General features: G+C 29.2%; 4 protein-coding genes and 3 long non-coding RNA genes across 9 annotated transcripts; 2 read left to right on the plus strand and 5 right to left on the minus strand.

Annotated features, from left to right (window-relative positions):
• Nucleotides 1–49111: 49111 nt before the first annotated feature.
• On the minus strand, nucleotides 49112–49616 carry LOC142227466 (uncharacterized). The gene is made up of 2 exons (XR_012719845.1): nucleotides 49383–49616; nucleotides 49112–49325 (listed from the first exon to the last, which is right to left on the minus strand). It is a non-coding gene; the product is annotated as an uncharacterized LOC142227466 (long non-coding RNA).
• Nucleotides 49617–50725: 1109 nt separating this feature from the next.
• Nucleotides 50726–51562, minus strand: LOC142227454 (uncharacterized). Its single transcript, XR_012719837.1, has 2 exons — nucleotides 51130–51562; nucleotides 50726–51069 (listed from the first exon to the last, which is right to left on the minus strand). It is a non-coding gene; the product is annotated as an uncharacterized LOC142227454 (long non-coding RNA).
• Nucleotides 51563–52740: 1178 nt separating this feature from the next.
• On the minus strand, nucleotides 52741–53265 carry LOC142227455 (uncharacterized). The gene is made up of 2 exons (XR_012719838.1): nucleotides 53019–53265; nucleotides 52741–52950 (listed from the first exon to the last, which is right to left on the minus strand). It is a non-coding gene; the product is annotated as an uncharacterized LOC142227455 (long non-coding RNA).
• Nucleotides 53266–54477: 1212 nt separating this feature from the next.
• LOC142227456 (dTTP/UTP pyrophosphatase) lies at nucleotides 54478–55428 on the plus strand. The gene is made up of 4 exons (XM_075298025.1): nucleotides 54478–54634; nucleotides 54692–54936; nucleotides 54999–55145; nucleotides 55207–55428. Exons 1-4 carry the CDS (start codon nucleotides 54545–54547, stop codon nucleotides 55346–55348), a joined length of 624 nt encoding a protein of 207 aa, XP_075154140.1. The 5' UTR covers nucleotides 54478–54544; the 3' UTR covers nucleotides 55349–55428.
• Nucleotides 55429–63249: 7821 nt separating this feature from the next.
• Argl (Argininosuccinate lyase) lies at nucleotides 63250–74698 on the plus strand. Its single transcript, XM_075293578.1, has 3 exons — nucleotides 63250–64050; nucleotides 73911–74311; nucleotides 74381–74698. Exons 1-3 carry the CDS (start codon nucleotides 63345–63347, stop codon nucleotides 74660–74662), a joined length of 1389 nt encoding a protein of 462 aa, XP_075149693.1. The 5' UTR covers nucleotides 63250–63344; the 3' UTR covers nucleotides 74663–74698.
• Nucleotides 74699–79492: 4794 nt separating this feature from the next.
• On the minus strand, nucleotides 79493–90152 carry Tsp29Fb (Tetraspanin 29Fb). Of its 2 annotated transcripts, none has more exons than XM_075293580.1 (5): nucleotides 90035–90152; nucleotides 89218–89348; nucleotides 81560–81748; nucleotides 81069–81485; nucleotides 79493–79927 (listed from the first exon to the last, which is right to left on the minus strand). In XM_075293580.1, exons 2-5 carry the CDS (start codon nucleotides 89299–89301, stop codon nucleotides 79694–79696), a joined length of 924 nt encoding a protein of 307 aa, XP_075149695.1. In that variant the 5' UTR covers nucleotides 89302–89348; nucleotides 90035–90152; the 3' UTR covers nucleotides 79493–79693. The 2 variants fall into 2 exon arrangements, with proteins under 2 accessions (XP_075149695.1, XP_075149694.1); XM_075293579.1 differs by lacking the exon at nucleotides 90035–90152 and adding an exon at nucleotides 89549–89629.
• Nucleotides 90153–94571: 4419 nt separating this feature from the next.
• Tsp29Fa (Tetraspanin 29Fa) lies at nucleotides 94572–121660 on the minus strand. Of its 2 annotated transcripts, none has more exons than XM_075293581.1 (5): nucleotides 121316–121660; nucleotides 106270–106405; nucleotides 98850–99215; nucleotides 94911–95141; nucleotides 94572–94839 (listed from the first exon to the last, which is right to left on the minus strand). In XM_075293581.1, exons 2-5 carry the CDS (start codon nucleotides 106336–106338, stop codon nucleotides 94762–94764), a joined length of 744 nt encoding a protein of 247 aa, XP_075149696.1. In that variant the 5' UTR covers nucleotides 106339–106405; nucleotides 121316–121660; the 3' UTR covers nucleotides 94572–94761. The 2 variants fall into 2 exon arrangements, with proteins under 2 accessions (XP_075149696.1, XP_075149697.1); XM_075293582.1 differs by lacking the exon at nucleotides 121316–121660 and adding an exon at nucleotides 112085–112217.
• Between the last annotated feature and the right edge of the window lie 236 nt (nucleotides 121661–121896).

The following is a 121896-nucleotide window of genomic DNA, read 5'->3' on the forward strand; positions in this document are numbered from 1 at the left end:
AGAGGAATCGGCGATTGCGATTGATATCATCGTTATAATTGAGATACTTTCAATTACAAATTCTTTTAATTTAATTAATTACGTTGTTGAAACCAAAAAATTTCTTCTTTTTCTGGGTATACACTCATTTTTATATATGGGTATATTTTACCTAATATTCATCACCTTAAACTCCTGAAACAGCTGGAAGTATAGGAATGTTTTTATTGAAAACAATGAAATTTCAAAATAAATGTCACTTCACAAACTAATATATTAATCTGTATTAATTTTCATAAGACTGTTACACTATTTATCAAAAGTCGTTTCACTTAATTTGTAATTGTTTAATCATCAAACAAAAATTTAATCTTAAAAAAAAATAATCACAAAATATAAATGTCTACACATAAGCAGAAAAAATCATTATAATCGCAACATGACACCTAATTTAACAAAAAAAAAACGTGAAACAAAAATAAATTTATTTTATTTTAATTTTAAGTTATCACTTTTAAATTATTGCTCGTGAAGAAGACGTAAATTCTTGCGTTAAAAAATTCGAAAATTCGTTCTCGCGTACGATGTTACTACGGCGAGTAAAAAATCTTTGTGATTTTATGAAAAATTTGCAGCTTTTTTCCATTCTTTATCTTTGATTTTATTAATACTTCATATTAAGCACATAACTTACACGTCTCTTCTCCCAGAAAAATGTTTATACTAAATCAAATCGCCGGATATGATGTTTGTGTGATAATGATCATAAATCAAGGAGTAATTTCAGAATAGCCAAGAATATAGGGGGGTTTATACGAGGACGTTATTCTTGTTATAACCATCATACAGACGTAAATAAGTTTTTGTATTATCAGTTTATGATGATTCTGAATCATGATAAAGTTCTTTCAATGTCTCTTCTTCTCTTTCAGTTGATAAAAATACTTTTAGATTAGATAATTTTTGCACAAAAAAAAAATAATAAAAAGAAAAAATTGTAAAATATATAGTCATGTATTCTCTTTACCTTAGATTTTTGTTTGTGGTATAATCTTTGTTTTAAACATTAGAACGTGCCTAAAAGGAAACTCTGCGAATGAGTTATTAAGTAAATATGGATAAGGAGAAATGGTGTAAAAAAATCAAAATACACGTAAACAAGACATTTGGAATTATAATTGAAAAAATCTTCTACCATAGATAGTAAGTCAGTTTTTTTCTGATTTTTTATGGTTTTTTAAAAGGAATTATTATTTATAAGAAATACTTTCTTTTAAGCATACACTGAACAACATGATTCCGAGCCAAAGAAGCGGAGAATTGAAGTAAGGATATTTGTAGGACATAAATCCCTTCTAAATTTAAGTTTTGCGTACTTGATTCTATGAAACAAATTTGCATTCATTCGTTTTCCATTACAAATGTGCACTGTAAAATATATTTACGTGATATTAAAGATTACACAACCTAAATTTTAGGATGCGCAAATTACAAAATATTAAGAACAAATTTCTTTAAAATAATGAAATTTGAATTAAAATAAAGTTTATAATCTTTACTTCAAAATTTTTTTTTCATTAAATTTAGGACACAAATTTTGTAAATTTTGCGTCCCTCCGTTAAAGTCGTTTGTCTTTGAACTAAGGCTAATTTTCCTTAAAGTAAATAAACATATTTTTGATTTAAAGAAATTGTTCTCAAAGTAACTGAAATATTGAAACTTTAGATTTAAAATAAAAACGCTTCAAATATAGGCTAAGACTTTTTTTTAGGATTTAGCGTCTTTTGTTTAAAGTTTTTTTTTTGGGATTAAGAAAACATTTTTTACTTTGAAGTATCCGTTATAATTTGGATTTTTAAACTGACATTTGTTTGTACGTGAGTACCTTTATCAATAACCGCGAAAAGAGAATGAGAATTTGATAAATGCCATTTGTATCCTAATTTTAATTTTATTGGTCCTAGATTTAAAGCCAGATAACATATTTTGTGTAATTAAAATTTTACTCGTATTTGAACAACTGTGCAGTAATGACTTTACTTGATAGTCAATCACAAGAAATGCAAGACTCAATTAAATTGATATGATTAATTCGGCGATTGTATCAATTTCAATTAAAATTTAATTGGATCACTTAAAATTCGTAGCATCACCAGATATTGGATCGCCCATATCTGGGAAACCATTCGTGGTGAATTGTCCAGATAAACTGCCTGTGGTACATATTGGGCAGAACAAAAAAACCAAAAATATAAAATCAAGAGGCTCAAGTACAATATTTGAGCCGATATCAGGGAGCGCCCATAGCAGGGAAATTATTCATAGTGAATTGACCAGACAAAATGCCAGCAAAGTATATTGGCCAGGAGAAAAATTTAAAATTGAAAATCAAAAGTCTCATGTACAGTAGTTGAGCTATAGCGTCACCAGATATCGGCTAAATATAGTACCGATATTGCATCGCCCATGTCTAAGAAACCATTCTTTGAGTATACACCAGATATTGGTCAGGACAAAAATCAAATATACAAACTCAAAGATCTCATGTACAGTATTTGAACTCCAGATATCGGCTATACACATAGCCCCGATGAGGAATCGATCATATCTGATACATCATATATAGTCATATTTTACTCCATAAACTAAAATAGAATTAAATTGGCTTTAGTGCCATATAGGGTTCCCTTTTTTATACCCGCCACCATAGGATGGCGGGTGTATTAACTTTGTCATTCCGTGTGTACCACATCGAAATATTGCTCTAAGACCCCATAAAGTATATGTTATATATTCTGGGTCGTGGTGAAATTCTGATTCGATCTAAGCATGTCCACTCGTCCGTCCGTCTGTTGAAATCAACGCTAACTTCCGAACGAAATAAGCTATCGACTTTAAACTTGGCACAAGTAGTTGTTATTGATATAGGTCGGATGGTATTGCAAATGGGCCATATCGGTTCACTTTTACGTATAGCCCCCATATAAATGGACCCCCAGATTTGGCTTGCGGATCCTCTAAGAGAAGCAAATTTCATCCGATCTGGCTGAAATTTGGTAAATGGTGTTAGAATATGGTCGATTGGGAAATTGGACAATTGGGTTTCGGCGTATATTCTAATTATCTGGAACTTCGAATAGCGAAAAGATTACCTAATCACTGTAGTGTTTTTCAGACTGAAAGAAGTAATGTTCCAAAAAATGTGGGCATTAATATATACTCAGACAGTCAACCTGCAATAAAATCCTTGGACTCTGTGTTCCTCAACTCGAAAACGGCCATCGACTGCAGCAAATCTCTCAATGAGATGGCTGAGCAGTACAATATTCACCTAATATGGGTGCCTGGCCATAGGAACATACCGGGGAACTGCGAAGAGGATGAGTTGGCAAGGCTAGGGACTACCTTACATATTCCAGGGGAACTAGAATCTGTTGGTCTGACCCTGGCTACCAGCAAGCTCATGCTGCGTGAGAAGGCTGTTATGATGGCAAATGTTCGATGGAAGAATTGCAAGGGCTGTAACGACACCAAGCAAATATGGCCCCATTAAAACTTAAACCGCACACTAGATATGCTTGTGTTCTCGAGACGTCAGATATCACTCCTGATATCTGCTATAACGGGTCGCTGCCTGATAGGCGATTTTGCAAAAACTATAAGCGCGAAGTATAATGACTATTGTATGAGCTGTCATGATGCGGAGGAAAAGGAATCAATTAAACACCTCTTGTGTGAGTGTCCTGCATTTTGATTTCGGTAAGCAGGTTATATTTGACGAGAAAATAACATTTTAGTGACAAACATGTTACATGGTCACCACACAAAAATAACATTTTGCTCTTAAAACATGTTTGATGTGATCATATTCCTTCTCTGGGTGTAATTATATATATAGCCTCCATAAAAACCGATCCCCAGATTTGGCTTGCGGAACCTCTTGGAGGAGCAAAATTTGGTACATGGTGTTGGTATATAGTCTCCAACAACCAAGCAAATATTGGTCCGCATCGGTTCATAATTATATATAGTCCCATATAAACCGATCCCCAGATTTGGCTTGCGGAGCCTCTTGGAAAATTCTTCCGATCCGGCTGAAATTTGGTACATGGTGTTGGTATATGGTCTCTAACAACCATGCAAAAATTGGTCCAAATCGGTTCATAATTATATATAGCCCCCATATAAACCGATCCCCAGATTTGAACTCCGGGGCCTCTTGAAGGAGTAAAATTCATCAGATTCGGTTGAAATTTCGTACATTTCGCTAGTATATGGCCGATAACAACCATGCCAAACTTTGTCCGTATCGATATATGTTATATATAGCCCCTAAATAAACCGATCCCCAATCACAGAAAAATCACGATTGCCACTCGAGTCAAAAATAATCTACCAAAATTTTATTGGCGTAGACAATTTTGTCAAAATTTTATATTTCTGTAGAAAATTTTGCCAATATATTCTTTCTATAGAAACTTTTTTCAACATTTTATTTCTTTAGAAAATTTTGTCAAAATATAATCAAAAATTTATTTCTATATTATTTAAATTTTGTCAGAATTTTTTCTGTAGAAAATTTATAAAGCATTTCATAGTTGGAGAGGAATATTTTGCAAAATCTTCCAAAACATCAAAAATTCTACCAATCTACCAAACAGTAAAAAATCTGCCCTTTTTGGTAGACTCGTGTTCATAATTGTATATAATTGCTTGGTTTTTATTTTATTTTTATTTATTTATTTTATTTATTTATTTTATTTTATTTTATTTTATTTTATTTTATTTTTATTTATTTTATTTTATTTTTATTTATTTGTTTTATTTTATTTTATTTATTTATTTATTTTTTTTTTTTTTGAGTGTATACAATGTAACTTATTGGGGCATTTCACTCCGAAATCCTTACGAGTAATTTTTATCGAATGCTTCTGAACACACACTTTAATATTTCCTTACATTTTTCCTTCTCGCCTCGGTCAAATAGAATGACCTACATTCTCATGCTTTTAAGTAATGACGTGCTATGAATAAAACAGCACGAACCTATTTCACATTCACCTACATTTCATGTAATAATAAATCCTTGATTTCTATGCAATTCTCTGAAATAAAAGCGTGGCGTATACAACAATTGCAACTAGGTTGAACTAGTTTCCGAAACCTACATCTTGAAAATGGCGAAAAGTATATTAGGGTGTTAGGTCATGGTGTTAAGGTTATATCATCTGCTATAAAGTGTATCCTCAATACTATACGCAAAAGAGAAAAACTAGGTCATCATAGTTAAGTGAAATACTTGGAAATAAAAGTAGAACATTTAAATTAGTAGATGACCAATGTAAATACATTGGACCGAGTTCAATGCAGTAAAATATTTTTTTTAATAGTTAGTTTACAATCTAAGTTCCTATGTCCACTCTCATCCTCTAAGCATTTAGAGCAATTGGCAAGAGGAAAATACCTATGGCAATTTTAATTTATGGAAAAATTTTAATAAAATTAGAATGAAATGTTTTTCGTTTTTGTTTTTTGTGATACATGGTTCATATTTGTTGACCTGGTTTACATCTATTGTGACCCAGTCTCTTACCAGTGCTGTGGCTGAATATATACTAAAGCATACATCCGTAGTTTATTGTGAAAAATTTTCATATTTGTTGCCATTGATGTATTTGTAAAAAAACGTAAATGTTTGGGTTACACTTGCCACATCAATGCAATAAACTCTTAATAAAACGGCATGGTCAGATTTTCCATAGACATAAAATTTAGATAAAATTTTCTATAGACATAAAATTTAGATAAAATTTTCTATAGAAATAAAATTTTGACACCATTTTCTATAGAAATAAAATTTTGTAAAAATTTTCTATAGAAATAAAATTTTGACAAAATTTTCTATAGAAACAAAATTTTCTATAGAAGTAAAAATTTACAAAATTCTCTATAGAAATAAAATTATGACACAATTTTCTATAGAAATAAAATTTTGAGACAATTTTCTATAGAAATAAAATTTTGACAAAATTTTCTATAGCAATAAAATTTTGATAAAAATTTTCTATAGAAATAAAATTTTGACAAAATTTTCTATAGAAATAAAATTTTGACACAATTTTCTATAGAAATAAAATGTTGACAAAATTTTCTATAGAAATAAAATGTTGACAAAATTTTCTATAGAAATAAAATTTTGACAAAATTTTCTATACAAAAAAAATTTGGACAAAATTTTCTATAGAAATAAAATTTGGACAACATTTTCTATAGAAATAAAATGTTGACAACATTTTCTATAGAAATAAAATTTTGACAAAATGTTCTATAGAAATAAAATTTTGACAAAAATTTCCATAGAAATAAAAGTTTGAAAAAATTTTCTATAGAAATAAAATTTTGACAAAATTTTATATAGAAATAAAATTTTGACAAAATTTTCTATAGAAATAAATTGTTGATAAAATTTTCTATAGAAATAAAATTTTGACAAAATTTTCTTTAGAAATAAAATTTTGAAAAAAATTTCCATAGAAATAAAATTTTGACAAAAATTTCCATAGAAATAAAATTTTGACAAAAATTTCCATAGAAATAAAATTTTGGCAAAAATTTCCATAGAAATAAAATTTTGGCAAAAATTTCCATAGAAATAAAATTTTGACTAAATTTTCTATAGAAATAAAATTTTGACAAAATTTTCTATATAAATAAAATTATGACAAAATTTTCTATAGAAATAAAATTTTTACAAAATTTTCTATAGAAATAAAATTTTGACACAATTTACTATAGAAATAAAGTTTTGACAAAATTTTCTACAGAAATAAAATTTTGACAAAATTTTCTATAGAAATAAAATTTTGACACAATTTTCTATAGAAATAAAATGTTGACAAAATTTTCTATAGAAATAAAATTTTGACAAAATTTTCTATAGAAATAAAATTTTGACAAAATTTTCTATAGACATAAAATTTTGACAAAATTTTCTATAGAAATAAAATTTTGCAAAATTTTCCATAGAAATAAAATGTTGACACAATTTTCTATAGAAATAAAATTTTGACAAAATTTTCTATAGAAATAAAATTTTACAAAATTCTCTATAGAAATAAAATTTTGATAAAATTTTCTATAGAAATAAAATTTGGACAAAATTTTCTATAGAAATAAAATTTTGACAACATTTTCTATAGAAATAAAATTTTGACAAAATGTTCTATAGAAATAAAATTTTGACAAAAATTTCCATAGAAATAAAAGTTTGAAAAAATTTTCTATAGAAATAAAATTTTGACAAAATTTTCTATAGAAATAAAATTTTCACAAAATTTTCTATAGAAATAAAATTTTGACAAAATTTTCTATAGAAATAAAATTTTGACTACATTTTCTATAGATATAAAATTTTGACAAAAATTTCCATAGAAATAAAATTTTGACAAAAATTCCCATAGAAATAAAATTTTGGCAAAAATTTCCATAGAAATAAAATTTTGATAAAATTTTCTATAGAAATAAAATTTTGATAAAATTTTCAATAGGAATAAAATTTTGACAAAATTTTTTATAGAAATAAAATGTTGACAAAATTTTCTATAGAAATAAAATGTTGACAAAATTTTCTATAGAAATAAAATTTTGACGAAATTTTCTATACAAAAAAAATTTGGACAAAATTTTCTATAGAAATAAAATTTGGACAAAATTTTCTATAGAAATAAAATGTTGACAACATTTTCTATAGAAATAAAATTTTGACAAAATGTTCTATAGAAATAAAATTTTGACAAAAATTTCCATAGAAATAGAAGTTTGAAAAAACTTTCTATAGAAATAAAATTTTGACAAAATTTTATATAGAAATAAAATTTTCACAAAATTTTCTATAGAAATAAAATTTTGACAAAATTTTCTATAGAAATAAATTTTTGATAAAATTTTCTATAGAAATAAAATTTTGACAAAATTTTCTTTAGAAATAAAATTTTGACAAAAATTACCATAGAAATAAAATTTTGACAAAAATTTCCATAGAAATAAAATTTTGGCAAAAATTTCCATAGAAATAAAATTTTGGCAAAAATTTCCATAGAAATAAAATGTTGACTAAATTTTCTATAGAAATAAAATTTTGACAAAATTTTCTATATAAATAAAATTATGACAAAAATTTTCTATAGAAATAAAATTTTTACAAAATTTTCTATAGAAATAAAATTTTGACACAATTTACTATAGAAATAAAGTTTTGACAAAATTTTCTACAGAAATAAAATTTTGACAAAATTTTCTATAGAAATAAAATTTTGACAACATTTTCTATAGAAATAAAATTTTGACAAAATTCTATAGAAATAAAATGTTCACAAAATTTTCTATAGAAATTAAATTTTGACAACATTTTCTATAGAAATAAAATTTTGACAAAATTTTCTATAGAAATAAAATTTTGGCAAAATTTTCTATAGAAATAAAATGTGTACAATATTTTCTATAGAAATAAAATTTTGACAAAATTTTCTATAGAAATAAAATTTTGATAAAATTTTCTATAGAAATAAAATGTTGACAAAATTCTATAGAAATAAAATTTTGACACAATTTTTTGAGAATCCCATGTTAAATTCATTGCTTCTGAGTCAATTTTGCACCACTTCTGCATCCAAAAAGAACATTTTTTCTACGTTTTTGGTGACACCTTTTTTGCTGGGTTGTGAATATTTTCTAAACAAACATTTCTACAAAACTATATGGAATAGAAATTCTAATTAATAGCAAAAAAAAATCCAGAGCATTGCAAAAATATTTTAATAGTTGCAAATTTAAAAACAAAATCGTTGCAAATGTATATGCAAAAAAACTCAAACACTTTACTTGCAATTTTACAGAATACCAAATATTAGCCTATTTCCAATATTCAAATGGAAGTCAATGACGTTTTGCATATGATTGATATCATTTTTGTACCGATGTTCTCAATTTATTATTCAGTTCAAAAATATTCAAGAAATTTGTTCTGATAAACATATGGGTTCTATTTTCTAATTGGAATATTTATTCTTTTTTTGTTTTGCGGTTATATGTTATTTCTAGGTGGTGTATACATAATGAAAGACAATCACAGAAAAAAAAGAGATTTGATAATGGCAATAAACAAAAAGTACTTGTTGCTATGCAAATTTTATTTATTTGCCAATTTTTTATACTCTTGTTTTGTTGTGATTTTTTTTTTTTTTCAAGCCTAAAATTATTTGCAAAAATATCTCTTGCCCATGTACAATGTTGTATTTTTCTATTGTTATGGCTATGCTTTTAATAATTTTGTTTAGATTTATTGCAGTCATAATACGATTTATACAATTTTCAAATATAATTAAAATGCAATTGGTAATTACCCCATAAATTGGAAATTAGAATTTAAATATAGATTTGAATATTATGGAATATTAGACAAACAAAAAGCAATTGTTTCCAATTTATATACAAAATGAAGATGAAAATAACTTTTTGTAGCAATATTCGTATTGTATAGACATACATATTTGAGCCAAAAATAAAATTTTGTGATGATATAAATCACCTGTGAACAAAATTTAATATTCTAATATATAGAAATGAGTTTCAACCGGATCGGATGAAATTTGTTCCTCCAATAGGCTCCGGAGGTCAAATCTGGGGATCGGTTTATATGGGGGCTATATATAATTATGAACCGATATTTTTGCATGATTGTTGCAGACTGTATACTAACACCATGTACCCGATTTCAACCGGATCGGATGAATTTTGGTTCTTCAAGAGGATCCGGAGGTCAAATCAGGGGATCGGTTTATATGGGGGCTATATATAATTATGAACCGATATGGACCAATTTTTGCATGATTGTTAGAGACCATATACTAACATCACGTACTTAGTTTCAACCGGATCGGATGAAATTTGCTTCTCTTTGAGGCTCCGCAAGACAAATCTGGGGATCGGTTTATATGGGCGCTATATATAATTATGGACCGATGTGGACCAATTTTTGCATGGTTGTTAGAGACCATGTACCAACTTTCAGCCAGATCGCATCAAATATGCTTTTCTTAGAGGCTCCCCAAGCCAAATCTGGGTGTCCGTTTATAAAGGGTGGTTAAATTGTAAGGGACGATGTTGCATGTGAACCACATCTAAACGCCAAGTTTTTTTTTCGAATTTTATTTGACATTTCTCTATTTCAGACTTACTCAATTTGAACCATGGACCTCCAAGAAATGGCAACAGTGGATGATTAATTTTCGAAGAAAATCATCTTCAGTGATGAGGCACATTTTCACCTCAGTGGATTCGTCAATAAACAGAATTGCCGCATTTGGGCGAATGAGAATCCAAGAGTGATTGTCGAAAAACTAATGCACCCACAAAGAGTGACTGTTTGGTGCGGTTTATGGGCTGGTGGCATCATGGGGCCGTATTTTTTCCAAAATGAGGCCGGTCAGGCAGTTACTGTGAATGGTGTTCGCTATCGTGAGATGATAACGAACTTTTTATGGCCCGAATTGGAAGATGTGGACGATATGTGGTTTCAGCAGGACGGTGCCACTTGCCACACAGCTAACGAAACAATGGCTGCTTTGCGCAACAAATTCAATGGCCGTGTTATCTCACATAATGGCGATGTCAATTGGCCGCCAAGATCAAGTGATTTGACACCATTGGATTTTTTCCTTTGGGGTTATTTAAAAGAAAAGATGTACGTCGATAAGCCAGCAACGATTCAAGAGCTAAAGGATGAGATAATTCGGCCCATTAATGGCATAGAACCTCCATTATGCCTTAGCGTCATCGAAAATTTGGACCATCGGATGAAGGTGTGCCATCGAGATCGCGGCGCCCATTTTGCCGATATTTTGTTCCATACATAATTGAGTAATAAAGGGTGATTCTTTTGAGGTTAGGATTTTCATGCATTAGTATTTGACAGATCACGTGGGATTTCAGACATGGTGTCAAAGAGAAAGATGCTCAGTATGCTTTGACATTTCATCATGAATAGACTTACTAACGAGCAACGCTTGCAAATCATTGAATTTTATTACCAAAATCAGTGGCAGAAAATCCGCTTTTTTATCGACAAATTTTGTTCAGCGATGAGGCTCATTTCTGGTTGAATGGCTACGTAAATAAGCAAAATTGCCGCATTTGGAGTGAAGAGCAACCAGAAGCCGTTCAAGAACTGCCCATGCATCCCGAAAAATGCACTGTTTGGTGTGGTTTGTACGCTGGTGGAATCATTGGACCGTATTTTTTCAAAGATGCTGTTGGACGCAACGTTACGGTGAATGGCGATCGCTATCGTTCGATGCTAACAAACTTTTTGTTGCCAAAAATGGAAGAACTGAACTTGGTTGACATGTGGTTTCAACAAGATGGCGCTACATGCCACACAGCTCGCGATTCTATGGCCATTTTGAGGGAAAACTTCGGAGAACAATTCATCTCAAGAAATGGACCGGTAAGTTGGCCACCAAGATCATGCGATTTGACGCCTTTAGACTATTTTTTGTGGGGCTACGTCAAGTCTAACGTCTACAGAAATAAGCCAGCAACTATTCCAGCTTTGGAAGACAACATTTCCGAAGAAATTCGGGCTATTCCGGCCGAAATGCTCGAAAAAGTTGCCTAAAATTGGACTTTCCGAATGGACCACCTAAGACGCAGCCGCGGTCAACATTTAAATGAAATTATCATCAAAAAGTAAATGTCATGGACCAATCTAACGTTTCAAATAAAGAACCGATGAGATTTTGCAAATTTTATGCGTTTTTTTTTTTTAAAAAAGTTATCAAGCTCTTAACAAATCACCCTTTACCAATATATCATAATAAAATAAAATTACAATAATTTCCTAAATAGTTTGTGTTTTATTCAAAATCAACATCGGCACTTGAAATTCTAACCACCCTTTATGAAGCGATATGGCCCATTTGCAATACCATCCGACCTACATCAATAACATCTACTTACGCCAAGTTTCAAGTCGATAGCTTGTTTCGTTCGGAAGTTAGCGTGATTTCAACAGACGGACGGACATGCTTAGATCGACTCAGAATTTCACCACGACCCAGAATATATATACTTTATGGGGTCTTAGAGCAATATTTCGATGTGTTACAAACGGAATGACAAAGTTAATATACCCCCCATCCTATGGTGGAGGGTATAAAAATATTGTAAATTTGCGTCCTTCTGTTAAAGTCCCATATCTTTGAAATAAGGCTAATTTTCCTTAAAGTAAAGAAACACATTTTTTATTTAAAGCCTATATTCGAAGCATTTTGATCTTAGATCTAAAGATTCAATATTTGTGTTTATTTAAGGACGAAAAATGTGTTTCTTTACTTTAAGGAAAAATTGGCCTTAGTTCAATGACATACGACTTTAACGGAGGGATGCAAATTTCCAAAATGTGTCCTGAATTTAATATATATATATTTTTTTTAAGCAACGATTGTAAACTTTCATTTAATTAAAATTTCATTAGTTGAAAGAAATTTGTCCTTAATATTGGGTAAATTGCGAATCCTAAAATTTAGGTTGCCTAATCTTTAATAACACGTATTTTTTTTTTTTCAGTATATATAGTGCAGCGAATTTATTTACAAAAATTTTAATTATTTCTTATTTATTTTAATTAAAAAAAGATTTTCACAAATATATTGGAGATGTTTTAACTTAACTTGGGAATTTGTGGGGATGACAACGTTCCAATTTGTTTTGTTTTTGGTCCGTGATTGTGACTTTTTTCGTGAATCTGATTGTGATTTTTTACGCCCTCATTTTATTTCTCTAATACGCTTATTGACAGCAGTCAAACGGTCCCCACAGTCTCTCAAAAATAAAATCATAATAAACTCCAAAATGTGTGTAGGATCAAATAACACAAAGGGCTTGTGGATAATTTAAGCATTTTTATATACTTAGTGTTTTTAATTTCCCGAAAATCCTACATAAATAAATCTCCGTTGACATGCGATACCAGACTAAACAATTGCAAAAAATATATAAAATAATATTTTTGATGACTGCTTCATTTAACATTGTCAATTGTTTATAAGCCCCATCTATAAAAATGATTAAGCTGTGCAGATAAGCTTGGGGTAAACATTTGCAATGATTGAAGATTGCGTTGCATTCATAGACCCCCAAGGGATTTTGCAATGGATTTGTTTGGTTTTTTTTTTTTTTTTGGAATAGCTTTGATTGTATTTTGGTGTGTGCTAAAAATTTGTTTTGATTACGAGGCGCCAATATGATCATATCCCATATTGTCCATTGTCTTTTGTGATGGAATATATATTTTTTATCAGAAGTTTCTTGCCGATATGTTTATTTTAGTTTTTTTTTTTAAGAGGATTTTATTTTCTGTAGACTTTAGACAAAGCAGAACAACGAAGCTTGCTTAAATATTCGATTGCAAGCTAGTTGAAAGTTAGAAAAATATTATATAAAACTAAATAGGATATAAAAATATATTTATATTTTCATGCACTCAAAAAAATGTGAACCCTATATGGCACTAAAGCCATTCTATCTGAGTTCATGGAATTATTATGTTTTGCGAAATTTTCCTTGACTAGAATTTTTTTTTAACTACAAAAATAGGAAACACTTTTAGACAACGGAAGCATACAGATTTACTAAATTCGTATCACAACCACGGTTGCCACTCGAGCCACAAATAATCTATCAAAATTTGTCAATTTTTTTTATTTCTATGGACAATTTTGTCACAATTTTATTTCTATGGAAAATTTTGTTAAAAATTTATTTCTATAGAAAATTTTGTTAAAATTTTATTTCTATAGAAATTCTTGTCAAGATTTTATTTCTATAGAAAATTTTGTCAAAATTTTATTTCTATAGAAAATTTCGTCAACATTTTATCTCTATAGAAATTGTTGTCAAAATTTTATTTCTATAGAAAATTTTGTCAAAATCTTATTTCTGAAGAAAATTTTGTCAAAATTTTATTTCTATAGAAAATTTTGTCAAAATTTTATTTCTATAGAAAATTTTGTCAAAACTTTATTTCTATCGAAACTTTTGTCAAAATTTTATTTCTATAGAAAATTTTGTCAAAATTTTATTTCTATAGAAAATTTTGTCAAAATTTTATTTCTATAGAAAATTTTGTCAAAGTTTTATTTCTATAGAAAATTTTGTCAAAATTTTATTTCTATAAAAAATTTTGTCAAAATTTTATTTCCAATAAAAATTTTGTCAAAATTTTATTTCCAATAAAAATTTTGTCAAATTTTTATTTCTGTAAGAAATTTTGTCAAAATTTTATTTCTATAGAAAATGTTGTCAACATTTTATTTCTATAGGAAATTGTGTCAAAATTTTATTTCTATAGAAAATTTTGTCAAAATTTTATTTTTATCGAAACTTTTGTCAAAATTTTATTTCTATAGAAAATATTGTCAAAATTTTATTTCTATAGAAAATTTTGTCAAAATTTTGTTTCTATAGAAAATTTTGTCAAAATTTTATTTCTCTACACAATTTTTTCAAAATTTTATTCCTATTGAAAATTGTGTCAAAATTTTATTTCTATAGAAAATTTTGTCAAAATTTTATTTCTATAGAAAATTTTGTCAAAATTTTATTTCTATCGAAACTTTTGTCAAAATTTTATTTCTATAGAAAATATTGTCAAAATTTTATTTCTATAGAAAATTTTGTCAAAATTTTATTTCTATAGAAAATTTTGACAAAATTTTATGTCTATAGAAAATTTTGACAAAATTGTATGTCTATAGAAAATTTTGTCAAAATTTTATTTTTATAGAATTTTTGCAAAATCTACCAAAACATTAAGAATTCTACTAGTCTACCAAATCAGTAAAAAATCTACCATTTTTGGTATAATTCTACCAACTGTGGCAACCGTGATCACTCACAACACAGAACTGTCAATTTGCAAGTTGTCTTCCAAGAAATCAGAATAACCAACCACCGAAGACGGATCACTCTTCACCACGGCAATGCGAGCTCGGTTGATGCGTTCGGAATGCATGTTTTGGAGATACCGCAATCAGAGTGGCAAAAAGTGCATCGAAGTTTGGTTCAACGCAAACAAAAGTGCATAGATATGTGGCCAAATCTATTAGTCTTCTATCCTATTTTTGTAAGTTTAATATCATCCAAGTAAGATTAATATCATATAAATATCTCAAGAAGATGGCTAAACAGTTCATTATTTGGCTCATCTTAATTTGTTGCCCCATTTCTATTTGGCCTATAGTAAATATTTGTTACCAGGTTGCCAACGTCCATATTATATTAAATTGTTAACAAAATTCTAAATTTGATTTAGTAAAAAACACTAACCACTTTGAAAGATAAGATATGATTAAATACTTTTCACATGAGAATATACTTTTATAGCTACATATATCGCTCCTTCTTCTCACATTTGACGTTAGAAAGTCACTACAAGCATAAAAAAAATATTTTCCATTTTTTTGTTTTTTTTTTTGTTGCTTTCTTTGGAGGGCAAACAATTTTATTATTTTATATTCCGCCAAATTTGTACTCAAGGTTGGCTTTGTCGTACAAAGAGCAAATAAACAACAACAAAAAGAAGACAAGTTATTAAATTTGATAATATTTGGTTTTGCCAAAAACAAGAACAGCAACAAATCCCAAATACATATGAAAAGCTAAAACACATCCAAATTCTAAACTATAAACGGTTGTATTTGGTAATAGAGATTAAGCAATTTTTACAATTACTAGAAAATAGTTTTCTTTGAGGAAACTAGACTGACAAAATTTTCTATAGAAATAAAATTTTGACAAATTTTCTATAGAAATAAAATTTTAACAAATGTTTCGTTAGAAATAACATTTTGACAAAATTTTCTATAGAAATAAAATTTTGATCAAGTTTTCTATAGAAATAAAATTTAGACAAAATTTTCTATAGAAATAAAATTTAGACAAAATCTTCTATAGAAATAAAATTTTGACAAAATTTTCTATAGAAATAAAATTTTGATAAAATTTTCTTTAGAAATAAAATTTTGATAAAATTTTCTATAGGAATAAAATTTTGACAAAATTTTCTATAGAAATAAAAATTTGGCAAAATATTCTATAGAAATAAAATTTTGACAAAATTTTCTATAGAAATAAAATTTTGACAAAATTTTCTATAGAAATAAAATTTTGACACAATTTTCTATAGAAATAAAATTTTGACAAAATTTTCTATAGAAATAAAATTTTGACAAAATTTTCTATAGAAATAAAATGTTGACAAAATTTTCTATAGAAATAAAATTTTGACAAAATTTTCTATAAAAATAATATTATGCCAAAATTTTCTATAGAAATAAAATTTTGGCAAAATTCTCTATAGAAATAAAATTTTGACAAAATTTTCTACAGAAATAAAATTTTGATAAAATTTTCTATAGAAATAAAATTTTGATAAAATTTTCTATAGAAATAAAATTTTGATAAAATTTTCTATAGAAATAAAATTTTGATAAAATTTTCTATAGAAATAAAATTTTTACAAAATTTTCTGTAGCAATAAAGTTTTGACAAAATTTTCTATAGAAATAAAATTTTGATACAATTTTCTATAGAAATAAAATTTTTACAAAATTTTCTTTAGCAATAAAGTTTTGACAAAATTTTCAATATAAATCAAAAAAATTTTGACAAGATTGTCTATAGAAATAAAATTTTGACAAAACTTCATATAAAAATGATATTTTGACAAAATTTTCTATAGAAATAAAATTTTGACAAAATTTTCTATAGACATAACAATTTGGGAAAATTTTCTATAGAAATAAAATTTTGACACAATCTTGTATGGAAATAAACTGTTGACAAAATTTTCTATAGAAATAAAATTTTGACAAAATTTTCTATCGAAATAAAATTTAGATAAAATTTTCTATAGAAATAAAATTTTGATAAAATTTTCTATAGAAATAAAATTTTGACAAGACTTCCTATAAAAATAATATTTTGACAAAATTTTCTATAGAAATAAAATTTTGATAAAATTTTCTATAGAAATAAAATTTTGACAAAATTTTCTATAGAAATAAATATCTGAGAAAATTGTCTAAAGAAATCAAATTTTGACAAAATTTTCTATAGAAATAATGCTTTGACAAATTTTTCAATATAAATCAAAAAATTTTGACAAAATTGTCTATAGAAATAAAATTTAGATAAAATTTTCTATAGAAATAAAATTTTGACAAAACTTCCTATAAAAATAATATTTTGACAAAATTTTCTATAGAAATAAAATTTTGATAAAATTTTCTATAGAAATAAAATTTTGACAAAACCTCCTATAAAAATAATATTTTGAGAAAATTTTGTACAGAAATAAAATTTTGACAAAATTTTCTATAGAAATAAATTTTTGACAAAATTTTCTATAGAAATAAAATTTTGACAGAAGTTGCTATAGACATAACATTTTGTCAAAATTTTCTATAGAAATAAAATTTTGACAAAATTTTGTATAGAAATAAAATTTTGACAAAATTTTCTATAGAAATAAAATTTTGACAAAATTTTCTACTGATATAAATATTTGACAAAATTTTCTATTTTTATATTTTCGTGTTGGGTTATACCATCAAAGTTCATTGTAAGTTCTCTCTTTTTAAATAAGTAGTAACGTTCCGTTGATGGTACAAGTTTTGTCGTTAAAACATTTATTCAACTCAAAAAAAATGTCGCAATCATAATTGAGAAAATTAAGAAAGAAAATAAAATTAATTAAAGCAATACAATACCAGAAAAATCGAATGTCCGAGATATTCTAAAAGTTTTTCCTTTCTGATGTCATTCGGATGCTCAAAACAAGTATATGCAGCAGTAAGTTCGGCCAGGCCAGGTTACCTTTGAAAACTCTTCGTCGTAGCGTGTTACTTGATAATGTATAGAATGATAATATAGAAATGATTATATAACGCCTTGATTTAAAATCTAAAATCTATAGATTTGGAAATTTTACTTTTAGTTTCAAGCCACTTTCTTGATCAGGGAAGCCTTACCAAATGGATCGATAAAAACTAAATCCATTACATTTTTCGATTCTTTTAGATTAATTCTAAATCGGGCTTTTAAGGTCTCTAAATATGCAAATAAAAAAGACTTTACTTCATATTTTTATCCGACGTTTCGTTGGTAATTTCCAACTTCTTCTGGGATGAATTTTATTGATAGAAATAACAATTTTAGGCAAATCGGATAAAAACTACGGTTTATATAAGCCCAAGGAGTTAAATCAGGAAATCAGTCTATATGGTTGCTATGCCAGAAATATACCCGGTTACACAAAATTCAGCACACCTAGTTGTGGTTCTGAAAAACCTACAGAATTTAGACGCCAAATCGGAGGGCGGGCTTATAAGGGGGATACACCAAAATCTATACCGATACACAATTTATTTATGGTCCTCAAAAACCTCTAGATTTCAAATTTCACGCAAATTGAATAAAAACTACGGTTTCTAGAAGCTCAAGAAGAAAAATCGGGAGATCAGACTATATGGGGGCTATAGCAAACCAAAGACCGATACACACCATATTCGCCACACCTGTTTGTGGTCCTAAAGTACCTATAGATGTCCAATTTCAGGAAAATCGGATTGAAAATACGGCTTCTAGAAGCCCAAGAAGTAAAATTGGGAGATCGGTCTGTATGGGGGCTATACCAAAACAGGGACCGAACTTGGCCTGCTTGGAAACCCAAATACGAGTTTGTGCAAAAATTAAGCAATATAGCTTTTTTATTGAAGGCTGTAGCGTGATTACAACAGACATCCAGACAGACAGACGGACATGGTTATATCGTCTTAGAAGCTCTCCCTTATCAAGAATATATATACTTTAAAGGGTGATACGGTCAAAATTTGGTCAAGGGAAAACGCGTGTAAATCGGTGAAATCGTTTATTTAAAAAATCAAATTAAATTTCTTTTTCAAGTTCAATTAGCATAAAATTCAGGAAAAATATTCAGTTAGGCTTTCGCTTTTCCAAATCCGAATTGCCGGGCCTCACGCTTGACACCTGCCATCAGTGTTTGTACAGCCACCTTGTCCACCTTCTTCGCCGCAGAAAGCCAGTTTGCCTTGAACTGCTGCTCGTCCTTAGCAGTTTTTTTTTGGTCTCCTTTAGGTTCCGCTTGACAATAGCCCAGTATTTCTCAATTGGGCGGAGCTCTGGCGTGTTGGGAGGGTTCTTGTCCATGGCCTTTTTACCGTAATGGCAAGATGCCAAAACAGTACGGAACTACCGTGTTTCTTCAGGAAAGGAAAGCAGACGTTTATTCAAACACTCTTTCACGTAAATTTCTTGGTTGACAGTCCCGGAAGCTATAAAAATGCTGATTTTCAAGCCACAGGTACAGATGGCTTGCCAAACCAGATATTTCTTTGCGAACTTTGACAGTTTTATGTGCTTGAAAATATCTGCTACCTTTCCCCTTCCTTTTGCCGTATAAAACTCCTGTCCCGGAAGCTGCTTATAGTCGGCTTTGACGTAGGTTTCGTCGTCCATTACCACGCAGTCAAACTTCGTCAGCATCGTCGTGTACAGCCTACGGGATCGCGCTTTGGCCGTCGTATTTTGTTTATCATCGCGATTTGGAGTCACTACCTTCTTGTAAGTCGATAGCTCGTTTTTTGGCTCGACTTGCGGTTGTAGACGATACACCCAGCTTATTTGCGGCATCTCGGAGAGAGAGGTTAGGGTTTGGCTTGAAACTACCGGCAACTCTCTTTGTCGTCTCAGCGGCTTCCGGTTTTCGATTTCCCACCGATCCAGACTTCCTGGCTGTCGACAAACGTTCCCCAAACACATTAATTACATTTGTAACCGTTGATTTGGCAACTTTTAGCGATTTTGCCAGCTTTGCGTGCGAGTAGCTCGGATTTTCGCGATGCGCGAGCAAAATTTTGATACGCTGCTCTTCTTGCTTGGACGGCATTTTGAAACCTGAGGAGTGAATTCCAAAATCAAAATAGGAGCAACATTCTACACACACACCTTCAAAATGAGGGGTGTTCAGGTTTTTTAAATACAAAATTGAAAGAAATACGTCAAGTTTATATTGACCGTATCTCCATTTATATAGTCGGAAATCGATATTTCGATGTGTTACAAACGGAATGACAAACTTATTATACCCCCATCACCATTCTATGGTGGTGGGTATAATGAAATAGATTCCTAAGATTTATTTCCAAACTGGTGCATGAGGTAGTCCTACTAAGTTGTCCCAGGACGAGAACTTTAGAATGAGTCCAAGTCGTGTCCTAAAGAGTAAATTTACACCATCAATGACAAACCCATGTCAAAGTGAACGGTCCTTTCCATAAACACCAGGGACTAATCCTGCACCGCTCCTGAGGTCGATTTATTTCCCATAGGGCAACTGCTAAATTTGGAATGGTGTATTATTACGTGTCATAATTGACATTTTATTTATATAAAAAAAATATTTTCAATCCAAAATAGCAAAAAAACACTTTAATTGAAGCGTTAAAAAAAATAATTAATAATAGAGGTGCGATTTAAGAAAAAAATTTAATGTCTCACAAATTGAATTGACTTTTGCCATCCCAATCAAGTAAATAATAAATTTCAAGTGCCGAAGATATCTATTCAATTTTTAATCAAGTACATTTTATGTCTAATTAATTTAGCGATTGATACTATAATTTTGAAGATTTAAAATTTTTAATTTATAAAATTAAACTAATGAATTTATTTACGCCTCAAACACCTCGAGCTTGAAAAAAAAAACAATAAATTGTAACAAATAAAGGTCGTCGAAAATCAAAATAAAATCTAGTTTGTTTTTCCAAAACATTTCCTTACTCCCATAAAATCTTAATTGAACCTTAGTCTCTGCTTAAACAACTTAAACTTGGGCATGGTTGCTCCAAGTATCCTCTACTTTTGGCTACGTCCATGATATACGATGTTTATATTATGCAATGGCTCATTTACTAGAAAAAAAAGAGTTTTTCACATTGCAACCTTGCCTACACGTGTTTCGCGGTTCGAAGTTCAAGGTTTGTCTTCTAACTAAAAACTTGGCATGCATTGTCCATGGGGTAAGAGGAGGGCATACGACTAACCAACAAAAATGTCAATGCAAAAAGTTTCCCAATGAAATTGTGTTGCGTGCATTATAATGTATTAAACATAACAGCAACAAAAATAACAAATATACAAAAAATTAACATGATACCGTTTTTTCTAGATGAATATTCTCAAGGAATATTCCATTCCAATATATTGCTATGCACGAATATTTATTGGCTGAATATATTTTTTTTCTTCTTTTTTTTTGTGGGGGGAGGGGGGTTTCAATATATTAGCATATATTTGTTTTTGTACCACCATTATTGGAACTAATGAGAAAAAAAAATTATTACAAATTCTGCTAAATTTACAAATTCAGTGTCTAGCCCACATGTTCATTGACATGCATGGGAAAGTTAAAGTGATTGAAAGTTGATCAAAAAATTGCTTTGTTATGGGAAACTAATAATTGAAAGTCAACTTAACCATTAATCAGGAGTTCGTTAAAAAAGTGGCCACAGTCTAAATAAGAATTTCCCATGATATATGATCTTTTCATTATTGTCATAATCGACTCAAATCGAATTTTATTTTTTTTTTTTTTTGGGAGCAAAATCGAATTTTTATACACGAAACAAACGAAAACGAGCAAAATCGAATTTTAATACACGAAACAAACGAAAACCTAAAAACTTGGAAAATCTAACACACAAAAAAATATCACCAAATTTTTTTCCAATTAAATTTTAAAAAATTTTCAACTAAAATTTTAGTTGGTTCTATAAATTTTTTTATAGAAACAAAACTATATCTTTTCATTACTTGCATTTCTGTGATTGAAGAAATTCAATTAGAAATTAATTGGTTCAATTAATATCGTAATTGGAGACAAAAAATATTTTTTTCTGAGTATCTCCACATACGGAGACATTAATTAAAGGGACTCAGTTTCCAAAGCTAAGATGAAACTCCAGCACTATCTGGAGTTTCGAATGCCAACTGGGGCTGGTGTTAAAAAAATCTACCAACATTTGAAGAAATTTTACCAAAAAATTATACCAAATTTAAAAACATCGATATAAATATCCCTTAGATTGTAAATGTGTAGAATTTTAAATGTTTTAACGATTTTAGCTTGCGACAAATAGGGAAAGTCACCACTTCTACCAAAAAAAGGAGGACTTACTCACCATCGAATTTAAAGAACATTTTGTAAAAATTTTATTTCTATAGGAAATTTTGTCAAAATTTTACTTCTATACAAAATTTTGTCAAAATTTTATTTCTATAGAAAACATTGCTAAAACTTTATTTCTATAGAAAATTTTGTCACAATTTTATTTCTATAGAAAATTTTGTCAAAATTAAATTTTTTATGTAAAATTTTATTTGTATAGAAAATTCTGTCAAAATTTTATTTCTATAGAAAATTTTGTCAGAATTTTATTTTTATAGAAAATTTTGTCACAATTTTATTTCTATAGAAAATTTTGTCAGAATTTTATTTCTATAGAAAATTTTGTCAAAATTTTATTTCTATGGAAAATTCTGTAAAAATTTTATTTCCATAGAAAATTTTTTCACAATTTTATTTCTATAGGGAATTCTGTCAAAATTTCATTTCTATAAAAAAAATTTTTCAAAATTATATTTCTGTATAAAAATGCGGTCAACATTTTATTTCTATAAAAAAAAAATTCAAATTTTTATTTCTATATAAAAATTCCGCCAAAATTTTCTTTCTATAGAAAATTTGGTCAAAATTTTATTTCTATACAAAATTTGGTCAAAATTTAATTTTTATATATATAATTTTATTTCTATAGGAAATTTTGTCAAAATGTTACTTCTATAGAAAATTTTGTCAAAATTTTATTTCTACAGAAAAATTTGCTAAAACTGGCTGGTGTTAAAAAAATCTACCAACATTTGAAGAAATTTTACCAAAAAATTATACCAAATTTAAAAACATCGATATAAATATCCCTTAGATTGTAAATGTGTAGAATTTTAAATGTTTTAACGATTTTAGCTTGCGACAAATAGGGAAAGTCACCACTTCTACCAAAAAAAGGAGGACTTACTCACCATCGAATTTAAAGAACATTTTGTAAAAATTTTATTTCTATAGGAAATTTTGTCAAAATTTTACTTCTATACAAAATTTTGTCAACATTTTATTTCTATAGAAAACATTGCTAAAACTTTATTTCTATAGAAAATGTCGTCAAAATTTTATTTTTATAGAAAATTTTGTCACAATTTTATTTCTATAGAAAATTTTGTCAAAATTTTATTTCTATGGAAAATTCTGTAAAAATTTTATTTCTATAGAAAATTTTGTCACAATTTTATTTCTATAGAAAATTTTGTCACAATTTTATTTCTATAAAAAAATTTTCAAAATTTTATTACTGTATAAAAATTAGGTCAACATTTTATTTCTATATAAAAAATTTTCAAAATTTTATTTCTATATAAAAATTCTGACAAAATTTTCTTTCTATAGAAAATTTCGTCAAAATTTTATTTCTATAGAAAATTTGGTCAAAATTAAATTTTTATATATATAATTTTATTTCTATAGGAAATTTTGTCAAAATGTTACTTCTATAGAAAATTTTGTCAAAATTTTATTTCTACAGAAAAATTTGCTAAAACTTTATTTTATAGAAAATTTTGTCAAAATTTTATTTCTATAGGAAATTTTGTCAAAATGTTACTTCTATAGAAAATTTTGTCAAAATTTTATTTCTACAGAAAAATTTGCTAAAACTTTATTTCTATAGAAAATTTTGTCAACATTTTATTTCTATAGAAAATTTTGTCAAATTTTTACTTCTATAGAAAATTTTGTCAAAATTTTATATCTATGGAAAATTCTGTAAAAATTTTATTTCTATAGAAAATTCTGTCAAAATATTCTTTCAATAGAAACTTTTGTCAACATTTTATTTCTATAGAAAATTTGGTCAAAACTTAATTATTTATATAAAATTTCATTTCTATATAAAAATTCTGTCAAAATTTTATTTATATAGAAAATTTTGTCAGAATTTTATTTTCATAGATTTTTTTTCAAAATTTCATTTGTGAAATTATGCACCAAATATGAGCTAAAAACATTTGATGGTTTGACTTTGGTGACGAGTTCTTTTTCGATTTCTGTCAAATATTCGCCTAGTGTTGGTATGGTCACACTATTTGGAGAGGAATATATTGTAGAATCTACCAAACCGTCAAGAATTCTACCAATCTACCAAACAGTGAAAATTTTTTGGTAGAATTCTACCAACTGTGGCAACTGTGCTTAGGATAATCATTTAGGCTTGCAGGACAAGCGGACGGGAGATAGTGAGGCGAGTGCGAGTGATGAAATTTCGGAGTGTAGGTTACAGTAGCATCCCCTTATGTCGGGCTCACTTAAACAACACAGGAAAAAATTAAACTACGGAAAAAATGAACTATCTCGTGCGAAAATTTAACCAAATTTTATTCCTAGCTTTGAGATTAATTAAATTAACGAAAATTTTCTGACATTTTTAGGATTTTTTAACTACCATTTATGAAATACATACTTCTCGAAAGACAAAATTGAACCAAAATTAAAAAAAAAAAAAAAAACTTAGGCGCCAGACCATCATTCTATGTTAGTTCATTCTTACCATTTTTGGGAAGTTTACGAAAAACTCCTTCCGCTTTAGTTAGCTTTGAACTGATTTGCAAATCATTGATATATTACTGGAATTTAGTTCATAAAATTTTTGCGACATACCTCGAATGAAGAACAATTCGTTCTGGGCTGAGTAAAAAAATTTTAACAAAATTGTTTAATTTTTTAAGAAACTAAAACAAAATGTTTGTTTTTACAACTATCTTTTGTTCTGTGTATTCAGTCGACTAAAGCATTGTCAATTTGGCCTTTTTCCCGGTAGGTGTGGTTTTTAGCGGGAAAAACTTAATTTAATGGTCTTGTTGGCGGTTTTTATTCCTTTTTTTTTAATTTCGAGTTGTTTCTATTGAAATATGGAGAAAACTAGTTCTTTATCTAAATCTTACTGCGAGAATAAGTGTTTCCACATTTATCAAATCTCAATCTAAACATTAACAATAGGCTTGTTTTCTTTTAGTATTAGATATCCAGTAGCCGTGATGGAGTAGAAGAAAACAGAGCAAACGTTTATACAAGACATGCCAAAAAATGTGCCACACTGACATCAGTCTGAACCGTCATCTGGAAAGGAGTAATTAAAATCGATATCGACTTTAAGTAAAGGAAAAACGCCACACTTGTTCAAGAAGAAAACAATTTACTCCTCCCATGGTCAAATTGGGCAACGAATTGCCGTCAGTACCACCAAATCAGCATGAATTGTGCTGGTGCGACTTCTTTCTATCAAAAAAACCCCAAGTGAAACACTTGCTGGGCGCGAACAGCAGTTTAATTGGTCCCATTGCCCTATTTTTTTTTTCAAAAGTCAACTTTAGAACCTTGCGATTATTCAAAATTTGACTTTTAACGTTGCGACTTTCGTCTTTTTATTGACTTATCCAGTATTAGGGAAACGAATTTGGAAAATTGACTTTTAGACTAATCGATTTTTTTCAGAAAAACTTTTAAAGTCGACTTTTTTCAATTTTCAATTTCGAAAAATCGAGTTTAACTGCAGCTCAAATGTTTTAGGGCTCGACGTTTTCCAAATTTGAGAAAAGTTGGAAGCTCGAAAATTTCAATTTGACAAATTTTAAAAAAGGTGAATGTCGACTCTCCCAATTAAAAAAAAAGGCGAATGTCGACTCTCCCTATTAAAATAAAGGTGAAAGTTTACTCTCATAATTTAAAAAAAGGCGAAAGCAAAAGAAAAAGAAGTCGGATTGTCGGAACTTCGAATTTTCCAAAGTTTTAAAGAAGTCAAAAGGTCTAAAAAATCGTCTTTCTAAATTTTGAAAAGGTCGAAATGTTGAAAACTTCATCTTTCTAAATTTAAAAAATGTCGGAAGATAAAAAAGTCGACTTTTTCAAATTTTTTAAAAAAGTGGTAGTGAGAACTCGACCTTTGCTAATATTAAAACAAATCAAATTTGTCTAGATTTTTAGAGTGGAAAAGTTGACCTTTTCATATTTGAAAAAAGTCTAATGGTCAAAAAGACGACTTGTCCAAATTTTGAAAGAAAAAAAATTAAAACTCCACATGTCGACTTTTTGAAATTTGAAAAAAGTCTAATGATCGAAATAAAACCTAAAACTCAATAAGTCGACAATTTATTACATTTGAAAAAGGCGAAAAATCAAAAAGATGACTTTTTGATTCTGATTACAATCCTTAGTCATAAATATACCGAAACCACTTTCTCTTTCAATGCAAATTGGGCTTTACGATTTTTTCGTGAAAAGTCGGTAGGTTTTTTTCACAATAAATGATCAATTAGTCAATTATGGCCAACATCATGGTAGTTCGATTAATCGATTTGACTTGAAAAGTCTGAAAAAAGTCTCAAGTTAATCGATTTGACTTGAAAAGTCTACTTTTTATACCCTAAACCACATAGTGGTCAGGGTATAAGTTTGATCGGCCAAAAAATGTGCCTACCAGAAATATTGATTTTAGACCCCATAAAATATATACCGATCGACTCAGAATCACCTCCTGAGTCGATCTAGCGCTTGGTGTCCGTCCGTCCTCCGTCCGTCCGTCTGTCCATGTATTTGTTGTTCACAGGATTCCGGTCGCAATTATTAACCGATTTTGATGAAACTTGGTACATGGAGTTTTTAGAGCACAAGGACGAACGCTATTGAATTTGGAAGAAATCGGATCAAATTTAGATATAGCTCCCATATATATGTATCGCCCGATTTCGACAAATGGGGTCACGTTGCGCTTTTTTTCAAACGGATCGTCACCAAATTTGGCAAAAGGTAATCTTTTCCATCGCTCTTCAAGTCTGCAAAATTTCATCCAAATCGGTTCAGATTTAGATATAGCTCTCATATATATGTTTCGCCCGATTTTCCCAAATTTGGCCACAAAACCTTTATTTATCAACCGATCTTACTCAAAGTTGGCTAAATATAATCTTCTATAGCACTAACTATATGTGCAAAAAATCATCGAAATCGGTTCTGATTTAGCTATAGCTCCCATATATATGTACCGCCCGATTTTTCTAAATTTGGCCATAAAACCCTTATTTATCAACCGATCTTACCCAAATTTGGCAAAATTTAGTCTTCTAGAGTACTAACTATATGTGCGAAAAATCATCGAAATCGGTTCAGATTTAGATATAGCTCCCATATATATGTATAGCCCGATTTTCCCAAATTTGGCCATAGAACCCTTATTTATTAACCGATCTTACTAAAAGTTGGCTAGAACCAGTCCTCTATAGTACTAACTATATGTGCACAATTTCATCGAAATCGATTCATATGCAGATATAGCTCTTATATATGTATCACCCGATTTTGAAAAATTCGCCCCTAATAACCTTATGTTTGACCATACAGGCCTCATTTCTTAACTGATCTTACTCAAATCTTGCACAAGGTAACCTTTTGTGGTATTAATCAAACCCGCAAAATATTATGCAAATTGATTCAGATTTAGATATAGCTTCCATATATATGCATCGCTCGATTTTCCCAAATTTGGCCATAGTACTCTTATTTATTAACCAATGTTACTCAAATTTCAAATTTTGATGTACTAGCCGATCGTATTTATACGTACTTGTAGTTCTTACATAAGAATATTGCTCGATTTTTACAAATTTGTATTTATTACCCACACTAATTGGGCGATTTTCTCTTTTTTAATAATGGGCTCAATATTAGTGGCATACTAACCCCGTAGTTGCAATATCAACACAGCCAGTGTTGCTAGAAGTAGGGGAAATTCCCTATATGTAGGGTTTTTCTAATATTGAGCGTCTTGTAGGGACGTAGGGCCACAATGTAGGACATTTGCACTCAACACAATTTGTAATAATTTTTACATTTTAGTGGCTCTAGAGGAGGAAATTAGAAGCCGGCAAGGCTCGATCAACAATGTGTGGTAAACTTTATTCCTGTAGAAAATTTTGTCAACATTTTATTTCTATAGAACATTTTGTCAAAGTTGTATTTCTATAGAAATTTTTTTCAAAATATTATTTCTATAAAAAATTTTCTCAAAATTTTATTTCTGGGGAAGTTTTTCCCAAAATTTTATTTCTATAGAAAAATTTCTCACAAAAATTTGTTAATAGAAACTTTTTCAAAAATTTTATTTTTATAGAGATTTAACAAAAAAGATTACTAATTTGGGTAGAATTCTACCAACTGTGGCAACCGTGGTGGTAATACAAATTTATATTCTAAGTTATATACGTTGCATATTCATGTTTTAAGATAATAAAGTACTTAGAACTATTTTTGTTTTGTAAAATTTTTTAAATTTAACGAAAAATATAGTAGGGAAAATTGTTTGTGAATGTATGGGAAAGTAGGGAACTTTTTTTGTCCTTGTAGGGTAAACCGAACATTTTCCCTGGCAACATTGACTATGAGCTATAGTCAGATTGACACAAAACACCCATAGACATGTACCCCTTAATTTTCTTAAATATGCAAATGCGGTTTATCTCCCAGACCTATATGTTACCCCACAAATGCTTATGATTACTAATTCTGTAATGGTGGTTTAGGGTATGATATAGTCGGCCCCGCCCGACTTTCCACTTTACTTACTTGTTTATTTTGATTACAATCCTTAGTCATAGTCACTTCCCTTTTCAATGCAAATTCGACTTTAAGATATTTTCGTGAGGAGCCGGTAGGTTTTCGTCATAATAAATGATCGATTATTGCCAACATCGTAGTTCAATTAGTCGAATTGACTTGAAAAGTCTAAATTTTTATTCTGATTACAATCCTTGGTCAGAGATCTAAATCACAATCTTTTGCAATTCAAAATCACTCTTATTTTTTTTCGTCAAAAGTCGATTTTCATCACTATAAAAAGTCGAATAGTCGATTATGGCCAACATCAAAGTTATGTTAGCCGATTTGACTCGATTTTCAAAAATTTTAAAATTCGATTAGCAGAATTTGAGGACACGAAACATCGGGACTTCGAGTTTTCAATTTTTCTTAACAACATATCGTTTAATCGAAAAGTCGAATAGAAGATTACATGGGAAAATAAATCGCCAAATTCGCACAAAGTGTCTTTTCCCCCAATATAAAAACTTACAGCCACCAAAGATACCTTCCTCAAAAAAACTATTTTATTTTTGTCTAATTGGAAAAATTTTCGTGATATTTTTTTCTATGCTCAGAAACCGTAATAACGAATTTTTTTATTATTTTCTCTGTATAGCATAACAGTTTGTATAACTATATAATTGTGTATTCTCTATTGGTATCTTATACTAAGCTCCTTCCTCAATCTATGCTGGTGTCTATAAAGAAAATTTCCTAATAAGTGACCAAATTCTTGGAAAAATCATGCCAATATTAACTGTGAAATATATTACTTCAAAGAATAAACAACCAAAAATACATAGGCGCATAAGACAACAACTAAACATACAATAGAAAATTGCAATTCAAAATCCACCAACTGGTGGTTTACCTTGGCATGAAAACCTCCTTTTTTTTCTATGAAACCTAGTATGGTGCACACGCCACCGATTCCAATGTGGACGACAACTACCCAATTCAGAATGTCAGCAACACTAAAGCGACCATATTCACAATGTATAGCAGTATTGGGTGTGTGCTATACACGGAGGAGGGAAGTGGTGATTGAAATTCAAGTGGTCGCTTAGGCTATCATATAACTCAACTGGCTTATTCACTCTCTTGCCCCAGTTGCTGACAGAAAGTCGAGATCAGTATTTCTATGGAGAATCATCATTCACTGCGATTGTATACTATCCGCATATATAAAAATAGAGAAGGAAAATCTATGGAATTACTTTATGGATGTAAATATTGAGGAAAACTTGTTTTTGGTGTATTTATTTTGTTTTTTTTTTTTCATTACTACTGCTGATGCAGTACAATTGCAATAGCACGGGTGTTGGCTATGAACATTTTTCATATGAAATTGTTGGAAATCTAAGCAAAATTGCATAATAACTCAAAATTGTTTGACTTATTCTCGTAGTCAATTGTTGGTCTTGTGCTAAATAATTTATTGCGGAACTGCAATGTGCCTATTGGCGTTTGTTAACATATAGCTAAATTGCAAAAAGAGTTAAAAAGGGAAATTTAAAGTGATATCGGTACATCAGCTGTTATTTCGTGATTACAATAAGATGTGTTGCATATTTTACCCCTTACGCCTATATATCGAAAGTCTAGGTTCGATTGGAAAATCCAGTGCAGCCTACCAAAAATGTGCATGTTCGATTGACGGGTTTTTATTATGGTTGCCACAGTTGGTAGAATTCCACAAAAAATGGTAGATTTTGTATTGTTTGGTAGATTGGTACAAAATTTTCTATAGAAATAAAAATTTTACAAAATTTTCTATAGAAACAAAAAGTTAAAAAAAATTTGTATAGAAATAAAATTTTGACAAAATTTTCTATACAAAACTAAATGTTGACGAAATTTTCTATACAAAACAAAACTTTGACAAAATTTTTTATACAAAAAAAAAATTTTTGACAAAATTTTCTATGCAAAACAAAATAAAACTTTTTATATATATATATATAACATTTTGATAAAAAATTTCTATTGAAATAAAAATTTGGTAAAATTTTCTATAGAAATTAAATTTTGAAAAAATGTTCTATAGAAATAAAAATTTTATTCTCTATAGAAATAAAATTTTAGAAAAATTTTCTATAGAACAAAAATTTTCTATAGAAATAAAATTTTTAAAAAATTTTCTATAAAATTAAAAGAGAAAATTTTTTATAGAAATAAAATTTTGACACAATTTTCTATAGAAATAAATTTTTGACAAAACTTTCTATAGAAATAAATTTTTGTCAAAATATTTCTATAGAAATAAATTTTTGGCAAAATTTTCGATAGAAAAAAAATTTTGGCAAAATTTTCTATAGAAATAAAGATTTAACAAAATTCACTATAGAAATAAAATTTAAAAAAAAAATCTATAGAAATAAAATTTTGACGAAATTGTCTTTACAAAATAAAATTTTGACAAAATTTTCCATACAAAACAAAATTTTCTATAGAAATAAAATATTGGCAAAATTTTCTATAGAAATAAAATTTTTGATAAAATTTTCTATAGAACTAAAATTTTGGTAAAATTTTCGATAGAAATAAAGTTTTTATAAAATTTTCTAAAGAAATAAAATTTTGACAAAATTTTCTATGAATCTTACGTTTATCAATTATCTAAAACTAAGTTTTGACGAAATTGTCTATACAAAACAACATTTTGACAAAATTTTCTGTACAAAACAAAATAAAACTTTTTGTAGATATAACAATTTGACAAAATTTCCTATTAAAATAAATTTTCGGTAGAGTTTTATATAGAAATAAAATTTAGAGAAAATTTTCTATAGAAATAAAATTTTCAAAAAAATTTCTATAGAAATAAAATTTTGAGAAAATTTTCTATAGAAATAAAAATTTTATTTTTCAAAAATTTCAAAAATTTTTCTATAGAAATAAAATTTTCAAACAATTTTCTATAGAATTAAAATTTTGAGAAAATTTTTTATAGAAATAAAATGTTGACAAAATTTTCTATAGAAATAAATTTTTGACACAATTTTCTATAGAAATACATTTTTGACAAAATTTTCTATAGAAATAAAATTTTCTATAGAAATAAATTTTTGACAAAATTTTCTATGGAAATAAATTTTTGACAAAATTTTCTATAGAAATAAAATTTTCAAAAAAATTCTATAGAAATAAAATTTTGACGAAATTGTCTTTACAACATAAAATTTTGACAAAATTTTCTATAGTAATAAAATTTTGTGCCTATCTCGTATCCTTCTGGGTTTTGCAAACATATGCATTGACTTATAATACCCTGTTCCACAGTGCGGCGCAGGGTATAATAAAAGGTTGATAACATTTTCTATAGAAATAATATTTTGACATTTTCTACAGAAATAAAATTTTGACAAAATTTTCTATAGAAATAAAATTTTGACAAAATTACCTATAGAAATAAAATTTTTCAAAATTTTCCATAGAAATAAAATTTTGACAAAATTTTCTATAGAAATAAATTTTTGGCAAAATGATCTATAGAAATAAATTTTTTACAATATTTTCTATAGATATAAATTTTTGACAAATTTTTCTATAGAAGTAAAATTTTAACAAAATTTTCTATATAAATAAAATTTTGACAAAATTTTCTATGGAAATAAAATTTTGACCAAATTTTCTGTAGAAATAAAATTTTGACAAAATTTTCTATAAAAATAAAAATTTTTAAAATTTTCTATAGAAATAAAATTTTCAAAAAAAATTCCTATAGAAATAAAATTTTGACAATATTTTCTATACAAAACAAAATTTTCTATAGAAATAAAGTTTTCATACAATTTTCTATAGAAATAAATTTTTGACAAAATTTTCTATAGACATAAAATTTTAACAAAATTTTCTATAGAAATAAAATGTTGGCAAAATTTTCTATAGAAATAAAATTTTTGATAAAATTTTCTATAGAACTAAAATTTTGATAAAATTTTCGATAGAAATAAAGATTTGATAAAATTTTCTAAAGAAATAGAATTTTGACAAAATTTTCTATGGAACTTACGTTTTGATAAAATTATCTATAGACATAAAATTTTGCCAAAAATTTCTATAAAAACAAGTAAGGAAAGTCTAATGTCCGGTGGGGCCGACTATATTATACCCTGCACCACTTTGTAAATCCACATTTTCGATACTATATCAAATCCGTCAAATGTGTTGGGTGCTATATAAAGGCTTTTGTCCCAACTACATACATTTAAATCTGACTCCATCTGAACAAAAGTTATAATCTATAGACTTAAAAATTAAGTCGGCTCATGTCCTGGGATGGTACACTATGTTAGTAAAAAAATATGGGAAACATTTTCATCTGAACCAATTTTGAGGCAACTTCGCAAAAGTGTATTTATGATTTATCGATCGATAGATATGTATTAGAAATAAAGGACAATTTGAGTTTTGGAAGTTTTCGACTTAGCAGTGGCGATTTTATAAGGAAAATTTAGGTATTTTAGCCATTTTTGCCTAAAGCTGAGTACTATGTTCAGTTTTCAAGCTGAAAACCAGCTTGTTTTCACGGTTACTTTTTTAATTAACTAATTTAGAAATATAAAATTATTTGCAATCAATTCCTTGGATCTTTTCCATCCATTATTTGGCAAGACTCTTCATAAATATATTTGTAATTTTAACTTTGTGTTTTGGTGAAAAAACCGAACATAGTACTCACCTTAAATCGGAAAAACATATATATGGAAGCTATATAGAAATCTGAACCGATTTCGACCAAATTTGGAATGCATACTTAGTATTTTAATTCTACACTGTTAGAAAAATATGTTTTTCATATGTTTCGATATAAACAAAATGTGTTTCGGGCACAATTTTTAAAGACAATATATTTAAGTGCAAACATGTAATGTTCTCAAACTAACACTAAATGTTTGGAACACATATGTTAATATGTTAGAATATATTATGTTTGGGGCATGCATGTTTCATAAAAATTATATGTGTGAATGTAAACATATATAAATTTACAAATTTCGAGTAAACATATATATGTTGTGATATTTTATTCAGAGAGCGACAGAGAGAGAGAGTATAGAGAAAGAAATAGAGATAAAAACCGGGAGGGTCGACGAAAGATATCAAATTAACACAGCGAGAGAATCAAACGAGAGCAATTTCTGTGAAACAGCTTATATGTTGTTTCGGAAACTGCTTTATGATAAGGCCAAAAATTGTATATGCTTAAGTCTCAATATTATTTAATTTAAGCCTAATTATTATTTAATTTGTGTATATTATTAAATTATTTATGTATGTTTATACTCGACCCCACGTTCTTCCTTTGTTAGAGTTTTTGAATTCCTTCCAAAATTTCAAACTTTTATACTAAAACCAGTTTTTTATTACAAAATTGTTATTTTTGCAATAAAAAAATAATATCTTAGCCAAAAGCTCAGTCCATTTCGTTTATATCAAGCACTGTTTCTGACTGTAAATCTTTAATAACCCACATTTCGAAGTTTCATTATACAAATTTAATATTGTATAAATATAAATGTGTAAATTAAAAAAAAATGTAAAATTTAATAATTTCTTCAACATTATTTGTATTACAGAAAAAGGTGCCAAGAACTAAAAAAATTCGTGGAAGTGAAAATTATGTTAGGGAATGAGCACAATCTTCTTTGGGGAAAATTCTTCCAAGCATATAATATTTTTGGGCTCAAAATGCTTCCAAACATATTATATGTTCACATAAAACAAACATATTAATGTTTCGGCAGTATCAAATAATATATGTGCTTCCTGCAAAATATGTTTGGAACATATGTTAGAGAGGCGATTTTTTTTTGAGGGTGTACTCCCTGTGCACATAAATCGGACTAAAACTTTGAACTCTGTGGTCATACGACGGAAAATCGGGCGAAAGATATATATGGGAGCTATATCTAAATCTGAACCGATTTCAATCAAATTTGGCACACTTGACTACACTACTAATTGTACTCCTAGTGCAAAATTTTAACCAAATTGGGCAAAAACTCTGGCTTTTGGGGTTATATAAGTCCATATCGGGCGAAAGATATATATGAGAGCTATATCTGAATCTGAACCGATTTCAATCAAATTTAGCACACCTGACTATAGTACTTATTGTTCTCCTGGTGCAAAATTTCAAGTAAATCAGGTAAAACTCTCTATTCTGGGTCCATATAAGCGCATATCGGGCGAAAGATATATATGGGAGCTATATCTAAATCTGAACCGATTTCTTCCAAAATCAATAGGGTTCTATTCTGACAGGAACTTGTGCTAAATTTGAAGGCGATTGGACTTAAACTGCGATAGAGACTTTGATCACAAAAATGTTTTCACAGACAGACGGACATGGCTAGATCGACTCGGGGACCCATCCTGAACATTATTGCCAAAGACACCATGTGTCTATCTCGTATCCTTCTGGATGTTGCAAACATATGTTCAAACTTATAATACCCTGGTCTACAGTGTGGCACAGGGTATAATAAAAGGTTGATAAAATTTTCTATAGAAATAACATTTTGACAACATTTTCTATAGAAATAAAATTTTGACAAAATTTTCAATAGAAATAAAATGTTCAAAAAAATTTCTATAGAAATAATATTTTGACAAAATCTCCTATAGAAATAAAATTTAGAATAAATTTTCTATAGAAATAAAATTTTCAGAATATTTTCGATAGAAATACATTTTTGACAATATTTTCAATAGATATAAATTTTTGACAAATTTTTCTATAGAAGTAAAATTTTAACAAAATTTTCTATAGAAATAAAATTTTGACAAAATTTTCAACAGAAATAAAATGTTGACAACAATTTCCATAGAAATAAAATTTTTACAAAATTTTCTATAGAAATAAAATTTTGACAAAATTTTCTATAGAAATAAATTTTTGACAAAATTTTCTATTGAAATAAAATTTAGACAACATTTTCTAAAGAAATAAATTTTTGACAAAATTTTGACCAAATTTTCTATGAAATAAAATTTTCAAAATATTTTCTATAGATATAAATTTTTGGAAAATTTTTCTATAAAAGTAAAATTTTAACAAAATTTTCTATAGAAATAAAATTTTGACAAAATTATCTACAGAAATAAAATTTTGACAAAAATTTCTATACAAATAACATTTTTACAAAATTTTCTATGGAAATAAATTTTTGGCATTATTTTCTATAGATATAAATTTTTGACAAATTTTTCTATAGAAATAAAATTTTAAACAAAATTCCTATAGAAATAAAATTTTGACAAAATTTTCTATAGAAATAAAATATTGACAAAATTTTCTATAGAAATAAAATGTTGACAAAATTTTCTATTGAAATAAAATTTTGACAAAATTTTCTATAGAAATAAAATTTTGACAAAATTTTCTATAGAAATAAAATTTTGACAAAATTTTCTATAGGAATAAAATTTTTGAGTATAAGATTTTTTTGGTAAAATTTTCTCAAAAATTTTGAAATTATTTTTGACTCGAGTGGCAACCGTGTCTGGGACTTATTCATTATTTCTCCAGAATGAGTGGCCCATAATACAAATTCGACTTCCCACTTTTGATATTTTTGATCGACATTTGATATTTTTGATCGACTTATGATATATTTTATCGACTTTTGATATTTTTGATTTGTTATTGTAGGTCCTTAGATTTGTATGTATTATATGTGTGTGAAGATAAATTCGAATTTAAAATTGCGGCAGAGGCCTTAGCCGAGACACAAACCATCACCTTCAATGTAATTTTAAATTCGAATTTAATTTTTTAAATTCGAATTTAATTTTACAAATATATCCTTTTTTTGAAAACGCTAAGAATTTTTAAATGGAATTTGATAGAATTCGTTAAAGACGGCTCTGAGTATCCTTAATTTGAACAAATTTCATCACAAAAATAACTTAGAAACCGGCAAAATTAAAATTTTGTTTAACAAAAAAGGGACCATTGTGCGAAAACCGTTCGGGGTTCCAAAACGAAACCACCACCATTGGATAGGTCTTAGTGCGCACTATTCAAATTCGAAATAATTTCATTAGAAAAGTATTTCAGAAAGCGGAAAATTGCAAAATATTTTCCGACTGAATTTACACCAACAGGGCCACTGTGCGCAAACCGTTCGGGGTTCCAAAACGAAACTACCACCATTGGATAGGGGTTAGTGCGTACTATTCAAATTCGAAATAATTTCATTAGAAAAGTATTTCTGAAAGCGGGAAATTGAAAAATATTTTCCGGGTGAATTTACACAGGTGAGACCACTGTGCGAAAACGGTTCGGGGTTCCAAAACGAAGCTACCACCATTGGATAGGGGTTAGTGCGTACTATTCAAATTCGAAATAATTTCATTAGAAAAGTATTTCAGAAAGCGGGAAATTGGAAATTATTTTCCGGGTGAATTTACACAGGTGGGACCACTGTGCGAAAACGGTTCGGGGTTCCAAAACGAAACTACCACCATTGGATAGGTCTTAGTGCGTACTATTCAAATTCGAAATAATTTCATTAGAAAAGTATTTCAGAAAGCGGAAAATTGAAAAATATTTTCTGGGTGAATTTACACAGGTGAGACCACTGTGCGAAAACCGTTCGGGGTTCCAAAACGAGACTACCACCATTGGATAGGGGTTAGTGCGTACTATTCAAATTCGAAATAATTTCATTAGAAAAGTATTTCAGAAAGCGGGAAATTGGAAATTATTTTCCGGGTGAATTTACACAGGTGGGACCACTGTGCGAAAACGGTTCGGGGTTCCAAAACGAAACTACCACCATTGGATAGGTCTTAGTGCGCACTATTCAAATTCGAAATAATTTCATTAGGAAAGTATTTCAGAAAGCGGAAAATTGAAAAATATTTTCCGAGTGAAAGCCTAAAGCCTAAACCTTTCGAAATTCATGTTCAACATTTTCTTTTACTTACTAAATGAACACTTTTTTAAGGAATGTATGTTATTTTCTTTTTTTTTTGTAATTCAATTGGCAGTTCATTAAATAATTTAATTGATTGTCTCAAATAAAAAAATGAGTTTTCTACCAAAATCAATCAAATTTTTAATTTAATCAATTAAAAATCAAGTGAAAGTGCCAAGAAAGCAATTACTTTTTAACCAAGAATATTTTTTATTTCAAATTAATTCTGTTATTGAATCAATTTCAATTAGAAAATTAATTGGATCAATTGATTTCGAGATTGAATCAAGAAAAAATTTCTGTGCAATTAAAATTATAATTGAAAATTTAGTAGAAATAATTATTGTAGTTTCCGTATACATATTTTAATATTCAATCGGACTCATTCATACACAGAAAAAAATATTTTTTGTATTCAATCACAAAAGTAATTGATCCAATTAATTTTTAATTGAAATTTCTTAAACGATTGAAATGATTGTATCATTTAAAAAATTTTTTGTTCCAATTAAAAAATTAATTGATACAATTAATTTTTGTGATTGATTTTTATTTCAATTTAAAAATTTGTTGAACCAATTAAATTTTTAATTGAATATTTTTAAATTCAAGTAAAAGTTTAATTGGAAATATTTTGATGGTATTTTTCTGTGTATGCACTGTTATGAAATTACAAGAAACCTTAAAGTGAAATGCTTGCACAGAAAAAATATTTCTAAAATATTTCCAATAAAAAAGTTGAAGACCCAATTAATTACAAAATTAAAAAGAGAAAATGATTCAACTTAAAATACTAATAACAATTTTTATTGAATAAAAAGGATTTTCAATGCAAAATATAATCGAAAATTTTGCAATATAATTTTTTTTAATTTTTAGGGTTTTGCAAAATTTTTAAATTACTAAGATTTTTTAATTACTAAGAATTACAGAGAGTTTAAGAAATTATTTAATTTTATTTTGAAAGTGTTAGGATTTGCTAATTGTTTGCAAATTCGATGGTAGAGAGTTCCACAGACGGATGCTGAATATGAAAAATGGTTGTTCCGATAAAATAGTCTTTATATATAATTAATTTTTAGTACTGATACGACAAGCAGTTTATTGTCTTAATTTAAAAATTAGTTGAATTAACACTACAATTGATTGTAAATTCCGAATTAATTAATTTAGTTTTGTAATTTCTAATTAATTCTATGATTTATGCTATCTATTTCCTTATGTAAGCAATTTCAATAAAAAAATTAAATTAATAAAAAATTGCTTCAGTGAAAAAATTTTGTTTTGCGATCTTAATCAATTACACTTTTAATTGAACCAATGGATTTAATTGAATTTGCGATTCGGAACCGCGAATCAACAAAATCTTCATCACACAGCAAAAATACAACCAATATATTTTAAATTAAAGTTTTAAATAGTAATTTAATTTAAAATCTATTTCACCACAATTTATTTGATTTCATTATTTATTTAAGTAAAATACAAATCTATTACAAAATTTAATTGGAACGACTAATTTTTTAGTTGTTATAGATGATTGATATTTAATTGAAAATTTAATTATAAATTGATTGGAGCAATTAATTTTGCCATATTTTCTCTTGTAAAAGTATTGCAAAATTTTACTTCTTCGCATTCAAACGCAATCAACATAAAAGTTTATTGATAAATATCACTTGTTCCCAAAGTGTGAAAAAATATCACCAACACATTTCCTATTAAAAAGTTGATAGACGTCTAAAATTTTTTCATTAATAAATTAATTGATACAATTAACTTTCTAATCAAGATGACAACAAAGTTAATTAATAATCTTAAAAGTTTTAAATAGGAAACTAATTGAAGCAATAGCCTTTTTAATCAAACTCAGAAGACTAAGTAATTAACAAAGTGAAGAACATTTTTTTTTTTGATTTTTAATTAAAAATTTATTTCAAACAAACAATTTTGTAATCAAATTAAAAACAGTCAGTTAAGAATGTAATTGAAAATAGTTACATTTTTAATGAAAAACTTAATTGAGTTTTGCAACTAACATCAATTAAATTTTCAATTGAATCAGAAAAAAATAAATTAATTTTTTAATCAAGTATATTTTTAATGCCATTTTCGCGATTTAAGACATTTCAATTAAATAATTAAGTGTATCAAATTAATGTCGTGGTTGAATCAGAAAAAAATGTTTGTGTTTATACAAAAACGAATATTGACAATATATAGAAAAGTTTCTTTAACATTTAAATAAAACTTTAAAATTTTATTATATCTATATATTGTGAAGACTTTTGTGGGTATTAAAGTTGATCTCAAGCCGTTTCCAATGAACCTAGTCTCCATACCGCACGCGGCTTAGTTTTCACACAGTGGGCTCCGTTGTAAAAATTTGTTGAAAAAGTATTTTCAAATTTGTGCAAAATAACCGGGATAATAATTTTCAATTTTCCGCTTTCTGAAATACTTTTCTAATGAAATTATTTCGAATTTCAATAGTACGTACTAAGACCTATCCAAAGGTGGTAGTTTCGTTTTGGAACCCCGAACGGTTTTCGCACAGTGGCCCCGTTGATGTAAATTCACTCGGAAAATATTTTTCAATTTTCCGCTTTCTGAAATACTTTTCTTATGAAATTATTTCGAATTTGAATAGTGCGCACTAAGACCTATCCAATGGTGGTGGTTTCGTTTTGGAACCCCGAACGGTTTTCGCACAATGGTCCCTTTTTTGTTAAACAAAATTTTAATTTTGCCGGTTTCTAAGTTATTTTTGTGATGAAATTTGTTCAAATTAAGGATACTCAGGGCCGTCTTTAACGAATTCTATCAAATTCCATTTAAAAATTCTTAGCGTTTTCAAAAAAAGGATATATTTGTAAAATTAAATGCGAATTTAAAAAATTAAATTCGAATTTAAAATTACATTGAAGGTGCTGGTTTGTGTCTCGGCTAAGGCCTCTGCCGCAATTTTAAATTCGAATTTATCTTCACACACATATGTATTATCAGGTTTTTTTTCGGAAAATAAGCATATTTGTCCAACGCACACCTTTGAATAAGAAATAAGGGACACAAAAGCCGAAAAACAATTTCGAAGTCGTTTTTGTGAAATGTTCAAATTCGATAAATCGGCTATTGATACTTATTAAAATCGACTAATCGTCTTTTGATGTATGACCAAACAAAAATTGTCTGTGTTTCACAATAATTTGCCAGATTTGCTGACCGATATAAATGCAGCTTAGTTGTAGCCAGTACTATATAAATTCCCAACTATACGATTGCCTATTGCAAATCAATTGTTAACATTTTATCATTTAATAAAATTTTCATATAAGAGAATCAATTCGTTTTAGAAGATTTGAATAAAAAAAAATTGATTTAACAAGCAAATTAAAGATAAATGTGGTTAACTGAATGATTTTTATTAGAATCGAATAACCTGGTTCTGTAACCTCATTTGCTAATGGCATCTATGTATCTATTCATTGTCGCTATAGAGCTATATTGTGGTTGTCATTTCCTATTCGTGTTTTGCCATACCTATCCACATTCAACAAAACGACTATCAGTTGTTATGGTCTCAATTGTTGTGACCATAGAATGAAATTTTTATTTTTCAAAAGGGTAGATAGATATGTAATACTTTGCATTACATATGCGATTTTATTTATTTTGCATTTAAATAATAATAGAAAGAGTAACTTGCTCTAAGACAATTCGTTGATGATTAGCTTAGGTTGTAAAGTTTTGTAGGGTATGGTCACAAAACAAAATGGGTGTCAAATATTATTGTAGTAGCATTATCGAAATGGATACCGTGTTTGGAAAATACTCACATGCCTATTAACATGGGTTGCATCCATAAAATCTCTATTTCACACAATAATCTAAGGGTACGGCCACAATGGGCAAATATTTGACGGAAATCAAATATATATTCGTCGTCACAGTCAAACCAGCTGCAAATCTTAACTCATATTGGACTGGGTACATCACGTCAAATATGAGTTAAGATTTGTAGCTGGTTTGAATGTGGCGACGAATGGATATTTGATTTCTGTCAAATATTTGGAAATTTGGAACTCAAGAGATAAGCGTGTAACAGGTATACGGCAGTTCCCAGACCTAGACCAAATTTGTAGCACAGATATGTTATTTTCTGGTCTGAAATCCAAAGTTTGCTCAAAGGAGCCATTTTCAGATTCGAGTCGGCACCATAATTTGATATAGTTCATCCCTATGATCGTGTTATCCTTCCCCAAATAGACATACACTCTGTGTATGTGAGGAAAGATTGAGCATCATTGCCTTTTTCGGAAGACATTCACCGGGTTCAGTCCACTATTTCGATAATTAGCGTAGTCTCCAGTCGATTGATCTTTCCTCTACGAGCCACGAAATATTGAAGATGATTTATTGGATTGCGCTTCAATAGCGTAAATACGTCTGTAAACTGGTTGTTGTTGTAACAGTTTTTAATGCAGTTTCATTCATTTTGTTCTATGCTTTGGTAGTTCAATTAGTAGCCAGATCTAGGAACTCTGCGATAAGGATGGGGTGTGTCCAGAGTGATCTGGTTGTGAGACGGGTAGGCTTAGCTGGGCAAGCGAAAAGGTGACGAATGTCATGTGGCCCTTGATTACAGATGGGACACACGTCAGCTGCGCTGCTATCAATCGCTGGTAGGTAGGAATTGAGGCGGCTGCACTTGCCTGATCTTAGTTGGGCCAAAACTACACGTGGGAGGTCTCTCCCCTCCGGTGCTATAGGTGGTGGTCGAGCTCTGAGAACAGGATTAAAATTTTAGCTTTCCACCACTTCAGCTACAATATCCTCATGAATCCTGTTCAGACCTGTCTGCTATGCTGCCTGCTCTAGAAGCTCTCTTTTATAACGCTGAATCTCGCGCTCTAGAATGGTGAATATCAGCACTTACATTCCTCATTCGTCAGCTGCGCTGCTATCCATCACTGATAAATAGGAATTGAGGCAGCTGCACTTGCCTGATCTTAGTTGGGCTAAAACTACCCTGATCTGCCGTGGAAGGTCTCTCACCTCCGGTGCTATGGGCGGTGGTCGAGCTCTGAGAACAGGATTAAACTTTTAGCTTTCCACCGCTACAATATCCTCATGAATCCTGTTCAGACCTGTCTGGTATGCTGTCTGATCTAGAAGCTCTCTTTTATAACGCTGGATCTCGCGCTCTAGAAGGTGAAGATCAGCACTTACATTCCTGAGTGGAGGTTGCCTATTCACAATATGGGGATTTGGATGACAACTTCGTTAGCAACTCAAGAGATACTGCTTTGACAACATGTAATTGTGTCGACGCACTGGGATGATCTTGATGATCCGCATAAAGGTGATCCAGAGGTGTACTGCGGAGACATCCTGTCGCAGTTCTAAGGGCAGCGTTCTGACAGGTATGGATGTTATTCCACTGTTTGAGGTGTCCATACTGGCGCTGTCTAGTTTACCATTGACCGGCCAATTGTCTTATATGTAGTTAACAAGGTTTCTTTGTCCGCACCCCAAGCGACTTGAGGACCTTGTTTCTACCGCGGAGCTTATCACAAATTGCACTGGCATGGGCAGACGACTTAAAAAGGCTATCGAATGTGACCCCAAGAATCTGAAGGTAATTTGTGGTCGGTATTATTTCGCCATCGACTCTGACATTCAACTGTGTGCATACTTCTGCCGTCCATGTAGTGAATAGTGTGGCTAAGAATTTGGTGGGAGATAACCTAAAAAATTAAACGTAAACGTGTTCTACGCTTGTTGTCCGTAGTCAGAAATGCACGCAACAAAGCGAAATTTTTCCAATTAAATTCTTAATAGAATTTTGGAGCCACCGTGGTGCAATGGTTAGCATGCCCGCCTTGCATACACAAGGTCGTGGGTTCGATTCCTGCTTCGACTGAACACCAAAAAATTTTTCAGCGGTGGATTATCCCACCTCAGTAATGCTGGTGACATTTCTGAGGTTTCCAAAGCTTCTCTAAGTGGTTTCACTACAATGTGGAACGCCGTTCGGACTCGGCTATAAAAAGGAGGTCCCTTGTCATTGAGCTTAACATGGAATCGGGCAGCACTCAGTGATAAGAGAGAAGTTCACCAATGTGGTATCACAATGGACTGAATAGTCTAAGTGAGTCGGGCTGCCACCTAACCTAACCTAATAGAAGAATTAAAAAATGTCAAACAAATTTATTGAATGGGAAGTTCTAGGAAACAAAACCCAATGGTTCACTCACTGATATCGAAAAACTTGTACTTGATGTCGAAATCCTCAGCAACTTGATGCTGGTTAATAAGAGCTCGAGCTTAGTACGTCATACACTGATGGGCTATGCCATCCCTAATAGTGCTAAAGTACCAAACATAATTCCTAATGAAGTGGAAGACTGTGGGTCAATCAAACCCCTCGAATCCGTAGGACGAACGGCAGCAACTATCGGAGATGTAGTAGCCTCATTCGTAGAATGTGAAAAAATGCGATGTAGCAAAGTATGATGCCTTCTCTGACCATGTGGAAGGCTGCGGGTCAATCAAACCGCTGAAACCTGTAGGACGAGTGGCCACAACTGTCGAAAACTTAACCGCCACATTCGCATAATGGCGAGGAAGTGAAGAATGATTCCTTCCCTGACACTTCTCACAGCTATGGGAAGTAGCACAGATGTTAACTCATGTCTTCACGGTACCCAATTGAAACAACAGCGGAGCCTTTTCACCACAGCCAATGGATCATTCGCAGAAAGATTCCTAAACTTGGAACAAATACGACGATCACGACTTTTTCGTGGACAAAGAACACAAATCTTAGATTAGATCAGGTATAATGGCATGCCGATATTTCAGGCTCACATAGACTATTCAATCCATTGTGATACCACAATGGTGTACTTCTCTATTAACACTGAGTACTGCCCGATTCTATGTTTAGTTCAATGACAAGGGACATGAACACACATCTTAGCTACGGACTAGCTAACTAGAAGAATGAGAAATGTATTGCAAATTACGCCACTTAGATGGCTGGATTTCGGATCAACATTCGTAATATGCCTTCGTAATTTCCTGCCATCAGATTTCTTGAAAGCATCGACACTCTTCAAATCTCGGAGACACCTAGTGTCGAAATCCTTTCCAAAAGAAACCGTTCCATGTCAACATAGGACGACAATGTGAACTTATCAAGTATACCCTGATCCCAGAACGTAACACTAATCTTCGGAAGACGTTTGACACACGTTCCCTAAGGAATTCATTTTAAACATACTTATATGAACTTAAACAGCCAGCATAACATCGTGACCTCAATGCCTAGAAATATATATACAAAAATTGCCCAAATTATTCATGATAATTACGATGAAGATTTTTTACAACTTGCGATTTTTTTTTGACGATTTGACGTTATCACTACGATTTTTCAGAAAGAAGTGTGTGTCAAAACCGGGACATCTCTTAATTGTACGTCCAAGCGCTTGTTGTTATCTTTCTCATCGATATTATAGCAGGCCGCATACAAAGGTTGTACTAATCGAATGTCTAACCTCCAGTTAGGTACTGATTAGAGGAATAGGAATTTGGCCATAACTTATGTTTTGTAACCCACACCTCATATCACAAGGCATCTTTGGCACTGTTCACATTTTGACAGAGCAGACAATTTCTTCGAATTAAATGTATCTCGATGAATCATATGAATTCCAATAATCACTAGAAAACTGCAAGGAACAAAAAGCTTTGGGATATGATAACACATGCCGACTGTCAGTTGATACTGGCAACATTACCAGGACAGTGTGTGGGATCTGAAATTAGACTAGACATACGGAAAGTCAATTGTTTCACTCAAGCAGGGAGAGTTCTTTGATGCATCCAGTTAATGTTCTTAAATTACCAGATGTACTTCTCCAACCACCTTCCCAACTCCCAAATAGACATGGATCATAATTCTGCTCTGTATTTAGAAATCAATGCATTTTCAATAAAGAAATGTAATTTTCCCATGATTTTGTTCAAAATACACAGAAATGTATTTTTACTACACATTCCCAAAGAAACACAAACAATGATAGAGCCCCCTAAAGAAAGGAGAATTAGAAAAACAGCAACAACAAGTACTTACCACAATAGCCATACACATTTGTTGAGACCAAACTAAAACGAGATGGGCGTTGTGAGAATTCTTCGCAATCGAAATACACGAAGAAATTTCACAATAATTGTTAAGGTTCAATCAAAAGCCCCACACACACGCGAACACACTCTCAATGTAAGAAATAAAACTCGTACTTAAATTGTTAGATTATATGGACAAACTGTCGTTTACTTTGGTCAATTTATAAAATTTGCAAATATCCCAAAAATTGCTTAATAATTTTCTTCCACTCGGAAACTCTCACTTGGGGATTGTCACAATTTTTTCGCTATTTTCTTTTGCATCAAAACACTCACACCAAAAACACACACGCACAACACTTCCTTGTGTACTCTTCTTTTGCCTTTTTTCGTCGTAGTCAAGTTGGTTTGTTATAACCTCACTTTCTGTGTGAGGAACTTTTTAGCAAATTAATTTTTAAACAATTCTTCTTTTGAAATATCTTGAATTTTTTATATTGCTAATGCAAAGACTTGCTGTCGCTATTTTTCACACACTTCCTTAATACACCTTGGATATTTGGCCAAGTATACTCCAAATTTTTGTTATGCCTTTCGTTTTGGACGACGTTTAACGTTAAACTAGACAAGTATACGAGATATCGATTTTCTGTGAGATTTATTATCGATATTTGTACGTCTATAACCAAAGTGTATCGTTTTCATAACGTCCCTGTTTTAGACAGCCGCTTTTCACACTTTGGTACTTTTTAGACGATATGCTATGCGCTGTTCAGACTCCATTTTTTGTCGGCGGATGCTGACACTAAATTATAGCCTCCGGCGCCGAGGGCTTGACGGCTAAGCCGATATAAATTTGTCCATTCGACGGCGGACAATTATCCATTATAAAAAAAATTGAAGTTATCCGAATGGTAATGAAATTAACCCGTACAATTCCATTTAGATTTCATTCAAATTTTCTGAGCAGAGAATAAAGCCTCCGAGCTCATCAGATTTTGGCAGTTGTAGCCGCCGGCGAATATTTCGACTCATCTCGGCTCAATTGATCAAAAATATTGATTTATATCAGAAAAAGTTATTAATTATTGTTATAATTTTTGCCAAAATTATGAACTTTCCACCTACAATTAATTAGTATCAAGTTGCTGTAGTATTTTTACATAAATTGTGTAAATTTGATTGCAAGATTGGTTGTACATCTAATCTCAATACTATTCGGAAAACTTCAAATTGATTTTATAATGGATAATTGTGCGCCGCCTAAAGGCCGGTACTACCCTGCCAGCATTTCAATGTTCCATTTCATCCTCATCGCTACCACAGACTCGTAAGTGACACTGCAACAATCGCCAACTGTGATAGTATTTTGCCATCACTATTCGCATGAAAATATTTTGCCATCACTATTGTAACAAGAGCCATTTTATATTTTGTGAAACACCAAGCGCAACTGGCTTATTATAATTTATTTCAATGAAAACGAAAATAAAGTGCTGAAAACATAGTTATTACGCTTAAAATTGTGAAAAGTAAATTGGTGAACAATTTTTGACTTTCCAAATGGAATAAAGTGATAGTTTTTCAAATATTTTTCCAGACACGCTGCCTCCATTGGGAATAAAAGTACTGGCTGATAGACGCTACAACATTTAACTTACAACTTGTAATTCAACATCAATCTCTTATTAATGCATAAAAATGTGTTAAATGTGATGTGATAGCCGTATAAATGTTATATTTATGAGAATTTATAAATGTTTCATAAAATTAATAAGCATCTAAAAAATCGTGTTTTACTTGACCACAATGATTCTTTTACAACTATATTAAAATGCACTTTGTCTGATTGTTTGAAGGGACTCTTATCCAGAAGGGCTCCTAATAATTGCACTCATGCGATACTTTTTTGTAGTAACTCGGCGTGGTACAACTTTTCAATAGTGACGGCGCTTTTCCGAGGAGTTTTGGATATCCTATATGACTGTTTTCGACGTAGTGGGGATTCTCTGAAGCGCCCCCAAATTCAAAAAATGTTGGCGGGGTATGTTCATTCTTGCGAAAAAATTTTATAGAAACCATTATTTCGGAGCAACTCTAGTTTAGCTATACCTCGTAAAAAAAAAAAAAAAATTTTTGGGTCGCGCGATTTTTTTGAAAAATTTTTTTATTTTTCAACCCGTATATGAATATATAATAGTTAATATCACCGGTTATAGTAAAGATAGCAGCTTGACTTTGACCTTGACGGAAAGGTAGAAGTGTTAGCTACACAATGCAATCCGTTATTTAGTACTTTTATATGGAGCAGTTTTTGAGATATAAGCTTATTTATAAAAAACCGGTTCCGAAAAATACAAGTTTTTACCCGTACAGCTGGAACGGATGAAGCTGATATAACGGTTCATACATCATTTTAAAGGTCTCTTCAAAACCTTTCTAGTGATGTACTTTCAAAAGTAATCGGATCTCTAGAACCGGATATATTAAGGATTTTTAACTTACACTTTAGAACCGAATAACCGGTTATCCGGTTACGACCGCCAAGAAAAAAAGTTGTTGTTGTAATCAACTCAAAGAGTACTACCATCTGTGAAGTTTTGAAAAAAATCTGAGAGGTATAGCTAAACTAGAGTTTAGCCATAGTTTTGATTAATTGGGGGCTAAATTTGAGTCGAGATGAGTCGACATATTCGGCGGCGGCGCCGACTGGCCAAAATGGTCGGCGGCGGCTAATAACGGCGGCACGGCTCGGCGGCTTCATTCTCAGTGTCTGTGTTTGCTAAGAATCTTATGCCTATGTTCCCACCGACTCGTTTTCCTTATTCGCTTTTCCAAAACATTTCACCGTTCACACCGTGTTGAGATGTTTTAGTTTGACAGTTACCATGGAAACTAGAAATTCACATTTACTCGAAATTCACATATATGCAACCTCCCTGCCAACATTTTTTGAATTTGGGGACTCTTTTGAGAATCCCCACTACGTCGAAAACAATCATATACGACATCAAAAACTCGTCGGAAAAGCGCCGTCACTATTGAGAAGTTGTACCACGCCAAGTTACTACAAAAATGTTTCGCATGAGTGCAATTATTAGGTGCCTTTATAGATCAATTTAGAACGACGCCAATAAGGGACCCTCCAAACAATCAGAAAAAGTGCATTTTAAGATAGTTGTAAAAGAATCATTGTGGTCGAGTAAAACACGTTTGTTTAGATATTTATTAATTTGATTAAACATTTACAAATTCTTAAAAATATAACATTTATACCACTATCACATTACATTTAACATAATTTTTGGCATTAATGATGATGTTGAGTTACAAGTAGCGAGTTACATGTTGCTGCGTCTATCAACCAGTGTTTTTATCCCATGGAGGCAGCGTGTCTGTAAAATATCTGAAAAACAATCACTTTATTCCATTTGGAAAATCACCAAATTGTTCACCAATATACCTTTCACAATTTTAAGCGTATAATCTATGTTTTCAGAACTTTATTTTCGTTTTTATTTAATTAAAATATAACAAGCTGGTTGCGATTGGCGTTTCACAAAAAAATGGCTTTTTTAACAGTAGGGATGGCAAATTACTTGCATGTACTTTTTGATGTACCTTTTCATGATGGTTGAAGTGACATTTACGAGTCTGTGGTAACGATGAGGTTGAAATGGAACTTTGAAATGCTGGCAGGGCTATGTCCAAATAATTACGGCGAGCGCAAAGGGAAAACATTTTTTATGTTATTTTCACATGTCCATGTTCTTAAAAGCCTTTGTTTATTCTTTTTTTTTTCTATGAAACTTATTTCAATATTTTGACACATATTTTGAATAGGGTATGTTATTATGACGTGTTTTGGTGGAAAACTTGTGTTTTGAACTTGTTTTTTAGTATGGTGAAAACAACTCGTTTTGAAGTGCTTTTAAAGGGAAAACATTTCCAACCCCAAAACATGCTTTGTGAGAACACCGTATTAGGGGACCTTATACGGTCGGATAAACCCTGCGGCACAACACGTTGGGGTGACAAACCCGCTAGTATAAGGTCATGTTCGCGTGTTGCGGTGACGTGTTGACATAAAATCAAACCAATTGTTTTTTTTTTATGGCAATCAAACGAACTTTTGTTAAAATTTTATTTTCAGAAAATGTTGTCAAAATTGTATTTATTTATTTCTATAGCATATTTTTGTCAAAACTTTATTCTATTGAAAATTTTGACAAAATCCTATTTGTATAAAAATTTAATTTCTACCGAAAGTTTTGTAAATATTATTTTGTCAAAATTTTATTTCTATAGAAAATTTTGATAAAATATTATTTTTATAGACAATTTTGTAAACATTTTATTTTTATAGAAAATTTTGTCAAAATTTTTTTAGTACTAAAACCACAGTTGTACAAGGCAGTATAGGGGATTTTGAAAGAAATTTTGTTGAAATCCTCTAGGAGCCAGCTGATATTTTCCTATTGCAAATCTGCTGAGATCTAGGAGGATTTCCTCCTATATCTCCTCGTTTACGAGGATTTCGTGTCTGGTGCGAACGTACACCCAGAAAACAAATTCGTTGCCTCAACCGAATTATTTGCCAACCGAAAGCAGGTGGTTCCATCAACTATGAATGATATCTGTCAGCACAACTAACATTTGGCAATTGTAACTACATGGTAGTATGTTGGATCAACTTTGCATTGGTTGTCGCAATTTCATATTTATTGTTTTGTTTGTTGGTGCAACCGCCCTCGATTGTCTTTACTATTACCCTAACCAAATTCCAATATCAAATGAAAGGGCAGATTATATTGAGATTTTATAAATTTATTACAAGATTTACAATCATAATAAACTACGAAAACAAATACAAAAGGTGCTAACAACAAAGGCTTTTGATCTACATATATGTGAGATCAATTTACATTACAATTTTTTATAGGTAATGTTTGTATATCAATGACAGATGGTTATTAGGTTGCAATTATGTGGTCAAACTACAGAACCTAATTCAATATATACTTGCCAGAAATTTCTTCCTTAAGCCTCTAGATATAAATACAGATCGACTTAGACTCTTCCTGTATTCTTAATACAATAAAAAAGCTCGCTTGCCGTAAAAAGTATTTGTGTTTGTTGGTGTATGAAGCCTGAAATTTTTATGGAAACATTTGTAATATTCCTTTTTTATAAAACGGTGCGATACTTACCTGAAGGCAACTTCTTTTCTATGGGATAAACTTTATTCAATGTATTGTGGACTATTATCAAGTAAATGCTGTTCCCCGTTTTGCAAATTTTGTAGCGTCATACCATATACCATTTCGATGTTGATATAAATATTTATTTGTTGCAACAACTACCTTACGCCCGTCCTATAATTGAAGTAAGATTCTATTAGTATACTCAAATTTTGGTTGTACCAACCATTTGTTGATTCCCATGATGTAGGTCTCACTATGCTGGTGGTTAGCTCAACAATTTTATGAAGCATATAACCAAATTTATCGGCATTGGTTATTGTAACCAATTGAATGGTTATGGGAATTTCGTTTTGATCCTGTGAACTTTTTTATGGTCGTGTTGAATGTATAATGGGGAAAATAATCAAAACATTGTTCTTGTAACAAAAAATAAGTTACTGACATCATTTCCTCCCTGCCAACATTTTTTGAATTTGGGGGCGCTTCTGAGAATCCCCACTACGTCGAAAACAGTCGTATACGATATCCAAAACTCCTCGGAAAAGCGCCGTCACTATTGAGAAGTTGTACCACGCCAAGTTACTACAAAAAAGTATCGCATGAGTGCAATTATTAGGAGCCCTTCTGGATACATTATAAGGACGCCAATAAGAGCCCCTTCAAACAATCAGACAAAGTGCATTTTAAGATAGTTGTAAAAGAATCATTGTAGTCAAGTAAAACACGATTGTTTAGATGTTTATTAATTTTATGAAACATTTATAAATTCTCATAAATATTACATTTATACGACTATCACATCACATTTAACACATTTTTATGCATTAATAAGAGATTGATGTTGAGTTACAAGTTCTAAGTTAAATGCTGTAGCGTCTATCAGCCAGTACTTTTATTCCCAATGGAGGCAGCGTGTCTGGAAAAATATTTAAAAAAACTATCACTTTATTCCATTTGGAAAGTCAAAAATTGTTCACCAATTTACTTTTCACAATTTTAAGAGTAATAACTATGTTTTCAGCACTTTATTTTCGTTTTCATTGAAATAAATTATAATAAGCCAATTGCGCTTGGTGTTTCACAAAATATAAAATGGCTCTTGTAACAATAGTGATGGCAAAATACTTTCATGCGAATAGTGATGGCAAAATACTATCACAGTTGGCGATTGTTGCAGTGTCACTTACGAGTCTGTGGTAGCGATGAGGATGAAATGGAACATTGAAATGCTGGCAGGGCTCATTGTAATTATCGAATTGCAACCAACCATTTCTCTGGGTGTAGTATTACAGCGTGTCCATTAGATGCGACAATTCGTCGATGACTAAATAATCGGTAAATGTGTTATCGATCCCATAAACACCCTGCCAACATTTTTTGAATTTGGGGGCGCTTCAGAGAATCCCCACTACGTCGAAAACAGTCGTATACGATATCCAAAACTCCTCGGAAAAGCGCCGTCACTATTGAGAAGTTGTACCACGCCAAGTTACTACAAAAAAGTATCGCATGAGTGCAATTATTAGGATCCCTTCTGGATACATTTAGAAGGACGCCAATAAGAGCCCCTTCAAACAATCAGACAAAGTGCATTTTAAGATAGTTGTAAAAGAATCATTGTGGTCAAGTAAAACACGATTGTTTAGATGTTTATTAATTTTATGAAACATTTATAAATTCTCATAAATATAACATTTATACGGCTATCACATCACATTTAACACATTTTTATGCATTAATAAGAGATTGATGTTGAGTTACAAGTTGTAAGTTAAATGTTGTAGCGTCTATCAGCCAGTACTTTTATTCCCAATGGAGGCAGCATGTCTGGAAAAATATTTGAAAAACTATCACTTCATTCCATTTGGAAAGTCAAAAATTGTTCACCAATTTACTTTTCACAATTTTAAGCGTAATAACTATGTTTTCAGCACTTTATTTTCGTTTTCATTGAAATAAATTATAATAAGCCAGTTGCGCTTGGTGTTTCACAAAATATAAAATGGCTCTTGTAACAATAGTGATGGCAAAATACTTTCATGCGAATAGTGATGGCAAAACACTATCACAGTTGGCGATTGTTGCAGTGTCACTTACGAGTCTGTGGTAGCGATGAGGATGAAATGGAACATTGAAATGCTGGCAGGGCATGCAGCAGTATCGATTATGCCTTCGGACTTAACTTATAATGTTCCCAATATATGGGATATGTTCGACATGACCACTGTCGTCCAGATAAACTTATAGTCTGCAAGGCGCATTAGTTGGAGAGGATTATAATGCGCTATCCAGACAATAAGTTTATCCGGACGGAATGCTTGCTTTTATAAGGAATCTTACATTTTGGCCAATCACTAGGAATTGTTGGCGATAAATGTGTTAAGGATCACATTAACAAGCTGCAAGATCGATTATGCCATCGAACAAAGCTTATATCTGGGACAGAGTATGAAGCCGCCGAGTCGCGCCGCCGATTTCAGTCGCCGCCGACCAGTTTTTGCCAGTCGACGCCGCCGGCGAATATGTCGACTCATCTCGACTCAAATTTAGCCGCCAATTAATCAAAAATGTCGATCTAAATCAGAAAAATTTATATATAATTGTCGTATTTTTTCCAAAATTTTGAACACAACCAATCATATTTAAGCTGCTATAATAATTTAGCAAAAATTTAGCTCAGAAAATTTGAACGAAAAGTAAATTTGTTTGTAAGATAGGTTGAACAACTAATCTCATTACCATTCGATTAACTTCAAATTGATTTTATAATGGACAATTGTCCGCCGCCGAGTGAACAAATTTATATCGGCTCAGCCCTCAAGCCGCCGCCGCCGAAGGCAAAAATTTAGTGTCCACCGCCGCCGACAAAAATGGGTCGGCTTCATTCTCTGATCTGGGATATGTTTGACACGAGCTATGTCGTCCGGATAAACTTATAGTTGGAACGGCGCATTTGTCGGGTATACTTAAAAATTGAATGGCGCAAAAATATTGAGTTTGCATATATTGTGACAAGGCATATTAATTAAAGGTAAAGTCACGAGCAAACGTGTGTACACCCCATGATATTTAGAAAGTCAAACTAAAATGGCAGGTCACTTAAGTTGACATTTTGTGTATGTGTAGTGTTGTTGTATTGTAATATTTATGTACACAAATAATGTAAGCAAACCTGCTAAACGTAAACAAAGCCTTTGACAAGATGAATGTCGATATTAGTCACCTGATTGCATGACTTTACCTCTTTAATATGCCTTGATATTGTGATCGTAGAGACACTACCTTACTATTTTAACCAATAGTCGCAACATTGAGTCGGTAACCCTGAACAGATGTTTGTGCACGTTCTACCGTCTGTTGTTGTTGTTGTTTTATTTGCAGTTGTAAACAATCGAGTCTCAGGAATTTTTCTTATTTAAATATGCTAGCTCCCATTAAGCATTTACTTCCTACCAAACGTATTATACTAGCTTCTGGATCTCCAAGGAGACAGGAATTGGTGAAGTCTTTGGTAATATCATACATTTTTCTTATGCATACAAATAATACAGAATTACGTCAATATTAGGGCCTCAATGCCGAACTTTGTCCTTCGACATTTGAGGAGAACCTAAATCCGGCAGATTACAATGATTTCTCTAAATTCATAGAAGCCACAGCTTTGGGAAAAGCGGATGAGGTGTATAAACGGTTAAAAACAGGAGACAATCAAGAGGAGCTATTGGTCATAGCAGCCGATACAATGGTTACTATGGGTTCAGAAATCTATGGGAAACCAAAGGACAGCGTGGAAGCATTTAACATGTTAAAAAGGTACATGAGTGGTCTTTAATTTCAAAGAATTTGCCATGACACGTTATGTTCTTTTTTTGCAGTTTGGCAGGAAATTGCAATCGTGTATTTACTGGTGTAGTTCTAAAACATTCCAAGGGTGTTCGAACCTTTACCGAAACTGCTGATGTTTACTTTGGCCAATTGTCTAATGAACAAATACAAGAATATGTGGATTCTGGGGAACCTTTGTAAGTGATTATCTTACGCAAGTTTACATATTAATGGAATTATCTTTGTTTGTTTTTTTAGGGATAAAGCTGGTGGATATGGAGTGCAAGGAGCTGGTGGAGCTTTAATATCCCGCATTGATGGTGATTATTATTGTGTCATGGGCTTACCTTTACATCGATTATGCTGTGAATTGAATAAGTTATTCCTAGATGATATCTAGGAAGTTTTTTTTTATCATGCAGATTTTAGTCTATAATTGTTATTTGTTTTTGTAAATAAATGGACGATAAAGAATCCGAATACATATATTCTTTCGATGCAAAGAAATGCACCGACATATGTTGATACTTTAATTTACAAATACGCTGATGGTTTATTAGACGAACTTCGATAATCAAGAATTTGAATTGACTGGCCAACCCATATATTCACAGTTAGGATGGTAGAGCGGGAAAAATCATAAGGAGTCCAATTTAATGTGTTTTGTAGTACATTTTCTTAAAAGGATACTGTCGATATTACTTACATCGTAAGTGCCTGTGGATTCAAGAAAAATGGAAAAGAATAGAAATATCAGGCAGGGATGCGATTCTTTCTGTTGCAAGCCATATCGAGCAGCGATATCAAAGGTCTTTGTATGCTATGTATGGTGAGTCTTCTATAGGTTTAAGGAGATTCAACGTATTTGCCTTAGCCGGGTGCATCAAATTGGCTAACACTGAGGTAAGGTGATAAAAATCCGCGGTCCCGTATTAGATCTTATTAGAGACCTAATACTGGATTTTTGTAAAAGAATGCGTGCTAAAGAATAATCGTGAGAAAATTTCCGAGCCGGAATTGACGCTACTCAAACCGTATCCGAGTCTTTTTCAGTCTTATTTTGTGACATCCATCGAAACATGTCTTCACTGATACATACCACGCCTCAAGGTTGCATTAAGTCTGTTCTATTGGCCAGAAATGTGATTACAAACGATTTCTGGTGTGATCAAGGTGTGATCCATATTGACTATTATATTATGCCGGTGGGCTATGTGGCCCACTTCTTGAAGAAAAAGTGCTCTTGCAAGAATTGGGATAAGAACTACTTCTCAATTTCTCACACTCTCCTGATTTGGCTTTTTTTGTGACTTCTTTTCGTTTGTGAACATAAAAAAATTACTCGAATGAAAATGATCGAGACCAGACCTAACCTATTTAACAAAAACAGAAAATGTATAGGTATCTATAATAGAAATAAAATTTTGACAAAATTTTCTATTTAAATAAAATTTTTCTATAGAAAAAACAATTTTTCATAGAAGCAAAATGTTGACAAAATGTAGAAAAAAAAATTCATAGAATTTTCTCTAGAAAAAATATACGCACAAATTTCTATAGAAATAAAATTTTGACAAAATTTTCTATAGAAATAAAATTTTGACAAAATTTTCTATAGAAATAAAATTTTACTAAATTTTCCATAGAAATAAAATTTTACAAAATTTTCCATAGAAATAAAATTTTGACAAAATTTTCTATAGAAATAAAATTTTACTAAATTTTCCATAGAAATAAAATTTTACAAAATTTTCCATAGAAATAAAATTTTGACAAAATTTTCTATAGAAATAACATTTTGATAACATTTTCTATAGAAATAAAATGTTGACAAAATTTTCTATAGAAATAAAGTTTTGACAAAATTTTCCATAGAAATAAAATGTTGAAAAAATTTTCCATAGAAATTAAATTTTAACAACATTTTCTATAGAAATAAAATTTTGACAACATTTTCTATAGAAATAAAATTTTGACAAAATTTTCTACAAAAATAAAATTTTAACAAAATTTTCTATAAAAATAAACTTTTGAAAATTTTTGTTACAGAAATAGTATTTTGACAATTTTTTTTTATAGAAATAAACATTTTGACACAAATTTCAATAGAAATAAAATTTTGAAAAAATTTCTATGGAAATTTTAACAAAATTTTCTATAGAAATAAAATTTTGTAAATTTTTGTTACAAAACTAATAGTTTGACAATTTTTTTACAGAAATAAAAATTTTGACAACAATTTCTATAGAAATAAAATTGTGAAGAAAATTTGACAAAATTTTCTCTAGAAAAAAATATTAACACAATTTTCTATAAAAATAATATTTTGACAATTTTTTTTACAGAAATAAAATTTTGACAAAATTTTCTATCAAAATAAAATTTTGACAAAATTTCTAATGAAATAAAATATTTTGACAAATTTTTCTGCAGAAATAAAATTTTGACAAAATATTGTACAGAAATAAAATTTTGACAAAATTTTCTATAGAAATAAATATTTGACAAAATTTTCTATAGAAAAAATATTCACACAATTTTCTATAAAAATGATATTTAGGATTTTTTTTTTAGAGAAATAAAATTTTGACAAAATTTTCTATCAAAATAAAATTTTGCCAAATTTCTAATGAAATAAAATATTTTCACAAATTTTTTCTGACAAAATTTTGTACAGAAATAAAATTTTGACAAAATTTTCGATAGAAATAAAATATTTTACCTTCTGTTTTCTTTTTGGTAAATTCAAGCTCGAGGTCAGAGTTTTATTTTCTGTTTTATTTTTATAATTCGATATTTCGATCTCCTTCGGAAATCATCGACGGGAATCTATATTGTATTAAAATCAAATATGTAATAATGACACAAGATTTCGTTATTCGTCATTATAACATATTTGATTTTAATACAATATAGATTCCCGTCGCTGATTTCCGAAGGAGATCGAAATATCGAATTATAAAAATAAAACAGAAAATAAAACTCTGACCTCGAGCTTGAATTTACAAAAAGAAACCAGAAGGTAATAAACAAAAAGGTCAAAAAACAAAAACAACAAACGTAAATAAAATATTTTGACAAATTTTTCTTCAGAAATAAAATTTTGACAAAATTTTCTTCAGAAATAATATTTTTACAAAATTTTTCCGAACGAGATCGAAATATCGAATTATAAAAATAAAACTCTGACCTCGAGCTTGAATTTACAAAAAGAAACCAGAAGGTAATAAACAAAAAGGTCAAAAAACAAAAACAACAAACGTAAATAAAATATTTTGACAAATTTTTCTTCAGAAATAAAATTTTGACAAAATTTTCTATAGAAATAAAATTTTGACAAAATTTTCTATAGAAATAAAATTTTGACAAAATTTTCTATAGAAATAAAATTTTAGAAAATTTTCCATAGAAATAAAATTTCACAAAATTTTCCATAGATATAAAATTTCACAAAATTTTCTATAGAAATAAAATTTTGACAACATTTTCTACAGAAATAAAATTTTGACAAAATTTTCTACAGAAATACAAAAATAATATTTTGACAATTTTTTTACAGAAATAAAAATTTTGACATCAATTTCTATAGAAATAAAATTGTGACAAAAATTTGACAAAATTTTCTCTAGAAAAAATATTTTTTATAAAAACTATATTTTGACGATTTTTTTTACAGAAATACAATTTTGACAAAATTCTCTATCAAAATAAAATTTTGACAAAATTTTAAATGAAATAAAATATTTTGACAAATTTTTCTGCAGAAATAAAATTTTGACAAAATTTTCTATAGAAATAAATATTTGACAAAATTTTCTATAGAAAAAATATTCACACAATTTTCTATAAAAATAATATTTAGAAAATTTTTTTTACAGAAATAAAATTTTGACAAAATTTTCTATCAAAAAAATTTTTTGACAAAATTTCTAATGAAATAAAATATTTTGACAAATTTTTCTGCACAAATAAAATTTTGACAAAATTTTATACAGAAATAAAATTTTGACAAAATTTTGTACAGAAATAAAATTTTGACAAAATTTTCTATAGAAATAAAATATTTTGCAAATTTTTCTTTGGAAATAAAATTTTGACAAAATTTTCTTCAGAAAAAAAATTTCTTTAGAAATAAAATTTTGACCAAATTTTCTGTAGAATTAAAATTTTTACAAAATTTTCTATAGAAATAAAATTTTGACAACATTTTCTATAGAAATAAAATGTTGACAAAATTTTCTACAGAAATAAAATTTTAACAAAATTTTCTATAGAAATAAAAATTTGTCAATTTTTGTTACAAAAATAATATTTTGACAATTTTTTACAGAAATAAAATTTTGACAAAATTTTCTATCAAAATTAAATTTTGACAAATTTTTCTGCAGACATTTTTTTCTGTAGAAATAAAATTTTACAAAATTTTCTATAGAAATAAAATTTAGAAAAAATTTTCCATAGAAATAAAATTTTGACAACATTTTCTATAGAAAATGTTTCCTATTGAAAAAAAGAAATAGGCTCTACTGTAAAAAACCGTCATAATCTAAAAATTGTAAAAATATGCAATTTTTCAAAATCCAAAAATGAGACGGGTGTTCAAAATATTATTATCAGAATTAATTATTGGTATAAAGAGTAATCGAATTTGTATCTTATGCAAATCACACCCAGAGAAGGAATATGATCACCTCAAACATGTTTTAAGAGCAAAATGTTATTTTTGGGTGGTGACCATGTAACATGGTTTTCGCAACCATGTTATTGTCTCAGAAAGCAAGTATCTGATTTCGGAAAGCAGGTTATATTCGACGATAAAATAACATTTTACTGAAAAACATGTTACATACAATTTTTTATAGAAATAAAATTTTGACAACATTTTCTATAGAAATAAAATGTTGACAAAATTTTCTACAGAAATAAAATTTTTAACAAAATTTTCTATAGAAATAAAATTTTGTTCATTTTTGTTACAAAAATAATATTTTGACAATTTTTTTTACAGAAATAACATTTTGACAAAATTTCTAATGAAATGAAATATTTTGACAAATTTTTCTGCAGAAATAAAATTTTGACAAAATTTTGTACAGAAGTAAAATTTTGACAAAATTTTCTAAAGAAATAAATATTTGACAAAATTTTCTCTAGAAAAAATATTCACACATTTTTTATAAACATACATTTTTACAGAAATAAAATTTTGACAAAATTTTCTACCAAATTAAATTGTGACAAAATTTTCTATAGATATAAAATATTTTGACAAATTTTTCTTCAGAGATAATATTTTGACAAAATTTTCTATAGAAATAAAATTTTTACAAAACTTTTTATAGTAATAAAATTTCACGAAATTTTCTATAGAAATAAAGTTTTGACAACATTTTCCATAGAAATAAAATTTTGACAAAATATTCTCTAGAAATAAAATTTTACAAAATTTTCTATAGTAATAAAATTTTACAAAATTTTCCATAGAAATAAAATTTTGACAAAATTTTCTATAGAAATAAAATGTTGACAAAATTTTCTATAGAAATAAAATTTTGACAACTTTTTCTACAGAAATAATATTTTAACAAAATTTTCTATAAAAATAAAATTTTGAAAATTTTTGTTACAGAAATAATAGTTTGACAATTTTTTTTACAGAAATAAAAATTTTGACAATAATTTCTATAGAAATAAAATTGTGAACAAAATTTTACAAAATTTTCTCTAGAAAAAATATTCACACAATTTTCTATAAAACTAATATTTTGACAATTTTTTTTAAGAAATAAAATGTTGACAAAATTTTCTATCAAAATAAAATTTTGACAAAATTTTCTATCAAAATAAATTTTTGACAAAATTTTCTATAGAAATAAAATTTTCCATAGAAATAAAATTTTGACAAAATTTTCCATAGAAATAAAATTAAAAAAAAAAACTTCTATAGAAATAAAATTTTGATAATTTTTAATAATTCTATAAAAATATTATTTTAACAATTTTTTTTACAGAAATAAAATTTTGACAAAATTTTCTATCAAAATAAAATTTTGACAAATTTTTCGGCAGACATTTTTTTCTGTAGAAAATTTTGACAACATTTTCTATAGAAATAAAATTTTGTCAATTTTTGTTCCAAAAATAATAGTTTGACAATTTTTTTACAGAAATAAAAATTTTGACAACAATTTCTATAGAAATAAAATTGTGAAAAAAAATTTCACCAAATTTTCTCTAGAAAAAATATTCACACAATTTTCTATAAAAATAATATTTTGACAATTTTTTTTGTTTACAGAAATAAAATTTTAACAAAATTTTCTATAAAAATAAAATTTTGACAAAATTTCTAATGAAATAAAATATTTTGACAAATTTTCTATAGATATAAATATTGGACAAAATTTTCTCTAGAAAAAATATTCACACAATTTTCTATAAAAATAATATTTTGAAAAATTCTTTTTACAGAAATAAAATTTTGACAAAATGTTCTACCAAATTAAATTTTGACAAAATTTTCTACCAAATTAAATTTTGACAAATTTTTATTAAGAAATAAAATTTTGAATTTTTTTTTTTCAGAAATAATATTTTGACAAAATTTTCCACAGATATAAAATTTTGACAAAATTGTCTATAGAAATAAAATTTTGACAAAATAATCTTCAGAAATAATATTTTGACAAAATTTTCTATAGTAATAAAATTTTGACAAAATTTTCTATAGAAATAAAATTTTGACAAAATTTTTTGCAGAAATAAAATTTTTTATATAAATAAAATGTTGACAATTTTTTTAAAGAAATAAAAACTATTCTCTAGAAATAAAATTTTGTTAAAATTTTTTATAGAAATAAAATGTTGACAATTTTTTTACATTTTATAAATTTGACAAAAGCTTTTATAGAAATAAAATTTTGATAAAATTTTTTTAAAGAAATAATATTTTGACAATTTTTTTACAGAAATAAAATTTTGACAAAAATTTCGTATACAAATAAAGTCTTGTAACATACGATTTTTTTGTTTGGTAGGTTTTGGTTAAATTTTCTCCAAATTTTGGTAGATTATTTTTGGCTCGAGTGGTAACCGTGATCCGCAGTGTTGCCAGTATTTTTCGAGCTCTTGTCCCCAAAATAAGACACTTTCATCCCCAATTTAATTTAAAATTCCCCACAAAAAGACCCAATACTGTTTTTGGCAATTTTTTTGAAAAAAAGGAATAGGCTCTATGTAAAAAATCCGTCATAATCTAAAAATTGTAAAAATATGCAATTTTTGTTGTACCAGTTTGCGAGTTACAATAAACTTAAGATTTCAAAATCCAAAAAATGAGACGGGTGCTCAAAATATTATTATCAGAATTAATTATTGGTATAAAAAGTCATCGAATTTGTATATTATGCAAATCATCTTCTAAATGCTTGAGAAATAAAAATAAGAGTTGGGTCAAGAAGTGTAGTTATGAATCAAAACTTAGTTCTGAACGAAATACGAAATAATTTCACAATAGTAAAAAATTTCTTAGAAGCAAAGTAAATTGTAAAGTAGCTCTTGGAATAGTTTTTTTTTTAATATTTTGAAGATTCTCTGTTCTTCTTTAAGCCCCTTTTTAAGCATGTAGAAGTAACAGATTTCATATACACCATAACTCAAAACCAAAAAAATCCCCAAATTTGTGGAAATTCCCCACGAAATCCCCAAGTCCCCAACTCAAAAATGTTGTCCCCATCCACGAAAAAATATTCCCGTACCAGAGGTATGTTCGGTCACGCGTAAGGATTTCTATCAAATCTGGTCTTCGCTTTCTGTATCATTTCCAATAAGATGCCACATCGCAGATGGTGAATTTCGCTCATATCATATCAAAGAGTGCTACCCCATAATATTTTTAGATTATGGGGACATAGTTATGGACCCACATAGAGAAGTGGAGTTATACTATTCACAGTTCGCTAAGTGCAAAGCTGCCGTTATGACCAGAGCGGAAAGCAATGCAGATTTACTTTCCGCTGTACGACGGTGATTCCTGAGCTTATGTTCATAACTAAATAGATTTTATCTACACCAAACTAACTCAGAGATATTAAATATCCCAAAGAAGAAAGATAATCTCATTTTCATGTTCTTAAATTATATCAAATCAACACCTTTACCATTCCACGGGAATTTTTTATGAAAAACAAAAAATCAAAAAATTGTGCTCTCTATGACACTGATAAGAAAATAACATTGTTTTATTATAATTTCATAAAAAAAATCTAAATTCCATTACTACACATATGTAGATGAGATAATAAATGCTGGAATAGTTGTGATTTCCATTTCATCACGTTAAGATCGCGCTCGCTTATCAAATCCAAAGAAAAGACAACAACATACATATCAACGAAATGACACAATTGTGGGGAGGACGCTTTGCTGGGAAAACAAACGATTGTTTGGCTTCGCTTAATTGTAGTCTACCGGTAGATTCTCGACTTTTTGCCGATGACCTTGATGGTAGTAAAGCCTATGCTGAAGCCTTGGCCAAGGCTGGTTATTTGACAAACAATGAATTGTCATCGATTTTGGGTGGGCTAGAGTTGGTGCGTTATGATTGGATTGAGGGCCTCATTAAAATTTTACCCACCGACGAAGATGTGCATACCGTTAATGAGAGACGTCTCACTGAATTAATTGGTGAACTGGGTCAAAGGCTACATACTGGTCGTAGTCGCAATGATCAGGTTGTTACCGATATGAAATTATGGATGCGTAAGGCCATACGTGAAACTTGTATGGCATTACGGCAGACCATGGAAGCTATGTGTCTGCAAGCTCAACAAAATTTAAGTATCCTAATGCCTGGCTATACTCACTTGCAAAGAGCTCAACCTGTCCTATTCTCACATTGGCTATTATCTCATGCTTTTGCTTTACGCGAAGATTGTTTGCGTTTAGCGGATTTACGTATTCGCTCTAATGTTTTACCATTGGGCAGTGGTGCTTTGGCTGGAAATCCTTTGGGAATCGACCGTGTATGGCTAGCTGAACGACTTGGTTTTGCTTCTGCTACTGAAAATAGTATGCATGCCGTGGGAGATAGAGATTTTGTGGGTGAGTATAACGAGCGAAATAGTGAAGTACAATAACAGACCACCAAATCAATCTTGTTGTTGTTGCTGTAACAGTTTTTAAAGGGTGATACAGTCAAAATTTGGTCAATGTAAACTTGACGTATTTCTTTAAATTTTGCATTTAAAAAACCTGCATTTAAAAACCCCTCATTTTGAAGGTGTGTGTGTGTAGAATGTTGCTCCTATTTTGATTTTGGAATTCACTCTTCAGTTGTCAAAATGCCGTCCAAGCAAGAAGAGCAGCGTATCAAAATTTTGCTCGCGCATCGCGAAAATCCGAGCTACTCGCACGCAAATCTGGCAAAATCGCTAAAAGTTACCAAATCAACTGTTACAAATGTAATTAAAGTGTTTGGGGAACGTTTGTCGACAGCCAGGAAATCTGGATCGGGGGGAAATCGAAAAACGGAAGCCGCTGAGACGACAAAGAGAGTTGCCGGTAGTTTCAAGCGAAACCCTAACCTCTCTCTTCGAGATGCCGCAAATAAGCTGGGTGTATCGTCTACAACCGTGCATCGAGCCAAAAAACGAGCCGGACTATCGACTTACAAGAAGGTAGTGACTCCAAATCGCGATGATAAACAAAATACGACGGCCAAAGCGCGATCCCGGAGGCTGTACACGACGATGCTGACGAAGTTAGACTGCGTGGTAATTGACGACGAAACCTACGTCAAAGCCGACTACAAACAGCTTCCGGGACAGGAGTTTTATACGGCAAAAGGAAGGGGAAAGGTAGCAGATATTTTCAAGCACATAAAACTGTCAAAGTTCGCAAAAAAATATCTGGTTTGACAAGCCATCTGTACCTGTGGCTTGAAAAGCAGCATTTTCATAGCTTCCGGGACTGTCAACCAAGAAATTTAAGTGAAAGAGTGTTTGAATAAACGTCTGCTGCCTTTCCTGAAGAAACACGGTTGTTCCGTACTGTTTTGGCCGGATTTGGCATCTTGCCATTACGGTAAAAAGGCCATGGAGTGATACGCCGCCAACAACGTGCAGGTGGTTCCCAAGGACAAGAACCCTCCCAACACGCCAGAGCTCCGCCCAATTGAGAAATACTGGGCTATTGTCAAGCGGAACCTAAAGAAGACCAAAAAAAACTGCTAAGGATGAGCAGCAGTTCAAGGCAAACTGGCTTTCTGCGGCGAAGAAGGTGGACACGGTGGCTGTACAAAATCTGATGGCAGGTGTCAAGCGTGAGGCCCGGCAATTCGGATTTGGAAAAGCTAATGCCTAACTGAATATTTTCCTGACTTTTATACTAATTGAACTTGAAAAAGAAATTTAATTTGATTTTTTAAATAAACGATTTTACCGATTTACACGCGTTTTCCCTTGACCAAATTTTGACCGTATCACCCTTTAATGTAATTTCATCCATTTTGTTCTATGCTTTGGTATTTCAACTGGTGCCCAGATCTAGAAACTCTGCAACAAGGGTGGGGTGCGGGTAGGTTTAGCTGGGCCAGTGAAAAGGTGACGAATGTCATGTGGCCCTTGGTTCCAGATGGGACGCACGTCAGCTATGCTGCTATCAATCACAGATAGGTAGGCAACTTAAATTGAGGCGGCTGTACTTGCCTGATCTTAGTTGGGCCAAAACTACCCTGGTCTCTTTCCACCGGTGCTATGGGCCGTGGTCGGACCCCGAGAACAGGATTAACCTTGTAGTTTCCTACCGCTTCAGCTACAATATCCTCATGAATCCTGTTCAGACCTGTCTGATATGCAGCCTGATCAAGAGGCTAACATTTTTAACGCTGGATCTCGCGCTCTAGAAGATGAAGATCAACCCCTTACATTCCTAGGTGATGGTTGCCTATCCACAAAATGAGGATTTGGATGGCTACTGCGATAGCAAAGCAGGAGCTACTGCTTCGACAATATATAATTCTGTCTACGCACTGGAATGATCTTGGTATCCGCATAAAGGTGATCCAGGGGTGTACTACGGAGACATCCCGTCGCAGTTCTGAGGGCAGCGTTCTGACTGGTCTGGATTTTATTCCACTGCGTGTCGCTCGTTAGTGGTGTCCACACTGGCGCGGCATAGTTTACCACTGACCGGCAAATTGCCTTATAAGTAGTCAACAAGGTTTCTTTGTCCGCACCCCAAGTGATGCCGGTAAGTGACTTGAGGACCTTGTTTCTACCGCGGAGCTTGTTACAAATTGCAGTGGCATGGGCAGACAACTTAAAAAGGCTGTCGAATGTGACCCCAATTATCTTGGGGTAGTTTACTGTCGGAATTATTTCGCCCTCGACTCTAACATTCAACTGCCTACGTACTTCCGGCGCCCATGTAGTGAATAGTGTGGCTGAGGATTTGTTGGGAGATATCCTCATATGTCTAGCAGTGAAATAACTGGTAATCGATTTAATCGATCGAATATGTTATCAACAATGGGCCCGTATGCTATGATTGTACAGTCGTTCACATATGATACAATCTCGACGCCGTCAGGAGGGGGTGGAATCGAGGACAGGTAGAGATTAAACAGTGCCAGAGATATCACTCCACCCTGGGGAATACCCTGTTTAACTCTACGGGTTTTTGACATCTTATCCCTGAATTCCACGTACCACTGGCATCCGTATAGATAATTCAAAATCCAACGCTTGGTTCCTGCCGGTAGGGACGTATCGAAGCGCCACGAAGACCGTCCTATGACACGGCTTGGACTGATTGAGCCCCATATTAATATGTGCCGAAATGGCATGCAAGGCTGTCGTCGTGCTATGTAACTTACGGAATCCATATTGATGGTGGGCCGCTGGAAAATTCTCCACAAGGCTGGGGAAGAGTAGTGCCTCAAGTGTCTTGGGTACTGGCGAGAGAATAATATCGGTCTGTACGATTCACCTTTACTCGAATCTTTGCCTGGCTTCAGTAGTGGAATCAACCTATCCATCTTCCAGACATCGGGTATAATGAGTGATTCCAAGGACAAATTGAGGAGACTGATCAGGTACTCAACTTCTAGTATTCCCAGATGCTTCAGCATTAGCCTTGAAGTTCCGTCGTGTCCCAGTGTCTTGGATTGTTTCGCTCTGTTGATGACTTCGGTAACTTCGGCCGTGGTAAGTTATTGTGTGTCATAGGCTCGAAGACCACGTATGCGACGAGTGGCTCCCCTTTTCGCTCTATTACTCTCGTGATGCTAGACAAACTGTCTGTTGAATAATCTAGCGCATCTCTTCAGATCAGTCACAGTCACGTCACCAAAGGTGACTGAAATCCCATCATCCCTCGTAGCGGGGTTCGAGAGGGCTCTCACTGTTGACCACAATTTACCTGTTCTTGTACCTAGGTTATAGGTGCTCTTAGCATGCGTTCCGCTTGTGCTCGTCGACTATCTTACTAATCTCTAGATTCAGTTCCCTGATTCTAGGCTCAGCAGGGTTAGCACGACGGCGTTCAAAACACTCAATCTTGTATTATTGTTTTCCGAAGTATACATGATTTCCTTGTTATACTCGTAATAGGGCGTGGTGTTAACTTAATAAGCTACGGTTTATGAACTTGGTTAAATATAGATTTAAAAGCTTCTTATAAAAAAATGTACAGCTTGTCAGATTATGTGCAAAATTGTAACTCACAAGATAGGTCCCAAAAGATCGGGAGCCACCGTGGTGCAATGGTTAGCATGCCCGCCTTGCATACACAAGGTCGTGGTTTCGATTCCTGCTCCGACCGAACACCAAAAAGTTTTTCAGCGGTGGATTATCCCACCGCAGTAATGCTGGTGACATTTCTGAGGGTTTCAAATCTTCTCTAAGTGGTTTCACTGCAATGTGGAACGCCGTTCGGACTCTGTTATAAAAAGGAGGTCCCTTGTCATTGAGCTTAACATGGAATCGGGCAGCACTCAGTGATAAGAGAGAAGTTCACCAATGTGGTATCACAATGGACTGTATAGTCTAAGTGAGCCTGATACATCGAGCCTGATACCTAACTTAACCTAACCTAACCTAACCATCGTCTCTTCAGTCTTGGAAAAATTTGTTACTAAAGAATCATTATTTTTGCATTTAGAATTTATTTTATCCACTGACTTTATTTTCATCCCACTGTTTGTTCGGAATTAATATTTCGTAATCCATGGGTTTCCCCCTCTAATTTTCCCATCCATTTCAGTTGACTACATTTATTGTTGTTCCGTGGTGGGTTCACATGCATAGAAATAAAACTTTGACAAAATTGTCTAAATATAGAAATAAAATTTTGACAAAATTCTCTATAGGAATAAAATTTTGAAAAAAAATTTCTATAGAAATGAAATTTTGACAAAATTTTCTATACAAATACAATTCTGACAAAATTTTTTATAGAAATAAAATTTTGACAAAACTTTCTATAGAAATAAATTTTAGACAAAATGTTCTATAGAAATAAAATTTTGACAAAATTTTCTACAGAAATAAAATTTTGACAAGATTTTCTATAGAAATAAAATTTTGAAAAACATTTTGTATAGAAATAACATTTTGACAAAATTTTCTATAGAAATAAAATTTTGACAAAATTTTCTATAGAAATAAAATTTTGACAAAACGATCTATTAAAATTGTACAAAATTTCCTATAGAAATAAAATGTTGACAAAATTTTCTATAGAAATAAAATTTGACATATATTTCTATAGAAATAAAATTTTGACAAAATTTTCTATTGAAATAAAATTTTGATAAAAGGTTCTATTAAAATTGTACAAAATTTCCTATAGAAATAAAATTTTGACAACATTTTCTATAGAAATAAAATTTGACATATATTTCTATAGAAATAAAATTTTGACAGAATTATCTATAGAAATAAAATTTGACATATATTTCTATAGAAATAAAATTTTGACAAAATTTTCTATAGAAATAAAATTTTGACAAAATTTTCTATAGAAATAAAATTTTGACAAAATTTTGTATAGAAATAAAATTTTGACATTTTTTTTACAGACATAAAATTTTGACCAAATGTTCTATAGAAAAAAATTTTGACAATTTTTTCACAGAAATAAAATTTTAACAAAATTTTCTATAAATAAAATTTTCACAATTTTTTTACAAAAATAAAATTTTGACACAATTTGATATAGTATTAAAATTTTGAAAAATTTTCTATATAAATAAAATTTTGACAAAATTTTCTATAGAAATAAAATTTTGACAAAATTTTTTATAGAAATAAAATTTTGACAAAATTTTCTACAGAAATAAAATTTTGACAACATTTTTTATAGAAATAAAATTTTGATAATTTTTTACAGAAGTAAAATTTTGACAAAATTTTCTATAGAAATAAAATTTTGACAAATTTTTCACAGAAATAAAATTTTGACAAAATTATCTATAGAAAAAGCATTTTGACAAAATTTTGTATAGAAATAAAATTTTGACAAAATTTTCTATAGAAATAAAATTTTGAAAATTTTTTTTACAGAAATAAAATTTTGACAAAATGTTCTATAGAAATAAAATTTTGACAATTTTTTCACAGAAATAAAATTTTAACAAAATTTTCTATAGAAATAAAATTTTGACAAAATGTTCTATAGAAATAAAATTTTTACAATTTTCTATTGAAATAAAATGTTGACAAAATTCTCTATAGAAATAAAATTTTGACAAAATTTTCTATAAAAATAAAATTTTGACAAACTTTTGTATAGAAATAAAATTTTGACAAAATTTTGTATAGAAATAAAATTTTGACAAAATTTTCTATAGAAATAAAATTTTGACAAGTTTTTTACAGAAATAAAATTTTCACAATTTTTTTACAAAAATAAAATTTTGACAAAATTTGATATAGTATTAAAAATTTGAAAAATTTTCTATATAAATTAAATTTTGACAAAATTTTCTATAGAAATAAAATTTTGACAAAATGTTCTATAGAAATAAAATTTTTACAATTTTCTATTGAAATAAAATGTTGACAAAATTCTCTATAGAAATAAAATTTTGACAAAATTTTCTATAAAAATAAAATTTTGACAAACTTTTGTATAGAAATAAAATTTTGACAAAATTTTGTATAGAAATAAAATTTTGACAAAATTTTCTATAGAAATAAAATTTTGACAAGTTTTTTACAGAAATAAAATTTTCACAATTTTTTTACAAAAATAAAATTTTGACAAAATTTGATATAGTATTAAAAATTTGAAAAATTTTCTATATAAATTAAATTTTGACAAAATTTTCTATAGAAATAAAATTTTGACAAAATTAGTTATAGAAATAAAATTTTGACAATTTTTTACAGAAATAAAATTTTGACAAAATTTTCTGTAGAAATAAAATTTTGACAATTTTTCACAGAAATAAAATTTTGACAAAATTATCTATAGAAATAATATTTTGACAAAATTCTCTATAGAAATAAAATTTTGACAAAATTTTCTATAGAAATAAAATTTTGACAAAATTTTCTATAGAAATAAAATTTTGACAAAATTTTTTATAGAAATAAAATTTTGACAAAATTTTCTACAGAAATAAAATTTTGACAACATTTTTTATAGAAATAAAATTTTGATAATTTTTTACAGAAGTAAAATTTTGACAAAATTTTCTATAGAAATAAAATTTTGACATATTTTTCACAGAAATAAAATTTTGACAAAATTATCTATAGAAATAGCATTTTGACAAAATTTTGTATAGAAATAAAATTTTGAAAATTTTTTTTACAGAAATAAAATTTTGACAAAATGTTCTATAGAAATAAAATTTTGACAATTTTTTCACAGAAATAAAATTTTAACAAAATTTTCTATAGAAATAAAATTTTGACAAAATGTTCTATAGAAATAAAATTTTTACAATTTTCTATTGAAATAAAATGTTGACAAAATTCTCTATAGAAATAAAATTTTGACAAAATTTTCTATAAAAATAAAATTTTGACAAAATTTTGTATAGAAATAAAATTTTGACAAAATTTTGTATAGAAATAAAATTTTGACAAAATGTTCTATAGAAATAAAATTTTGACAAGTTTTTTACAGAAATAAAATTTTCACAATTTTTTTACAAAAATAAAATTTTGACAAAATTTGATATAGTATTAAAAATTTGAAAAATTTTCTATATAAATTAAATTTTGACAAAATTTTCTATAGAAATAAAATTTTGACAAAATTAGTTATAGAAATAAAATTTTGACAATTTTTTGCAGAAATAAAATTTTGACAAAATTAGTTATAGAAATAAAATTTTGACAATTTTTTGCAGAAATAAAATTTTGACAAAATTTTCTGTAGAAATAAAATTTTGACAATTTTTCACAGAAATAAAATTTTGACAAAATTTTCTATAGAAATAAAATTTTGACAAAATTTTCTATAGAAATAAAATTTTGACAAAATTTTGTATAGAAATACAACTTTGACAAAATGTTCTATAGAAATAAAACTTTGACAATTTTTTCACAGAAATAAAATTTTAACAAAATTTTCTTTAGAAATAAAATTTTCACAATTTTGATACAAAAATAAAATTTTGACAAAATTTGATATAGTATTACAATTTTGAAAATTTTTCTATATAGTATTAAAATTTTGATAAATTTTCTATATAAATAAAATTTTGACAAAATTTTCTATAGAAATAAAATTTTGACAAAATTTTTTATAGAAGCATAAAATTGGACAAAACGTTCTATTAAAATTTTACAAAATTTTTTATAGAAATAACATTTTTAAAAAAATTTCTATAGAAATAAAATATTGACAAAATTTATAGAAGAAATAAAATTTTGTCAAAATTTTCTATAGAAATAACATTGTGACAAAACTTTCTATTAAAATTTTACAAAATTTTCTATAGAAATAAAATTTCAACAAAATTGTCTATAGAAATAAAATTTCAACAAAATTGTCTATAGAAATAAAATTTTGACAATTTTTTTAAACAAATAAAATTTTGACAAAATTTTCTATAGAAATAACATTTTGACAAAATTTTCCATAGATATAAAATTTTGCCAATTTTTTACAGAAATTAAATGTTGACAAAATTTTTTATATAAATAAAATGTTGAAAAAATTTTCTATAGAAACAAGTAAGGAAAGTCTAAAGTCGGACGGGACCGACTATATTATACCCTGCACCACTTTGTAGATCTAAATTTTTGATACCATATCACATCCGTCAAATCTGTTGAGGGCTATATATAAAGGCTTGTCCCAAATACATACATTTAAATAACACTCGATCTGGACAGAATTTGATAGATTTCTACAAAATCTATAGACTTAAAATTTAAGTCGGCTAATGCACTAGGGTGGAACACAATGTTGGTAAAAAACAAGTAAGGAAAGTCTAATGTCGGGCGGGGCCGACTATATTATACCCTGCACCACTTTGTAGATCTAAATTTTTGATACCATATCACATCCGTCAAATCTGTTGAGGGCTATATATAAAGGTTTGTCCCAAATACATACATTTAAATAACACTCGATCTGGACAGAATTTGATAGATTTCTACAAAATCTATAGACTTAAAATTTAAGTCGGCTAATGCACTAGGGTGGAACACAATGTTAGTAAAAAAATATGGGAAACATTTAAATCTGAACCAATTTTAAGGAAACTTCGCAAAAGTTTATTTATGATTTATCGCTCGATATATATGTATTAGAAATTTAGGAAAATTTGAGCCATTTTTACAACTTTTCGACTAAGCAGTGGCGATTTTACAAGGAAAATGTTGGTATTTTGACAATTTTTGTCGGAATCGGAAAAACGTATATATGGGAGCTATATCTAAATCTGAACCGATTTCAACCAAATTTGGCACGCATAGCAACAATGCAAATTTTCAACTAAATCGGAGTTAAAAATTGCCCTCTGTGGTCATATGAGTGTAAATCGGGCGAAAGCTATATATGGGAGATATATCCAAATCTGAACCGATTTCAACCAAATTTGGCACGCATAGCTACAATGCTAATTCTACTCTCTGTGCAAAATTTTAACTAAATCGGAGCAAAAAATTGGCCTCTGTGGTCATATTTGTGTAAATCGGCCTAAAGCTATATATGGGAGCTATATATAAATCTGAACCGATTTCAACCAAATTTGGCACGCATAGCTACAATGCTAATTCTACTCTCTGTGCAAAATTTCAATTAAATCGGAGTAAAAGATTGGCCACTGTGGTCATATGAGTGTAAATCGGGCGAACGATATATATGGGAGCTATATCTAAATCTAAACCGATTTCAATAAAATTTGGCACACTTAACTATAGTACTAATTGTTCTTTTTGTGCAAAATTTTAAGCAAATTAGGGAAAAACTCTGGCTTCTGGGGCCATATAAGTCCATATCGGGCGAAATATATATATGGGAGCTATATCTAAATCTGAGCTATATCCAAAATCAATAGGTATCTATTCTGAGCCAAAACACATACTTGTGCCAAATTTGAAGTCGATTGGACTAAAACTGCGACCTAGACTTTGATTACAAAAATGTGTTCACGGACAGACGGACATGGCTATATCGACTCAGGAGCCCACCCTGAGCATTTTTGCCAAAGACACTAAAATTTTGAAAAAATTTCCTATAAAAATACAGTTTTGTAAAATAAGATTTTTTATTTGGTAGTTTTTGGTTAAATTTTCTCCTCTCTCTTTTGGTAGATTATTTTTGGCTCGAGTGGTAACCGTGCTCCTAGGTTGTGGAAAAATTTTTTACTAAAGAATATTTATTTTTGCATTTAGACTTTATTTTGTCCATTGACTTTATTTTCATCCCACTGTTTGTTCGGAATTAATATTTCGCAATCGAGATTTTACCCCATCTAATTTTTCTATACATTTCAGTTGACTTCATTTATTCTTGTTCCATGGTGGGTTTACATCTTTCCCGTTTATCCGAAGACTTGATCATATATGCTACAAAGGAATTTGATTTTATTGAAATATCTGATGAATTTTCCACAGGCAGTAGTTTAATGCCACAAAAACGTAATCCAGATAGTTTGGAACTTGTCCGAGGATTATCGGCTAATTTAAGTTCCTGTTTAATGGGAATTATGATGACTATCAAAGGTACACCTTCGACCTATAATAAGGATTTACAATTCGACAAGCAATATTGTTTTGAATCATTTGATAAATTGCAACAGACATTGCTGGTAATCAGTGGTGTGATAAGAAATATGATAGTAAAATCACAAAACATGGAAGCTGCCTTAAGTCCTGATATGCTGGCCACAGATTGGGTAAGTTTTTGCGTCATATAAAAGAAAGTCCTTTAATAATATTCGTATTTGTAAATATTTTTTTTATAGGCATATTATTTGGTACGCAAAGGAGTTCCATTCCGTAAGGCCCATCATTATATTGGAGCGGTGGTAGCACATGCTGAACGCCTATCAGTTGATATTAATGGGGTACCTCTGGGAGATTTACAAAAAATTTGTCCCGATTTTGATGTTGATATTTTTAAAGTGGCCGATTATGTTGGAAATGTGGAAAAATATGATGTTATTGGTGGAACTGCCACCAAGTCTGTGAGAAACCAGTTGAAGATTTTAGATGAATTTTTAAATGACCTTAAAAGACATGAGTGATGATAAAGACTATAACACATTGGAAGGATACCTAAACTATCGAGTTTTTAATTTGAATTTAAGCTTATACTAGTGTGGGCAAAAAGTAAGACGAAATTTAAAATTTCTATTTACATTTTGATGTAGATTGCTTGATTGCGCGATTTCAAGTAAATCGCGGTAAAACTTTGGTCTCTGTGGTTATATGAGTCTAAATCGGGCGAAAGATATATCTTGGAGCTATATCTAAATCTGAACCGATTTAAACCAAATTTAACAAGCATAGTAAGAATGTTAATTCTACTCCCTGTGCAAAATGTCACGTAATTCAGAGTGCAATTTCGGCCTCTGTGGTCATAATAGTGCAAATCGAGCGAAAGATATATATGGGAGCTATATCTAAATCTGAACCGATTTCAGTGAAATTTAACACACTTGACCACACTACTAATTGGACTCCTGGTGCAAAATTTCAAACAAATTAGGGTAAAACTCTGGCCATATAAGTCCGTATCGGCCGAAAGATATATGGGAGCTATATCTAAATCTGAACCGATTTCAACCAAATTCGGCCCACTTGACTATAGTACTAATCAATCCCACGGCGGCGGGTTCTCTGTACCGGATTGACCCGATGGGTCCAACTCATCGGCCAGCGGCTGTCACATCAGTGTACGTGTTGTTTCGTCCGTCTTTTTGTGTTGCAGGTGGTGCATCCCGGGGAACCTTCTCCGTTTGCTTTTGGTCCGAGCCGGGATAGAGCAGAACCCCGGACCATGGTACTGTTCGGTCTGCCGAAACCAAATTCACCATCGTTCGGTTTCGGTGAGGTGTAACCGGTGCTTGGAATGGGTGCACTTCCTGAATTGTTCCGGCCTAACATCGCTACGGGAGTATAGTCATACTGACTACGTGGCAGGATGCTGTGCCAGTGATAGTAGCAGTGGGTCATCAGACTATGCAGTCAAGTCTGGAGCTGCCGAGATAGAGCCGCCGGTTGGTAGCTGTGCTCCAGGTTATAGCCCAAACATTGAGTGGCTGTTGTGCGGGCATAACCGATTGGTTCTAGGAGACTTTAATGCCCACCACGAACTTTGGCATTCTCTCCTGGGTAATGACCAGAGAGGCATAGCTTTGGCAGAGCAGATAGATGACTCCACATTTTGCACGGTGAACGAAGAGGCCCCCACGAGAATTATGGGTGATTGCAGCAGTTCGCCATATGTATCCTTGGCATCGCCTGGTCTGATAAATGACGTTTCCTGGCAACCCGTCATTTCATTGGGTTCAGACCACCTCCCCATAATTCTCACCATTAACCGACCCTCCGATTTCATAACCTCTGAACGCCGGACGCTCATAAACCAAAAGAAAGCCAACTGGGAAGGCTTCAAAGAATATATAGATCGCCGAATATATAGATCGCCGAATTGCACAAGTGAGGCCTAACTTCCCAGCTGAAGTGGCGGGACTCGCAGACGAGAGTGATTATCGCCGTCGTGCTCACCCTGCTGACCCTAGAATCAGGGAAATGAATCTAGAGATTAGTAAGATAGTCGACGAGCACAAGCGGAACACATGGTTAGAGCACCTGAAGCAATGTAACCAAGGCACAGGAACAGGTAAATTGTGGTCAACAGTGAGAGCCCTCTGGAAGACCGCTACAAGGGATGATGGGATTTCAGTCACCTTTGGCGACGTGACTGTGACTGATCCAAAGAGATGCGTCAAATACTTCAACCGACAGTTTGTCGAACATCCCAAGAATGATAGAGCGAAAAGGAGAGCCACTCGTCGCATACGTGGTCTCCGAGCCGATGACACACCACAATTTACCGCAGCCGAAGTTACCAATGTCATCAACCATCCAAGGCGCTGGGCCCCGACGGATTTTAAATGCTAATGCTGAAGCACCTGGGATTACTGGGAGTTGAGTATCTGACCAGACTCCTCAAGTTGTCCTTGGAATCACTCGTTATACCCGATGTCTGGTAGATGGGAAGGGTGATTCCACTACTGAAGCGAGGCAAAGATTCGAGTAAAGGTGAATCGTACAGACCGATATCCCTTCTCTAGCCAGTAGCCAAGACACTTGAGGCACTACTCCTCCCCAGCCTTGTGGAGAATTTTCCAGCTGCCCACCATCAACATGGATTCCGTAAGGTACACAGTACGACGACGGCCTAACATGCCTTTTCGTACACATATCACATATCAATAGGCGACTTAATCATCCCAAGCCGTGTCATAGGACGGTCCTCGTGGCGCTTGACCTATCGAAAGCATTCGATACGGTCAACAATGCCACATTATTCGAGGACATCGAGAATATGTCCCAACCGGCAGGAACGAAACGTTGGGTTCTGATATATATGTGTGGACGCCAGTCGTACGTGGAATTCAGGGACACAAAGTCAAAACCCCGTAGAGTTAAACAGGGAGTTCCCCAGGGTGGGGTGATATCTCCGGCACTATTTAACCTCTACCTGTCCTCGATTCCACCCCTCCTGACGGCGTCAAGATCGTATCATATGCGGACGACTGTACAATCATGGCATCCCATTGTTGATGACATATGCGATCGTTTAAACGTCTACATTGCTGATCTTACCAGTTATTTCACTGCTAGAAATCTGAGGATATCTGCCACCAAATCCTCAGCCACGCTGTTTACTACATGGACGGCGGAAGTGCGTAGGCAGTTGAATGTTAGAGTCGATGGCGAAATAATTCCGACAGTAAACTACCCCATGATACTCGGGGTAACATTCGACAGCCTTTTCAGGTCATCTGCCCATGTCACTGCAATATGTAATAAGATCCGCGGTAGAAACAAGGTCCTCAAGTCACTTGCCGGCAGTACTTGGAGTGCGGACAAAGAACCCTTGTTAACTACTTATAAGACAATTGGCCGGTCAGTGGTAAACTATGCAGCTCCAGTGTGGACACCGCAGATTAGTGACACGCAGTGGAATAACATACAGACCTGCCAGAACGCTGCCCTTAGAACTACGACTGGGTGTCTCCGCAAACCATCATCTCATGGATACACAACCACCACCCAGAAACATAAGGGTTGATATACATCATCTAGAGCGCGAGATCCAGCGTTACAAAAGAGAGCCTCTAGATCAAGCAGCGTATCAGGCAGGTTTGAACAGGATTCATGAGGATACTGTAGCTGAAGCGGTGAGCAGCTACAAGGTTAATCCTGTTCTCGTCCACAGCCCATAGCACCGGAGGAAAGAGACCTCCCACGGCAGACGAGGGTAGTTTTAGCCCAATTAAGATCAGGCAAGTGCAGCCGTCTCAATTCCTACTTATCAGTGATTGATATCAGCGTAGCTGACGTATGTCCAAGTTGCAACCAAGGGCCACACGACACGCGTCATCTTTTCTCTTGCCCTGCTAAACCAACCCGAATTACCACCAGATCACCCCACCTTAGTCGCAGAGTTCCTCGATCTGGCCACAACAATGGATGAAATCACAATAAACTAATTGTTCTCCTTGTGTAAAATTTCAAGCAAATTAGTGTAAAACTCTGGCTGCTGGGGCCATATAAGTCCATATCGGCTGAAAGATATATATAGGAGCTACACAGTCTCACATAAGTTTACATACCCTTGAGGTTTTTACCTTATAACTAAACAGGTTTCTTGTTGTTGTTTATAATCCGGACTAAAAAAATCTTCTTGAAAATTGACAGACACTTTGTTTTTCAAATTAATTTACAAAATCTAAAGCATATATATGCATATTTTATTATATTTTATTAATTAAAGAAAATACAATTTCTTAAACCGTATGTAAACTTGTGTAAGACTGTGTATATCTAAATCTGATCCGATTGCAATCAAATTTCGCACACTTGACTACACGACCAAGTGTAATGTCTGTGTAAAATTTCAAGCACATCAGCGTAAAACTCTGGCTTCTGGACCCAAATAAGTGTATATCGGGCGAATGATATATATGGGAGCTATATCTAAATCTGAACCGATTTCTTCCAAAATCAATAGGGTTCTATTGAAAGTTGTGCCAAATTTGAAGTCGATTGGACTAAAACTGCGACCTAGATTTTGATCACAAAAATGTGTTCAAATACAGACGGACATGGCTAGATCGACTCAAGGACCCACCCAGAGCATTATTACTAAAGACACCATGTATCTATCTCGACTCCTTCTAGGCGTTGCAAACATATGCACTAACTTCTAATACACTGTTCCATAGTGTGGCGCATGGTATAATTAATTGAATTAATTAATTTTCTAATTGAAACTAGAGGTGTGCACGTGACACGAAATTGTCGTGACTCACGCGTGAGTCGTGAGTCACGCTCATGTCAACGGCGTGAGTGTGCGTGATTAACAAACCAAAATGTCGTGCGTGAGCGTGAGTCACGAAAACAATATCTTCGTGAGAATGCGTGAGTAACGAATTACGCTCACGAAAATAATCCCGCTCTCCAACATAAAACTATTAAAAGTTAAATTCGTTTGCAAATTTAGTGACACTTTGGATGTTAAGAGTTTAATAACGCTCTCGATTTTAATCGTGCTCATGATTTCAGACACGTCCCTCAGGTATATTACTCATAAAATTATTCGTGAGTCACGACATATTTCGTGAATCACGATATTTTTCGTGAGTTACGGTATTTTTCGCGAGTCACGATATTTTCGTGCGTGAGCAGAAGTTTTCTTTTCATGAGTGTGCGTGAGACCTACCAAACAATATCGTGCGTGAGTAAGATTTTTACGTCGTGAGTGTGCGTGAGTAAAATATTACTCACGTGCACACCTCTAATTTGAAACTAAAATATAATTTTGTGGAGTAAACATTAAATTGCAGTTTCTTTGTGACCTGTGGCACTTTTGTTTATTTATTTGGATACAATTTTGAAAGAAATATGAATTTTGTCACAATTAGTTTTTGTTTTGTTTTTGTCATTATTCATACAATTATTTTAATAGTTAATACAATTATTTATATTATTTATGTGGTTAAATGGTACATATGAAAATCGTTTAATTTGATTCGTTTAAATTAATTTACACTGGGACTATTGGGTGTATAGACAATGGGATCGTGTTCCAAAAATTTCTCCGATTTCTCCAATTGTGTATAACCAGTCATGGGGGAATTCATGGGTGGAGCCATTTTTCCTCCAGAGATCAGGACACCTAAGCTTTGTTGTAACTGCCAACGGCGAGCTTCACGCAATGATTTGTTACGTCTCAAGGTCTTGGCCAACATGAAAGCGCATAGGGCACCCAAAAGCTGAAAGAAATTCATAATTATTTTGGGTACACAGAAAAAAATATCTCCAAAATATTTCCAATTAAAAAGTTGATTGAAGTTGAAAATTTTTTCTATTAATAAATTAATTGATACAATTAACTTTTTAATCGAAATAGAAACATTAACTTAATTGAGACAATGATTAGAAATTTTAAAATTCTTATTAAAAAATTAATTAAGACAAAAGCTGAAAGAAATTCATAATTATTTTGTGTACACAGAAAAAAATATCACCAAAATATTTCCAATTAAAAAGTTGATTGAAGTAGATTTTTTTCTATTAATAAATTAATTGATACAATTTACTTTTTAATCAAGATAGAAACATTAAGTTAATTAAGCCAATGATTGGAAATTTTTAATTAAAAAATTAATTGAGACAATTAACTTTTCCGAGTCAATTAAAAAAAGTGATGGAAAACCTTTTTAATTTTTAACTAAAAATGGAATGATTGGAAATTTTTAATTAAAAAATCAATTGATACAATTAACTTTTTCCGAGTTAATTAAGAAAAGTGATGGAAAACTTTTTGATTTTTAATTCAAAATTTATTTCAAACAATCAATTTTGTAATCAAACTAAAAACACTAACCCCCATTTTCATATAGCTCCGTTAGTGTTTCGTTAACTAACCAACTTTTAAACCGTATTATGAACGAAGCTGTCATCTTGCATATATATTCCAAATGCTAGTTAGGAACTTAACTGACGAAAATTTTTCAGTTAAAGTTAACCGGAGAAAAGGTATTTGCAGTTTACTTTCTCTTAACTGGCAGTTAAAGCCTAACGGAGCTACATGAAAATGGCCGTAAGTCAGTTAAGAAAGTAATAGAAAATAATTACATTTTTAATGAAAAAAAAAATGAATTGAGTTTTGTTATCAACGTCAATTAAATTTTTAATTGAATCAATTAAAAAAATTAATTGAAATTTGCTAATGAAATCAATTAATTTTTTTAAATCAAGTATTTTTTCAATGTCGAATTAAAACTGCGATTAATACTATCATTTTCGTGATTGAACACATTTCAATTAAAAAATTAATTGGATCAATGAATTTCGTGATTGAATCAAAAAAAAAAAATTTTTTTGTGTCTAATCCTTAAATTTTAATCTCACCTGGACAAAAGCCACTGTGGTGGCTCCAGTTGCTATCAACATAGTACTTTGGGATATAATGAAATCCATACGACCCAAACAACCATTTTCGTATTGCTTATCACATTGATCGAAATTGTAGACATTGAAGAGACCACAGCAAGAATTGGGAACATTGATCTCAACTACACCATTACTCTCGCTAACATTGGTCTGGGGATAGTGATTGATCCAATCATTGGGTCCATTCACACCACAACATTCCAAACCTCCTTGCATAAAATCAACTCCGGTCTTGATGTATTCATTGGTTTGATAGTTAACCAATGATTCATTCATTGTGCGTATTAACATTTCTCGTACTTGTCCTTGCATGACAAAGGCAGCAATAGAGGCGGATATTTCCAAAATAAAGACCATAAACAAACAAACACCATACTGTTGGTGAAAAGTTGAAACAAGGAATCGATAACATGTCCTAGGTGATATATTTTTATTTTATTTCAACTTACCAAATTAATTAGCATGACACTCTCCTTGATGGCACCATAAGCACCCAATGTGGCAACAAAAAGTAAAATAAAACCAATGGCAATTAGAAGAGCTGGAGGTGAAAGGAAATGATCGTCAACGAATTGTCTGAAGTCACCGAAAATGGCCTGAATGGTTGAGCCAACCATAACCAATAGAATTGCGGTTATCTGAAAAGAAAAAAATAAAATAATTGGGTTTTTAACATCGACCTTTATTGAAGTTGGATTAATAATTTCTGTGATGCAGAAATTCAGTCGGGATTAATATAGGTCCTACGGCAGAATTTGGATCATTACGGATGTATTGCCACTATACCGGAAGGTATTTGAACCTATGGTTATGGAATTTAAATCTGAAATTATCATTTATGGAGACTATAAGCAATTCAGGATCTCCCAGGAACCATTTTTTGTTTGCAGTTTACATGTGATCCCAAATCTCTCGTCCTCAAGATGCTCCAGAAGTAAACACTTTGATCGAGTTAATTTGGCTGTATTCACACTAGAAGTCAAATCGGCCCAACAAAGCTAATATTTATCAGAGTATGGACCGTTTTAGTCTAACTTTGAATATGGGATGCATACACTGAAAAAAAGCATACTCGGATCCAAAGATTTTGTCTTTACTTTAAAAAAATTGGTATTGATTCCGAGCCAAAGAAGCGGAGAATACAAGTAAGGATACTTTTAAGACACAATTCTCTTTTAAAGTTAGGTTTTGTGTACTTGCTTCTAGGAAGCAAATTTTAATTTTTCGCTTTCTCAGCTTTTTTCCTTCATATGCTATCAAAGTCCTTTAAAAACGAGTTAACGGCAACTTTATTTTCCAAATTAAGACTAGACTTCCAGTAGAAATTATGCTATGTTTGAAGTAAAAAACTTCTTTAAAATAAAGTTTTGAAAAACATGTCCTATATTTGAACGATTTTTTGCTTTGTAGTCAAGATGCAAAAAAAAAAAAACAAAAAATTTAGAGACAATTTCATTAAATTTAAAGAATTTTTCTGAATTATTAAAGTCAAGTTGACCTTAGCCTATAAATTTTTTCCTTCATGTTAAGATACCCATTTTTAAGTCAAATCACTTAATTAGAAGGATACGACTTCATTGAAAAGTTTATCGACTTTTGGACAAGGAAAATAACTTTATTTTAGAGAAATGCGTCTTCTATGCTAAGCAAAATTTGTATTCGTATTTTAAAGACATGAAATCTTTGACCTCACGACAATTTTTTTTTCAGTGTACAGAAAAAATTAATCTGTCTCAATATTTGGGATTACAGCCACTGTTGCCACAATTGGTAGAATTCTACCGTTAGTTATTTTACTGTTTAGTAGATTGGTAGAATTCTTGATATTTTGGTAGATTTTGCAAAGTATTCCTCTGCAACTAAGGGGTATGTCAATTTTCTATAGAAAAATACAAAATTTTGACAAAATTTTCTATAGAAATAAAATTATTACAAAATTTTCTATAGAAATAAAATTTTGACAAAATTTTCTATAGAAATAAAATTTTGAAAAAAATTTCTATAGAAATAAAATTTTGAAAAAATTTTCTATAGAACTAAAATTTTGTCAAAATTTTCTATAGAACTAAAATTTTGACAAAATTTCCTATAGAATTAAAATGTTGACAAAATTTTCTATAGAAATATATAGTTGAGAAAATTTTCTACAAAAATAAAATTTTGACAAAATTTTCTATAGAAATAAAATTTTGAGAAAATGTTCAATAAAAATTAAATTATGAGAATTTTTTTGATAAATTTAATATCTTCAAAAAATTAATCAAAAACATCAAAATAAGAATTTTGGTTCACATTTTGGTAGATTATTTTGGGCACGGCTAAGGGGTACTTCAATTTTCTATAGAAAAATATAAAATTTTGACAATATTTCCAATAGAAATAAAATTTTGACAAAATTTTCTATGGAAATAAAATTTTGAACAAAATTCCTACAGAAAAAAAATTATGAGAAAATTTTGTATAAAAATAAAATTTTGAAAAAATTTTCCATAGAAATAAAATTTTGACAAAATTTTCTATAGAACTAAAATTTTGACAAAATTTTCTATAGAAATAAAATTTTGAAAAAATTTTCTATAGAACTAAAATTTTGACAAAATTTTCTATATAAATAAGGTTTTGACAAAATTCCCTATAGAATTAAAATTTTGACAAAATTTTCTATAGAATTAAAATTTTGACAAAATTTTCTATAGAAATATATAGCTGAGAAAATTTTCTATGGAATTAAAATTTTTACAAAATTTTCTATAGAAATAAAATTTTGAAAAAATTTTCTATAGAACTAAAATTTTGACAAAATTTTCTATATAAATAAGATTTTGACAAAATTTCCTATAGAATTAAAATGTTGACAAAATTTTCTATAGAAATAAATAGTTGAGAAAATTTTTACAGAAATAAAATTTTGACAAAATTTTCTATAGAAATAAAATTTTGAGAAAATGTTCAATAGAAATTAAATTATGAGAAATTTTTTGATAAATTTAATATCTTCAAAAAATTAATCAAAAACATCAAAATAAGAATTTTGGTTCACATTTTGGTAGATTATTTTGGGCACGGCTAAGAGGTACTTCAATTTTCTATAGAAAAATATAAAATTTTGACAATATTTCCAATAGAAATAAAATTTTGAATAAAATTCCTACAGAAATAAAATTATGAGAAAATTTTGTATAGAAATAAAATTTTGACAAAATTTTCTATAGAAATAAAATTTTGACAAAATTTTCTATAGAAATAAAATTTTGACAAAATTTTCTATAGAACTAAAATTTTGACAAAATTTTCTATATAAATAAGATTTTGACAAAATTTCCTATAGAATTAAAATTTTGACAAAATTTTCTATAGAAATAAATAGTTGAAAAAATTTTTACAGAAATAAAATTTTGACAAAATTTTCTATAGAAATAAAATTTTGAGAAAATCTTCAATAGAAATTAAATTATGATACATTGTTTGATACATTTAATATCTTCAAAAAATTAATCAAAAACATCAAAATAAGAATTTTGGTTCACATTTTAGTAGATTATTTTGGGCTAAGGCTGAAAAAATATTTACGTGATATTATTAGATATTAAAGATTACGCAACCTCAATTTTAGGATGCGCAATTTACACACTATTAAGGACAAATTTCTTTAAAATTATGCAATTTTAATTCAAAGAAAGTTTATAATCTTTGCTTTAAAATTTTTTTCATTAAATTTAGGACGCACATTTTTAAAATTTACGTCCCTTCCCTAAAGTTGCATGTCTTTAAACTAAGGCAAATTTTCCTTAAAGTAAAGAAAGCACATTTTTGATTAAAAGAAATCGTCCTTAAAGTAACTGAAATATTGAATCTTTAGATTTAAGATAAAAACACTTCAAATATAGGCTAAAATTTATTTTGAGGATTTAGCACCTTTGTTTGTTTTTTTTTTTTTTTGGAATTAAGAAAATATTTTTTACTTCGAAGTATCCGTCATAATTTGGATTTTTATACTGGCATTCGTTTGTACGTGAATAGCTTTATTCATATACCGGAAAAATAGAATGAAAATTCGATAAATGAGATCTGTGTACTAATTTTAATTTTATAGATTTTATCAATACCAAAATCCTTTAAGGAATGTCAAAATCGTTGGATCCAAGTAAACTTTTTTTGAGTGCAGTAAAGTCAGTTTAATATTCTGTTAGTTAATCGAAATTGGAATGATTTAGGAAAAGTTTCCCCAATATGAGAAGTGTCCCTACACTGAAAAAAATATTGACCTAATATGGAAGATTATAAATTTTAGGACTCGAAATATACGCAACACTAAGGACAAAATTCTTTAAAATCTTGAAATTTTGCGTACCTCTGTTGAAGTTGCAGATCTTTGAAGTAAGGCAAATGTTCCTTAAAATAAAGAAAAACATTTTTAATTGAACGAAATCGTCTTTAAATCAACTGACACATTGCATTTTTAAATTCAAGATAAAAACGCTTCAAATATAGGCTAAGACTTATATTAAGGATTTTCACCTTGGTTTAAAGTTTTTTTTTTAGCATTAAGAAAACAGGTTTTACTTTGAAGTACTTGGCATAATTTGGGTTTTGAAACTGGAATTTGTTTGTACATGAATACCTTTAATAATATATCGCAAACAGAGTATAAAAATTCGATAAATGAGATCTGTATCCAATTTTAATTTTATCGATCCTAGATTTAAAGCCAGGGAGGTCTATAAAAATGTCTTTATTTTAAAGAAGCTGCATCTTTGGCTGGGAATCAATACCAAAATCCATAAAAAAGGTAGTTCAAAATCTTTGGAACCAAGTAAACTTTTTTTTGAGTAAACACTTAAAAAATGTTTTTTTTTTCTTTAGCGAATGAACTAAAAAAGAAAATAAGCATTTTACTAAATTTTTCACAAAATAGTTTAGAATATCCTATAATTTGTAAATTTCAACAAATACGCTTCTACACTGAAAAAACAGTGAACCCACCAGGAAAGATAACTTTCGATTAATTTTAGAAAATTTGGAACTTTTTTAGAAAATTTTAACTAAACGGTATTACAAGCGCTGGCATCACTCCGATATGGCAAAAATAAGTAAATATTTTTCGACAAATTCAAGAAAATTTATTAGACATAACTAAATTTTTTCAGTAGTTAAAGAAAATTTTGTAGTTTTAAGAGAAATCTTGGAGTTCAAAATTGCAAGAATGTCTTTAGGTGACATACGAAGTTCATGATGGACACATTTTTGGTAAAATTTACAAATTTAAAGAAATAATGTACTATTTTGTAAGAAATACGAAATTAGGAAATCTTTATGCTTTATTTGTGCATAACTTTTTCCCGTTTTTTAGTTCATTTAACTAAAATACGCAAAAAATTATTTGACTAAAATAAACTTTTTCCAAACATAATGATTCTATGAACTATTATAAAGTTAATACGGCTTTAGTGAAATAGAGAGTTCACTTTTTTTTGAGTGTATTTTGAATTTTTTGCTGGGTAAAGTACGTCAACGTTTATAACAAATATAATATATTTTTCTTCCAAATAAACTTTTTACCGTGAAAAAAAAAAAACAATTTCATAAGATGTCCATTGGTCTAATATATTTCTATGAGTGTATGCTTATCTTTTACTATAGGGCATAATTTTTAAATAAACAAACAAACTTACACAATTATTATGGTCACAATACATAAATAAAGACTATTCCAAACGAATCATTATTAGAGTGAATCATGGATTGGAGAATTGGAATTTGAATTTCATTTCATGTGGCAATTGAAACGATAATATAAAACATAAACGTTATAATATCTATCTACGAGTATATATATAAAATTCAAAGTACGAGTATGTTTGTTTACTTGTTTGTATGTTCCGGGTAATCTCGGAAACGGCTGAACCGATTTACTTGAAACTTTCAGAGATCGTAGGGGGGTGCGTACGTCGTAAAAATAGGGTATTTTATTTTTTGATACCTGGTCGCAAAGGGGGGCCTCCACTTTGTCCGACTTTTCGAAAATTGGACCAAAGTTGACCGAATTGCTTAAAATTTTCATTAAAGGTTAGAGTTGACATCTAGACAAAGATCCGCTATTTTATTTTTCGATATTTGGTCACGGAGGGGGACTTGCCCTTTGTCCGACTTTTTTTAGAGTACCTTGAAGAACTAAAATTCTCTAAATTACCCCAGATTTACAGAGAACATGCGGTGAGGTTATGAAGTTAATATGGGGTACCTGATGTGTTCATATGTGAACGGGGAGGGGAACCTCCCCTTTGCCCGACTTTTTGGAAACTTGGAACAAAATTATCCGATTTGCTTGAAATTTTCAGGGAAAGTTGAAGGGGGCGTCTAGACAAAGAACGGCTACTTTACTTTTCGATATTTGGTCGGGGAGGGGAAGATCTCCTTTGCCAGATTTTTTTTTTTAAATAAAGTGAAAGCAAAACTAAAGTCCTCCGACTGAAATTTTACGGAAAAACTGTGTGAGATTACAAAAATTTATATGAGGTTCCTGATTTTTCAACATTTGGTCCGGGAAAAATAAAAGGGCATAGGGAGACATCCGCTTCTTCTTAAGTACATACAGATAAACAATTAAACTTTTCCAATTTACTTGAAATTTACAGAGGGTGTGGGGAGAGGAAATGAAATTAATATTGGATACCTGATTTTGTGATATTTGAACTGGAAGAGGGGTCGCCCCTTGCCCTGCTTTTTGAAAACTGGGCTTTTAATTTGTGCTTGACATTTTCTGCGACGTTTACACAAGATACGCTGCATGCATCATTTCGATATTTGCCCGGGGAGGGGGATCTCCTCTAAAACTGAAAAAAACTAAAATTCTCAAGTTTTCTTGAAATTTACAAAGGCCGTGGCTGAAGGTTATGAAATCAATGTGATGTGCCCGTTGTTTGGGTACTTGGACGGGTAGGGACCTTCTCCTTGCCTCACACTTGAAGGAAATTTTTTAGATTTTCTTGGAATTTTTAGGGAAGGTTAACGGTGCTATTCACTTCGGTGTTTGTCGATATTGTATCGGGGAAAGTGAGGTTACTTTAAAACAATAGAGCAAAATTCTGCCTTCTCCGATCTACTTGAAATTTACAGGTAACCTGGGAGGAGGTTATTAAATTAATACATGATTTTTAAATTAGTACATGATTTTTTTTCGGGAAATTCCATTTGTAACATATGGAAAATATGATAGCGGACATAAGAACGACAAACAAATACACACAGAAAACATATAACATACCAATATATTTTCAAATAAAAGGTTTATTGAAAACCTAATCAATTAAAAATTAACTTATAACTTTAATTTTTTAATGAAATTAAAATTAAAACAATTAAGAAAATGATTGAAAATCTTAAATTTTTAATTAAATCATTAATATTAAATGTATATGATTAAATAAAAAAATATTTCCAAATAAGAAAAAAAAATTTTTGAGAATTTTATTTGGAAGTAATTGGTTTTATAATATTATAGGTTCATTACAATTTTAATAAAATCAAACGAAAAACTTAATCATAATTATTATCGTAATTCTAAGCCCTTGTAAAATTACAAGTAAATTATTGCATATAAAAGAAAAATAATTATAAATAAGTAAACAATAATACAATATATAAAAAAATGAAAGTTCCCGGAAGAAATAAATTATTTATTGATCAAATTTATGTTTAATTAATTCTATCCTGGTGGATTCTCTGTTTTTTTGAGTGTAGGTATTTATTCCTAGGTATTAATGGTCAGAAATGTTAAAGTATGTATGAAGTAATAGGCTGCCATTTTAGCCTAATCAAATTTATTAAAATAATTCGATTTAAGTGAAAATCGATTTAATTCAATTTATTTCCAAATTGGTCTATCTATTGAGCTTTCGTATATTATGTGTCACCCTGTATATACTCTTGAGATGAGTATCTATATTAGCAGGTGATAGATAAGAGGTATATAACTTTACTCTCTCTCCCTCTCTCTTTGAATGAATCAGTAGCCACAGTCAGTCAACAAAATGGCGTTATTGTAAAGATTTGAAAAATGTAGATTTAAAAGGAGCTATTTTAATTTGTATACTAAATAAATACTTACGGCAAACATAAAGCTCACTATCAGCAGCATATATTTGGCACAGCGCATGCCAGAATTTAATTGGAGATCTCTCGCGGATGCCATTATGTTTTCAATGTATATCACTTTTCAATCAAGGGCTCCAGAGTTTCCTGTTTCCAAAAAGGTTAAAACGGAAATGCTATAAAATTATTATTAGGTTTACGGTTTGTTTAGAATTCAAATACAAATGAAATTTTAAATTAAATTAGCATATATGATGAAAAAAATAATAATAATAAATTTTATTTTTCATTGTATTTTTATCTTTGGTTTTTTAGAACTTTGTTTTTTTTTGCGCGTTTTCTCTTACAACTTTTTACCAGCCAAGTTACAGAAATACTAAAAAACCTAAAAGCTTTTTTCCAATTAACACAACCAAATGACTTATTGCCACATTTATTTTTGTTGTTTTTTTGCATTTTTTTGTTAAAAAAAATTATTGTTTGTCTCTTGCTAAAGTTGTTAACGTATTTGTTATTGTTATTGCCTTTATCAGTACTTATTTTCACTATAACAACAACAATAACTCATTCACTTGCGGGAAGATAACAACGATAAATCGACAACGATATGATAAGAATGACTGCCAGAATGCCTTATTCACAAACCGTCTGATTGCTTGCCTTCTGTTTTTATTCCCACACCGCGAGACCGATATTTTCGCAATGCTCTAGTTTTGTAGCTTCGATATTTTTATTTTTGTACTCGTTGAGGTCGAATCTGGTGTTATTCACAAAAATAAATATGGAAAAAAAAACATTTCTATTTTATTCACAATTTCAAGTTAAATATTTACTTTTATAATCCTATGCAGATTCCGCACTCCAAAGTCAGTTTCACTCAGATTTTTTTCTTCGACTATCTAGCCGTTTTTCAGTCTCTATAAGGCCAGAGTTCAATGGGAACTATGACTTTTTATATAAAGGAATTTTAAAATGAAAAATTCCTTGCAATGTCCTTAAACTCTGTTCACCTCTATTATTCTGGTGACCAGTTGTCATGTCATTATTGGTGGTTTTGGTTTCCATGGTTTTCAGTTGTCCATTTTTACCAACCCCTTTTATTGTTTGAACAAATGTTTATTTGCTTGGTTGTGGGAATTATTATTGATTTTTTTTAATCAGGTCTAAAGCGTGAAATACAAATAGTTAAATAACATACGAAATAAGGCGTAAATTGATTTAACTCAAATACAGCATTATAGGATTTTTTTTTCGAAATTTTGTCAAAATTTCATTTTATATGAAATTTTTTTAATATTTTGTTTCTATAGGAAATTTTGTCTAAATTTTCTTTCTATAGGAAATTCTGTCAAAATTTCATTTCTATAGGAAATTTTGTTAAAATTTCATTTCTATAGGAAATGTTGTCATTTTTTTTTCTATAACAAATTTTGTCAGAATTTCATTTCTATAGAAAATTTTGTCAAAATTTTCTTTCTATAGGAAATTTCTCAGAATTTAATTTCTATAGGAAATTTCGTCGAAATTTCATTTTTATAGGAAATTTTGTCAAAATTACATTTCTATAGGAAATTTTGTCAAAATTTAATTTCTGTAGGAAATTTCGTCAAAATTTCATTTCTATAGGAAATTTTGTCAAAATTTCATTTCTATAGGAAATTTCGTCAAAATTTCATTTCTATAGGAAATTTTGTTAAAATTTCATTTCTATAGGAAATGTTGTCAATTTTTTTTTCTATAACAAATTTTGTCAGAATTTCATTTCTATAGAAAATTTTGTCAAAATTTTCTTTCTATAGGAAATTTCTCAGAATTTAATTTCTATAGGAAATTCGAAATTTTATTTTTATAGGAAGTTTTGTAAAAATTTAATTTATATAGGAAATTTTGTCAAAGTTCCATTGCTATAGGAAATATTGCTAAAATTTCATTTTTATAGGAAGTTTCCAAATTTCATTTCTATAGGATATTTTTTCAAAATTTCATTACTTTAGGAAATTTTGTCACAATTTCATTTCTATAGGAAATTTCATTTTTATGGGAAATTTTGTCAAAATTTCATTTCTATATGAAATTTTTTTAATATTTTGTTTCTATAGGAAAGTTTGTTAAAATTTCATTCCTATAGGAAATTTTGTCAAAATTTCAGTTCTATGGGAAATTTTGTCAAAATTTCAGTTCTATATGACATTTTTTTAATATTTTGTTTTTATAAGAAATTTTGTTAAAATTTCATTTCTATAGGAAATTTTGTCAAAATTTCATTTCTATAGGAAATTTTGTCAAAATTTCATTTCTATAGCAAACTTTGTCAAAATTTCATTTCTATAACAAATTTTGTCAAAATTTCATTTCTATAGAAAATTTTGTCAAAATTTAATTTCTATAGGAAATTTTGCCAAAATTTCATTTCTATAGTAAATTTTGTTTGGAAATTTTGTCGAAATTTCATTTTTATAGGAAATTTTGTCAAAATTTCAATTCTATAGAAATTTTGTCAAAATTTCAATTCTAAGGAAATTTTGCCAAAATTTTAATTCTATAGGAAATTTTGTCAAAATTTCAATTCTATATAAATTTTTTTTTATGTTTTGTTTCTATGGGAAATTTTGTCAAAATTACATTTCTGTAGGAATTTTTGTCAAAATTTTATTTCTATAACAAATTTTGTCCAAATTTCATTTCTATAGGAAATTTTGTCAAAATTTAATTTCTATACGAAATTTTTTCAAAATTTCATTTCTATAGGCAGTTTCGAAAAAAATTTATTTCTTTAGGAAATTTTGTCCAAATTTAATTTCTATAAGAAATTTCATTTTTATAGGAAATTTTGACAAAATTTCATTTCTATAGGAAATTTTGTCAACATTTCATTTCTATATGAAATTTTGTCAAAATTTTATTTCTATAGGAAATTTTGTCAAAATTTCATTTCTATAGGAAATTTTGTCAAAATTTCATTTCTATAGCAAACTTTGTCAAAATTTCATTTCTATAACAAATTTTGTCAAAATTTCATTTCTATAGAAAATTTTGTCAAAATTTAATTTCTATAGGAAATTTTGCCAAAATTTCATTTCTATAGTAAATTTTGTTTGGAAATTTTGTCGAAATTTCATTTTTATAGGAAATTTTGTCAAAATTTCAATTCTATAGAAATTTTGTCAAAATTTCAATTCTAAGGAAATTTTGCCAAAATTTTAATTCTATAGGAAATTTTGTCAAAATTTCAAATCTATATAAATTTTTTTAATGTTTTGTTTCTATGGGAAATTTTGTCAAAATTACATTTCTGTAGGAATTTTTGTCAAAATTTTATTTCTATAACAAATTTTGTCCAAATTTCATTTCTATAGGAAATTTTGTCAAAATTTAATTTCTATACGAAATTTTTTCAAAATTTCGTTTCTATAGGCAGTTTCGAAAAAAATTTATTTCTTTAGGAAATTTTGTCCAAATTTAATTTCTATAAGAAATTTCATTTTGTAGGAAATTTTGTCAAAATTTCATTTCTATAGGAAATTTTGTCAACATTTCATTTCTATATGAAATTTTGTCAAATTTTCATTTCTACAGGGAATTTTGTCAAAATATCATTTGTATAGGAAATTTTGTCAAAATTTCATATCTATAGCAAATTTTGTTGAAATTCTATTACTATAGGAAATTTTGTCAAAATTTCATTTCTATAGAAATTTTGTCAAATTTGTCAAAATTTTATTTCTATAACAAATTTTGTCCAAATTTCATTTCTATAGGGAATTTTGTCAAAATTTTATTTCTATAGGATATTTTGTCAAAATTTAATTTCTGTAGGAAATGTTGTCAAAATTTCATTTCTATAGAAAATTTTGTCAAAATTTGATTTCTATAGGAAATTTTGTCAAAATTTGATTTCTATAGGAAATTTTGTCAAAATTTCATTTTTATAGAAAATTTTGTCAAAATTTGATTTCTATAGGAAATTTTGTCAAAATTTGATTTCTATAGGAAATTTTGTCGAAATTTCATTTCTACAGGAAATTTTTTCAAAGTTTCATTGCTATAGGAAATTTTGTTAAAATTTCATTTTTATAGGAAATTTTGTTAAAATTTCTTTTGTATAGGAAATTTTGTCAAATTTCATATCTATAACAAATTTTGTTGAAATTCTATTACTATAGGAAATTTTGTCAAAATTTCATTTCAATAGGACATTTTGTCAAAATTTCATTTCTATAGGGAACTTTGTCAAAATTTCAATTGTATAGAATTTTTTTCAAAATTTCAATTCTGTAGGAAATTTTGTCAAAATTTCATTTCAATAGGACATTTTGTCAAAATTTCATTTCTATAGGCAACTTTGTCAAAATTTCAATTGTATAGAATTTTTTTCAAAATTTCAATTCTGTAGGAAATTTTGTCAAAATTTCATTTCAATAGGAAATTTTGACAAAATTTCATTTCTATAGGAATTTTTGTCAAAATTTTATTTCTATAACAAATTTTGTCCAAATTTCATCTCTGTAGGATATTTTGTCAAAATGTCATTACTATAGGATATTTTGTCAAAACTTCATTTCTACAGGAAATTTTGTCAAAGTTTCATTGCTATAGGAAATTTTGTCAAAATTTCATTTCTATAGGAAGTTTCGACAAAATTTTATTTCTATAGGAAATTGTGTCAAAATCTCATTTGTATAGGAAATTTTGTTAAAATTTCATTTTTATTAGAAATTTCCTCAAAATTTCATTTCTATGAGAAAATTTGTTAAATTTTCATTTCTATAAGAAACTTTGTCAAAATTTCATTTCGAATCACTGAATAAAATCATGCCCAGTTCCAAAGATTTTGTTTTTACACTAATGATATTGGTATTGATTACGAGTCAAAGAAATGGGCACTTTAAAGACACAATTCTCTTTTAAATTTGGGTTATGCGTACTTGAGTCTAGGAAACAAATTTTAATTTTTCGTTTTTTCAGCTTGTTTTCTTCATATGCTATCAAAGACTTTAGTCCAAAAAATTTCATTCATTTCATGATACACATTTTTAGGTCGAATCACTTATTTATAAGGACAAAGCGACTTTATTGAAAAGTATATCGACTTTTGGGCAAGGAAAAAAACTTTATATCAGAGAAAGGCTTCTTCCATGCTAAGCAAAATTCCCATTCGTATTTTATGGACATGAAATAGTTGGCCTCACGACAATAGTTTTTCCAATGTACGAGTATATTCTTGGTCGTAGTGGAATTCTCGGTCGAACTTGTAATGTCCGTCCGTCGGACGCTAACTTTTATAGATACAAGATATCGACTTGAAACATGACATAAGTAGTTATTATTGAGTATTGACGGATGGTTAAAAAAAAATAAAAATCAAAATAATTAATAAAAAAACATAAGGAAATATTCCACATCTTTATTTTGTAATTAATTATTGCAAATATTTCAGGTGTACTTTGTTTTGTCAATAAATTATATATAGTATAATTTAAGCACATTTCTCGAATTATTAATGAAAAAGTTATATAACTACATTAATTATTTTATAATACTTTTCAGTAAGAACAAAAATTTAGCCCATGAATCCTGTGACTCCATTTCGTATCTTTATTTCACGGGCTATGTAACAGGCAAAGAGAACACCAAAGAACTGTAAAAAGAAAAAAAACCAAAATCGATTAAAAATCTTCTTAATCAAAACTTAACATTTTTCAAGCTTACTTGTAGAATGGCAATGACAATACCAGCTGCACCCAAACTAACGGCATGGGCAGCAATATAATTGGAGAATTCACTTAAACAGCCTTGGCTATAGCGATTTGGATCCTCATTATTAATGGTACAAGTGAATTGTCCAACTTGGCCAACGGGCAAACGACAACAAGACAAAGGCAATTGATCAGCAAGAGTTTTATTCCAATCCGTATAGCTTTCAACACCGCAACATTCGAACTGGAGAAATAGATAAAAGGGAGTTTGTAAGTATATATATAATAAAAACAAATTAAGAAACTTTTTTGACAAAAATTTTGAAATGAAATTTTGACAAAATTCCCTTTAGAAATGAAATTTAGACAAAATTTCCTATAGCAATAAAATTTTGATAAAATTCCCTATAGAAATGAAATTTTTACAAAATTTCTTATAGAAATGAAATTTTGACAAAATTTCCTATAGAAATGAAATTTTGACAAAATTATCTATAGAAATAAATTTTTGATAAAATTTCCTATAGAAATGAAATTTTGTCGAAATGAAATTTTGACAAAATTACCAATAAAAATGAAGCCTGGACAAAATTTCCCATAGAAATGAAAATTTTGACAAAATTTTCTATAGAAACGAAATTTTAACACAATTTCCTATAGAAATGAAATTGTGGCAAAATTTCCTATAGAAATTAAATTTTGCCAAAATATCCTATAGAAATAAAATTTTGACAAAATTTCCCTTAGAAATGATATTTGGACAAAATTTCTCATTGAAATGTAATTTTTACAAAATCTACTATAGAAATAAAATTTTACAAAATTTTTTATAGAAATGAAATTTTGACAAAATTTCCTACAGAAATGAAATTTTGAAAAAAAAAATCCTGTAGAAATTAAATTTTAACAAAATTTCACTATAGAAATGAAATTTTAACAAAATTTCCTATAGAAATGTATTTTTTCCCCATTTCCCCTAGAAATGAAATTTTGACAAAATTTCCTATAGAAATGAAATTTTGACAAAATTCCCTATAGAAGTAAAATTTTGAAAAAATTCTCTAGAGAAATACTATTTTGACAAAATTTTCTATAGAAATGAAATTTTGACAAAATTCCCTATAGAAATGAAATTTTGACAAAATTCCCAATAGAAATGAAATTTTGACAAAATTCTCTGGAGAAATGAAATTTTGACAAAATATCCTAAAGAACTGAAATTTTGACAAAATTTCCTATCGAAATGAAATTTTAGCAAAATTTCCTATAGAAATGAAATTTTGACAAAATTTCCTATAGAAATCAAATTTTTACAACATTTGCTATAGAAATGAAATTTTTCATTCGTTTTGTTTTGTTATTGTTTTTTTCTTTAATCATTGTTGTTGTTTTTGATTTCAGCTTAAACCATGCATTGACTAAACTACAAGTGTAGCTTAACAAACAGAGGAAAAGCATGTTGTCAAATTTATTTGGCCAAAGCCCTATAGATTGCAAGATGGTTGGATGGACGCACGTTTCGGAATTACCAAATTTCTCAGCAGCATCCTCTACTTGCAGCAAATCTATCAACCAATTATCAGAATAAATTCAGGTACATCACTAAACCCAAAAGTGAACCACACTTGAACCTTTCGAAAAAAGATTTACACGATAGTCGGCTTATGCCGAAATAAATTCGTACAAACATATCTCTTTTCCTTTGCCACCGTCAAATCATAGATTTGAGTGCAGTTGGCTGGATTTATTTTGACAAACATTTTTTTCCTTTGTTGGTTAAGCTACACTTCTAGTTTATTCAATGCATGGTTTTAAGCTGAAATCAAAAACAACAACAATGAAATGAAATTTTGTCGAAATTTTCTATAGAAATGGAATATTAACAAAATTTCCTACAGAAATGAAATTTTGACAAAATTTCCTATAGAAATAAAATTTTGACAAAATTTCCCTTAGAAATGACATTTGGACAAAATTTCTCATTGAAATGTAATTTTTACAAAATCTCCTATAGAAATAAAATTTTATAAAATTTTTTATAGAAATGAAATTTTGACAAAATTTCCTACAGAAATGAAATTTTGAAAAAAATTCCTATAGAAATTAAATTTTAACAAAATTTCACTATAGAAATGAAATTTTAACAAAATTTCCTATAGAAATGCATTTTTTCCCCATTTCCCATAGAAATGAAATTTTGACAAAATTTCTTATAGAAATGAAATTTTGAAAAAATTTCCTATAGAAACAAATTTTTGATAAAATTTCCTATGGAAATGAAATTTTGACAAAATTTCCTATAGAAATGAAATTTTGACAAAATTTCCTATAGAAATGAAATTTTGACAAAATTGCCTATAGAAATGAAATTTTGACAAAATTCCCTACAGAACTGATATTTTGACAAAATGTCCTATAGAAATGAAATTTTGACAACATTTTCTATAGAAATGAAATTTTGACAAAATTTCCTATAGAAATCAAATTTTGGCAAAATTACCAATATAAATGAAGCCTGGACAAAATTTCCCATTGAAATGAAAATTTTGACAAAATTTCCTATAGCAACGAAAATTTTGACAAAATTTCCTATAGAAATTAAATTTTGACAAAATTTCCTATAGAAATGAAAGTTTGATAACATTTTCTATAGCAATGGAGCATTGGCAAAATTTCCTATAGAAATCAAATTTTGACAACATTTTCTATAGAAATGAAATTTTGTCGAAATTTTCTATAGAAATGAAATTTTGACAAAATTCCCAATATAAATGAAGCCTGGACAAAATTTCCGATTGAAATGAACATTTTGGCATAATTTCCTATAGAACTGAAATTTTGACAAAATTTCCTATAGAAATCAAATTTTGACAACATTTTCTATAGAAATGAAATTTTTCATTCGTTTTGTTTTGTTATTGTTGGTTTTTTTTTTCTTTATTCATTGTTGTTCTTTTTGATTTCAGCTTAAAACCATGCATTGACTAAACTACAAGTGTAGCTTAACCAACAGAGGAAAAGCATGTTTGTCCAATTTATTTTCCAAAGCCCTATAGACTGCAAGATGATTGGATGGACGCACGTTTCGGAATTACCAAATACCTCATCAGCATGCTCTACTTGCAGCAAAGCTATCAATCAATTATCAGAATAAATTCAGGCAGATCACTAAACCCAAAAGTTAACAACAACAATGAAACGAAATTTTGTCGAAACTTTCCATAGAAATGAAATTTTGTCGAAACTTCATATAGAAATGGAATATTAACAAAATTCCCTATAGAAGTGAAATTTTAACAAAATTTCCTATAGAAATTAAATTTTCCCAAAATGTCCTATAGAAATGAAATTTTAACAAAATTTCCTATAGTAATGAAATTGTGACAAAATTTCCCATAGAAATGAAATTTTGACAAAATTCCCTATAGAAATGAAATTTTGACAAAATTTCCTATAGAAATAAATTTTTGGCAATATTTTCAATAGAAACGAAATTTTGACACAATTTCCTATAGAAATTAAATTTGCCAAAAATTCATATTTAAGTTAAATTTTGCCAAGATTCCCTATAGAAATAAAATTTTGACAAAATTATTTATCGAAATGGAATTTTCACAAAATTTCCTATGAAAGTAAAATTTTCCCAAAATTTCCTATAGAAATTAAATTTTGACAAAATTATCAATAGAAATGAAATTTTGACAAAATTATCTATAGAAATGAAATTTTGACAAAATTTCCTATAGAAATAAATTTTTGACAAAATTACCTATAGAAATAAAATTGTGATAACATTTCCTATAGAAATGAAACTTTGACAAGATTTCCTATAGAACTGAAATTTTGACAATATTTCCTATAGAAATGAAATTTTTACAAAAAAAAAAATAATACATATAGAAATGAATTAAAAAATTTAAAATTATATTTTGAAGTATTTATTTATACTCACTGTTCTTTGAACATAATCCCATAGAATAGTAACATCATTTGAATGCGTTTGATTGTATTGTTTCATGGAATCCGTTAGCGTGCCCTTAATTAAACTTTCAGCATCGGAGCGCAATACATAACCACTAATGCCAGCAGCCAATTCCAAAATGAAAATCAAACCCAACAATACGGAGAAGGTCAAGATGAGGCAATAGTTTTCCTTCAAAGCACCCCAACATCCAAAGAAAGAAATGACAATGACAAATGAGCCAATGACAATCAAAAATGTTGGGATCGAAAAGAATTTCGACACGAGGAAAGCTTCATATTCCGTATATACGGCAGCGACACCAACACCCACAGCAATCAAAATTATGCCTGTTAGCTAGAAAGAATAAATGGAAAAATTATAATTTAAATAGCTACACATTCGAGAAATACATATATATTTAATAATATTGATTATGAAGAATAATAATGATAAATAAGAAACTCAAAAAATGTTGTTAAAAAAAATAATAATAAATAAATAAATAATAAAAAACAAAGAACAAAAAATTGCCTAGAAGTTAATGGAAACCCATATGAAAATATGATAGAGGTCTAGAATATACATAAATTATCTTTCCATGGTGTATAATGAAAAAAATATTTTATGTTGTATTTATAACATAAAATATTTCCAAAATAAATAAAATTTGTGACGAAACCGTTAACATATTTATGACACATTTCTGACTATAATCGATATTTATTATGGTGTTTATATGACACGGGCCTTTGTTATTTTGAAGAGTTTCAATGATGTTTGAGTTTTTTGATGGGTTAAGCCTAACAAGATAGGTCTTTATCTTGTCTTCTACTGAAAAATGTCAGTTCACGTTAACATACATAAACTGGAATAAATTTTTTAATTATTTATAAGAACATGACAATCTTTCATTGAATGGCTCGAAGCGAAAATCCTATTTTTATAAATACTTTGAGAGTTTTTATAAATAGGATTTGTCTTGTAATATCTTATTTTCGAAAAGTATCGATAAATGTCATAAAATAACAAAATATACCGCCGAAAGTTCTTCTAGATCGAATCTTATGTACCCTCCCATGGATTGTCTATTGACTTCTAAATTTTAGGTTAGTCCATATGAAGTCTATGTTAGATAAAAAATCAGAATACATACACGGATGAAAAAGACTGTTTTACATATGTTTGGCTATAAACATTATATGTTTGGAACACAAATTTTTAAACACAATATTTTTGAGTGCAAGCATATAATGTTCATAAACTAGCATAACATGTTTGGGACATATATGTTAATATGTTAGAACATATTATGTTTGGGACATAAAATGTTTGTAAATATAATATGCTTGGATGCAAACATATATTAATTTAGAAATAGCCTATAAACATATATGTGTTTAGTAGCTTGGAGCGCTATTTAACAGGGAGCGATATTGAATTAAGTTGGTGGTTGTTGCTTGTTATTACAAAATTAACATTTTATTTTTCCTTGGGCAATTGATCTGCTACTTCTTTGATCCTTACAAACTGTGTAGTCCGCTGTTCGAATCTCCGTCCGGCAAAAGGTAAAATTAAAAAACAAAAAAAAAAAATAAAATTGAATAATTTCTTCTACAATGTTGTATCACAGAAAAAAGTGCTAAGAACTAAAAAATCTCGTGGAAGTGAGAAAGATGTGGGGGAATATACAATTAGGCAGAAACAAAATTTTGAGCATTCAGGTCGAAAACCTATGTTGTTAGCACCTATATTACCTGTTTATTTTCATAATTCATTATGATTGTAAATATATAAATAAATAAATAAAATTTTGAGCACAATATTGTTTGGGAGAATTTTTTTTAAGCATATAATATTTTTGGGTGCAAAATGCTTCCAAACATATTATATGTTCACATAATAACATATTGTTTTTTGGAAGACAACATTATTGAATTTGGATGCAAAAATACAAAATGTTTGGAACTTAGACTACCCAAACATATATTGTTTAGACCAATATGCTTTCAAACATATTATATATTGGAAGAGATCAAACATATAAATGTTTGGGCAATACCCAAAAATGTATATGCTTGAAGCAAAATATGTTTGGGAGTATATGTTACAGAAGCGGTTTTTTGTAAGGGTGTATATAAGCCTCTTCATTTCTTGATCGGTTTATATAGGGGAGTGTATAAATAATTATGAACCAATTTTCGCGTAGTAATTAGATTAACGATTTTCAACGGTTTCGGAAAAATTGTATTCCTCCAAGAGGTTCCAGGGTTCAAACCTGGGAATCGGTTTATATGGGAGCTATACCGATATGAGCCATTTGCAATACCAGCTGACCTACATCTATAACAAGTACTTGTACCAAGGTTCAAATCGATAGCTTGTTTCGTTCGTAAGTTAGTGTGACTTCAACAGACGGACTTCGTTAGATCGACTTAGAATTTTCAGAATATATATACTTTATGGGTCTGAGTTCATATTTCGATGTGTTACAAATAGAATGGAAAAGTTAGTATACCCCCATCCTACGGTGGAGGCTATAATAAATATTCTTTGGAATTAAAAATCTTAGAATATGACAGTGGCTTCAGGGTGTACTTATTAGAATCCGCCTATTGTTCGTGGCATATGACCGCGATAAGGGAGAACATAAAGCGCAAAATAAAATTGGGCGATTAAACCCCCCTCCCCTCAAAAGGAAGTTCATAATGCCCTAAACTCATTTTGGGCGATATGTCCGGTCGCCGTCACTATAGAAATGAAATTTTGACAAAATTTTCTATAGGGCTTGAATTTTGATAACATTTTCTATAAAAATTACATTTTTGAAAAGTTTCCCATAGAAATGAAATTTTTATCAAATTTTCCATAGAAATAACATTCTGACAAAATTTTGTATAGAAATGATATTTTGACAAAATTTTGTATAGAAATGAAATTTTGACAAAATTTTCCATAGAGATCAAATGTTGACAAAATTTTCTATAGAAATAAAATTTTAATAAAGTTTCTATAGAAAGTAAATTTTTATAAAGTTTCTATAGAAATGAAATTTTGACAATATTTTCTATGGAAAGGAAATTTTGACAAAATTTCCTTTAGAAATGAAATTTTGATAAAATTTCATACTGAATTGCATAAGTTGATTTTGATGAAATTGTCAATAGAAATCAAATTTAAACAAAATTTCCTTTAGAAGTGAAATTTTGAAAAAATTTGTTTTAGAAAATTTGATAGTTTCTAAAAAAAATGAAATTTTGACAAATTTCCTAAGAAAATTAAATTTTGAAGATATATTCTATGGAAAGAATATTTTGACGATTTTATCTATGGAAATGCAATTTTGACAAAATTTACCAATAGAAGTGACTTTTTGTCAAAATTTCCCTTAGAAATGAAGTTATAACAAAATTTCTTTTAGAAATCAAAATTTTGACAAAATTTGCTGTAGAGAGGAAATTTAGAGAAAATTTTCCCATATAAGTTCATTTTGAGAAAATTTTCTACAGAAATGAAATTTTAACAAAATTCCCTTTAGAAATAAAATTTTGACAAAATTTTCTATAGAAATGAAATTTTGATCAAGTTTCTATAGAAATGAAATTTCTATAAAGTTTCTATAGAAATGATATTTTGACAAAGTTGGAAATTAAATTAAATTTCGACAATATTTTCTATAGAATGGAAATTTTGACAAAATTTCCCAACAGAAGTGGCATTTTGACAAAATTTCATATAGAAATGAAATAAGTTTATTTTGAGAAAATTTTATATAGAAATTAAATTGTAACAAAATTACCTTTAGAAGTGAAATTTTGACAAAATTTCTTTTAGAAATTTTGATAAAGTTTCTAAAGAAATTAAATTTTGACAAATATCCTAAGGAAATTAAATGTTGACAATATTTTGTATGGAAAGGATATTTTGACGATTTTATCTATAGAAATGCAATTTTTACAAAATTTGCCAACGGAAGTGCAATTTTGTCAAAATTTGCCATAGAAATGAATTTCATTTCTTAATAAAATTTCGGTTAGAAATCAAAATTTTGACAAAAGTTTCTTTAGAGATGAAATTTTGAGAAAATTTTCTTATATAAGTTCATTTTGAGAAAAATTTCTACAGAAATGAAATTTTAACAAAAGTTCCTTTAGAAATGAAATTTTGTCTAAATTTCCCTTAGGAATTAAATTTTAACAAAATGTCCTTTAGAAATCAAAATTTTGACAAAATTTCCATTAGAAATGAAATTTTGACAAAATTTCCTTTAGAGATGAAATTTAGAGAAAATTTTCATTTTGAGAAAATTTTCTATAGAAATGAAATTTTAACATAATTCCCTTTAGAAATAAAATTTTGACAAAATTTTCTTTATAAATAAAATTTTGATCAAGTTTCTATAGAAATGAAATTTCAATAAAGTTTCTATAGAAATGATTAAATTTCGACAATATTTTCTATAGAATGGAAATTTTAACAAAATTTCCCAACAGAAGTGACATTTTGACAAAATTTCATACAGAAATGAAATAAGTTTATTTTGAGAAAATTTTCTATAGAAATTAAATTTTAACAAAATTACTTTTAGAAATTAAATTTTTGACAAAATTTCTTTTAGAAATTTTGATAAAGTTTCTAAAGAAATGAAATTTTGACAAATTTCCTAAGAAAATTAAATTTTGACAATAATTTTCTATTGAAAGGATATTTTGATGATTTTATCTATTGAAATGCAATTTTGATAAAATTTGCCAATAGAAGTGACTTTTTGTCAAAATTTCCCTTAGAAATGAAATTTTAACAAAATTTCTTTTAGAAATCAAAATTTTGACAAAATTTCCTTTAGAGATGAAATTTAGTGAAAAATTTTCAATATAAGTTCATTTTGAGAAAATTTTCTACAGAAATGAAATTTTAACAAAATTCCCTTTAGAAATAAAATTTTGACAAAATTTTCTATAGAAATACAATTTTGATCAAGTTTCTATAGAAATGAAATTTCTATAAAGTTTCTATAGAAATGATATTTTGACAAAGTTCGAAATTAAATTAAATTTCGACAATATTTGCTATAGAATGGAAATTTTGACAAAATTTCCCAACAGAAGTGACATTTTGACAAAATTTCATACAGAAATGAAATAAGTTTATTTTGAGAAAATTTTCTATAGAAATTAAATTTTAACAAAGTTACTTTTAGAAATTAAATTTTTGACAAAATTTATTTTAGAAATTTTGATAAAGTTTCTAAAGAAATGAAATTTTGACAAATTTCATAAGGAAATTAAATTTTGACAATATTTTCTATGGAAAGGATATTTTGACGATTTTATCTATGGAAATGCAATTTTGACAAAATTTCCCAATGGAAGTGACATTTTGTCAAAATGTCCTTTAGAAATCAAAATTTTGACAAAATTTCCATTAGAAATGAAATTTTGACAAAATTTCCTTTAGAGATAAAATTTTGATAAAATTTTCCTATATAAGTTCATTTTGAGAAAATTTTCTACGGAATTGAAAATTTAAATGGAAATGCAATTTTGACAAAATTTCCCAATGGAAGTGACATTTTGTCAAAATGTCCTTTAGAAATCAAAATTTTGACAAAATTTCCATTAGAAATGAAATTCTGACAAAATTTCCCTTAGAAATTAAATTTTGACAAAATTTCCTCAGCAATGAAATTTGACAAAATGTTCAACAAAACTAAGTTTTGCGAAATGTTCATATATGAATTCATTTTGATAAAACTTCATAAAGAAATGAAATAAAATTTTAACCAAATGTCTTTAGAAATGAAAGATTGAAATCTGAAAAAAACATCAAATTCCAAGCGATTTCAATAAAAATGACGGCTAAATATTTACGAAATAAAATCGGCTATCGGCTATTGGTATAAATGACAAAATTTCCTTTATGGGCCTTCCAAATCGGTACCGATGGTTAGGTGGGAGCCCGATATATCAGGCTCACTTAGACTATTCATTTCATTGTGATACCACATTGGTGAACTTCTCTATTATCACTGAGTGCTGCCCGATTCCATGTTAAGCTCAAAGACAAGGGACCTCCTTTTTATAGCCGAGTCCGAACGGCGTTCAACATTGCAGTGAAACCACTTAGAAAAGCTTTGAAACCCTCAGAAATGTCACCAGCATTACTCAGGTGGGATAATCCACCGCTGAAAAATTTTTTGGTGTTCGGTCGAAGCAGGAACCGAACCCACGACCTTGTGTATGCAAGGCGGGCATGCTAACCATTGCACCACGGTGGCTCCCATCGGTACCGATATTGTTAATCTTATGAAAATCTCAAGGAGATCGTCATATCAAACTTTCGATCAATGTTCAATGAACTTCCCCTATATGCAGACAACAAAGGAGTATGTGCCAATATTAGCGCTGCACCATTTTTCAGTGATTATAACAGACGAAAAGACAGACTACTGATGTCTTCCTATGGAATGGCAAACTAAAATGAGGCACCTTTTTTATCAACTGGATAACCTCTTATATACCTTGAAAATTTTAGGCATTTCGGGTTACTTTTAAGCTTCGTAATATTAAAGAAAGTTCTCATTAAAATCGAGCCAATGAAAATTTTTATTATTGATGTGATTCATATATTGTAATTTCACTTAAAATTTTGAATGAACATTTTCATTGTTATAATGGAAAAATTTTGTTATATTCATGAAAAAAATCTTTGGCTCAATTTTAATGATTTTTTTTTATGTGTAGAAAAAGATTCATTATGTTAACGAAGTTTGTCATTAAAATTGAGCTAACGTAACAATTTCCTAAATATAATAAAATTATTAATTCTTGTAACGAATTTTTGATTTGAAACAAGAAATTTCACACTATTTAGGAACATTTTCATTGGCGTAATGAAATTAGATCGTTATATTATCTTCGTTTCGTTGGCTCAATTTAAATGAAATTTGTTTGCAAATATAACGATTTTCGAATTTTAATTCGAGAATTTTCCTTGAAAGAAGATTAGGATTTCTTTATTGTATACTAAGAAAATGTACAAAACTTCAGATTGAGTGAAAAAAAAAAAAACTACCCTTTAGTGGCCTTAGATAGTATACAATTTTATTTCTTTGATGTTCAATCCTTTTAGGTATTTCCCCCATTAGAAAAAAAACTATTCATCATATCGATAATAAATAGAGTTCAGGGTGTTCATTGGTAAATAACACTTTAAGAATGACAAATGAATTGCTAAAACTTTTGGATTTTTATACATTTTGACCATTGGTCGGTACCGTATTATTAATCATTGATTCATTGTTTTCTGGAAATATATGTTTCCCTTATCTTTAGAATGAGAGAGCACAACAAAAAAGGACTGCTTAATACATTTTTGTTGTTGTTTAAAAAAATACTTAAAAAATACTTACCATAAAAACTAAATTAAATGCAAACAGGACATATTTTATACAATTTGCACTACCCGTCAGCAATGACATTTTGTGGGAATTTCTGTCTTACAACTTAATACTGAAGGTTGATTAATATCAGATGAAAGAAAATGATCTGAAAATACAGGGATAAATGATAATTTAGTACATGTTTATGTTACAAAAAAAAAAAAAAAACAAAAACAAAACAAAACCAGAAAGAAATACTAAAAAAATATATGAAAATTCAGTTTAAAGAAATGAAATAAAAATTTCCCATACATAAAAAAATCATTAAAATTCACGAATTGATTTCATTGGCTAAATTTTAATAATACATTTTTCTACAAGTGTGTAGATATGCAATTTTGAGAAAGTTTCCTACATACAGATATGGAATTCTAACAAAGTTCCGTGCAGGCACAAGATTTTGACAAGATTTTGAAATGAAATTTTGACAAATTTTCCTACAGAAAAGAAATTTAGACAAAATTTCTTATAGAAATGAAATTTTGACAGAATTTCCTATAGAAATTACAATTTGACGAAATTTCCTACATAAATTAAATTTTGACAAAATTTACTACATAAATTAAATTTTGAAAAAATTTCCAATATAAATTATATTTTGAAAAAATTTCCTATAAAAACGAAATTTTGACAAAATTTAATACATAAATTAAATTTTTACAAAATTTCCTATATAAGTTAAATTTTGAAAAAAAATCCTATAAAAACGAAATTTTGACAAAATTTCCTATAAAAACGATATTTTGACAAAAATTCCTATAAAAACAAAATTTTGTATAGAAATTAAATTTTTACAAAATTTCCAATGAAATTTTTTCAAATTTCCTATAGAAATGATATTTTGACAAAATTTCCTATAGAAATGAAAATTTTGACAAAATTTCCTATAGAAAGGAAATTTTGACAAAATTTTCAATGAAATTTTTTCAAATTTCCTATAGAAATGATATTTTGACAAAATTTCCTATAGAAATGAAAATTTGACAAAATTTTCTTTAGAAATTAAATTTTCACAAAATTTCCCATAAAAACGATATTTTGACAAAATTTCTTATAAAAACGATATTTTGACAAAATTTCCTTTAGAAATGAAATTGTGACAAAATTTCCTATAAAAACGAAATTTTGACAAAATTTCCTATAAAAACAAAATTTCGTATAGAAATTAAATTTTCACTAAATTTCCTATAAAAATGAAATTTTGATAAAATTTTCTATAATAACGAAATTTTGACAAAATTTCCTATAGACATGAAATTTTGACAAAATTTCACATATAAATGAAATTTTTACAAAATTTCCTATAGAAATTAAATTTTTACAAAATTTCCTATAGACATGAAATTTTGACAAAATTTCCTATAGAAAGGAAATTTTGACAAAATTTCCTATAGAAATTAAATTTTGACAAAATTTCCTAAATAAATTAAATTTTGACAAAATTTCCTACATAAATTAAATTTTGACAAAATTTCCTATATAAATTAAATTTTGAAAAAATTTCCTATAAAAACGAAATTGCGACAAAATTTCCAATAAAAACGAAATTTAACAAAATTTCCTATAAAAACGAAATTTTGACAAAAATTCCTATAAAAACAAAATTTCGTATAGAAATTAAATTTTCACATAATTTCCTATAAAAACGAATTTTTGACAAAATTGAGTATAGACATGAAATTTTGACAAAATTTCCTAAATAAATTAAATTTTGACAAATTTTCCTACATAAATTAAATTTTGACAAAATTTCCTATATAAATTAAATTTTGACAAAATTTCCTATAAAAACGAAATTGAATTTCCTATAAAAACGAAATTTTGACAAAATTTCCTATAGAAATTAAATTTTGACAAAATTTCCTATAAAAACGAAATTTTGACAAAAATTCCTATAAAAGCAAAATTTCGTATAGAAATTAAATTTTCACAAAATTTCCTATAAAAACGAAATTTTGACAAAATTGCCTATAGAAATGAAAATTCCTATAAAAACAAAATTTCGTATAGAAATTAAATTTTCACAAAATTTCCTATAAAAACGAAATTTTGACCAAATTTCACATAGAAATGAAATTTTGACAAAATTTCACATAGAAATGAAGTTTTTACAAAATTTACTATAGAAATGAAATTTTGACAAAATTTCCTATAGAAAGGAAATTTAATGCCTATAGAAATTAAATTTTCACAAAATTTCCTATAATAGCGAAATTTTGACAAAATTTCCTTTAGAAATGAAATTTTGAAAAAATTTCCTTTAGAAATGAAATTTTGACAAAATTTCTTCTGGAAATGAAATATTGACATAATTTCCTATAGAAATGAAATTTTTACAATATTTCCTAAAGAAATAAAATTTTGACAGCACTTCCTATAGAAATGACATTTTGACAAAATTTCCTATGGAAATGCAATTTTAACAAAATTTCCTATAGAAATGAAAATTTGACAAAATTTCCTATAGAAATAACAAGTATATACGGCCGTAAGTTCGGCCAGGCCGAATCTTATGTACCCTCCACCATGGATTGCTTAGAGACTTCTACGAAAAACTGTCATCCACAATCGAAATACTTGGGTTATGGTATCTTAAAACTTCTTAACATCGTTTTCTAAATTGTGAGTTAGTCCATACGTGGTATATATTAGACAAAAAAGTTATGTATAGTTAAGTTTACAAATAATTACGAATCGATATGGACTTTTTGCACGGTACGTAGAGGGCCAGAATTGAAATATGAAATATGTTACCGACCATATACTAGCACAATGTACCAAATTTCAACTCACTCGGATGAAATTTGCTCCTCCAAGAGACTCCAAAACCAAATCTCTGGATCGGTTTATACGGGGCTATATATGATTATGGACTGATATGGACCACTTTTGGCATGGTTGTTAAATATTTGCTTCTCCAAAAGGCACCGGAGGTCCTTTTTATCGGTTTATATGGGAGCTATATATAATTATGGGCTGATAGAAACCAATTCCTGCATGGTTGTTGGATACCATATACTAACATCACGTACCAAATTTCAACCGAATGGGAAGAATTTTGCTCTTCCAAGGGGCTCTGGAGGTCAAATCTGGGGATCATTTTATATGGGGCCTATATATAATTATGGCCCGATTTCGACCAATTTTTGCATGGGAGTTTGAGGCCATATATTAACACCACGTACCAAATTTAAACTGAATCAAATGAATTTTGGCCTTCCAAGAGGCTCCGGAGGTCAAATCTGGTGATCGGTTTATATGGGGGCTATATATAATTATGGACCGATGTGGACCAATTTTTGCATGGTTGTTAGAGACCATATAATATCACCATGTACCAAATTTCAGCCGGATCGGATCAAATTTGCTTTTCTTAGAGGCCTCGCAAGCCAAATCGGGAGATCGGTTTATATGGGGGCTATATATAATTATGTACCGATGTGGACCAATTTTTGCATGGTTGTTAGAAGCCATATACTAACACCATGTACCAAATTTCAGCCGTATCGGATGAAATTTGCTTCTCTTAGAGGCCTCGCAAGCCAAATCGGGGGATCGGTTTATATGGGGGCTATATATAATTATGGACCGATGTGGACCAATTTGTGTATGGTTGTTAGAGACCATATACTAACACCATGTATCGAATTTCAGCCGGATCGGATGAAATTTGCTTCTCTTAGAGGCCTCGCTAGCCAAATCGGGGGATCGGTTTATATGGGGGCTATATATAATTATGGACCGATGTGGACCAATTTTTGCATGGTTGTTAGAGACCATATACTAACACCATGTACCAAATTTCAGGGGGATCGGATGAAATTTGCTTCTCTTTGAGGCTCCGCAAGCCAAATCTGGGGGTCGGTTTATATGGGGGCTATACGTAAAAGTGGACCGATATGGCCCATTTGCAATCCCAATACCGACCTACATCAATAACAACTACTTGTGTCAAGTTTCAAGTCGATAGCTTGTTTCGGAAGTTAGCGTGATTTCAACAGACGGACGGACGGACGGACGGACATGCTCAGATCGACTCTGAATTTCACCACGACCCAGAATATATATGCTTTATGGGGTCTTAGAGCAATATTTCGATGTGTTACAAACGGAATGACAAAGTTAATATACCCCCCATCCTATGGTGGAGGGTATAAAAATTTGACAAAATTTCCTATAGAAATGAAATTTTGACAAAATTTCCTATAGAAATGAAATTTTGACAAAATTTCATATATAAATGAAGTTTTAACAAAAATTTCTATGGAAATACAATTTCCTATAAAAACGAAATTTTGACGAAATTCCTATGAAAACAAAGTTTCGTATTGAAATTAAATTTTCACAACTTTCATATAGAAATGAAATTTCCTATAAAAATGAAATTTTGACAAAATTTCCTATAGAAATGAAATTTTTACAAAATTTCTTATAGAAATGAAAATTTGACAAAATTTCCTATAGAAGGGAAATTTTGACAAAATTTCCTATAGAAATTAAATTTTCACAAATTTTCCTTTAGAAATGAAATGTTGACATAATTTCTTATGGAAATAAAATTTTGGCATAATTTCCTATAGAAATGAAATTTTTACAAAATTTCCTAAAGAAAAAAAATTTTTGACAGAACTTTCTATAGAAATGAAATTTTGACAAAATTTCCTATGGAAATGCAATTTTAACAAAATTTCCTATAGAAATGAAAATTTGACAAAATTTCCTATAGAAATGAAAATTTGACAAAATTTCCGATAGAAATGAAATTTTCACAAAATTTCCTATAGAAATGAAATTTTGACAAAATTTCATATATAAATGAAGTTTTAACAAAAATTTCTATGGAAATACAATTTCCTATAAAAACGAAATTTTAACGAAATTACTATGAAAACAAAGTTTCGTATTGAAATTAAATTTTCACAAAATTTCCTATAACAACGAAATTTTGACAAAATATCCTATAGACATGAAATTTTGACAAAATTTCACATAGAAATGGAATTTCCTATAAAAATGAAATTTTTATAAAATTTCCTATAGAAATGAAATTTTTACAAAATTTCCTATAGAAATGAAATTTTGACAAAATTTCCTATAGAAATGAAAATTTGACAAAATTTCCTATAGAAAGGAAATTTTGACAAAATTCCCTATAGAAATTAAATTTTCACAAAATTTCCTTTAGAAATGAAATTTTGACATAATTTCTTATGAAAATAAAATTTTGGCATAATTTCCTATAGAAATGAAATTTTTACAAAATCTCCTAAAGAAAAAAATTTTTGACAGAACTTTCTATAGAAATGAAATTTTGACAAAATTTACTATGGAAATGCAATTTTAACAAAATTTTCTATAGAAATGAGAATTTGACAACATTTCCTATAGAAATGAGAATTTGACAAAATTTCCTACAGAATTGAAATTTTGACAAAAATTTCTATGGAAATAGAATTTTGACAAAATTTCCTATAGAAAGGAAATTTTGACAAAATTAGTGTTCATTGCGAAAACTTTAGTTTCAGATTAATAAAGTTTGCTTTTGTTAGAAAAAGAGTTTGTGAAAGTGTTCTTATGAGAAAAAAAACTATATTCCAATTTGTTATTGAAGAATTGTAAATAATTTCCAATGGCAGGTCCACACAAATTTAAATGTAAATAATTTAATTTATTTTCATTGGAGATTTGAATTTCAATTCACTGTAATTTTCTTTCACATATAGTTACAAATATATTCTCGTTTTTATTTTGTTTTAATTTTATAAACTTTTGTCACTTTTCTTACATTTAAAAAATATATATAAAATATAAATGTTCGTTTTTCCGCTTAGGTCTAATTACTTTAAATACTTCTACTAACTGAAATAAATTTACGATAAACGAATTCGAAAACAAACAAATGCTTATCTAAAGTCAAAGCCTTAGTCATTGTCGCAGAATATTTCTAATCAATTCCAATTTATTGTCTTATCTTTGGAGCAAATGGACAAAAATAACGAAAAATCAACAAACTTAATATATCAAAAGTCCATTAAACAAAAAAACTCAATTTTAAGTTTTTATAGCAAAATCTTAATTATTAAAATTACAATAAAGGCTTTGTAAAGTATCTACGGGCAAGAGAATGAAAGAGAGAGAGAGAGAGAGACAAATGGCAAATATAAAAATTATGGAAGTAAATAAAATGACCAAATTGTTTGTCATAATGTTTGGGCAATTAGATATACGGTATATTATTTATCTATAAACACTATTCCGCTCATCTATAAGATAGAAAAATTAAATATCTTCAAATAATAATTTAATATATATTTGCCTAAATGAAGTAGATACACACAAAAAATTATTTTTCTGATTCAATCACCAAATTAATTGATCCAATTAATTTTTTAATTGAAATGTCTTCAATCACGAAAATGATAGTATCAATCACAGTTTTAATTGGGCATAGAAAAAATGCTTGACTAAAAAATTAATTGATTTTTTCAGCAAATTCAATTAATTTTTTAATTGATCCAATTAAAAATTTAATTGATGTTGATTCCAAAACTCAATTAATTTATTAATTAAAAAGGGTAACTATTTTTAATTACTTTCTGAATTGGCTTAGAGTTTTTATTTGGATTAACAAATGATTGTTTGAAATACATTTTTAATTAAAAATTAAAAAAAAAAAAATCAGTACTTTTCTTAACCGAATTAGTCTTCCGAATTTGATTAAAAAGTTAATTGTATCAATTAATTTTTTAATTGAAAATTTGAAAATTTTCAATCATTGACTTAATTAACTTAATGTTTCTATCATGATTAAAAAGTTAATTGTATCAATTAATTTATTAATTGAAAAAATTTTCAACTTCAATTAACTTTTTAATTGGAAATATTTTGGTGTTATTTTTTTCTGTGTATGGAAAAAAATATAAATTGTTTATATTTTTATTTTTTTGGTGTAACTTAATTTCATTTGCATTATGAAAATAAACCGCAATATATCAAATGAAAAGCTTCGTTTTTAAATGGTGATATAAGAGGCCTGTCTTTGAGCGATTTTTTACGACTTTACCATACACGAAAATGAAAATGTTTTTCATATTTTTGGTTGTAAAAATTATATGTTTTATATGTTTTTTTAAATGAAAACAAAATGAATGCCAGCACAATTATCCACAACAAAATGTGTCCCATGTAGAGAACCATTTGTTCTCATTTGATTCTTTCACTGTTGAAGTCTTTCGTTATCCGTCTATTCTCTCTCGCTCTTTCTGACGCTTCTAAACATATGTATGTTTATACAAAATTTCTAAATTAATATATGTTTCCATCCAGTGATATTATATTTAACTAAATGTAATGCATATTTTATTATTTTGCATAGAAATTTTACTTAATGGAATAAAAATGGCTAATTTTCCCATTAACCCCCTAAAGCCCCAACTCAAAAATATCATTCACACAAAAATATTCCCGGTTTGGGGAAAATCCTCAAAATTGACAGGCACAGTGTGGATCTCAAAACACTGTCAGATCTGCGCCCAAAATAAAATTCTGAAACCCCCAAGATCTCAACTCACTAAAATACTGGCTACACTGACGACACAGAGTGGTTCTCATCCCCATCTACACAAAAATATTCCCGGTTTGAGATAAATACTCAAAATTGACAGGCACAGTGTGGATCTCAAAACACTGTCAAATCTGCGCCCAAAATAAAATTCTGAAACCCCCAAGATCTCAACTCACTAAAATACTGGCTATACTGATGACACAGAGTGGTTCTCATCCCCATCTACACAAAAATATTCCCTGTTTCGGGGAAATACTCAAAATTGACAGGCACAGTGTGGATCTCAAAACACTGTCAAATCTGCGCCCAAAATAAAATTCTGAAACCCCCAAGATCTCAACTCACTAAAATACTGGCTATACTGATGATACAGAGTGGTTCTCAAAACATCTGCCAACCATACGATTTCTTACGAACCCGACCTTAGAAAATAAATTTGTAAAATTATTTACAATATCGTTTTCGATATCAATTTATTACTTTGAGTGTAGTATTTTTTTCTATCCATCACAAGATTTATTCTTTGTTGTAGGTAGGTATTGTTGATAAACGGTGTTTTTGTTAATCGATAAGATTATGCTTCAATAAATATTCTTTCTTTGTTGCATTTTCTACACCTGTCATTCTTAACTTTTGTTTTTTTGTACTAATCAGTCAAAACAAATGTTAAAAAAATTTAGGAGAAATTCTAGAAAGCCTATAGTACACCAAAACTGTTTCATTAAATGATCATGGTTTCCACACTAGTTGAAAATGATGTACCAAATTTTCCAAAAATTTTTACCAAAAACTTATCAAACTTAAAAAAAAATCTCATTTTGAAATTTTTGATCAACTTTTGGAGGTTGTTATGGGAAAAATCGTTTTCTCTCAAAGAATTTATTTTCATTAAGTTATGCATGTCCGTAAGCACAAGCACGGACAGATAATTTTTGTAACTCACGCTATACATTATACAGAAAAACATCTTACGAAAATTTTTCCAATTAAAATCTTCATTGAGTTTTACAAAATATTCAATGAAAAATTTAATTGATAATAAAAATTTTTTAATTGAAATAAAATTCAATCACCAAAAGTAATTTTATGAATTAAATTTTTAATTTGATTAACTAATTTTTTAATTGACTTTCAATTAATTATACCCTCCACCATAGGATGGGGGTACGTTGTCATTCCGTTTGTAACACATCGAAATATTGCTCTAAGACCCCATAAAGTACATATATTCTGGGTCGTAGTGAAACTCTGAGTCGATCTAAGCATGTCCGTCCGTCCGTCTGTCTGCTGTCACGGTAATTTCCGAACGAAACAAGCTATCGACTAATAATTATATATAGCCCCCGTATAAACCGATCCCCAGATTTGGCTTGCGGAGCCTCAAAGAGAAGCAAATTTCATCCGATCCCGCTGAAATTTGGTACATGATGTTGGTATATGCTCTCTAACAATCATGCAAAAATTGGTCCACATCGGTCTATAATTATATATAGCCCCCGTATAAACCGATCCCCAGATTTGGCTTGCGGAGCCTCAAAGAGAAGCAAATTTCATTCGATCCCGCTGAAATTTGGTACATGATGTTGGTATATGCTCTCCAACAATCATGCAAAAATTGGTCCACATCGGTCTATAATTATATATAGCCCCCGTATAAACCGATCCCCAGATTTGGCTTGCGGAGCCTCAAAGAGAAGCAAATTTCATCCGATCCCGCTGAAATTTGGTACACGATGTTGGTATATGCTCTCTAACAACCATGCAAAAATTGGTTCACATCGGTCCATAATTATATATAGCCCCCATATAAACCGATCCCCAGATTTGGGTTGCATAGCCTCTAAGAGAAGCAAATTTCATCCGATCCGGCTGAAATTTGGTACATGATATTGGTATATGCTCTCTAACAACCATGCAAAAATTGGCCCTCATCGGTCCATAATTATATATAGCCCCCATATAAACCGATCCCCAGATTTGCATTGCGGAGCCTCAAAGAGAAGCAAATTTCATCCGATCCGGTTGAAATTTGGTATGTGGTGTTATTATATGGTCTCTAATAACCATGCAAAAATTGGTCCATATCGGTCCATAATTATATATAGCACTTATATAAACCGATTCCCATATTTGACCTCCGGAGCCTCTTGGAGGAGCAAAATTCATCCGATCCGGTTGAAATTTGTTACATTTCGCTAGTGTATGGCCGGGAGCCACCGTGGTGCAATGGTCAGCATGCCCGCCTTGCATACACAAGGTCGTGGGTTCGATTCCTGCTTCGACCGAACAGCAAACAGACTTTCAGCTATGGATTATCCCACCTCAGTAATGCTGGTGACATTTCTAAGGGTTTCACAGCTTCTCTAAATGGTTTCACTGTAATGTGGAACGCCGTTCGGACTCGGTTATAAAAAGGAGGTACCTTGTCATTGAGCTTAACATGGAATCGGGCAGCACTCAGTGATAAGAGAGAAGTTCACCAATGTGGTATCACAATAATAGTCTAAGTGAGCCTGACACCTAACCTAACGTACTGTATGACCGTTAACAACCATGACAAAAGTGGTCCGTATCGATCTATATTATATATAACTTCCATATAAACCGATCCCCAAACACACGAACACGATTGCCACTAGAGCCAAAAATAATCTGCCTAAATTGTATTGCCATAGAAAATTTTGTCAAAATTTTATTGCCATAGAACATTTTTTTAAAATTTTATATTTCTATAGAAAATTTTATCAAAATTTAATTTCTTTAGGAAATTTTGTCATCATTTTATGTCTTTACGAAATTTTGTCAAAATATAATTTCTATACAAAATTTTATTTCTATAGAAAATTTAGTCAAATTTTATTTCTATAGAAAATTTTGTCAGAATTTTATTTCTGTAGAAAGTTTTGTCAAAATGTTGTTTCTATAGAAAATATATGAAGCATTTCATAGTTGGAGAGGAATATTTTGCAAAATCTTCCAAAACATCAAGAATTCTACCAATCTACAAATTAGTATAAAATCTGCCACTTTTGGTAGACTCGTGTTCATAATTGTATATAGCCACCATATAAAGCGACCCCCATATTTAAATTCGGGCTCAATAATTACCGCACTAAAGTTCATATCCGTTCGTAATTATTTCTTCCCTATATATACCGGTCAAGAACTGAACATATACGTATTTAATCGACCTTTATTTTGTCTACTATATATCCCGCATGGACTAACTTACAATTTAGAAGATGATGTTAAGAAGTTTTAAGATGCCTTGCTATTAACAAACAAAATTAAACTCTCATAGCCGGACACCTCCCAAATGTGGAAAAAATGAGTGTCAACTACTGAGAGTAGTATATAAATCTGAGCCGATTTGGACAAGATTTTTAAAAACTTCTACCAACTGGCCTCTGTGGTCATATGAGTGTAAATCGGGCCAATGATATATGTGGGAGCTTATATAAATAACACCTATTTCAACGTAATTATAGGCCAACAAATCTTGGTTTTTCGCACCACGATCACGCACATGGTAGATTTTGTACTTTTTGGTAGATTTCTAGAAGTCTTAATGTTTAGGTAGATTTTTGCAAAATATTCCTCTCCAACTAGGGGTTACTCCACAAATTTTCTCTAGATATAAATTTTTGACAAAATTTTCTATAGAAATACAATTTTGACAAAATTTTTTATAGAAATGAAATTTAAAAAAAAAAACATTTCTATAGACAAAATTTTCTATAGAGATACAATTTTGAAAAAATTTTGTATGGAAACAAAATTTTGACAAAATTTTCTATTAAAATAAAATTTTTACAAAATTTTCTATAGAAATAAAATCTTGACAAAATTTTCTATAGAAATAAAATCTTGAAAAAATTTTCTATAGAAATAAAATTTTGAAAAAATGTTCTATAGAAATAAAGTTTTGAAAAAAAAATTCTATAGAAATAAAATCTTGTCAAAATGTTCTATAGAAATCAAATTTTGACAAAATTTTCTATAGAAATAAAATTTTGATAAAATTTTCTGTAGAAATAAAATTTTGACAAAATTTTCTATAGAAATAAATTTTTGACAAAAGTTACTATAGAAATACAATTTTGACAAAAGTTATTGTAGAAATAAAATTTTGACAAAAGTTACTATAGAAATAAAATTTTACCTTCTGTTTTCTTTTTTTAAATTCAAGCTCGAGGTCAGAGTTTTATTTTCTGTTTTATTTTTATACTTCGATATTTCGATCTCCTTCGGAAATCATCGACGGGAATAAAATAAATAAATACAATTAAAACCTATGTCACTGGTGATGTCCTCTCATTTCTGTTGCTGTTACCACACTGTGGTATCGAAGTATAAAAATAAAACAGAAAATAAAACTCTGACCTCGAGCTTGAATTTACAAAAAGAAAACAGAAGGTAATAAACAAAAAGGTCAAAAAACAAAAACAACAAACGTACATGAAATAAAATTTTGACAAAATTTTCTATAGAAATACAATTTTGACAAACGTTACTATAGAAATAAAATGTTGACAAAGTTTTCTATAGAAATAAAATTTTGACAAAATTTTCTATAGAAATAATATTTTGACAAAATTTTCTAAAGAAATAAAATGTTGATAAAATTTTCTAAAGAAATAAAATTTTGACAAAATTTGCTATAGAAATAAAATTTTGACAAAATTTTCTATAGAAATAAATTTTTGACAAAATTTTCTATAGAAATAAAATGTTGACAAAATTTTCTATAGAAATAAATTTTTCACAAAAGTTACTATAGAAATACAATTTTGACAATAGTTACTATAGAAATAAAATTTTGACAAAGTTTTCTATAGAAATACATTTTTGTCAAAATTTCCTATAGAAATAAATTTTTGACAAAATTTTCTATAGAAATAAAATATTGACACAAGTTACTATAGATATAAAATTTTGACAAAGTTTTCTATAGAAATAAAATTTTGACAACATTTTCTATAGAAATAACATTTTTACAAAATTTTCTACAGAAATAAATTTTTGACAAAATTTTCTATAGAAATACAATTTTGACAAAAATTACTATAGAAAAAAAATTTTGACGAAAGTTACTATAGAAATACAATTTTGACAAAAGTTACTATAGAAATACAATTTTGACAAAGTTTTCTATAGAAATAAAATTTTGACAAAATTTTCTATAGAAACAAATTTTTGATAAAATTTTCTATAGAAATACAATTTTGACTAAAGTTACTATAGAAATAAAATTTTGTCAAAGTTTTCTATAGAAATAAATTTTTGACAATATTTTCTATGGAAATAAATTTTTGACAAAAGTTACTATAGAAATACAATTTTGACAAAAATTACTATAGAAATAAAATTTTGACAAAGTTTTCTATAGAAATAAATTTTTGACAAAATTTTCTATAGAAATAAAATATTGACAAAAGTTACTATAGAAATAAAATTTTGACAAAATTTTCTATAAAAATACAATTTTGACAAAATTTTCTATAGAAATAAATTTTTGACAAAAGTTACTATAGAAATACAATTTTGACAAAAGTTACTATAGAAATAAAAGTTTGACAAAATTTTATGTAGAAATAAAATTTCTATAGAAAAAAAATTTTAACAAAATTTTCTATAGAAATAAAATTTTGACAAAATTTTCTATAAAAATAAAATTTTGACAAAATTTTCTATAAAAAAAAATTTGATAAAATTTCCCATAGAAAAAAATTTTAACAAAATTTTCTATAGAAATAAAATTTTGTCAAAATCTTCTATAGACATAAAATTTTGACAAAATTTGCTATAGAAATAAAATTTTAACAAAATTTTCTATAGAAATAAAATTTTGACAAAATTTTCTATAGAAATAAAATTTTCACAAAATTTTCTATAGAAATAAATTTTTGACAAAATTTTCTATAGAAATAAAATGTCGACAAAATGTTCTATAGAAATAAAATTTTGAAAAAATATTCTATAGAAATAAATTTTTGACAAAATTTTCTATAGAAATAAAATTTCGACAAAATTTTGTATAGAAATAAAATTTTGATAAAATTTTCTATAGAAATAAAATTTTGACTAAATTTTCTATAGAAATAAAATTTTGACAAAATTTTCTATAGAAATAAAATTTTAACAAAATTTTCTATAGAAATAAAATTTTGATAAAATGTTCTATAGAAATAAGATTTTGACAAAATTTTCTATAGAAATAAAATTTTGACAAAATTTTCTATAAAAATAAAATTTTGATAAAATTTCCCATAGAAAATAATTCTAACAAAATGTTCTATAGAGTTAAAATTTTGACAAAATTTTCTATAAAAATAAAATTTTGACAAAATTTTCTATAAAAATAAAATTTTGACAAAATTTTTTATAAAAATAAAATTTTGATAATATTTCCCATAGAAAAAAATTCTAACAAAATTTTCTATAGAAATAAAATTTTGACAAAATTTGCTATAGAAATAAAATTTTAACAAAATTTTCTATAGAAATAAAATTTTGACAAAGTTTTGTATAGAAATAAAATTTTGAGAAAATTTTTTATAGAAAAATTTTTTGACAAAAATTCAGATAGATATAAAATTTTCAAAAAAAACATCTTAAATGTTGTGTAAATTGCGTATATTAAAATTTAGGTTGTGTATAATCTTTCATGTTAGGTCAATATTTTTTTTCAGTGTATCATTACTTATCGTAAATTTTACGCAAAACCTTCATCTAGTATCGTTCCGCAACCACCATATTTGCCTTCTGGCATTAAACCCGAATTTCCTATTCTTCTTGAAACTGACTTTAAAAACTATTAGGAAATTAAAAAAAATATTGGGCACAAGTCGATTACTTGAGGAGGTAATATAGATTTGCGTCTCTAAATAAAGAATTTTAAAATTATACAAAAAAGTCTTACTCACAGTCAAAGGCCGACCCAATTAACGACTATATTGGATTTTACACATTTCTTTGTTCTTAACAATATCGTATAATCAGAATTTTTTGAAATCCAAATATATGGGTATAGGTTAGTTAGTTAGGTGCATAATGTGTAGCCATACGTTAAACTGATTAACGAAATTCCTCAAAGTTTTTCTAAATAGGGTTTGCCTTCCACACTCAAATTTCAAGGTCGTGTTATCGTAATATTTGTGGTCAAGAGGCAGGCGAGTTGCTTTACGATTTCTGTAAATGCAACTAAAGTCCTTTATTCATTTAGTAAATTGTAGATTTTCGTAAACTATTTTTTGTCATTATTTAATTTTATTTTTAGATTTTCTTTAAAATTTTCAAAAAGAAAGAATGAAACTCATAACCACAACAACTAAAAATAATGAAAGCCCTATGAAATCTTATGACAGTTCTAGAGAATTTATATCAGCTAGATTTATTAATATATTTCAAAAGATTTCGAATGACAACACCAAACCACATATCACTACTTACCTCCCTTGTCCCTTGAGGTTTTCTATATATATATAAACCCCCCTCTTTCGGCAGAGTAGATAAATATTCCAGTTGTGTTTTATGTTTGGTACTACAAAAATTTTATTTATTTTATTTATTTGCGTGCTATGTCTGTTTTGTAGTTGTTGAAGTTTTTTTATAGCGGTTGTTGTTTTGGATGTTCTAGTTTTTATATATTTATCTGGACAAATTATAAACGGTTATTATTTTTCGTTTTAGTTATTTTTTGTTTGTTTTTACTTGTTTTTTCTTTTTTGATTTTAGGTTTTCCACTTTAATGTTTGGAGGTATAAAAACGTTTAACTGCATCGGCATATGAACATGAACTAAAATCCATTTTTTTCTACCACTTTCTAGAGTAACTAGCTTCCTTGGGTATAAATGAAGGTAAATACATGTAGGGTGGAATACAAACAGAGTTAAGTAAAATTTTTGGATACATTATGGGGTTTTACTATGCCCACAGCAAAAGACCTGCGAACATATCTGGCACAAGGCGCTATGTGCTGAGAGTATTTATGGATTCTAAAGAAAGTATACTAGAATAAGATCTAATTTGT

Source organism: Haematobia irritans, chromosome 2, assembly GCF_050003625.1.
Source record: "Haematobia irritans isolate KBUSLIRL chromosome 2, ASM5000362v1, whole genome shotgun sequence".
Classification (NCBI taxonomy): domain Eukaryota; kingdom Metazoa; phylum Arthropoda; class Insecta; order Diptera; family Muscidae; genus Haematobia; species Haematobia irritans.

Coding starts and splice junctions, on each gene's coding strand:
- Tsp29Fb (XM_075293580.1), bottom strand. CDS start 89,301: ATGGCATCCGCGAGAGATCTCCAATTAAATTCTGGCATGCGCTGTGCC. Junction 81,749..89,217: donor TAGTGAGCTTTATGTTTGCC/GTAAGTATTTAT, acceptor TTTTCTTTTCAG/ATAACCGCAATTCTATTGGT. Junction 79,928..81,068: donor CCACAGTGGCTTTTGTCCAG/GTGAGATTAAAA, acceptor AATTTCTTTCAG/CTTTTGGGTGCCCTATGCGC.
- Argl (XM_075293578.1), top strand. CDS start 63,345: ATGACACAATTGTGGGGAGGACGCTTTGCTGGGAAAACAAACGATTGT. Junction 64,051..73,910: donor GGGAGATAGAGATTTTGTGG/GTGAGTATAACG, acceptor TATACATTTCAG/TTGACTTCATTTATTCTTGT. Junction 74,312..74,380: donor ATATGCTGGCCACAGATTGG/GTAAGTTTTTGC, acceptor TTTTTTTTATAG/GCATATTATTTGGTACGCAA.
- LOC142227456 (XM_075298025.1), top strand. CDS start 54,545: ATGCTAGCTCCCATTAAGCATTTACTTCCTACCAAACGTATTATACTA. Junction 54,937..54,998: donor GCATTTAACATGTTAAAAAG/GTACATGAGTGG, acceptor CTTTTTTTGCAG/TTTGGCAGGAAATTGCAATC. Junction 55,146..55,206: donor GTGGATTCTGGGGAACCTTT/GTAAGTGATTAT, acceptor TTGTTTTTTTAG/GGATAAAGCTGGTGGATATG.
- Tsp29Fa (XM_075293581.1), bottom strand. CDS start 106,338: ATGTCATTGCTGACGGGTAGTGCAAATTGTATAAAATATGTCCTGTTT. Junction 99,216..106,269: donor CATTTAATTTAGTTTTTATG/GTAAGTATTTTT, acceptor TATTCTTTCTAG/CTAACAGGCATAATTTTGAT. Junction 95,142..98,849: donor GGGATTATGTTCAAAGAACA/GTGAGTATAAAT, acceptor CTATTTCTCCAG/TTCGAATGTTGCGGTGTTGA.